The sequence below is a fragment of the Panthera tigris genome, chromosome A2 (assembly GCF_018350195.1).
Source record: "Panthera tigris isolate Pti1 chromosome A2, P.tigris_Pti1_mat1.1, whole genome shotgun sequence".
Lineage (NCBI taxonomy): Eukaryota > Metazoa > Chordata > Mammalia > Carnivora > Felidae > Panthera > Panthera tigris.
Window position 1 is genome coordinate 114,860,999 of NC_056661.1, and position 144,179 is coordinate 115,005,177.

The 144,179-nt window shown below is 39.0% G+C and overlaps 1 pseudogene; it reads right to left on the reverse strand.

Annotated features, from left to right (window-relative positions):
* Nucleotides 1-5,589: 5,589 nt before the first annotated feature.
* Nucleotides 5,590-104,558, reverse strand: LOC102959130 (annotated as a pseudogene).
* Between the last annotated feature and the right edge of the window lie 39,621 nt (nucleotides 104,559-144,179).

A 144,179-nucleotide genomic window follows, 5' to 3' on the forward strand; every position in this document is an offset into this window, starting at 1 on the left:
AGTCTTAAATCCAGTGTGTATCTCTATGACCATTACTGTGAATTTTATATCATGCATATGTATCTCCATTTCATTTAGCTCTTTTACTGTTGATTTTGTCTTGTTCTTTCATTTAGGACATATTCCTTTGTCTCCTTGGTTTATCTAACTCTCTGTTTGTTTTATGTATTAGGTAGGTAAGCTACATTTCCTGGTCTTGAAAGTAGTGGTCTTATGTAGAAGAGGTCTTGTGGAACCCTATAGTGCAACACCTGCCAGTCACCAGAACTGGGTGTCCCCTGTGTGGGCTCTTTACACCCTCCTGTTGTATCTAAGCCATGATTGTTTTTAGCCCAGCTTGCTTCAGTGACCTGCTTTGCCTGCTGTAGGTGCATCGGGCATCGTTTGCTCTCTGTATTGTTGAATGGCTTGGTGAAAGCTGCTACAGGCTCATTGGTAGGTGAGGTCAACAGTCAGCATAGCCATCTGTAGTTAGCCTTTCTGTCATAGCTGCATGCCCACCGAAAGACCGGGCTTGTTCCTTGCACAGCCAGCTGAAAGGCTTGGCTGCAGGAACTGGGTGCATTGGTGTGTGTAGTTATCCCCTCTGCCTCCTCAGTGAGGGAGTCACTTTGGAGTGACACTGATCCTGGCTGAGACTTCATGCTGGGTGTGGTGGGGTAGGATCTGCTTTGAAGGAATACTTCTGAGGCAAGTGGTTTGGATGGGGTGGGGCCACAGGGGAACAATGGGACAGGGCACGAGGTGCTAGCAAGGTAGATGAAGAATGTTGGCACTGGCTCCTGCAAAGGTCTGGCTATCCAGGCTTGGGGAGAGGAGGAAAAATGGTGTCCACTAGCACTTTTATTCCTGTAGAAATCTGCAGGTCCTTGCCCCTCTGGCATACATTCTAATATTAGTCAGTAAATGTCCTTTATGTATACCCCAGGTGCTGCTTTTGTGCTTTGTCTTGGGCTGAGTTATTTAGTATGCTGGGTGTTAAGGTCAGAAACTTGGTTTCCTATTTCCTTCCAGCTCTCCTGGAGTTAAGCCAGGAGAGTTTTATAATATATAAAATTTATATAAATTTTAAATTATATATAGAGAGAGTACATGAGTTGGGGAGAGGGGCAGAGGGAGAGAGAGAGAATCTGAGCATGGAGCCTGACACGGGGCTCGATCCTCTGACTCTGGTATCACATTCTGAGCCAAAATCAAGAGGACACTCAACCGACTGAGCCACCTAGGTGGCTAAGTTTTAAATCTCTGAATTAAGCCCTGCTGGTTTTCAAAACCAGACATTATGGTGGCTGGTCTTCCCAGTGCAGTTCCCCAGTACTGGGAGTGCCTAGTGTGGAGTCTGATCCCTTTGCTTCTCTTTGCTTGTGTTGTCCCTCCCATTTGTGGTTGGTCACTCAGGGGGTCTGTTTCCAAACAGTATCTCTGCCTCTCCTACCCTTTTTGATGTGGCATTTTCTCTGCAGCCAGCGATGGTAGGTCTGCTCTGCCAGTCTGCAAGTAATTTTCAGAGTTAGTTGCATAGTGCTAGCTGTTACCTTGGTGTATCTTTGGGACATGGTAAACTCAGGATCCTTCTCCTTTGCCATCTTTCCTTCTTCCATATCTAGTAACATTTAAAAAGGATTATACCTATGAACAACTGGGATTTATCTCAATACAAGGCTGATTAATATTTGAAAATCAATATACTATATTAAAATCAATATACTATATTAACAGAATAAAGACAAAACTCCATGATCATGTTAATAAATACAGAAAGAGCATTTGACAAAATCCAGCACCCTTTTATAAAAACACTCTACAAACCAAGAATAATAAGGAACATCCTCAACCTGATAATATTTGTAAATAACCCACAGTTAACATTATACTTCATGGTAAAAGGCTACGGATGCTTTCCAGTAACAAGACAAAGATGTCCACTTCTGCTACTTCTATTCAACACTTGACTATTTTTGTTCTAGCCAGGTCAATTAGACAAGAAAAAGATCTAAAAGACATCTAGATTGAAACGGAAGATGTAAAACCGTCCTTATTTGCAAATGACCTGATCTTGTACATAGATAATCTTAACAAATCCATTAAAAATCTTTTAGAATATGTTCAGCATGGTTGCAGACACAAGATCATTACACAAAAATTAATTGCATTTCTATACCCTAGAAATGTCTATAACTGAAAGCAAAATTAAGAAAACAATTCCATTTACAATAACATCAGAAAGAATAGTAAATTTAACAAAAGAAGTGTAAAACTTGTACACTAAAACTATGAAACGTTGGTAAAAGAAAGTAAAGAAGACCAAAATAAATTCAAAGTAATAATGGATTGGAAGATAATATTGGCAAGTTGGTAATACTCCCCAATCATCTAAAGATTCAACACAATCTCTATCAAAATCTGTGCTTCTGTTTTTATAGAAATTAACAAGCTGATGCTAAAATTCATATGGAAATATAATAGACTAAGAATAGCCAAAACAATACTGAAAAAGGAGAACAATTTAATTTTTCTAGGAACATACTCCTAATTTCAAAACTTACTATAAAGCAACAGTGATCAAGATGGTGTGGGTGCTGGTGTAAGGATAGACATATAGATCCATGAAATAGGATTGAGAGGTTTTTTTAATGTTTATTTATTTATTTTTGAGAGAGACAGAGCAAGCGGGGGAGAGGCAGAGAGAGGGCATCCCAAGCAGGCTCCACGCTGTCAGTGCAGCCCAATGTGGGGCTTCATCTCATGACAGAGAGATCATGATCTGAGCTGATATCAAGAGTCAGATGCTTAGCCGACTGAGCCACCCAGGTGCCCCTAAGATTGATAGTTTCTTTTATAAATTTCATTATGGCCAGTTGATTTTTAACAAGTGTATCAGGACATTCACTAAGGAAAGAAGTATTTTCAACAAATGATGCTGAGACAGCTGGATATGTAAAGGAATGAAGTTGGACCTCCTATCTCATACTGTATGTAAAAATTAAGTCAAAATGGTTCACAGACCTAATGTAGAGCTAATACTATAAAATTCTTAGAAAAAAAAATAGATGTAAATCTCTGTGATCTTGGGTTAGGCAAAGTTTTCTGAGATATGATGCCAAAAGCACAAGTAAGAGATGAAAAATTAGATATATTAGAATTTATTAAATTATAAATTTTGTGCTTCAAAGGACACTATTAAGGAAGTAAAAAAACAACCCACAGAATGGGAGAAATACTTTCAACTCCTGTATCTGCTAGAGGACTTGTATTTAGTTTAAATAACTCTTACAACTCAATAATAATGTAAAAAAAAAAAACTATTTAAAAATGGGCAAAGGGTCTGAATAGACATTTCTCCAAAGAAGAGATAAAAATGGCCAATAAGCACATGAGAAAATACTCAATATCATTAGTCATTAGGGAAATGCAAACCAAACTACAATGAGATACTTCATACCTACTAGGACAGTTTGTTTTTTAATTTTTTAACGTTTATTTATTTTGAGACAGAGAGGGACAGAGCATGAACGGGGGAGGGGCAGAGAGAGAGGGAGACACAGAACTGGAAGCAGGCTCCAGGCTCTGAGCCATCAGCCCAGAGCCCGACGCGGGGCTCGAACTCACGGAACGTGAGATCGTGACCTGAGCTGAAGTCGGACGCTCAACCGACTGAGCCACCCAGGCGCCCCCCTACTAGGACAGTTTGAATCAAAAAGTCAGATGACCAATGTTGGGGAGGACTGGTAGAAACTGGAATGCTGGTGGAAACGTACAATGGTGCAGCTGCTTTGAAAAACAGTTTGACAATTCTCCTAAATGTTACACATGGAGTTACCATATAGCCTGGCAATTTAACTCTAGCTAATTACCCAATAGTCATGAAAACTTATGTTCACACAAACACCTCATACATGAACATTCATGGCAGCATATTTATCAGAAAATGGAAAAAATCCATTTATCTACTGATGAAAAGATAAATGTAATATGGTATATTCATACAATGGAATGTTATGGGGCAATGCAAAGGAATAAAATGCTAATACATGTCATAATATTGATGAACCTTAAAAATATGACACTAAGTGAAAATCAGTCACAAAAGACTATATACTGTGTGATTTCATTTATCTGAACATTTCATATCTGGGTATTGTGGAATGTCCAGAATAGGTAAATTTGTCAAGACAGAAAGTAGATTAGGGATTGCCTGAAGATGGAGAGTAGTAGGGAGAAGGTGTGACTACTAATGGGTATGAAATGTCTTTTTTGGTGTGATGGAAATATTCTCTAGTTGATAGTGGTGATGGTTTCACAATTCTGGATATAGTAAAACCACTGAATTGTTCACTTTTTTAAAAGGGTGAATTTTGTGGTGTGTGAATTATACCTCAAAAAACTATCCTGTGAGAAAAAGATGCATGTATTATTCATTCAGAACATATTTGAGTATCTCCTGATTGTCAGGCATCTTAATAACCCCACTGTGTGACTCACCTAGAATCTTACTCTTGGTTTGTGATTTTGGGCCTAAATCAGCATGAAAATCACTTGGTTATCTTTTTAAAAAATGGAAATTTCCGAGTGTCCATACCCAGAGATTCAGCCTTAATATAACAGAGATGGGATTTGAGAATGTATATTTATAACAAGTGCCCTTAAGTATCTCTGATATAGCTACTTGGGAGGACCACATTTAGAAACAGTGCTCTGGGGGCTTCTGGGTGGCTCAGTCAGTTAAGTGTCCAACTTTTGATTTAGGCTCAGGTCATGATCTCACTGCTTGTGAGATTGAGCCCCAGGTGGGGCTCAATGCTGACAGTATGGAGCCTGCTTGGGATCCTCTCTCACTTGTTCTCTGCCCCTCGCCTGCTCACGCACATGCACAGGTGCGCTCTCTCTCTCAAAATAAATGAATAAACTTAAAAAATAAAAATAAAAACAGTGATATGGGAGAATAAAGTCTCAGTTTTACCAGCTACATTTTTATTTCCTTCTTCTCTTCTTAAAGGGACATTTTCTCCTCCTCCTCCTTCTCCTCCTCCTCCTCCTCCTCCTTCTTCTTCTTCTTCTTCTTCTTCTTCTTCTTCTTCTTCTTTTTTAAAGTTTATTTATTTTGAGAGAGAGAGAGAGAGAGAGAGAGAGAGAGAGAGAATGAGCAGGGGAGGGGCAGAGAGACAGGGAGAGAAGGAGAGAGAGAGAGAATCCAAAGCAGGATCTGTGCTGTCAGCGTGAAGCCTGATGCGGGGGAAAGGAACTTTACTTTCTGAACTGAATGTGTATAGATTAAAATAAAAACATTTTATTTTTAAAGTTTATTTATTTATTTTGAGAGAGACAGAGTGCGAGGGGAGGAAGGGCAGAGAGAGAGGAAGAGAGAGAATCCCAAGCAAGTTCTGAGCTGTCAGCCCAGAGCCTCACACAGGGCTCCATCCCATGAACCTAGAGATCATGACCTGAGTGGAAATCAGTAGTCCAAAGCTCAACCCCAGGTGCCCTGAAAACATTTTATTTTATTTTTTCATGTTTCTCAGTGTCTTTGATCAGGTCTTTTTTCAAAATTAGCTGTCCATAATGGTTTGACATTTACAGAGTAAACAAAGTTTATGCAGCAGGCTTCACTTCTTCCGTGGTGGGTTGCTTTTCTGCAGGCTTCTTCTCAGCTGCTGGTTTCTTCGTAGCTGCAGCCTTTTTCCCACCAAAGATTCTTCTGCTTCTTCACACCAACAGCCTTCTTTCCTTTCTTCCCACAGGCTTCTTGCCTAGATACCCCTTCTCATCTGATTTGGCTTCTAAGGCTACTCCTGCTTATCCATCTGGAGTTTATGATTCCTGGCCTGGTGAAGAATGGTTGTTCCAGCACATGGTCTTTGCATATGGATTTATGTTCAGCATGATACTCGGGTTATTCAGTGGATTCTTTTTTAGGACTCTGTGATGACTCTTCTTGGATGGTGCTCAGAGGGTTCTTTGGATCTCTGGGCTTTTTCAGGATTCTGCTAAGGTCTGTATTAAGCATCTTGTGCATGGGAAGGTTATAGTCACTCTTGAGAGAGGCAGCCTTATGCCAAGTGCCATACAGATCGTCTAACTGCAGAAAGCAGTTTCAGTACAAATGGAGAAACATCCCACATGCCCATGAGGAGCAAGTTTCAAAATGTTCAGTTTGCTTATATTAAGTAGATTAATTCCAGGGATGTTTCTGCAGGCCTTGATGGTACTTTTGTCTTCATTATAGATAATGCAGGATCCCCTGCATTGGATACAACAAATTTTTTTTTTTATTTTTATTTTTTACATTTTGCCCTTGCCATTTCTCATGTACAGAGAGGCATAGACCTTTTTGATCTCATTCTTGGCTTTAAGTGTCTTAAGAAGCGAAACAGCCTCCTTGGTCTTCTTGTAGCCTTCAACGTTATCTTCAACCACCGGAGGAAGTTCAGGAACTTCCTCAATACGATGATCTTTAAGGCATGAGCAGTGATGGTAAGGCTGAGGAGGCAGCCAAGGCAGAGCAGATTACGTATTGCTTGTGTTGTGTTCACTCTGTGGTGCCAGTGGTTGGTACAAACATGTGGCCCCCATGACACATATTTCTAGAAGCACCCTGGCCAGAAGAGTGAGCCCCACCACCTCAAACTCTGGGAATTCAAGCCACTGCCCTGCTAGTACCCCAAGATTCAGCACTGGTTTGATGACCGGCTAATTCACTGACAGCATAGTACTATCTGTTGTTTTTGTGCAAGTTGGTGTGAACGAAGTTCACAATATCAGGTCAAATGGGAGCCTCAAACCCAGCAGGCAAAGTATTTTCGCTCAATGACTGCCCCTTTTTAGAGTACATGGATATCAGTGGATAAGCATATGTAATGGCAGGGACAGGAGAGAGCTCTGCTCTTCTCAACCCTACAGCTCCCACCGGAAAAAAAAGAAAACAAAACATTTTAGAATATTTATTATTATATTTCTGGAGAAATAGTCTATTTCTTAGTTATCAATGGATTGAAGAAATCACAATAGATGATACTGACAGATTAGAACGTATAAAAATAAACAATGAAAATGGTAAAAAATGGTAGCTGATGAGAAAAACTTGCCTGAGTGTAGGAGACAGTGGGTTAATAGTTATAACAAAGTGATTATTCAAATTTATAAGAAAATTATTAAGATTCCAGTAGATGAATGCAGAAATAAATATGTAAAAAATTTTAAAAAATAAAAGAAGTGCAAATTAACTTCTGGATTATATTTTTATGCTTAATAAAGCAGCAAATTATTAAAATGGTTAGGTCCTATGGTTGTGGTTAAATTGGTGTGGGTTTCCATTTAGGAAAGCAGTGTGAAGTTAGTATAAAGTAGTTTGATCATGTCTCATGAGCCATAAAAATAATTATCTCCTTTGATTCCAATGATATCAGTCATGAAAATTTGTCTTAGAAACATGACTTAACAGAAACAAAAATGTGAATTTTTAGATATTCAGTTGGAAATTGAATAAATGTGAAACAAGTAAATTGTTTGATAATTCATTGTATGTCAATATAATAGACTGTTACACAAGCATGAATTATAAAGACATGCATTATGCTCATACATAAGGGAAACAATACCTAAAAAGGTGTTTGTGCTAAAAATAACAGTGGTGGAATGTTTTTAATACTATCTTTTTTTTTTTTTTTTAATGTTTGTTTATTCTTGAGACAGAGAGAGACAGAGCATGAATGGGGGAGGGTCAGAGAGAGGGAGACACAGAATCGGAAACAGGCTCCAGGCTCCGAGCTGTCAGCACAGAGCCCGACGTGGGGCTGGAACTCACGGACTGCGAGATCGTGACCTGAGCTGAAGTCGGCCGCCCAACCGACTGAGCCACCCAGGCGCCCCTGGAATGTTTTTAAAAATCCTTAATTTTTTCAACATTTTATTATGGAGATTTCCCAACATACAACAAAAAGAATTTTACAGTGAATATCCATATATCACCACTTAAATGCTGCCACTAACATGTTGTTATACTTTATCATATAGTTATATACTGTAATATTTTTATATTTATTTTTCATTAAAAATTTAAAATTCCCCCTGTTATGCATATTTTTGATTAACAGAGACATAACTTCTAAGTTTCCATTAAAAGATTTAGAACAGTTTCTTGTAAGTTTGTAAACTGGCCACCAGGTGTAGCTCTGGACCCATAGCATCCTGGGATAAGCATCTTCAAGGAAGGTTTTAGAAGGGTAACTTCCAAATTCAATCAGACTTGTTTTGTTCGTTCAGTAAGAGTACAGTAAATCTCTTTTTCATTAAGATCTAAAGTAATTTAGGTTACATATTTATTTTATTGTTCATAAAGTCTTTGCCACAATTTCTGTTACCTGGAACTTGACTTTCTGACTCCACAGCATCCAGGTCAAAAGTTTTGGGTTATGTTATTTGAATTGATTATTTTAAGACGGTTAAAATTAGTTATGGAAATGCAAATGTTCATATTTTTTTGTACAATGAAAACTCATCTGAACTATAATTTTTCTTTAGTGTGATTTATGTCCTTATCTCTTTAAACATAAACTCTGTAAGGTTTGGAACTATGTCTAGCACAATGACAGGCATGCAGTGAATATTTGTTGAATAGGTACGCAAAAAGAATAATTTGAAACATTTTTCTGAAGGCTGTTTTGAAGGAATTGGAAAATCTGTTCTTTAAGAAGTATGATTGCTCCTTTTTATTTTCTTTTAATAAAGGAGAAAATGATTAATTTTAAATATTCTTCATAGTTTAAAAATAGCTCCCAGATAGAAATAGTTTTCTGCTTTAATTGTAAAAAAGAACATTGTCATTTTTAAAGGAAAATAGAGTCTATGTTGAAATCCATTTTAAACAAAAATACTGTCTCTTCTTTTCTTCCCCTTAAAGGAATCCTCAATTTCTCTCTATGTTAGATGCCATCGACTGTCAATTTGTTTCTACACACCAGAGGATAAAATCATGGAGGCAAGAACCTAATGGTATGGTCAAATAAACTCTCAACTGGAGTAACCAGGGGGAAGGATTTTCCAATTTAAAGTCTACCCCCCCCCCGCCCCTTTTTTAAAGGAGAGAATATTTGATAAGCTGTCTATGAAACAGTAGTTGTTTTTTTTTTCTCATAAAATAAAGCTATTCAGAATAAAAGGTGTTGGGAGAATTTTAGTGTAAGTAGAGATGTCTTTCTCAAGGAATTTAATATCATGTTTTAGAATTTTTTATAGTAAGATGGAAAGATTCATCATGAATAAACATTATAGTTGTTTTGGGGCACTTGGGTGGCTTAGTCGGTTGAGTGTCCTACTTTGGCTCAGGTCATGATCTTGTGCTTCATGAGGTCGAGTCCTGCACTGGGCTGTGTTGACAGATCAGAGCCTGGAGTCTGCCTGGAATTCTGTGTCTCCCTCTTTCTCTGCCCCTCCCCTGCTCACCCTCTGTCTGTTTCAAAAATAAATAAACATTAAAAAAAAAAAAACAACCCAAAACATTATAGTTGTTTTCAGAAGGATTTTTGTTGTATAGAAAAAAGAAATATTCTAAGAAATAGGACCACAAAATTACTTAGCTCAAGAATTAAATTACTGGCAAACTTTATGTTTTGTCACTGTATTCTGCTTTTACATGTATTCTTTTAATTATACTTGACAAAGAAGAGTCATTTCATATATAGCCTGAAGGGCTGGAACTTTGAGGGTCTTTACTGTTCTTCATTTCCTTGAAAAGTAAGTAATGTCTATATTGCATACCTGTCTTGCATACCTTCTCTCCCTTCCTTTGTCTTTTCTCTCCTCTTTCCCCTCTTTTCTAACCCACACTTTTTTTTTAAACCATTACTAGTTTGTTTAGAGAAAGATTAGTTACCGCTGAAAGAATTTTACAACAGATATTTGGGGAATATAAAATACTTCTTAAACAAAGTTATACTAGGTACAGATTTAGGTCATTATCACAATGTTCTTTATAACTGCCCCCAAATATACAGATTAATATTTTAACATTTATTTGCTTTTACTTGAATATCTTGATTCATTTTTATCTAACATCAGCTCCACTTATGATAATCAGCAGATAACTTCAAATTACAATTCCTATTGCAAAGTGTATATGAAAAATGCATGCATAATTTTGATCATGATTATTGTACTTGCCTGAGTCATGGGTTGCATCATCTTCTGAAATCTGATTTATGATTCAGAAACTTTTATTTCCACTATATATTTTCAATCCCTACATAAGCATCAGGCATAGCAGATAAATATGCGATTACAATTTGGGTTAGTAGAAAAATCTGGATAATTTCTTCTGGGCTATTGTAAGAATTTTCAGCTTTTTCTTTAAATAATAAACTTTATGCCCTGCTAAATGACATTTTTTTTTCTGTTTCATAATTTTTAGAGGTTATTTTAAATTTTATTTTTTACTAGTTAATGAACTTGACAAAATCATTTTATTTTGCAAGTTGGGAAGGCATGTGGTGTGTTCTCATGTGAATTTAGCACATTCACAGTAAAAATCAGAGCCAGAGTAGCCATAGAAGACTTTGATGTTCTAGGGGAAGGAAACTTTCCCCTTCTTTTCTTCTAGGCTCTTTGGCTGGACTAATATTACATTGAAATAAGACAGATTGACTAAAAAACAAATTTAATTTTGTATGTATGGGAGCCTGACACAGGCATTAGAGGGTCAAAGATAGTATATATGCCATCTTAGGCTAAAGAGAAAAGGGTAGGCATCTGGGCTCAAAGGGAAGGAAGACAATTCATAGGAAGACAAGAAGAGCAAATGTTTGCCATGTTATGCAGTTAAGTCTTTCTGATTAAAAATTATCTCTGGTAATAGCTCTCTTCCTGATACAAGTCCCATATCTAAAATTTTTTAGGTAGTTAAGGGGGAGGTAAAAAGCTCTTCTTGAGTCTGAGAGATGCCTTGATTGCCTTCCAGTCAAATAATCCATATGCCAAAGTGGCACATTCTAGGGTGGCTTGTCCTGAACCCCATCAATATAATTAAGTAAACCTTCAGACCCTGACAGAACAATTGATTTTAAAATATACATTGGTTGTTAGTTTAATTTCCTTGCTTTCAATTTTCACCGTCTTTTTGTGTTTAAAAATTGGTGAATATGGAAATGTTATTTTGTTTCATAATTAAAGGCTATGTACAATTATCACAGTGCCCAAGATGAGGTGGGTGCTAGGCATTATGTCTACATTATCTCATGGAATCTTTACAATAACCCTATAAAGTACAAGTAGTGTTGCAGGATTTTTTACCACAATACCCAGGATTTGTTGGCTCGCTGCTTCAAAGAATAAAGAAATGAACAAAACTGAGCAGCAGGCAAAAGTTTATTAGAGTATAAGATCAGAAAGGAAGAATAGTATGAAAGTACTCTTTACAAAGAAGGGGCATTGGAAAGTGAATACCCGCAACTATAGGCAAGGGTCTTTGTTTTATACGGTTTTGGTCAGCCCCCTTTTCCCTTCCCCCTTATTCCTTCTCAGGTTCTACCCTCATTGGCTGGATAACTCTAGGTGCTGTGTTGTCCATTTCTTATTGGCTCATTTCCATTGTGTGAGGGGTAGTCTATGACCATACCATTCCTTGTGGGTCATATGTTTTATGGTCTACTTATTTTTAGTCAGGTTTTTTGTCAAATTCCTGAGGGAAAACTGAGGGGGAGTTGGTGGTGTCTGTTACATTCTTAAGAGGAACCTTATGCCTGAGGGGGTTTGCTGTGGTCAGACACTCCCAGCATTGTTCCAAAATATGTGTTTTTCCCCACCCAAGGACCTCAGGTTCTAATCTTTCCCTACTGAATCCTATCTTTTCCTACCATAGTAGTAGTATTCTTTTACAAAGGATGAAGGAAAATGAGGCACAGAGGCTAGGTTCTTAGCAAGGATCACATTTATTATCATTGAAATTATGTGTGGGGAACCAGGGTAGATACTGAAGACACTAAGAGGTATGAGTCTTTATTCTAGAAAATCTTCAGTATGGGTAACTGAGACAAGGCATATCTGAAAAAAGAAAAAAAGAGAGAGATAAGACCTTTCATTTTTTTGGCAAGTGCCATAAATCTTACAGTAATATCTCCTGGGAGAAGTGAGTCAATTTTGGGGTTGGAAAACTTATCTGAGACTATTCTAGAGACCAAAGTGAAGTGCAACTCTACTATTTTTTCATGAATCTATTTATTGCCCTTATATTCTTAAGAGTTAAAATGTATTTCCCCGTATTATTTTTTTGAAATGAGATGGAAGGATAATTTCTTTTTTCTTTTCTTTTCTTTTCTTTTCTTTTCTTTTCTTTTCTTTTCTTTTCTTTTCTTTTCTTTTCTTTTCCTTTCTTTTCTTTTCCTTTTCTTTCTTTCTTTTTTTTTTTAATTTTTAACATTTATTATTGAGAGAGCGTGAACAGGGGAGGGGCAGAGAGTGTTAAAGTCCTCATATGAGTGAAGTCATGATTTTTGTCTTTCTCTGACTAATTTCACTTAGCATAATACCCTCCAGTTCTATCCACATAGTTGCAAATGGCAAGATTTCATTCTTTTTGATTGCCGAGTAATACTCCATTGTGTATATATACCACACCTTCTTTATCCATTCATCCATCATTGGACATTTGGGCTCTTTCCATACTTCAGCTATTGTTGATAGTGCTGCTATAAACATTGGGGTGCATGTGTCCCTTCAAAACAGCAACCCTGCGTTCCTTGGATAAATACTTAGTAGTGCAATTGCTGGGTCATAGGGTAGTTCTATTTTTAGGTTTTTGAGAAACCTCCATACTGTTTTCCAGAGTGGCTGAACCAGCTTGCATTCCCACCAACAATGCAAAAGAGATCCTCTTTCTCTGCATCCTTGCCAACATCTGTTGTTGCCTTAGTTGTTCATGTTAGCCTTTCTGACAGGTGTGAGGTGGTATCTCATTGTGGTTTTGATTTGTATTTCCCTGATGATGAGTGATGTTGAGCACTTTTTCATGTGTTGGTTGGCCATCTGGATGTCTTCTTTGGAGAAGTGCCTATTCATGTCTTTTGCCCATTTCTTCACTGGGTTATTTGTTTTTTGGGTGTTGAGTTTGAAAAGTTCTTTCTAGATTTTGGATACTAACCCTTTATCTGATATGTCGTTTGCAAAAATATTCTCCCATTCTGTCGGTTGCTTTTTAGTTTTGTTGATTGTTTCCTTCGTTGTGCAGAAGCTCTTTATTTTGAGGAGGTCCCAATAGTTCATTTTTGCTTTTGTTTCCCTTGCCTCCAGAGACATGTTGAGTAAGAAGTTTCTGCGGGCAAGATCAAAGAAGTTTTTGCCTGCTTTCTTCTTGAGGATTTTGATGGCTTCCTGTCTTACATTGAGGTCTTTCATCCATTTTGAGTTTATTTTTGTGTATGGTGTAAGAAAGTGGTTCAGGTTCATTCGTCTGCATGTCTCTGTCCAGTTTTCTCAGCACCACTTGCTGAAGAGACTGTCTTTATTCCATTGGATATTCTTTCCTGCTTTGTCAAAGATTAGTTGGCCTTATGTTTGTGGGTCCATTTCTGGGTTCTCTGTTCTGTTCCATTGATCTGAGTGTCTGTTTTTGTGCCACATAATGCTTACTTTTTATTACTAAATGTGTATACATACATGGGAAAACCCAGAAGAGTAGAAATATGAGGAAATAAAATACCACATTTCAATCACTTAAATTTTTTTTTAAATTTTAGTGTTTCCATTACGTTTTTTCTGCAGATTTAAAAAATCTGTTATTTTAATGTTATATATATAATAATAATTTTTTTCAGTTTAAATCTTATAACTTTTTCATATAATTATAAAGTCTGTACAGACTTTTAAAAAATGGCCTTAAAAAGTATTCTTTTGGGGTACTTGGCTGGCCCAGTCAGAAGAACACGTGACTCTTGATCTCAAGGTTGTGAGTTCAGGCCCCACATTGGGTGCAGAGATTACTTAAAAAAATAAATTCTTTTTAAAAAATGTATTCTTTTAAGTAAATATATCATAGGTCACTTAACTTCATATTTTTGTTTTTATTTTTTCCAGTTTTTTCTGGAAGGTAGGAGGAGATAGGGTTAAGTTAGTTAGGTGGACTGGACTTAGAAGGTGGAACAGAAATCTGGATTCTGGTGCACCTGGGTGTGTGGCTTAGTCGGTTAAGCATCTGACTTGGGCTCAGGTCATGATCTCGTGATTTGTGGGTTTGAGCCCCATGTCAGGCTCTGTGCTGACAGCTCAGAGCCTGGAACCTGCTTCAGATTCTGTGTCTCCTTCTCTCTCTGCCCCTCCCCTGCTCATGCTCTGTCTCTGTCTCTCAACAATAAATAAGTGTTAAAAAAAAAAAGAGTCTGGATTCTGAACTATTAAATTAATGATTAAAATTACTCAAATTAGAAACAACTTAAAGATCAAGTCCAGGACAAGATTAACAAAAACTAAAATGCTACCCTCTGGCTCCATGGTTGATCCTTTAGTAGATCATGGCATTCTTTCCTGTGAACCCAGGTACTTTTGCCATCATAGGCTAGAGATTTAAGATAATCAGTTTTTAGGTGAAAGCCAAGGATATGAAGTTAGAGATTACAACAACCAGGTCTAATTTGTCAAAGAGAATATACAAAGATCCAGGAAACAGGAGCAGAAAGTCATAGGTAGCATCAGTAATCAGAACATAGATATTTGAACTGGGGGTAAAGATAATTTTCCTCCCAAATGTCTTACACTTAATTTGCTAAATGCAGTTTCTCTAAATGTTTTCAAGAAGTCTCTGCATTGTGATATAGTGTTAAAGGGAAAATAATAAGGTTATATGTTAGAATAATAATAATAGTAATTTTTTCTTTCTCTCAAGTTTCTAAATTTTCTGTGTTATGATTATATTTACTATTATAATTAAAATAATTTAAAAAGTATTCAAATAATTTAAGGACTATCAATTATCATAATGAATTTTAACCAAAAATTTCATGGCACATAATACATGTTTCAGATGCCTGTGTGTGAATTAGCACTGGACTTGGGGGTTAAAGGAATTGGGTTTTAGGCCAAACTGCTCCAGTACTATGTATGCTTTTTATTCCAATTCTGATGTGTATTTTTTCCCCACACCATCAAGCAGTTCTTGAACACCAGTTCAGTATCCTACATTCAACTCATTTCTGATACTGTCTACCTAGAGATAGTGTCAGATTCAACAGGTTAATGGCTCAGTTCCACAAGACTGCCCCTACTTCAGATGTCAGTCATAAGTTCAGATTGGTATCTATGCTTCTGACCAAATGACTGTAAATTAGAGGTTCCCAAGGCCCCTTCCTTAGGTTTAATTAATTTGCTAGAGTGCCTCAAGAACTCAGGAATCTAGTTTACTTAATAGAATACCAGTTTGCTGTAAAAGGATATAACTCAGGAATGGTCAGATGGAAGAGATGCATAGGATGAGGTATGTGGGAAAGTATGTGGCTACAGAGCTTCCATGCTCTCTCTGGGTGTATGACTCTCATCAAATCTCCACAAGTTCACCAGCTGGAAGCTCTCCAAACTCAATCCCTAGGTATGATTGATTAAATCATTGGCCATTGACTATCAATTCAACCTCCATTTCCTCTTCCCTTCTGAGGGATCAGGGTGGGTGGGATTGAAAGTTCCAACCATCCAGTTTCATGGTTCACCTGGCTTTTTAAAAAGTCACTACATTAACATAAACCCTGGTGTGTTTAAAAGAGATTTGTTGTGATATCAAAGCCCCATCATGGTTCTTACCATTTCGGAATTATAAGGGTTTTAGGAGCTCTGGGACAGCAACAGGGACAAAGACCAAATGTATATAATTCTTATTATAAGTGACAATGTTACACCCTGCAAGTCACTTTTATATCTGGTTTTCTACTTTCTTTTCTGTAAAATTGAGATAAAATAGTATCTACCTCTTGGGCCTATTGAAGAGATTATGATAATATCTTTGAAAGTGCTTCCTAATATGCCTCACAAATGTAAGCTATTGTGGAAATTTTAGAATGATATAAAACAAAAGCAAGTTCTTTCAAGTTTTGAGAAATATTTAAAAATACAAAATGAAAGTTAAATGTTATAATCAAGGAAAACAGCTTTTTTCTAAATGCTGCCTCTTCCTAAAAGAAGTATCTGGAAGTATAAGTATAAAAAAATCTAAAGAGTTGGAATAACACAGTAGATGAGGCAAATAATGAAGATATAGCTAAAGAGTGAATTGGTAAGTTGTAAGGAACACTCCTTACACATTTGTAAGCACATTTCTAGAAGGAAAACTTGAGATATGGAAGATGAAAATGGTAGTATTAATAATAGAATTTCAGAAACAGAAATGAAAATGGAGAGGAGGAAACAATTGAGGAACACAGTGGAAATATATTTCTTGGAATTAAAAAAAAAATTACCTCAGATCAAAAAGGCACAAGGAGCACCAATCAGGAGAAAGAAAAGCTCACATCTAGACATCCAGAATATTTAAGAAATTCAAGATTAAAGAAAAATTTTAAAGCCTTTAGAGAAAAGGAAGTAACTTGCCTAAAAATTAACAAAAATCAAATTAATTTTAGGTTATTATTTTTTTTGACTTTAGGTTTCTTAACAGCATTACTGAATGCAAGGAGACAATGGAGTAAAATTAAAAAATTTTTTTAAAAATTAAATAGTTGACATACAGTGTTACATGTGTTAGTTTCATGTGTACAACATAGTGATTTGACAAGTCTATAATGTTATGCTAATTCACAAGTGTAGCTACCACCTGTCATCACACAATGCTATTATTAAATACCATTGACTATAGCATATTCCCTATGCTATATCTTTCATCTCCATGACTTATTCATTCCATAACTGGAAGCCTGTGTCTTCCACTCCTTTTACCCATCCCCACCTGCTCCATGAGTTTGTTTTCTGTATTATGGGTCTGTTTCTCCTTTATTTTTGTTTGTTTTTGTTGTTTTTTAGATTCCATGTATAAGTGAAATCATGTGGTATTTGTCTTTCTGTCTGATTTGCTTAGCTTAGCATAATATCTTCTAGATTCATCCATTTTGGGGTACATCCATACATGTACACACACACCACATCTTTATCCATTGCTCTATCAATGGACACTTGGGTTTCTTCCATATCTTGGCCATTGTACATAATGCTGCAGGAAACTTTGGAGTGTGTGTATGTCTTTTCAGATTAGTGTTTTCATTTTCTTTGGATAAATACCCAGTAATGGAATTACTGGATTATATGATATTTCTTTTTAAAAAAAAATTTTTTTTTAATGTTTTTTTTTTATTCATTTTTGAGACAGAGAGAGACAGAGCATGAGCAGGGGAGGGGCAGAGAGAGAGGGAGACACAGAATCCACAGCAGGCTCCAGGCTCTGAGCTGTCAGCACAGAGCCTGACGCGGGGCTCGAACTCACAGACTGTGAGATCATGACCTGAGCTGAAGCCGGACACTTAACCGACTGAGCCACCCAGGCGCCCCTAAAAAATTTTTAATATTTGTTTTTGAGAGAGAGAGAGAGAGAGAGAGAGAGAGAGAGAGAGAGAGAGACAGCACCCAAGTGGGGGAGGGGCAGAGAAAGCCCGAGACACAGAATCCAAAGCAGGCTGCAGGCTCTGAGCTGTCAGCACAGAGCCTGACACGAGGCTCTAACCCACAAGCTGTGAGGTCATGACCTGAGCTGAAGTTGGATGCTTAATTGACTGAGCCACCCAGGTGCCCCTGGTATTTCTGTATTTAATGTTTTAAGGAACTTCCATGCTGTCTGCCACAGTGGCTAACCAATTTACATTTCTACCAATAGTGTGTGAAGTCTCCTTTTTCTCCACATCCCTGCCACATTTGTTATTTCTTATCTTTTTGGTATTAGCCATGAGTGATAGCTCATTGTGGTTTTGATTTGCATTTCCCTGATGATTTGTGACATTAAACATCTTTTTTTTTCTTTTTTCTTTTCTGGCTTCTTTATTTTATTTTATTTTATTTTATTTTATTTTTTTCCCCAAGATTTTATATAAATTCAAATTAGTTAACATATAGTGTAGTATTGGCTTCAGGAGTAGAATTTAGTGATTCATAACTTACATGTAACACCCACTCCTCATCACAAGTGCCCTCCTTAATACCCATCACCCATTTAGCCCATTCTTCCCTTGCCTTACCTCTAGCAGCCCTCAGTTTTTTCTCTATACTCAAGATTCTCTTCTGTTTGTGTCTACTATTTCTATGTCTTCTTTGGAAAAATGTCTGTTCATGTCCTCTGCACATTTTAAAATTAGATTATTTGGGATTTTTTTGGTGTTGATTTGTATAAGTTCTTTACATGTTCTGGATTTAACCTTATCAGATATATCATTAGCAAATGTCTTCTCCCATTCACTAGGTTGTCTTTTTTTTGTTGTTGATGTTTTCCTTCACTGTGCAAAAGTTTTTTATTTTGGTGTAGTCCCAGTAGTTTAATTTTGCTTTTGTTTTCCTTGCCTGAGGAGACATATTCATAAATATGTTGCTAAGGCTTATGTCCAAGAGATTAATGCCTGTGTTTTCTTTAAAGAGTTTTATGGTTTCAGCTCTCATGTTTAGGTCATTTATCCATTTTGAGTGTATTTTTGTATATGGTATAAGAAAGTGGTCTTAGAATTTTTTGCATTGTAGCTTCCAGTTTCCCCCAAGCCATTTATTAAAAAGACCATCTTTCCCCCATTGTGTATTCTTGCCTCCTTTGTCGAAGATTAATTGACCATATGTGTGGGTTTACTTCTGGGCTCTCTATTCTGTTCCATTGATCTAAGTGTCTATTTTTATGTCAGTATCATATTGTTCTAATTACAGTGGGTTTGTAGTATAGCTTGAAATCTGAAATTGTGATACTTTGTTGTTCTTTCTCAAGATTGCTTTGGTTATTTGAGACCTTTTGTGTTTCATACACATTTTAGGATTATTTGTCCTAGTTCTGTGAAAAATGCTATGGGGGGGGGGTGCCTGGTGGCTCAATTGGTTAAGCATCTGACTCTTGATTTTTGGCTCAGCTCATGATCTCATGGTTTGTGGGTTCAAGCCCTGCATCAAAGGTTCATACCTCAAAGTTTGAGCCCTTCTTTTTTCTCCTTGGTTTATGCCTAGGTATTTTATTCTCTTTGGTGCAACCTTAAGTGGGATTGTTTCCTTAATTTCTCTTTCTGCTTCTTCATTATTAGTGTATGGAAATGCAATGGATTTGTAGTTTTCTATATATACTATCATGTCATCTGCAAATAGTGACAGTTTTACTTCTTCCTTACCAGGTTGGATGCCTTTTATTTCTTTTTGTTGTCTGCTGTGGCTAGGACTTCCAGTACTATGTTGACTATGTGAGAATGGATATCCTTGTGTTGTTCCTGACCTTAGGGTAAAAGCTCTCAGTTTGCTCCCATTAAAGATGATGTTAGCTGTGGGTTTTTCATATATAGCCTTTATTATGTTGAGGTATGTTCCTTCTAAACCTATTTTGTTGAGGGTTTTCATCATGAATGTATCTGATACTTTCTCAAATGCTTTTTTTGCATCTATTAAAATGATCAGATGGTTTTTATCCTTTCTCTTATTGATGTGATGTATCATGTTGATTGATTTGCAAATATTAAACCACCCTTGCACTCCAGGAATACCACCATGATCCCAACCGGTCATGGTGAATGATTTTTATTGTTGAATTCAATATGCTAATATTTTCTTAAGATTTTTGCTATGTTCATCAAAGATGTTGGCCCATAGTTCTCTTTTTTGATAGTCTCTTTATCTGGTTTTGGTATCAAGGTAATGCAAGCCTCAAAGAATGAATTTGAACATTTTTCTTCCTTTTCTGTATTTTAGAATAGTTTGAGAATATGTATTAAATATTCTTTAAATGTTTGATAGAATTCACCTGTGAAGCCATCTGGTCCTGGATTTTTGTTTGTTGAGAATTTTTTGATTACTGATTCAATTCCATTGCTGATTCATTCATAAATACATAAAGCAAATATTAGAAAGCACAAAAGGAGAGATAGACAGTAATATAGTAATAGTAGGGGAATTTAACACCCCACTTAAGTTGATGGATAGATCATCCAGAGAAAATCAATAAGGAAACAGTGTCTTTGAAAAAACATTAGACCAGATGAACTTAACAGATATATACAGAATATTCCATCCAGAAACAAAATGAAAACAAAACAGTCCAAAATCTTTAAGACACAGCAAAAACAGTTCTACGAGGGAAGTTTATAGCAATACAGACTTACCACAAGAAACAAGAAAAATCTCGGCTGGTTTGAGAAGTTGGCGGCGTAGGAGGACGCTGGGCTCACCGCACGTCCTGCTGATCACTTAGATTCCACCTACACCTGCCTAAAGAACCCAGAAAACCGCCAGAGGCTTAGCAGAACGGAGTCTCCAGAGCCAAGCGCAGACGAGAGGCCCACGGAAGAGGGTAGGAAGGGCGGCGAGGCGGTGCGCGCTCCACGGACTGGCGGGAGGGAACCGGGGCGGAGGGGCGCCTCCCCGGCCAAGCAGAGCCCCTGAGTCTGGCTGGCAAAAGCGGAGGGGCCGGCGGACTGTGTTCCGACAGCAAGCGCGACTTAGCGTCTGGGAGGTCATAAGTTAACAGCTCTGCTCAGAAAGCGGGAAGGCTGGAGGACAAAGGGAGGGAGAGCTGCTGAGCCCCCGGAAGGCAGAGCTCAGCTTGGCGGGGAACAAAGGCGCTCGCCAGCGCCATCTCCCCGGCCCATCCCCCAGCCAAAATCCCAAAGAGAACCAGTTCCTGCCAGGGAACTTGCTCACTCCGTGCAAACACCCAACTCTGTGCTTCTGCAGAGCCAAACCTCCGGCAGCGGATCTGACTCCCTCCCGCTGCCACAGGGCCCCTCCTGAAGTGGATCACCTAAGGAGAAGCGAGTTAAGCCTGCCCCTCCTGCCCCCGTGCACCTTGCCTACCCACCCCAGCTAATACGCCAGATCCCCAGCGCCACAAGCCTGGCAGTGTGCAAGTAGCCCAGACGGGCCACGCCACCCCACAGTGAATCCCGCCCCTAGGAGAGGGGAAGAGAAGGCACACACCAGTCTGACTGTGGCCCCAGCGGTGAGCTGCGGGCAGACATCAGGTCGGACTGCGGCCCCGCCCACCAACTCCAGTTATACACCACAGCACGGGGGAAGTGCCCTGCAGGTCCTCACCACTCCAGGGACTATCCAAAATGACCAAACGGAAGAATTCCCCTCAGAAGAATCTCCAGGAAATAACAACAGCTAATGAACTGATCAAAAAGGATTTAAATAATATAACAGAAAGTGAATTTAGAATAATAGTCATAAAATTAATCGCTGGGCTTGAAAACAGTATACAGGACAGCAGAGAATCTCTTGCCACAGAGATCAAGGGACTAAGGAACAGTCACGAGGAGCTGAAAAACGCTTTAAACGAAATGCAAAACAAAATGGAAACCACGACGGCTCGGATTGAAGAGGCAGAGGAGAGAATAGGTGAACTAGAAGATAAAGTTATGGAGAAAGAGGAAGCTGAAAGAAAGAGATAAAAAAATCCAGGAGTATGAGGGGAAAATTAGAGAACTAAGTGATAACAATAAAAAGAAATAATATACGCATAATTGGTATCCCAGAGGAGGAAGAGAGAGGGAAAGGTGCTGAAGGGGTACTTGAAGAAATTATAGCTGAGAACTTCCCTGAACTGGGGAAGGAAAAAGGCATTGAAATCCAAGAGGCACAGAGAACTCCCTTCAGACGTAACTTGAATCGATCTTCTGCACGACATATCATAGTGAAACTGGCAAAATACAAGGATAAAGAGAAAATTCTGAAAGCAGCAAGGGATAAACGTGCCCTCACATATAAAGGGAGACCTATAAGACTCGTGACTGATCTCTCCTTTGAAACTTGGCAGGCCAGAAAGGCTTGGCACGATATCTTCAGTGTGCTAAACAGAAAAAATATGCAGCCGAGAATCCTTTATCCAGCAAGTCTGTCATTTAGAATAGAAGGAGAGATAAAGGTCTTCCCAAACAAACAAAAACTGAAGGAATTTGTCACCACGAAACCAGCCCTACAAGAGATCCTAAGGGGGATCCTGTGAGACAAAGTACCAGAGACATCACTACAAACATAAAACATACAGACATCACAATGACTCTAAACCCATATCTTTCTATAATAACACTGAATGTAAATGGATTAAATGCGCCAACCAAAAGACATAGGGTATCAGAATGGATAAAAAAACAAGACCCATCTATTTGCTGTCTACAAGAGACTCATTTTAGATCTGAGGACACCTTTAGATTGAGAGTGAGGGGATGGAGAACCATTTATCATGCTACTGGAAGCCAAAAGAAAGCTGGAGTAGCCATACTTATATCAGACAAACTAGACTTTAAATTAAAGGCTGTAACAAGAGATGAAGAAGGGCATTATATAATAATTGCAGGGTCTATCCATCAGGAAGAGCTAACAATTATAAATGTCTATGCGCCGAATACCGGAGCCCCCAGATATATAAAACAATTACTCATAAACATAAGCAACCTTATTGATAAGAATGTGGTCATTGCAGGGGACTTTAACACCCCACTTACAGAAATGGATAGATCATCTAGACACACAGTCAATAAAGAAACAAGGGCCCTGAATGATACATTGGATCAGATGGACTTGACAGATATATTTAGAACTCTGCATCCCAAAACAACAGAATATACTTTCTTCTCGAGTGCACATGGAACATTCTCCAAGATAGATCATATACTGGGTCACAAAACAGCCCTTCATAAGTTTACAAGAATTGAAATTATACCATGCATACTTTCAGACCACAATGCTATGAAGCTTGAAATCAACCACAGGAAAAAGTCTGGAAAACATCCAAAAGCGTGGAGGTTAAAGAACACCCTACTAACGAATGAGTGGGTCAACCAGGCAATTAGAGAAGAAATTAAAAAATATATGGAAACAAACGAAAATGAAAATACAACAATCCAAACGCTTTGGGACGCAGCGAAGGCAGTCCTGAGAGGAAAATACATTGCAATCCAGGCCTATCTCAAGAAACAAGAAAAATCCCAAATACAAAATCTAACAGCACACCTAAAGGAAATAGAAGCAGAACAGCAAAGGCAGCCTAAACCCAGCAGAAGAAGAGAAATAATAAAGATCAGAGCAGAAATAAACAATATAGAATCTAAAAAAACTGTAGAGCAGATCAACGAAACCAAGAGTTGGTTTTTTTGAAAAAATAAACAAAATTGACAAACCTCTAGCCAGGCTTCTCAAAAAGAAAAGGGAGATGACCCAAATAGATAAAATCATGAATGAAAATGGAATTATTACAACCAATCCCTCAGAGATACAAACAATTATCAGGGAATACTATGAAAAATTATATGCCAACAAATTGGACAACCTGGAAGAAATGGACAAATTCCTAAACACCCACACTCTTCCAAAACTCAATCAGGAGGAAATAGAAAGCTTGAACAGACCCATAACCAGTGAAGAAATTGAATCGGTTATCAAAAATCTCCCAACAAATAAGAGTCCAGGACCAGATGGCTTCCCAGGGGAGTTCTACCAGACGTTTAAAGCAGAGATAATACCTATCCTTCTGAAGCTATTCCAAGAAATAGAAAGGGAAGGAAAACTTCCAGACTCATTCTATGAAGCCAGTATTACTTTGATTCCTAAACCAGACAGAGACCCAGTAAAAAAAGAGAACTACAGGCCAATATCTCTGATGAATATGGATGCAAAAATTCTCAATAAGATACTAGCAAATCGAATTCAACAGCATATAAAAAGAATTATCCACCATGATCAAGTGGGATTCATTCCTGGGATGCAGGGCTGGTTCAACATTCGCAAATCGATCAACGTGATACATCACATTAACAAAAAAAAAGAGAAGAACCATATGATCCTGTCAATCGATGCAGAAAAGGCCTTTGACAAAATCCAGCACCCTTTCTTAATAAAAACCCTTGAGAAAGTCGGGATAGAAGGAACATACTTAAAGATCATAAAAGCCATTTATGAAAAGCCCACAGCTAACATCATCCTCAACGGGGAAAAACTGAGAGCTTTTTCCCTGAGATCAGGAACACGACAGGGATGCCCACTCTCACCGCTGTTGTTTAATATAGTGCTGGAAGTGCTAGCATCAGCAATCAGACAACAAAAGGAAATCAAAGGCATCAAAATTGGCAAAGATGAAGTCAAGCTTTCGCTTTTTGCAGATGACATGATATTATACATGGAAAATCTGATAGACTCCACCAAAAGTCTCCTAGAACTGATACATGAATTCAGCAAAGTTGCAGGATACAAAATCAATGTGCAGAAATCAGTTGCATTCTTATACACTAACAATGAAGCAACAGAAAGACAAATAAAGAAACTGATCCCATTCACAATTGCACCAAGAAGCATAAAATACCTAGGAATAAATCTAACCAAAGATGTAAAAGATCTGTATGCTGAAAACTATAGAAAGCTTATGCAGGTAATTGAAGAAGATATAAAGAAATTGAAAGACATTCCCTGCTCATGGATTGCAAGAATAAATATTGTCAAAATGTCAATACTACCCAAAGCTATCTACACATTCAATGCAATCCCAATCAAAATTGCACCAGCATTCTTCTCGAAACTAGAACAAGCAATCCTAAAATTCATATGGAACCACAAAAGGCCCCGAATAGCCAAAGTAATTTTGAAGAAGAAGACCAAAGCAGGAGGCATCACAATCCCAGACTTTAGCCTCTACTACAAAGCTGTCATCATCAAGACAGCATGGTATTGGCATAAAAACAGACACATAGACCAATGGAATAGAATAGAAACCCCAGAACTAGACCCACAAACGTATGGCCAACTCATCTTTGACAAAGCAGGAAAGAACATCCAATGGAAAAAAGACAGTCTCTTTAACAAATGGTGCTGGGAGAACTGGACAGCAACATGCAGAAGGTTGAAACTAGACCACTTTCTCACACCATTCACAAAAATAAACTCAAAATGGATAAAGGACCTGAATGTGAGACAGGAAACCATCACAACCCTAGAGGAAAAAGCAGGAAAAGACCTCTCTGACCTCAGCCGTAGCAATCTCTTACTCGACACATCCCCAAAGGCAAGGGAATTAAAAGCAAAAATGAACTACTGGGACCTTATGAAGATAAAAAGCTTCTGCACAGCAAAGGAAACAACCAACAAAACTAAAAGGCAACCAACGGAATGGGAAAAGATATTTGCAAATGACACATCGGACAAAGGGCTAGTATCCAAAATCTATAAAGAGCTCATCAAACTCCACACCCGAAAAACAAATAACCCAGTGAAGAAATGGGCAGAAAACATGAATAGACACTTCTCTAAAGAAGACATCCGGATGGCCAACAGGCACATGAAAAGATGTTCAACGTCGCTCCTTATCAGGGAAATACAAATCAAAACCGCACTCAGATACCACATCACGCCAGTCAGAGTGGCTAAAATGAAGAAATCAGGAGACTATAGATGCTGGAGAGGATGTGGAGAAACGGGAACCCTCTTGCACTGTTGGTGGGAATGCAAATTGGTGCAGCCACTCTGGAAAGCAGTGTGGAGGTTCCTCAGAAAATTAAAAATAGACCTACCCTATGACCCAGCAATAGCACTGCTAGGAATTTATCCAAGGGATACAGGAGTACTGATGCATAGGGGCACTTGTACCCCAATGTTTATAGCAGCACTCTCAACAATAGCCAAATTATGGAAAGAGCCTAAATGTCCATCAACTGATGAATGGATAAAGAAATTGTGGTTTATATACACAATGGAATACTACGTGGCAATGAGAAAAAATGAAATATGGCCTTTTGTAGCAACGTGGATGGAACTGGAGAGTGTGATGCTAAGTGAAATAAGCCATACAGAGAAAGACAGATACCATATGGTTTCACTCTTATGTGGATCCTGAGAAACGTAACAGAAACCCATGGGGGAGGGGAAGGAAAAAAAAAAAAAGGGAGGTTAGAGTGGGAGAGAGCCAAAGTATAAGAGACTGTTAAAAACTGAGAACAAACTGAGGGTTGATGGGGGGTGGGAGGGAGGGCAGGGTGGGTGATGGGTATTGAGGAGGGCACCTTTTGGGATGAGCACTGGGTGTTGTATGGAAACCAATTTGACAGTAAATTTCATATATTAAAAAAGAAAAAAAAAAAGAAAAATCTCAAACAACAACAACAGCAAAACAATCTAAACTTGCTTCCAAAGGAACTAGAAAAAGAAGCACAGACAAAAACCTAAAGTTAGTAGAGGGAAGGAAATAATAAGATCAGAGCAGAAATAAATGAAAGAGACTTAAAAAAAAAAAGGACTTCCAAGGAAGTTGGTAGAGGAGGAAGATTCTTTGCTCACGTTGTCCCACAGATACAACTAGGCAACACCCACACCAATATAAATTACCCAGAAAAATGGCCCAAAGACTGGCAGAACAGACTTTCCACAGTTAAATGCAGAGAAGAGGCCACATCAAAGTAGGCAGGAAGGGTGGAGACACAGTCAGGAGCTGTTTCATTGATTTTGCACTGAGCTTAGGGTCCTGGCCCACAGGCTTAGAGTGGGCAAGTCCTCAGGAGAACTAATGGACAGGACACACTGCTAGCAGGGAAGGTAGCAAGTGTTTGGGCAGCACCACCTCCCATGGGTGGGTTCATTGTTTATGCTGAGGGGGAGGAGTGGAAAATGTTTTTTTCCAGCTTCTTTGTTCCCAGAGATTCCCCCAGTACCCTCTAAAATCCTTATAAACAGATTTCTCTTCTGTGTTGCTCAGGCTTTGTGCAAACTGTTGATTTTAAACTCTGTGCAAACTGCCTCTCTCTGGGCTGTTATCTCTTAAGGGCTGGAACCCAGCTATCACTTGCCCTCCTTGCTTGCCTAGTGCTGAATCAGCAGACTTAGAAAAAAAAAGTTTATTTATTTTGAAAGAGAGAGAGAGAGAGAGAGAGAGTCAGAGAGAGAGAGAGAGACAGAGAGACAGAGAGACAGAGAGACAGAGGGAGAGAGAGATTTCCAAGCAGGCTCCATGCTGTCAGTACAGAGCCCAGTCTGGGGCTCATACAGATCATGACCTGAGCCAAATCAAGAGTTGAACACTAAACCAATTGAGCCACCTAGGCACCCTGAGTCAGCAGACTTTTAAAGCTCCAGGCTCCAAGTCTCACTGGTTGTAGAAACTCACAGAATTCAGCCTCTCTTGTTTTCAAGCCCAGATGTTATGGGGGATTTGTTTTCTCTGTGTGGGCTCCCTGGTGCTTTTCCCTCTCTGCAGGAGCAGCTCCCTCCCTCCTGTGGGCAGCTCTCAACCATAGATTCTGCCCTTCCCAACTTGTATGGTGTGGCTCCTTCTCTACATTTGGTTGTGATTTGTTCTCCTAGTCTTCCAATCACTCTCCAGTTTGTTGAGTTGGATGGGAGTGATATCTAAACATGGGTTGGGATGAGTTTAGGGTCCTCCTACTCCACCATCTTTCTGGTACCCCCACTAGTACCCACACTGTGTCTTTTGATTCGAGCATTTAGACCACTTACAACTTAAAGTAATTATCGTTGGTTATGTACTTTTGTTGCTCGATTTATGATTGTTTTTGTAGGTCTTCTCTGTTCTTTCTTTTGTACTCTTTCTTGGAGATTGATGACTCTTTTTTGGTGGTGGGGAGGGGGAGGTTATGCATGGTTTTCTTTCTCTTTATTTCTTTTGTAACTTTTATAGGTTTTTTGTCTGGGTTACCAAGAAGTTCATTTATAGCATCCTAAGTATATAGCACTCTATATTAAGTTGATGAACACTTAAGTTTGAACACATTTTAAAATGATTTTTCTTTTACTTCCCCCTCCACCTTTTATGTGTGTGTTGTCATATTTTACATCTTTTATTTATAATTTTCTTACTGCTAATTATGGCCTTTCTTTTCTACTTGGAGAAGTCCCTTTAAAATTTTTTCTAAGGTTAGTTTATTGATGATGAACTCCTTTAACTTGTTTATTTGGGAAACTCTCTCTCTTTCAGATCTGAATATCCTTGCTGGGTAGAATATTTTTGGTTGTAGGTTTTTTTCTCCTTTCAATTCTTTGAATACATAATGCCATTCCCTCCTGACCTGCAAAGTTTCTGCTGAAAAATCAGGTTGTAGCCTTATGGGACTTCCCTTGTATGTAACTATTTGCTTCTCTCTGGCTGCTTTTGAATTTCTCTCTCTCTTTATCTTTTAAGTTTATTTATTTATTTTTGAGAGAGAGAGAGAGAGCACAAGCATGAGAGGGGCAGAGAGAGAGGGAGACACAGATCTGAAGCAGGCTCCAGGTTCTGAGCTGTCAGCACAGAGTCTAATATGGGGCTCAAACCCATGAACCATGATGTCATGACCTGAGCTGAAATCAGATGCTTAACCGGCTGAGTCACCCAGGTACCCCTCTGATTGGTTCTTTTAATATTTTCCTTGTTGAAGTTCTCACTGAAATTATCCACTCTTCTCTGAAGTCTGGTGAGCAGATTTATGACCATTACTTTGAGCTCTTTATCAGGTAGATTGCTTATCCCCCTTTTGTTTAGTTTTTTGTCTCAAGTTTTTTCTTGTTCTTTCATTTGGAGTATATTCCTCTGTCCCCTCCTTTTATTTGACTTTCTATGCTTGTTTCTATGAGTTAAGTTTAACATCTGCCTTTCCCATTCTTGAAGGAGTGGTCTTGTGTAGGAACTCCTCCTGTATAAACTGTGTGTGCCTGGTGACTTTGGCTGGCTGGCTGGAGCTAGGGTGGGTGTGGGCTGAGGTGTTCTGTGCAAGTGGTGTCCTAGTGGGATGGGTGGAGTTGAAGTGGGTCATCTGGGGGGTGTTGTGGGGTGCTTTGCACCTGGGCTGTCTTGATGATATGGAGTTTACTGTAGTGGGTGCAGGGTAGAAGTTTTCTGATGTGCACTGTGCTGGGACAGCCTTGGTGGGATAGCAGGAGCTGGGGTGGATGCTGGTAGGTGAGAGACACCTTGGGAGGACTATTGGACCTGGTTTGGCAAGGCACCTGGTGCTCACTGAGATGGCAGGCCAACTGGAGCACCCTGTGTTCTTATTTGTACTATCAAGATGGAGGGATAATGTAAACCATGGTGTTGCCAGCAGCTATGACTCTGGAGAGAGTTCCAGCAGTTCCCTTACCATTTAGTGAATGCTCTAGGATTAGTAAATGGGTTTCCTTCACTTATAGTCTAGTTGCTCTTTAAATTGTTTTTAATTCTGTGCCCCCACTGAGATTTTTAGTAGGTCTCTGTATTTTAGAGAAATTTCTCTTTGTTTATTATAGGAGTTGGTAATGCTTATTTAGTAAGTCCAACAAAAAAGCTGTTTTGTGCTGTCAAAGTTACTTGCATATCCCAGGACCTGGGTATCTCTTGTAATCTACAGTGCTCTGCTCCCTACCCTACTACTAAGGCTGAATAACTAATGGGGATATTCCTTAGAAATAGCCTGGAAAGTCTTTGAAAGATAGAGCAATTTCAGCATTTGCAGTCTTTGTTTTTCTCTTATATTGATGGAAAACCTTTGATTTTTACATAGTCGTAGAATGGATAGAATTTGTTATATCTCACAATTAATGTAGTTGAGTTAGTATAATTTTGACAGTCCTATCATGTTTATCATAGTTACAAATTCTTCCTTTTGCATGGGAAATTAGGGATATCCACTTATGGCCATTACTAATGGGATTTCCTGATATTTGGACTTAATGGTAGCACATGTGTCTGTATTATAGGTATCGCAAAGATGAATATGAGTGGGTGTCAGAGAACTAAGGCCCTCCAGGGCAGATGGCCACTACCATCAAAAAGGAGAGACATATCTTCATATTTCCTGCAGGATTTAAAGAAGTGGCTTTGGAGCAGAAGTGGGTGAAAAAACTGAAGGTCAGTATAGATAATAATTCCTGATATATATATAGAGTGCCTTTTAAATATATTATCTCTAGGGGTGCTTGGGTGGCTCAGTCGACTGAGCCTCTGGCTCTTGATTTTGGCTCAGATCATTATCCCAGGGTTGTGGGATTGAGCCCCATGTTAGTCTCCATGCTGAGCATGGAGCCTGCTTGAGATTCTCTCTCTCTTTCCCTCTGTCCCTCTCTCCTGCTCACACACTTTCTCTCTAAGATTTAAAAAAAAAAATACATTATCTCTATTAAGCTTACACAATGATCCAGTGACATAATAATCCTCTTTTGCAAATGAAGAAATAAAACTCAGAAGAGTATCTCCCATGGCCACATAATTGATAAACTAATTTCAACACAAAAACTTAGTAATAAGGGAAAATATTGCCCTCTGAAATTAAAGTTTAAGTTAAAAATGTATTGGGATACACACACACATGCGCGTGCGCTCGCGCACACACACACACACACACACACACACACACACCCCTAGGATTGCTCCTAGGTCTGGAATGGTTGACTATAATTTGATAGACTGCTTTAATCTCTCTCAACAACAGATGTGTGACATGGAAAGGGGCTTAATCAGCAAGTGTGGAGAAAATCCTGCCTGGTTTGCTGGCTTGGAAGACAGTTGGCCTTTTGGGGGACACACTGTTCCCTATGCATGCCTTGTGAACTTTTTTCTTTAATTTCTCCATTCTCCATTGCACCATGCTGCCTGTCCTTGTCTTTGTCATTTTATGTATTCAAAATATAACCCAAAGATTTATAAGGCATCTCCCTATCATGTGCATAGCAGTAGACCAGATACTGGAGACACAGAATAGAACAGACTATATGTAGTTCCTCTGTACATTGGAGAGGATAGATGTAGCAACAGGTAATATTATTTACTCATTAGGTATGTAAGCACATTGTGACCATGGTATTATGCAAAACTAATACCTTATTTGCACTGAGATGAGAGAGGAAGGCAGGAAATTATCTTTTTCCACACCTACTTCATCACATTCCCCCTCCACTCCTTCAATCTGTGCTGTAATACTACTTGGAATTGTAAAATGAACATCTGTGCAGTAGGAAATAGCCATTGGACTTTGATAGACTATCAGTATTTTCTAGACTCTGGATTTATAGGGGGCATAAAAGTATTTCATAATTGATTTTTGATCAATTTATGCTCAATTTTGATCATAATGCCAAGTTCCATTTTAGGCCTATTCTGAATTCTGGTTCACCTTCAAACCACTTCTTTTTAAATATCTTTTTTTCTTCCTTCTGTCTTGTCTTGTCCTTCCTACCCTTCTCTTTTTTCTCTCCCCCCTCTCTTTCTCTGTATCTGACTATCTCTGTTTCTACTGAAGGCTAGAGAAAAGATGATACAATTGGAACAGAGTATTTGTTGTGGAAGAAGCATTTACACATTTAAAAGATGGTGTTAAAATGCAATAATAATTAAAACAGCAACAACATGTGGAACATTTTGTTTCCTGACCCTTTGAAAATTATTTCACTCCTGAGATTTCAGTAGCCTGGTTATGACAAACTGAAATACGAAGCTACACTTAAAATATAAAGAGTATGGAGGAAAAAGAGTTTGTCATATAGTAGTTAAGTCTTACTGCTTCTTTTAAATGCCTTTTCCCTTTTTACCTTTAATATTTAATTATTAAAAATTTCAATCATGGAATCAAGTTGCATTTTGCAGAAAACACCAATATACACAACTATATAAATTTGGAATTGTCATGTTACCGTACTTGCTTTATCTATCCATCTTTTAATCTATCTTTTTTTTTTATACATTTCAAAGCAATTGCTTAAAAATGCTTTTGCTATGATTTCATGGGAGTGAATAGAGAATTTTTAGTCTACAGTGTTAAATTTCTTCTCTTCATTAATTCAGATCAACGCCCCACCCATCTACTCTTTACTCTGTGCCATGAAAGTTGACTACATCTGTGGGCTTCCCTAACCTCTGGTTTCTGGTTGGGTTCAGATTATGGAAAATGCTGGTAGAAATCAGAGGAAGGAAAGAGTGTAAGGTTGGATTACTTCATCTCCCAGTCTCCCTCCCAGTATGGTTTCTGGTAACTGGCTATATTCTTCAGGCTGCAGGCCTTGACTCTTGACTGTTGATTTGACTTCCTAACTAGTTCTTTAATTAAACTCTCCTCAAATTATCCTAATTCCAGTGTTTCATCTGTTTCCTGCTGGGACCTTAACAAAGAGACTTTAGAGGATTAAAAGTTTACTTTGGTTTGGGTGATCCAGGATGATTCCACAAGTAGATTGTATTGTATTTTATTATTATTTTTAAAAGCTTATTTTTTCTGAGGGAGGGAGAGAACAAATTGGCAGGAAGAAGAGTGAGAGAGAGAATCCCAAGCAGACTCTGCACTCTGAGTGCCAAGCCTGATATGAAGCTTGAACTCATGAATCACGAGACCATGACCTGAGCCAAAATCAAGAGTCTGATGCTTAACTGACTGAGCCACCCAGGCACCCCAGTAGATTGTATTTTAATTTTTTTAATGTTTTTTTATTTTTGTGTATGTGTGTGAGAGAGAGCGTGTGCATGTGAGCGGGGGAGGGGCAGAGAGAGAGATGGAGAAACAGAATCTGAAGCAGGCTCCAGGCTCTGAGCTGTCAGCACAGAGCCCAATGTGGGGCTTGAACTTACAAACTGGGAGATCATGACCTGAGCTGAAGTCGGACGCTTAACTGACTGAGCCACCCAGGCACGCCATTTTGTATTTTAGTTGGGTCTCCACGGAAAGGAGTAGGGTAGATAGGAGTGGAGAGTGTTCAGAAGGATGGAATGACAGGAATAGTATTACAATATGAAGGGGTGGAGAGTACCAAATATGTTTGGGTGTAGTTTAAAAACCACTTTGATTAGGGGCATCTGGGTAGCTCAGTCGGTTGGGCATCCAACTTTGGCTCAGGTCATGATCTCACCGTTTGTGAGTTCAAGCCCTGTGTTGGGCTCTGTACTGACAGCTCAGAGCCTGGAACCTGCTTCAGATTCTCAGTCTCCTGTCTCTATGCCCCTCCCCCCGCTTGTGCTCTTTCTCTCTTAAAAATAAATAAATCAACTTAAAAAAATACACTTTGATTAAAGTAAGAGGCTTATGAAGGAAGGCTACTAGTTGGAGTCAGATCATACATGACCTTGAATACCAGGCCAGGAAGTCTGTTCTTTATCCTGCAGTCTTTGAGGTCCCACTTAAAAAGAGTAGCAACATGGTCAAAAAAAGTATTTTCTGATCTTTAACTTGGCCTTGGATCGATTAGAGTGGAGATATTCTAGAGGTAAGGAAAAGACTCCAGAGGGAACAGTTGAGACTTGAGGTAATTAAGATGTAAATTATATTGATATCATGGAAATGAAATGGAAGGGACAGATTCCAAAGGACAGAATGAGAGATCATGGTGCCTGGTGGATGGGAAGAAGGAATCAAAGAAGGTTCACTTTGGAAAAGAGTGATCCCATGGAGAGAAACAGTAAGATGATGCGAAAGTGATTTTGAGAGGGCTATGGTCTTATGTTTAGGTTTTTTAGGCAGGTTAAATATATAAATGTAATTCAGGTCATAACACCTGAATGGAAATGACTGGCAGGCAGAGAAAAAGGCTAAATTTGAGTGTAGATAGAGAAATGAGAGCTTAAGGGCTTGTCCTGGGGTCATCTACTTAGAAAAGGAAGGCGGATAGAGAAATATTATTATTTCAAAAACATTTTTTTAATGTTTATTTATTTTTGAGAGAAAGAGAGAGGCAGACAGACAGAGAGTGAGCAGGGGAGGGGCAGAGAGAGAGGGAGATAGAGAATCCAAAGCATACTCAAGCTCTGAGCTGTCAGTACAGAGCATGATGCAGAGCTTGAACTCAACGAAGGCGAGATCATGACCTGAGCTAAAGTTGGATGCTTAACTGACTGAGCCACCCACGCACCCCAAGAAACATTATTTATTACATGCTTACCATGTTCTAGGCTCAAATCACTGACTTGATCAGTAAAGTATATTTTATTGCCCCATTATATAGATGAGGAGACTACAGTATCAGGTTAAATAAATTTGCTCAGGTGCTAATTATCAGAGTTGAGGCTTAAACTGAAGTCCAAAAGTTTCCACATCTAACATCTTTCTAAAATAGTATATCAGAGATAGAATTAAAGCTATGACAGTAGATAAAATCTCTCAAAGAAAGTGTATAGCAAGAAGATCAGTGGATTAAAACTAACTCATGGAGGGTTAACCAGGACTCTTTTGGTTGAAAGCTACAGAAACCAAACTGAAGTAGTTTGAACAATTAAGTAAGTTTTATTCGTTCTTTCTTTTTTTTTTTTTTTTGGATATTAATGCATATATTTATGTTTCCATCTTAAAAAATTATAATGTTTAATTGAGAAAGAGCCATTGATAAGTAGAATAAAAAGATTTCAATTTTTATGCTGTAGAGGTTAAGTATTTTGGAGATTAGCAAGATCTCAGTGAATATAAAGTAGTTTCCATGACTTTTTTTCTCCTAGCATGGATTATAAATTATTTCACTGAATACATGAATATCCATATTTTAATGGTTTCTTTTTTTTTTCAATATATGAAATTTATTGTCAAATTGGTTTCCATACAACACCCAGTGCTCATCCCAAAAGGTGCCCTCCTCAGTACCCATCACCCACCCTCCCCTCCCTCCCATCCCCCATCAACCCTCAGTTTGTTCTCAGTTTTTAAGAGTCTCTTATGCTTTGGCTCTCTCCCACTCTAACCTCCTTTTTTTTTTTTCCTTCCCCTCCCCCATGAGTTTCTGTTACGTTTCTCAGGATCCAAATAAGAGTGAAAACATATGGTATCTGTCTTTCTCTTTATGGCTTATTTCACTTAGCATAACACTCTCCAGTTCCGTCCACGTTGCTACAAAAGGCCATATTTCATTCTTTCTCATTGCCACGTAGTACTCCATTGTGTATATAAACCACAATTTCTTTATCCATTCATCAGTGGATGGACATTTAGGCTCTTTCCATAATTTGGCTATTGTTGAGAGTGCTGCTATAAACATTGGGGTACAAGTGCCCCTATGCATCAGTACTCCTGTATCCCTTGGGTAAATTCCTAGCAGTGCTACTGCTGGGTCATAGGGTAGGTCTATTTTTAATTTTCTGAGGAACCTCCACACTGTTTTCCAGAGTGGCTGCACCAATTTGCATTCCCACCAACAGTGCAAGAGGGTTCCCGTTTCTCCACATCCTCTCCAGCATCTATAGTCTCCTGATTTCTTCATTTTGGCCACTCTGACTGGCGTGATGTGGTATCTGAGTGTGGTTTTGATTTGTATTTCCCTGATGAGGAGTGACTTTGAGCATCTTTTCATGTGCCTGTTGGCCATCCGGATGTCTTCTTTAGAGAAGTGTCTATTCATGTTTTCTGCCCATTTCTTCACTGGGTTATTTGTTTTTCGGGTGTGGAGTTTGATGAGCTCTTTATAGATTTTGGATACTAGCCCTTTGTCCGATGTGTCATTTGCAAATATCTTTTCCCATTCCGTTGGTTGCCTTTTAGTTTTGTTGGTTGTTTCCTTTGCTGTGCAGAAGCTTTTTATCTTCATAAGGTCCCAGTAGTTCATTTTTGCTTTTAATTCCCTTGCCTTTGGGGATGTGTCGAGTAAGAGATTGCTACGGCTGAGGTCAGAGAGGTCTTTTCCTGCTTTCTCCTCTAGGGTTGTGATGGTTTCCTGTCTCACATTCAGGTCCTTTATCCATTTTGAGTTTATTTTTGTGAATGGTGTGAGAAAGTGGTCTAGTTTCAATCTTCTGCATGTTGCTGTCCAGTTCTCCCAGCACCATTTGTTAAAGAGACTGTCTTTTTTCCATTGGATGTTCTTTCCTGCTTTGTCAAAGATGAGTTGGCCATACGTTTGTGGGTCTAGTTCTGGGGTTTCTATTCTATTCCATTGGTCTATGTGTCTGTTTTTATGCCAATACCATGCTGTCTTGATGATGACAGCTTTGTAGTAGAGGCTAAAGTCTGGGATTGTGATGCCTCCTGCTTTGGTCTTCTTCAAAATTACTTTGGCTATTTGGGGCCTTTTGTGGTTCCATATGAATTTTAGGATTGCTTGTTCTAGTTTTGAGAAGAATGCTGGTGCAATTTTGATTGAGATTGCATTGAATGTGTAGATAGTTTTGGGTAGTATTGACATTTTGACAATATTTATTCTTCCAATCCATGAGCACAGAATGTTTTTCCATTTCTTTATATCTTCTTCAATTTCCTTCATAAGCTTTCTATGGTTTATAGCATACAGATCTTTTACATCTTTGGTTAGATTTATTCCTAGGTCTTTTATGCTTCTTGGTGCAATTGTGAATGGGATCAGTTTCTTTATTTGTCTTTCTGTTGCTTCATTATTAGTGTATAAGAATGCAACTAATTTCTGTGCATTGATTTTGTGTCCTGCAACTTTGCTGAATTCATGTATCAGTTCTAGCAGACTTTTGGTGGAGTCTGTTGGATTTTCCATGTATAATATTGTGTCATCTGCAAAAAGTGAAGTTTTATTGGTTCTTAAACAACTATGGGGAGGGCAAGAAGTCACATAGATCAAGGGCAAGGATGATGGGAAAGACCACTGTATTTAGTGATTAGGATGGTGATTTTCATCTTTTGAAAATTTGATAAACTCTCACCATGCCAAACACTTAAAACTTCAGATGCAGTTAGGGTTTCATAGTCTCCCACTTAAATCTAGGATTAGGGCCACAATTTACGTAGAGCTGAAGGAACGGAAATGAGATTTCATGGAAATAAGGGGGTAGAGTGTGCTGATTAATTTTATGTCAACTTCATTAGGCCATGGTACCTATATCTTTGGTCAAACATTATTCTAGAAGTTTCTGTGAAGGTATTTTTAGATAATATTAACATATAAATCTGCAGACTTTACATAATGCAGATTACTTTCTGCAGTGTTGGTGGGCCTTATCTAACTAGTAGAAGGCTTTAATTAAAGAAAAGAAAAACCCTAACCATTCTCAGAAGAGAGAATTCTGTTAGCCAACTGCCTTCAGACTCAAACTTCAGCATCAACTCTTCCTTGGGTCTCCAACCTGGCAGCCTACCCTGCAGATTTTGGATATGTCAACCTCCATAATCATGTGAGCTCTCTCTCTTTCTGTATGTATATCATGCACACACACATATTTGTGGATATATGTAAATATCTATTCTGCTTCTATTTCTCTGAAAAACCATGGCTAATACATCATAGGAGAAAAGAGGATATCATTTGTAGCTTGCTCTTTTGAGAAGTTTCATAGTGAAAGGAAAGAGAAAAACAGACCTATCACAAAAGGAAAAACAGACCTATCACAAAATGTTATTTTCAGGAATATGCTAAGGAAGAGAGAGATAAAAACACTGTAAGAAGTTGTGAGAGCCTGATTAAGTTTGGCATGCACTGGTACTGTACTGCTATGAAGTGGAAGTGCTGGGTCTGTTGAATAAGAGAGGCTTCTGAGAAGTCTTAATATTAAAGGGTCTTAGCAACAGAGGAGGATGTGTGATTGCTAGAGATGTCTACAAAGGATGAGATGGTAAGCAAACCATTTCCTCAGAAGTTTGGAAGTGGGCCAGATAGTAGGTCAGGGAAATTATGGTGATGGCATATTTTACTTGGGGTCTAGTTCTGATTGCCATAATATAGACCAAAATCACAATGACTTAAACAGGACAAAGTTTGTTCTCTCTTACATAGCAGTCTGAGCATAAATAGCTGAGATGTGGCATGGCAGTTACATGGCATTAGGGACTCAAATTCCTCTCTTGCTGCTTAGCTATCCCTGGGCCAAGTTTGTTCATCAGCACATTCAAAGATGGCTCGCTACCCCCATTTCCACATCTGAGGAAGAAGAAAAAAAGAAAAGGGAAGGGTAAATCTTTTCCTCTTAAGAGGATGTTTTAAAAGTTGTACACTTAACCACTAGTCACAGGGCCATGCCTCGCTACAATGGAAACCAAGATTATGTTCTTTTCCTAGTGATTATGTGTCCAGCTAAAGCTGAGTACTCTGTTAATAAAGGATGTAGGAAAGAATGGTTACAGAAGGACAACTGACAGTATTTCCCATGTCATGGTAAGCAATAGCAGCAGTGATTTGATGAGGACAATATATAAGAATGGCTTCTATGCAAAGAGATCAGATATATATGTCAGTTACATGGTTCCAAAATGGTGTTAAGAATGAGCATGAGACCAGCTCTCTTCTCTCACCCTTTTTCATTAACTTAGATAACATGGTACCTCTATAGATAATGGTAGTGAGAAATGATAGTATCTTCATGGATAGCCAGGAAAGGACTAGAAAAGATAGTCAGGTGAGTAGGAATGAATGAGTACCATAGGACATATGTTCTACCCTTCCCCTAATCAACTTTCCCAAGGGAATTTAAAACTTTGTGGTCACAATGAAAAGAATGGTCATGAGAAAGTGAAATCAAATATGTAAATGATAAAATATAAGTCATGGCACACCTACCAGAATGGTTATAATCAAAGAGACCATCACAAGTATTGGCAGAGATGCTTGGCAGAGAAACTGGGGCCTTCACACATTGCTGGTAGGAATGTAAAATGATGCAGCTACCTTGGAAAATAATTTGGCAGTTTCTAAAAAGGTTCAACAGAGTTACCATATGACCCACTCTAGGTATATACCCAAGAGAGATAAAAACCTATGTCCACATAAAAACTTGTACATAATATTTATACCAGCATTATCCATGATAGCTAGAAAGTAGAACACCCCAAATGTGTGATGAATGGGTAAATAAAATGTGGTATATCTAGGGGCACCTGCGTGGCTTAGTTGGTTAAGCATCTGACTCTTGATTTCAGCTCAGATCATGATCTCATGGTTCGTGAGTTCAAGCCTTGAGCTCTGTGCTGATAGTGTGGAGTCTACTTAGGATTCTCTCTTTCTCCCTGTCTGCTCCTCTCCCACTCACGCATGATTGTATCTCTCTTTCTCTCTAAAAAAATACATAAATAAGGGTACCTGGGCGGCTCAGTTGGTTGAGCGTCCGACTTTGACTCAGGTCATGATCTCACATTCCTGGGTTCAAGCCCTGTTTTGGGATCTGTGCTAACATCTTGGATCCTGGAGGCTGCTTTGTAATCTGTGTCTCTTTCTCTCTGCCCCTCCCCTGCTCACACTCTGTCTCTCTCTGTCTCTCAAAAAATAAAATAAAACATTAAAAAAAATTTAAAAAATAAGCACTTTAAAAACTGTGGTATATCCATAAAATGAAATATAATTTGGTAATTTGTCTATAAAAAGAAATGAAGTACTGATACATGTCACAATGTGGACTAAACTTGAAAACATGCCAAGTGAAAGAAGCCAGTTGCAAAAGACATATTACATGATTCCACTAATATTAAATATCTGGAATAGACAAATTCATAGAGACAGAAAGTAGATTAGTGGTTGCCAAGGGCAAGGGGAATTGTGGGACAATGTGGATAATCCATATGGAATTTCTTTTTGGATTGATGAGAATGTTTTAAAATTGAACGTGGTGATCGTTGCACATCTCTGTGAATATGCTAAAAATGAATTATATACTTTAAATGGGTGAGCTTTATGGTATATAAATTGTGTGTCAATAAAGATTTTTTTAAAACAATTATCTATTTTTTGAAAGACAGAGAGAGACAGAGCATGAGTGAGGAGGAGTGGAGAGAGAGGGAAACACAGAATTTGAAGCGGGCTCCAGGCTCTGAGCTCTCAGCACAGAGCCCGATGTGGGGCTTGAACTCACAAACTGTGAGATCATGACCTGAGCTGAAGTCAGACACTCAACCAACTGAGCCACCCAGGCGTCCCATAAAGTTGTTAAAAGTAACTCATGGTTCACCTATTTGCAAATATTTTCATTATGATAAAAAGTAAAGGCAAAGAAGTAAAGGCATTAGGATTGATTGGTCAAAGGTTACCAGTGAACCAAGGTACTCTGGCTTGTAATGGCTCTTGAAGACCATAGACATAAGCACACAGTCCCATTTCAGTGACAATACTCTTAATACTGTACAAATGCAAGTAAGCTAAAGGAAAAAGGAGTGTGTTAAAAGATAATATTTTTAAAAAGGTAAAAACATGGTTCTTGTGCAGATTTAAAAATGAATATGTGTTAAAGATTTTTTTTTAATTCATTCATTGAGAGAACTAGACAGATGTTATAACCATTTCAAAAGAGAATTAAAAAACAGACATATTTTTACAGAGTTGTAAAACAAAGACAATAAACAGGCCCAGAGTCAGAAAACCTGGAAGATTGTGCTGTATGTAGAAAGTGTTAAAAAATGAGGGGTCTCTGGGAGGCTCAATCAGTTAAGTGTCCGACTTGTCATCTCAGCTCAGGTCTTGATCTCAGGGTCAGGAGTCCGAGTTCTGTGTTGGGCTCCATGCTGCCGTGAAGCCTACTTAAAAAAAAAAAAAGTGTTCAAAAATGAAAGTCTAGAGTCATACGACCTGGAGGAATATCCTCAAGACAATGCATAGTTGTCTATTGAAGCACATTTTTTTTTCCTTACTAAATGTTTACCTCCAATAGGGCATAGTGCGGATGGAGGGTTAGAGTAGAACTAGGGTGAGAAGGAATAAGAGTTGGAAGGACAAAAACATTCAACAGTTTGTGCTCAGAGCAGTAGACCTGACAGGAATGATGGAGGCATATACCAGAGATAAGAGAAAGGGAAATTTATTTTGACAAGAGGCAGTAGCTACAGGAGTAGAAGGACACATAAAAGGGAAGTCAGGGTCACCTAGGTGAAGGACAGGAGAACTTAAATAGATGGACTTGGACATGTGACTTGATCACATGGATATTGCCACAAAGACAGTCCAGGCTAGATCCCTGCTTTTAAAATGCAAGGCTCAGTCATTGCTCAAGAAGTGCTTTAAAAACAATGACCAATTTTTCAAGTGACTAATTTACCTATAAAGTAGTTTGCCAACATCAACTTACCAAATGATTAATTTGTCAAATAATCAATTCACCAATTTGTTTCAGTTTTGCTGTAACATTGGCAAATTGCTCCTTCAAAGAATTGATTTTCATTGAATTGGTCTACTTCCAGATTCTGATCCCTTAGGCAAACGAGTTTGCCAAAGTTGAGCTACCTTTTGTAAGCCTCACTCCATATTCATTAACTTATGCATTGATTTACTAGCAATTTCTTAAGTACCTACTGTGTGTCTGACACTATTTTAGGAGAGAACTTTCTGCCAATAGAGCTGTGGACAGAAATGCTTTCATCCACTGTATATAATGCATATATACTATATATATAATTGACAAAGATGTCTTATTTCTGTAAAAAATATTTTTACCAAATATTAAAAAATTGCAGGACTCCTGAAATAGGAGTCTAAATGCACAATATTAAGACATGGGAAACTGGTTGGGGTGCCTGGGTGGCTCAGTCGGTCAAGCACCTGACTTTGGCTCAGGTCATGATCTTGTGTTTAGAGGGTTGAAACCCTGTGTCAGGCTCTCTGCTGACAACTCAGAACCTGGAGCATAATTTGGATTCTCTGTCTCCCTCTCTCTTTGCCCCTCCTCTGCTTGTGCTCTGTTTTCTCTGTCTCTCAAAAATGAGTAAGTGTTAAAAAAAACAAAGCTAAAAAAAAAAAGACTGGTTAAAAATCCAACTGGTTAAAAATCCAACAGAAAGTTATGGAGTGTTTTCCTGCATTGTGCTAGGTAGGACAAAAGGGGTAACAGATATACTGCAGGAAGAACCCAAGGAAAGACTATATTGGGTTTTTAAAATTTATGTGTAGGTTGCTTTACACAGGTCACCCTTTCCTTCCATAGAAATGATGTTATGAACAGGGATTATTTTCCTGGGTTGGCTCACAGCACTTTAATCCTCAATGTAGCAGTGAGCATGGCAAGAAAGGCAGTGTGTGATATAGTGTTAAAAACAAGAACTTTGGAATCTGTTAGACCTGAATATGAGTAACTGGGTAACCCTGGGTAAATTACTTAAGTGTTTTGAATCTCATTTGTAACATGAGAATGATCATACTACCCAAAGTGATTGGTAATTAAATGAAATAATGTAATACAAAAATCTTTCTCAAGACATTCTTCACCTTTTTATATGTAAATAAGCCCATCCCCTTCCCTTTTTTTTTTCTGTTTTTTTTTATTTAAAAAAATTTTTTTTTAAATGTTTATTTATTTTTGAGACAGACAGAGCATGAGCGGGGGAGGGGCAGAGAGAGAGGGAGACACAGAATCGGAAGCCGGCTCCAGGCTCTGAGCTGTCAGCACAGAGCCGGACGTGGGGCTCGAACTCACGAACCACGAGATCGTGACCTGAGCTGAAGTCGGACGCTCAACCTACTGAGCCACCCAGGCGCCCCAGGCGCCCCTGCTTTTTTTTTTTTTTTTTTTTTTTTAATGTTTATTTATTTTTGAGAAAGACAGAGACAGAATGCAAGTGCGTTAGGGGCAGAGAGAGAGGGAGACACAGAATTGGAAGCAGGCTCCAGGCTCTGAGCTGTCAGCACAGAGCCCGACGCGGGGCTTGAACTCAGAGGCGTGAGATCATGATCTGAGCCGAAGTTGGATGCTCAACTGACTAAGCCACCCAGGCGCCCCTTTCCGCTTTCTTAAAAAGCACAGAGTAACCATAATTTAGTATTTTAGTGACTCTGGTTTATCAGCTACTTGTGTTCCTGAGGGCACCAGTCATACACCCACTGACTAAGCCACCCAGGCACTCTGACACTTACCTATTTTTGTCCATTGCACAGGTGTAACATTTGCAGAATTGCTCTTGGGTCTTCAGAATTAATCCTGTTAAACAATTCTCCCCACATGCCCATTTTCTCGACATTCTATTATTTTTATTCTTTGCTTTCATTTCCATCCTAATCGCATGCATTTTAACTAGCACTGTCAAAATTCTGTTTTGCACTTAAGAAGCATGAGGTTAATAATGTCCATTTACAATCTCAAAACTAGATGCAAACACAGTAAACATGTAGAAAACTGATAAGTCATATTGTGATTACATACAACCATTGTTGCCATCATATCTTTGTTGAAGGAGGGCAGAGATGATATGTTTTGGCTCTGGAATGTAGCTTTGTTCCTGATCCATAACTTTGGGTAAAACTATGGGTAAAGGAGTTTCTACAGCAATAAGAAAAAACATGCATTCTTCATGACAGGGCCTCTAAATCCTCAGAGCCTATCTACATTTGGCTTACAGGCAATTCTAACGAATTAAGTCCTCTGGGTTCTCTCCCCAGAAGATTAAGAGTAGTACGTAAGAAAGCTAGAATAACAGCCAGAAGTGATGCTTTATAGTGAAGGTGAGGCATCTAAATGATAAAAACATAAAATAACACTCTAAGACCATTTAATGTAGGAGAAATAGCCCTATATAAGTAAACTGTTCCTGAGGGCACCAGTTACTCTTGATTTCGGCTCAGGTCATGATCTCACGGTTTGTAGGATTAAGCCCTATGTCTGGCTGCATGCTGACAGTATAGAGCCTGCTTGGGATTCTCTCCCTCTCTCTCTCTGCCCCTCCCTGTGCTCTCTGTCTCTCTCAAAATAAATAAACTAAATAAAAAAAAAGATAGGTGTTGCATGTATAAAATGACTTAGCATGAGACTATTCACTGCAGCTTTGTTTGTAATAGAAAAAGCCTGCAAACAACCTAATTGTACAACAAAAGGGGAGTTGGTAAATAATTATTATATATTCCTGCAATGGAAAACTATGAACATCTGAACAAATGAGGATACATATTGTTTACATATTGATATCGAATGGCTTCAGTTTAAGTTAAAAGAGCAGAAAAGCATTTATAGTATACTATCATTTCTGTAAGGGAAAGAATAAAAAATATATACTTACATATACTATTTTAAATGTGTAGAATATCTCTGTAAGAACATCTATAATATTACATCTGACACCACAAAAATACAAAGGTTTATAAGAGTCTTCTATGAACAACTATATGCCAACAAGCAGAATAACCCAGAAGAAATGGAAATGTTTTTAGAAATATACAACCTACCAAGACTGAATCAGAAAGAATAGAAAATCTGAATGGATCAGTTGCTGATAAGGAGCTTGATTCAGTAATAAAAAATATCACAACAAAGAAAAGCCTGGGACAAGATGGCTCAACAGATGAATTATACAAAACATTTAAAAAAGAATCAAGACCAGTTCTCCCAAAATATTTCCAAAAAATCAAAGAGGAGGGAATACTCCCAATCTCCTTTTATGAGGATAGAATTACCCTGATATCAAAGCCAGACAAGGACAACTACAAGAAAAGAAAACCATAGGCCAATATCCTGATGCAGAGATTCTTAAACAAACAAACAAACAAACACAACTAACAAATTGAGTTCAGCAGCACATTAAAAGGATCATTAACCATGATCAAGTGTGATTTATCCCTGGAATGCAAAGAAGGTTAAATGTATGTAAATTGATAAATGTGATACATCATAGTAATAGAGTGAAAGAAAAAAAGCAATGTGATCATCTCAGAAGACACAGAAAAAGCAGTCAGAGAAAGACAAATATCATGTGCCTTCACACATATGTGGAATGTAAGGTACAAAACAGATGAACACAAGGAAGGGAAGCAAAAATAATGTAAAAACAGGGAGGGGGACAAAACATAAGAGACTCTTAAATACAGAGAACAAACTGAGGGTTGCTGGAGGGGTTTTGGGTAGGGAGATGGGCTAAGTGGGCAAGGGGCATTAAGGAGGAAGCTTGTTGGGATGAGCAGTGGGTGTTGCATGTAGGGGATGAATCACTGGATTCTAATCCTGAAATCATTATTGCACTTTATGCTACCTTGGATGTAAATTAAAAAATAAAAATAAATAAAATAGAAAAAAAAAAGAACAAGCATTTGACAAAATTCAACATCTGTTCATGATAAAATTAGGTATAGAAGGAACATACCTCAGCATAATAAAGGACATATATGACAAGCCCACAGCTAACATCATACTCAATGGTAAAAGTTTGAAAACTCACTCTAAGCCAAAGCATAAGAGACTGTTAAAAACTGAGAACAAACTGAGGGTTGATGGGGGGTGGGAGGGAGGGCAGGGTGGGTGATGGGTATTGAGGAGGGCACCTTTTGGGATGAGCACTGGGTGTTGTATGGAAACCAATTTGACAGTAAATTTCATATATTAAAAAAAAAAAAAAGAAAACTCACTCTAAGATCAGAAACAAGACAAGGGTGTCCACTCTCACCACTTCTATTCAACATAGTACAGGAACTCCTAATCAGAGCAATCAGGCCAGAAGAAGAAATACAAGGCATCACAATTGGAAAGGAAGAATATATTGTTTTTATTTTCAGTTGACATGATATTATATATAGAAAATCCCAGAGGCTTTACCAAAAACTGTTAGTTCTAATCAATAAATTCAGTAAAGTTGCAGCATACACACTTAACATACAGAAATCAGTTGTGTTTCTATATACCAACAATGAATTATCTGAAAAAGAAATAAAATGATCCCATTTAAAACAGCATCAAAAACAATAAAATACTTAGGAATAAATTTAGCCAAGGAGATGAAAGAACTCTACACTGAAAACTATAAAATAGGGATGAAGGAAATTGAAGAAGTCACAAATAAATGGAAAGGTATTCTCTGTTCATGAATTGAAAGAATTAATATTGTCAAAATGTCCATACCACCTAAAGCCACCTATAGATTCAGTGCAATCCCTGTCAAGATTCCAAACGGCATTTTTTACGAAAGTAGAAAAAAAAAATCTTAAAATCTATATGGAACTGCAGAAGACCCCATATAGCCAAGCAATCCTGAGAAAGAAAAAACTAAGCAGGAGGCATTAAACTTCATGATTTCAAACTATATCATAAAATTATAGTAATCAAAACAGTATGGTACTGGCACAAAAACAGACACACAAACTAATGGAACAAAACTGAAAGCTCAGATGTAAACCCATGCATATATGGCCAACTAATATTTCACAAAGAAGCCAGGAATATTCAACTGAAAAAAGACAATCTCTCTAATAAATGGTACTGGGAAACTTAGATATTCACCTGTAAAAGAATGACACTAGACCCTTATACTACTCACAAAAATTAACTCAAAATGGATTAAAGACTTAATGCAAACCTGAAACTATAAAAGTCCTAGAAGAAAACATGGGAAAAGCTCCTTGACTTAGGAATTGGTAATGGTTTTTTGGGTATGACACCTAAAACGTAAGCAACAAAAACAAAAATTAGCAAGTATGACTATATCACTCTAAAAATCTTCTGCACAGCAAAAGAAATAGTGAGTGAAATGCAAAGGCAACCTACAGAACAGGAGAAAATATTTGTAAATCATTATCTGATAAGGGGTTAATATCCAAAATCTATGAAGAACTCCTACAACTCAATAGCAAAAAGATCAAATAATCTGAAGTTTCAAGGAGGAAGTAAGGTGGATCTTGGGGGATGAATAAGAATTATCCAGAAGGATAAGGAGAGTATGAAATAAGGAGAAACTACATTTATTGGGGGAGAGAATATGGTATAAAAATATATTTTAGGATATATTTGGTTAGGGGGTGTGTTGGGGAGTGGTATGAGTGGTCAGAGAGGTAAGAATGGAAAAGCAGACTGGGGTTTTGTGATGAGACTTATTAGCTCAGGAGTTTGGAGTTTATGCTCCTGTTCTATGTCTGTTATGATTTCCCTTCATGATGTTGAAAACTCTAGGAGAGTGTATTTCTTATTGACAGTTCAGAAGCCAAAGGAGGTGTTTCAGGTAGAGTGAGGATCAGGATTGCCTTTTGGAAAGATCATGTTGGCGGCGGGGTAGAGGGTGGAGTAAAGGCAGCGGCAACAGATGAGAGAAGAAATTATGGGAGGATTAGAGAAGGGTGAGGGGATTCACAGGATATTTAGGGTGTCTTAGTCTGCTTAGGCTGCCATAATAAAATGCCATAGACTGGGTGGCTCAGACAGAAATTTACTTTTTCACAGGTTTGGTAATAGGCCATGATCAAAATTCTTGCCAATAGGGTTTCTGGCTAGTGTCTACTTCTTGGCTTGCAGATGGCTGCCTTGTCACTGTGTGCCCACATGACCTCTTTTTTGTGTACCCTTAGTGGGGGGAGCTCTCTTGGTATCTGTACTTACAAGAACAGTAATTCTTTTGGATCAGAGCTCCACCATCATGGCCTCATTTATTCTTACCTCCATATAGGTCCTATCTGCAAGTATAGTTACATGAGGATTGAGATTTCAACACAGGAATTTTAGAGGAACACAATTCCGTCCACAGCATAGAGTGTCTTTTTATTCCTCAGTGCCTAGGATGGCACCTGTTCTTCATGTTCACAATGTAGAGGAACAAACATGAGTTTAGGAATCAGCCATAACTGGGTGTTTATCATTTACCAACTGAGTGACTTTAAGTTACTGATTTACTTAATCTCTCTAAATTCTCTTACCTGTAAAATGAAGATAATACTGTATTTTCACAATGTTGTGAGAATTATTTAAGACAACGTATGTAGAGACTTCTGGCCCTTAGTCAAATGGGAGCTCAGGAATGGATATTTTTGCATAGTGGTATATACTTTACCTGCTGATTTGTCATTTCTTTTTCTGTCATTGATTTCATGGTTTCCACTTATAACCACAGGGTCACTATCTACCAGGAAAAAGGGAATGACTGTAGGATTCAGTGCCAAAAAGAATAAATTTGCTTTTCTTTTTCATGTGATTTTACAGAATACACTGCATTGAAGGGGGGCTGGACTACCTATATGCACGTGAGTGTGGCTTATGTAAACCTTTACTGTTCAAATGTTTAATTTTCAACTTTTCATTATTTTGTGGTCACCATTCTTGCTAGCCTAGTTCTCTAATATTTATGAGATGTTTAAGTAAACATTGGAATATAACACAGTGCAATGCACTGCTAATAGAAAACAGCAGGGGGAAAGAGAGAAGTCCTTTTAATTTTTGTTACCAATATACCTCTATTAAAGTTCCCAATTGAGATTAAAGTTATCTGGGAGAAACACAGAGAGGAAACCTGAGCTAACAATATGAACATTCTGTATAGTAGGTCTTCACCTGGGGCTTTCTGTTCTTTGAGGAATCTGCAGATACATCCTTTTTTGACTGCAATCATACATTTGTAGAATTCAAAATAGAAAATACAGTGCATATCAATAACAGCAGCATATCAGCCTTAGTCTTTTTAAAAATTGAGAAGTTATATGGTTTTGGTGGTTTGTTTGTTTTTAAATATACTAGGCTTAAAGGTAAGCATTTACTAAGGAGCAAATCCTAAGCATATCTTAAGGAGAATTTTTTATTTAAGTGGAACTAGGTATTTTTTTCAAGTTCAAAGTATCCTCTGAAAGAGTTTCAATTTGCTTTCTGTTTTTGTCTTTTCACTAAATAAGGTGAGTGCAAATTGCCTCTAGTAGGACTCTTGGTGCTTTAATCAAAGACCTGGCGACATATGTGGGGGAGGGGATGTGGAGAGCAATTGCTTCCTTGGTGGATGGTGAAGTCTTGAATGAAAACAAGTATCATTTTCATTTGTGGGTTTCTGTTCAGTCTGTATCAGAGATTGGTAAGGAAAGGTGACAATAGGGACTCGCAAATTAAAAAATAATATTTCAGGTGGCTACTTCTATGAGAATCCCAGCATAGCAGAACTGGAGAGGGACCTGAGGAACACTCAGTCCAGCTCCTTCCCTGTTAGGAGAAAGGAGGTGAAGTGACTTGATCAAAGTCCATCATAGTTTGTTATAGAGCTGGTATTAAGATCTACTATTCCTGATGGATTTTTCCATGAAATGTGAGTTTTGCCCCTGGGAATCAATCCTTCCCTTCCCTTCTCTTCCCTTCCTGTCCCTTCCCTTGCCTTCTGTCTTCCCTTCCTCCTTCCCTTCCTCCTTCCCTTCCCCCTTCCTTTCCCTCCCATACCCACCTCGCTCTTCCTCCCTTCCTCCCTTCTTCTCCTCTCCCCTTTCCTTCTCTTCCCTTCTTCTTATTTAAAACAGACTAATCATTTAAAAAATATCTCCTGTAGCACCTGGGTGGCTCAGTTGGTTGAGCATCCAACTCTTGATTTCAGCTCAGGTTGTGATATCACAGTTTGTGAGATCTATCCCCACATCACCTTTTACACTGACAGCATGGAACCTGCTTGGGATTCTCTGTCTCTTCCTCTCTCTCTGCCTTCCCTTGCTCTCTCAAAATATATAAATAAACATTTTAAAAAAATTATAAGAAAAATAAAAAATGAAAAATATCTCCTGAAAACTTTGTTTGCCCTCTATTGGGTAAATTATGAAGGATTGTTGCTATTCTGGATGGAATATTTGTGCCCTCCAAACCCCAATCCATATGCTGAAAACCTAACCCCCAATGTGGTAATATTTGGAGGTGGAGCCTCTGAGAGATAATTAGGTTGAGGTAGTCATGAAAATGGGCCTCCATGATGGGATTAGTGTCCTTATAAGAAGAGAAAGAAAGAATTCTTTTTCTCTCTTTCCTCCCTTGTGAAGACAGAGCTAGAGATAGCTGTTTGCAAACCAAGAAGAGATCCCTCACTGGGGAACTGAATTTAGTGGCACCTTAAACTTGGACTAAAGTCCTCCAGAAATGTGAGAAATAAATTCCTGTTGTTTAAGCCTCTCGGTCTATGGTATTTTGCTGTGGCAGCCTGAACAGACTAAGGCAGTAGCCAATGAACTAGATACGTATTAGGAGTAAACACAATAATTTTTAAAACTAAAAAAACTTAGTTAAACTATCCTGACTTCTCCTTTTTTTTAAAAAAAAGCATAAGTTTTATAAAGTGTTGAATTCAACCAATCATTCATTTCATTCAGCAGTTTTTTGTTTTGTTTTGTTTTTTGAACACCTATATGCCAAGCTTGAAATGAAGAATATTTGGCTCTGACTCTGGAGTCTAATGGAAGAGGCATATCTATAAGTATATAATTACTCTTACAGGGCAGGACTCAAAGCTGTTTTGCTCACCATTTTATCCACATTGTCTAGTAAGGACAAGAGGGCATTCAATTACTATTTATAAATGGCTTCAGAGAAGAGGTGATTTTTAGCTGGTTTTAATCACTCAAGTAGACTTGCCTGAAAGTAAAGATACAGAATCTGAGCAGGAATTTTCATCTGATTTCATGTTGTTTATTTGACATTGATTTTATCTGATTACAACATGCAATACCCAATGGCCATATAGTAAGATACTGAAGTCCAGGAACCAAGAAATGGAATTGAAAGCTGAGCTCTCTGCTTACAGAATCAAAAGAAACCATTGATACTTTGATCAGAAAGAAGAAAAGAGAATTAATTAAAAAAAAACCTTTCCATTTACATTCATTTCATTCCTTTACATTTATTGCCTCATTTAATACAACTCTGAAAAACAGGTTTTATTATTTCCATTTTAGAGATGAGAAAAATGAGACTCAGAATGATTAAACAATTTGTCCAAAGTTGTATAGCTATTAAGTGGTAGAGCCAGGACTTGAATCTAGATGTTTCTGACCCCCAAGTCCAGTAGCCTCCAAAGCTCATGCCTTCCACTGTATATCTCCTTACCAGTGGGGTTCAATGCAATCCTTATGCAGTCAGTAAATTCCTACAATCTTACTATCTGCCGTGTTTCCAAACTCATAAAAATCTGGGCTTTAATCAGCTCAGTGGAAACACAAGCAATGTTAACTTCAAGTTTCTCTTAACTCACTGGAAATCTATTTGGATGAAGCTTCACATGGTATGTTTGTCAATGTGACTCACCTGAATTTTGTCAAATAAAGGAGAGGAAGTTTAGGGAATGGGTAGTAGGAAGAAGAAAGGAAGAGAGAGGGGAAGAGAGCAAATATTTATAAGGGAGTGGCTGTAAGGAGAATGAAGCTTCCTAAGAGGGGCACTGTTGGTTTTAGATAGGAAATGGCTAGGAGCTAAAGGCCATTAAAGGACAATAATTGGCATTGCAGAGCTGAAGAGAGTTTAGTATTACATTTAAAGATAAAATTTTTAAAAAGTTAGTTTTGCATATGAAGATACTTTCAGCTTTATCTCATGGAGCTCTGAATACCATGAGAGACCAGTCGTGAGGGCCTGGGCTGGACGAGGGATTTACTGGGTTGCAGTATAAATTCTAAGAGTTTTCTTACTCTTCCCTCTGCCAGATTCCCACATAGTCATCCAGCAGAGCTGAGAAACTCAATTTCTGCACACTGATAATGTTTAGGTGTTCTCTATTCATGGAATTTTATAAGGGTACATTTGACTATGCAATATGATAGAAATTATTCATTATGGTAGAGTTTAAGTTTCACGATAGGCTAGTTTGAGTTAACACAGCTACAGCCTTAAAATCATATCACACACACAACTACCACTGTGTTATGGGCAAAGATGGTCCTATGTTGTGTTCTAAGATAACTGTGCCTTGGGGGAAATGCTGGGTTGCAGTAAGGTTTCTTTATACTGTCACCTACCTGCAGAAATGCAGGCCTCATGCAGGACCCTTGAGCAGAGCCACAGCATGTAGAGAATTCCTATTCACTGTAGTTCACAGGTGGATCTGACAGCACAGACTCATTTTTCCAGGGCCTTGACTATTGAGAAGGATAAATTTCACCTTCCAAACAAGAAGCATTCCTAGAAATATGAAAACATTCCTCTGTAACTGCCACTAGAGGGGAGATCAGAAGCTGCAACCTGTAGAGGACCTCCTTTCAGTGTCAGGAGAACTCTGCATCTGTGTGACATGTCTTTCTTCTTTATCCACATTGTAACACCTGAGCAAGAAAGAAAATGGAGTTTTTTTTCCTAACTCATTTTGACAGGCTCTTCAGGGTTTGGGTGGAGAGCAGTTTTGCTTTGCTGAGGTTACAGGAGCAGTGATTAATTATACCTCAGAGCTCTGCACCTGTTTTTACCAGCAGTACTACCCTCCTGATGCCTTGTGTATATGCCATTTTTGTGTGTGCGGGCATGCATGTGCATGTGTATAACTCTTTTTCTCTCAATTTGCTTCCCAGTTTGTTGCTGATACCTCTTATCTGAATGTTTCAGTCTGACTACTGACTCTCCCTTTTGACACAAGGTTGAGGTTTTCTTTAATTGACAGTTCTTTATCAGTAGATAGAATATTAGAAATGGACTTGGAGATAGGCTATCCCTGTTACACTTTTAGTTCAGATAATCTTATCTGCATCCAGCCCCTGGCATTCACTGCTTCCAAGAAACTTAAATTGGTCTACTTGCTGGCCTTTTTTTTTTTTTTCTCACCTTAAATAAAATCCTTTTCCTTTGTGGTAACCAGCTCCTGGAAAATGGCAAGCAACTATGACTGAATCCACCAGCCCTTTGATGTGGCAACCACATTAAAAGGAATAGATGATGTCTGTTTTGGGTTACTCATTTTTTCTTCTTCAACTTCTAATAGGTCTAAGTGAGTATTTGGTGAAACCATATGGATTTTGAAAAGGACCTTACAGAAGCAGAGTGGAAATCAAAGAGGGGTTGAAATTTAGCTTCCTTGTTGATGAGTGTCCAGCTTGAGATGCTTTCTTGAGGCCACCTGGGTCAGTAGAAGGAGGATTCTGTCAGAAAACTCTGTCTCAGCCTCTTGAAAAACCCACTCTGGAAATGTTTCTTGACAAAGTGGCAGTGGAAGTGCTGCCCCTTATCACTCTTAAGGCATACAATAGAAGGCAGAGATTTGACAAGGTGAGGGTGTTTTTATGTTTATCTTTTGGCTTGTTGACTTCTGGCACCCCACCTTGGCTTGGGCACAGATCCTAGATCTGCAAGCTGTCCTGACCTCACCCCGGTCCTGGCACAGGTGGGGGAACATCACGTTGACAGCTGCAGCTTTGCATCCAAGCTAGAGGAGCTGACGGCATGGACACAGGTGAAAGCTCTTTGTCCACATCTGGTTATAGAGAAGGAAACCCTGCTGGCCTTCCTCTTGAGCATGACTGTGCATCATGAATGCTGGAGCTCTGTTCACCAGGGGGTACTTGGCTGAGCCTTTTGTACTACAGGCTTGAGAGACTTGCTTTTCTGACATTCCCCAGGCTCAGTTTGTAGTCTGATGCCTCCTGGTTTCAATCAGTACTTTTTGGATACTGTTTCTGGGCCTTTAAAATTTCAAAGGGCATTGAGATTGGGCTGTGTGACCTTTTTCTCTAAGCTACCTCACTCCATGTCTCTGGCTGCTCATTATTCTTTCTTTTGTTATGTGTCTCCTCCTCCCTACCCAACTTCTAATTTGAGTTTCTCTGTTATCTTCTTCATCATGGCACTGCTTATTTCAGTAGAAATAGAGTAAGCAAGCAAACAAGCATAATTTCCATTTTATAAATAATATGTACTCAGACTAAGACAAGAAGTTTTTTTTGAAACATGTAAAAGTATAAAGAAAATTTTTAAAAAATGCATAATTCCATCATCAAATAATGATCCTGTCAGTCCTGAATCTTTTAACTAGCTAGTCTAGATATTGGTATTTCATTCATAAAAATAAGCATGTCAAATACCTTCAGGCAAGCACAGTTTTATAACCAAGGGAGATAGTGAGGACAATGGATAATGTAGACTGATCTATGCTTGAAACTTAACCTCTTTGAGCCTCAGTCTCCTCGACTAGAGCAGGGATGATAAAATATGGTTGTTGGGAGTATTAAATGTTACACTAAAAACTGCAAAGGCAGCCTTTCATAGGACAAATGTTCAACAAATTGTGCAATGTTGACATAATTTAAAAAGTAGGGAAGTGTTTTGAGGTTGTTGAGTGAAGTGAAGGCAATGGAGGCACTTAGGGCTGGAGTGAGGGAGAGATGTGAGGAAGCAGCCAGCTGGGTAGAGGAGTCTTCAGAGTACATTGGGATTCCATCCAGATGGAGGCTCACTTTGCTGCTGCAAAGCCCTGAAAGCTGCTTCATCTGGGAAATCTTCCCTGACAGTTCTTCCTGTGAGGAAGAAGGAATCCTTTCTCCCTCTCTGCAGCACTTTGTAGCTTTATTAATGGATTTATCACATTATAAAGTCATTTAAAAATTGATAACTCGATTCCTCACATGCCTGTGAATTTCTCCAGGGTAGGAACAACACTACACTCATCTTTGTATCCTTAGGTGCCCAACTTAGTGATTGTTAGGTGGGGGGATGGATGGACATGTCCATGTGGAATGCACATTATCATCGGTGCAAATAAATTTTGTTGACTCAGAATTCTTGAGGACAGTGGGAATATGTGCATGAGTTTTTTTTTTGCAGGGATTGGGTTGGGGGGTATACTGTGGTGCAAAAGAAAAATGGATAGACTCAGAATGGAGAGATGCTATGTCCTGATTAATTTTCTGTATATTTAAAGTACACACAAATATCCTTTTTGGTGTCAACTTTCATCCTATATTTCTGAAAATCTACAGGGATTCAATGCTTCTTAAACTTTTCCATTGCAAAATACCCCAAGGCAAAGGGGATTGATTATTAGACTAGTTGGGGTTGGAGAAAATGGGGACTGGAGTTAGAACCTGAAAGTGCTTGCAGCAAACTCACAGTCTTTTCATTTTTCATTTAATATTTGAAATTAATGGACATTTTGCATTAGGTATTATAGTATGTCTAACTTGTTTTTGTACCAAAATATGTTTTGAGCTACTTCCCATTGTAAAAGAGCAAAATTCAACTAAGTAAATGAGAAGAGTTAATTGGCTTTATTTATTCAGTGATTCATGAATCAGGCAGCATTCCGTCTAACAAATAGTAGTGTTCCAAGGAGCTGTACAAAATAGAAAGACTTATAGGCAGAAACATGGCAGGACAAAGAAGTTATTAGCAAAGGAAAAGAAAGGATTGTTTTAGGCAAAGCCACCTTCTCTTGGAGCAAAGGGCAAGGAGTCTTGTCCTATAGATGACCTCACTGGTGCTGATGAGGAAATTCTAGACTGATTAGTTTATCTTTTTTATTTTTATTTTTTAAATTTTAGTTAACATACAGTGCAATACTGGTTGCAGGAGAATTCAGTGATTCATCTCTTACATACAATGTCCAGTGCCCATCACAGGTGCTCTCCTTAATACCCATCACCCAGCTAGCTCATCTCCCACCCACCTCCCTCCATCTACCCTCAGCTTGTTCTCTATCCTTAAGAGTCTCTTGTGGTGTGTTTGCCTCTCTTCTTCCCCCATCCCTCCATCCCTTCCCATATATTCATCTGTTTAGTTTCTTAAATTGCACATGAGTGAAATCATGTGGTATTTATCTTTCTCTGATTGACTTATTTTGCTTAGCATAATACATTCTAGCTCTGTCCATGTCATTTCAAGTGGCAAGATTTCATTCTTTTTGATGGCTGAGTAATTACATATCTATGTCTATGTCTATGTCTATGTCTATGTCTATGTCTATCTGTCTATATCTATATCACATCCTTCTTTACCCATTTATCAATCAATGGACTTTTGGGTTCTTTCCATAGTTTGGCTATTATTTTTAAAAAAAAAAATTTTTTTTAACGTTTATTTATTTTTGAGACAGAGAGAGACAGAGCATGAACGGGGCAGGGTCAGAGAGAGGGAGACACAGAATCTGAAAGAGGCTCCAGGCTCTGAGCTGTCAGCACAGAGACGGACGCGGGGCTCAAACCCACGGACCACGAGATCATGACCTAAGCTGAAGTCGGCTGCTTAACCGACTGAGCCACCCAGGCGCCCCCATAGTTTGGCTATTATTGATAATGCTGCTATAAACATCAGAGTGTATGTACCCCTTCAAATCTGTATTTTTGTGTCCTTTGGGTAAATACTTAGTAGTGTAATTGTCAGATCATAGGGTAGTTCTATTTTTAGTTCTTTGAGGGACCTCCGTACTCTTCTCCAGAGTGGCTGTCGCAGTGTGCATTCCCATCAACAGCACAAGAGGGTTCCCCTTTCTCTACAACCTTGCCAACACCTGTGTTTCTTGTGTTGTTAATTTTAGCCATTCTGACAAGTGTGAGGTGGTATTTCATCATGATTTTGATTTGTATTTCTCTGATGATGAGTGATGTAGAGCATCTTTTCATGTGTCTATTAGCCATCTGGATGTCTTCTTTGGAGAAATGTCTATTCATGTCTTCTGCCCATTTCTTAACTGGGTTGTTTGTTTTTTGGGTGGTGAGTTTGATAAATTCTTTACAGACTGGTTTAAAATTCTACTTGTGGGAGAGGCTAAAACTGCAGTTATGTTAGGTATTAAGTCTTGGTGGTACTTAACATAGTGACTCCATTTTGGGCCCATTGTTTCTTTTCAACAGTTCCTCCCTTTCAATTAAACTTTCAACCTAACAGAGATGTGGTTAAAATTAAAGGCATTAGTGATACTCTCAGTTACTGCTCTATAGTTCTTGAACCTTTTGTTGAATAACAAAACTTCAACTGAGTAAATTTTAAAGATCTAATTAGCTTTATTAAACAATTCATAAATTGGGCAGTATTCTATCTAGCAAGTAGAAGAGATCTCTAAAGGGCTATAGAAAGGGAAAGATTTTTAAAGGTAGGCCAAGGAAGTCTTAAACAGAAAAAAAGGATTATTTCAGGTAAGGTCATCTTCCTTTGAGAAAAAAAGGGTCTTGTTAGGTGAATTGCCTCATCTTTCTTTGTGGGATGGAGAGAGCCCATGTAACAGATTACCTTAACTGGTGCTGACTAGAAAACTCTTGACGGACTGGTTAAGACAACATTTCTGGGGGAGGTTGAAACTGCAATTAAGTGAGGTATTATGTCTCAGTTTGGTGACATGGCCTAGCATAAGTGGCTCCATTTTGGGCCTATGGTTTTCTTTTCAACACATTAATCCTATTTTTTTTCTCAATCACTGTGTTATTCAGAGATCACAACTTTAGGCTCATACTTTTTTAGTTGGTCATATTCTTTGTTCCTTTTTTGATGTTCCATTTCTTTAGGGAGATAATTTGTTTGGTGGTTAGCTGCTGTCAACATGTATTTAAAGCTTGTGAGCAATACAGTGCACCAAGGAGATTATTATGATAACTATAAGCAAGATAATTCCTGATGTTTGAAGTGTATTTCAGAGCCATGGTTGCCAAACCAATCAAAGAAAGTTCCGATGGATGGGGTCACCCTTTATGCCAGTTGGCTTGCTCAATGATCTTATGTAAGTTTGTTTCAGCTTCCCCAGAAATAGTAATCCAGTTACAACAGGTGGTGTTGGCCATAGCACAGATACCTCCTTGCTCAGCTAAAAGATAATACTGTTAGTGAGAACAGCTTTGACCAGAATCTAGGGATCTTTGCTGGGTACCTAGTGTCCTAGTAATGGAAATCTGCAATGTCTCCAAGAGTTAAGGAGAACTTCCTGATCATATTCTCATTTGTATTTACTCCTAAACCAGGGGTCAGTCAGGTTTTTAGCACATATGGGAAAAGAATATCCTCACCTGAAATGAAAAGTCATCTTAAATGATTTACAAAGATGGGTGTTTCTGGTGAAATCTGATCTAGAGAATCATGGGAATGTAGGGGTGCAAATGTACTAAGATTCATGTAGGTAAATGTGTCTAGTTTGGCACATACTTCTAAGGGGGTCAATTGTAGTTTGCAGTGACACTGGCAATAGAAGAGAAGTTGGTCACAGGGAGGACAAGGGGATGTCTTGCATAATGATCAATTCAGCATCTGAAAGGTTGCTCTCCTTAACAATGGCCTGGGATATATGGACAAAGGCATTATCTTTCCAGGTTAGTGCCAGAGTAAATTGAAAGAAAAAATTAAAAAGGAGAAAGGGTTTCAGCACTTTGGGTGGAGGCCATCTACTTTGATGTCAGCTACTTCTCTTCCTCATCAATTTGATTTGTAGGTCTCCAGTGTCTCTATAGGATCAGATGTTAGGTGGAGCCTTCTTTAGCTGTGAGATGTGTGTCCAAGACTCAGTATCTTTTAGTTTTACAGCAGTGTCAGTAGTTATGAATACTTACCAGGACCTTACCTAGGTCTCTTCCAATGGAGCTCAAGGGCTGTCTTTCTCTCATGACACTTCCAGAATACCCAATCACCTGGCTATGGATTGTGACCAACAGGACCCTTTGAATTAGGATCTGGGAAAACTTCTTTAATCTGTTGATGATACACTTAAACATGAGACATTGAAGATTTATACTAGCTGGTCATACTGATATGAGATGACAAAGGATTAGCAGAAATTTGCATACCAGTAGACATTGGTCTGCCAATAACTATCTCATGTAGAGTGAGTTCATGTTTCCCAAAGTGGGTACTGTTAACAGTCAGCAAGACCAAAGGCAAGACCTTTGGTCAGGGGAATCCATGGTTGATTTTAGTCAATTTAGAAATTTTAAGTTGGAGGGTCCCATTAGTTCTCTCAACCCTGTCCAATGATTCAGGGTGTTAGGGACAGTGATAGTTCCAAAAAGTTTGCAAGGTTTTCATTAAGGCTCATATGATTTGCCCAGTGAAGTGGGTGCCTTCACCCCCAGAGACTGTGGAAAGTGTACCTCAAATGGGAAACATATATTCTAACAGTTTCTTTGCCAGTGTGAGGGCATCAGGTTTGTGGCAGAGGAAACTTCAACCCATCCAAAAAACATACATACAATAACAAAAATATATGGATAGCCCATACTAAGTGATGGTTGAATGAAGTCCAGCTGCAGGTGTTCAAAGGAAGGAGGCCTGATGCCTTGGGGACAAAAAATAGCTTTTCCAGGATTGTGGACCTAGCAGATCAAACATTGCTAGTAGACCGATTTTGCAACTTTATAGAAGTCTTCCTACCAATGTTGATTCATAGTTTGAGTCATTTTATGCACTATGATACGTAAAGGGGTGCAAAAACTGAAAAATGGGGTTTTCCAGGGAACTGGGAGGAAACAAGCAGCTGTTTTGGGTTTCTCATAGCCCCGATTGTTTGTTTAATTTACAGCCTTTGTTTACCCATCCTAATTTCTCTGATTCAGGAGCAGACTGTCAGGATGGCAAAAATATGGCCACTTTTTGAAGAAGCAGAATGGACTTCATTCACATGTGCTACAATCTTTATAGATTCTGGTGCTGTTGCCTTTGCATAAAGTCAGCCAGGGCATTTCCCTGATACTCAGGTTTAGTCCTTTTAGTGTGAGCCTCAGTTTCAATGACAGCAATTTCAGAAGGTAAGAGAATAGCATTAAGATCATTTACCTGTTGCTCATGGGATGTAAGAAAACCCCTTTGTTTCCATAACATCCCCAACTCATGGATGACCTCAAAGGCATACCAACTATCAGGGTAATATATTAAATATTAACTATTTGTCCTTCTGATAACTGGCGTGCACAAGTAAGGGCATGGAGTGCTACTTACTGGGTTGATTTAGCTTGTGGGAAGCTTTCCCTTTTGAGTAGGTCACATTGAGTAGAAATATCAGCTTGAAAATTCTCCTATTCTACAGTATGATTCATCAACAAACAGGATTAGGTTGGGACTAGTTAAAGGGGTATTTCATAATGGGACGTTATTACCACACAGTAATGGGGCTTGCCTGCATCAGGTAGAGGTAGTAACATAGCAGGATTAAAGACATTACAATGTTTAAGTTGTAGATTAGGTGGTGAAAACAGAAGGATCGCATAGGACGTTAGTCTACTTGCAAAGAAATGTTGAGTCAGTTCAGAGTTAAGACTTTGGACAGCAAGTAGAATTTACAAGTAAATGTCATTTCCTAGGGTCTGATCTGCTGAGGCTTCATTAACTTTGCAGCTGCGGCTATAGCCTTAAGACAGCAGGGATAGGCACTAGCAACTGAATCAAGTCTTGTGCTATAAAAGGCAATAGGCCTATGTTTATTACCATTACTTGTGTGAGGGTTCCCAGAGCTTGATTATCCCTTTCATGTACAAATAACGTAAAAGGTTTTGAATAGTTCGGTGGCCTTAATGCAGGTGGTTCTTGTAGTGCTTGTTTTAGTCTCATAAAATCCTGCCTATGTTTGTCTTCCTAAGGAAAGGGTTCAGGGACTAATATTTTAGTAAGTTCATACAGTGGGGAAGCTCACAGGGAAAAATTAGGAACCCCTAGTCTGTAATAACCAGATAAACCTCAAAGTCCATGAAGCTGTCACTTAGCTGTAGATCTAGGAAGTCCTGGATTAGCTTAATTCCTTTTGGAGACATCTGAATTCCTTTCCTTCAGCACTTAGATTACCTAGGTAATCCTTACCTAGGTAAGGGACAGTATCTAGAGATAATTGTAATTTTTCCCAAAGAGACTTTGTGTCCCTTTTTAGCCGTGGCAGCAAATAAACAAAATCTGTTATGGATGCCTCTTTGGTAACTGAGCATGACAAAGATCATCTAAATATTATCAAAAAGTGCCTATCTCCCAGGGGAATGAGATGGAGGGTGCTTAAATCTTGGTGAAGTACTTGAGAGTAATAAGAAGGGGCCTCAGTGAACTCTTGAGGCATAACTGTCCATGTATATTGTCAGTTATTCCATGTAAAGGCAAGTAAAAATTGGCTGCTAGGGCCTACAGGGATGCTGAAAAGGGCTGAAAAAAGGTCTGTGACAGTGAACTACTTTGAGTCTGGTGTCACTTTTGACAGAGGGTGTTCTGGTTTGGAGCAATTGGGAAATGATGAATAATTATTTTCTTAACATCCCTCCAATCCTGGACAAATCATTATCCCTATATATTAGGTGTCTGGACCAGCAAGATCAGTGCGTTGCAGAGAATACTTAGCCCCTGGGCAATTAGACCTTCTTCTATGGTGTGAGTCCTTGTGTGTCCTCAGGCTTTAATGGATACTGAGGTAATTTAGGGAGAGGTTTAGTTATATGTAACTGAATCTTTATAGGTTCCATGCTTTTTATTCTTCTAATGTCAGTATTAGATGCAGCCCCCGGTTTTGAGGCACCTCAATTAAATTCTGGGACTTTTGCTGGAATTATTCTTCTTTTATGTCAAGGACAGACTGTAAGGAACATAAACAATCAGATTCAGTTGTTTGGGAAATGCTAAGGTGAGATTTCCATTAGAGGCACAATGTATTAGCTCTTTTAATTGCCTGATAGATTGGTTGGGGCTTTGTCATATAGCAAAAAGGAATGTTTTTCAGTAGAGGGTCCTAGAGTCATGTGTACTGGTTGAGATAAAAACTTTATTAGATACCCCTAGTGTTGAAACCTTCTTACTCTGAGGGATTTGTTGTCCTATGAAGGTATAGTTTAAAGTAGAAAGTGTAGCTCTGGCATCAAGTAAACTTTGGCAAGGTTTCCCATTAATTTTATTTTCAGTTTCCTTTTGGCTGTTTATGAAATTACTGGTAGTAGTTTATCAGTGAACACCCCGGTGTCCTGTCAACTGTAGGAGGGGCTCATATAGGGACTTTCCTTTGGAGGTAAGTATGAGGGTGTTTGAGAAGAATTTGCACAAGACCTTTGAGGACAATCTCTCTTTCAGTGTCTGTTCAGTTGCTATTTTGTGAGCTTCTCCTAGTCCCTAAGATGTTGAAGACAGAGGATCTCAAATATCATCCTTGGGTTTTTGCCATCTTCCTTCTTGCCTCCTGTTTTGAGCTCAGCAGGTGCTACCACCATGTGTACAGGCTGATAAAGATCTGGAAGCTGGGGTTATAGGCCCTGATAATAACTTTGAATTCTTCAGAAAAAAAAACTTTTGAGGTTCCTCCGTAGGTTTAGGAAATCTTACCTATGGCCCTTAGTTTAGTTTTTGGCCAAACGGTGAAGGATCCTAAGGAAGTTTGCCTGAAATCTTGGGTAGTTTTATTTTAAAACATAACTGCCTACATGTAATTAAAGAGTGCACTTGTTGTGATGAGCACTGGGTGATGTAAGGAATTGTTGAATCACTATATTGTACACCTGAAAATAATATTATACTGTATGTTAACTATACTGGAATTAAAAATAAATAAAAATAAATTAGAATAAATTAAACCCACCTAATAGTCTCAGAGTGGAAAGGCAGTTCAGACAGAGATTAGTAAAATGTGAGTACTCAGGTAACAAAGGATAAGGGGGAACCGTAGGAGTCACAGCAGTCTTTTTGTTTTAGGTATTTCTTGTGTCTTTAATTTATTATTAGCCTTTTGTGAGGAGTCCTTTAATGAAGCTATTTTAGAATCTTGAAGCATTTTGGAAGCTCTGCATACCAATTAAAGTAGACATCCTATTCTGTTTAACTTGGGATCCTTCCCTCTCAAGTGCATTTCTTAAGTGACTGATCTTGTCTAATTGGAATGTTCCCCATAATGGCTATTGTAATTCTAGGTTATTTTTAGTAAAACGTTTCCATTTTGCTAGATATCTGCAACTTCTAGCACTATAGTTCTTAAACATAACATAAGTGTCCCAGAAGGTGGCATGCTCAACTCTTTGTATAGAAAGGATCCCATTTCTTTTAGCTAAGCCTTTTGGTTTGCTGAAGCCAAACTAATATCAAAGAGGGCCTATCGTGGGAGTTGTCTTGAGGTGGCAAATTCTCTAACAACCACTAAATGCCTGACCCATGTTCATCAATGTTTGTGGTCTTTTTGTCTTTCAAGATTCCCATTAGCAACTTGATCTTATTTAATATTCACCTGAGGTCTTTCATTGGAACCAGTCCAGCTCAAATTAGGCCCATTCCTATCCTGGGCTCATCCTGGTTTTTAAGTTGGACCCATTCCAATTCTGGCTGTTAACTATCAGTAGTTTTCTACATGGAATCTGGGGATTAGGGAAAGGATTGAACCAGAGGATCCCAAAGAATGGGGACTGTGGACTGATTCCAAACAAATGGGGAAATATACCAGCCACCAGTAGTTCCCAATGTGGAATCTAGGGATAGAACCAAGGGCTGGGGTTTCTAAACAAATAGGAAACTTTAGATAGCAAATTAAGTTGGGAGCTCAATGCAAAGAGCCTCAGGAATGATGAGAAAGAGAACTCAAAAACCTCAAGGGCATCATGCTTGTGTTTCTCATCCTCTCTGAAGCTGAAGAAATTCTTTAGTCCACCGCTATCACTACATCTGTTAAAGAACAAAAATTCAATCTAATTAATTTAAAGATCAAATTGGCTTTACTCATTGATTCATGAACTGGGCAGCATTCCGTCTAACAAATAGAAGGGTGCTCTGAGGAGCTGTACAAAAGGGAAGGCTTTTATAGGCAGAAATTGGGGCAGGACAAAGAGGTTAGCAAAAGAAAAGAAAGGATTGTTTCAGGCAAGTTCACCTTCTCTTAGGGGGAGTTGCTGAGGGTCTTATTCAGATGACCTCATTAGCACTGATCAGGAAATTCTAGGCTGATTCGTTTAAAATTCCACTCTTGGGAGAGGTTGAAGCTGCAGTGAGGTTAGGTATTAAGTCTTGGTGGGACTTAACATAAGTGACTCCATTTTGGACCTGTTGTTTCTTTGGAACACTCCTCTTTCACATCACTTCTCCTTTCAATTTCTCAGTAAAATTGAACTTTAGGAAGATGTATATTTATGCCTTGACTTGGTACTTTTCTCAGCCTCCCTGTGTCCTACTACCAGGTAGTCTTAGGGGAGAAGGATGGTCCAGTACATGGTGTACTTTTCTGCCGTAGTAAAGGCAGGTTTTTGATTATCTGAGGAGTGAGGATATAACGCCTCTAGGTGACCAGTTCTCTGTCCTGGAGTCTTGACACATGAGGTACAACTACAGAAATGAAACTAATAAGCCCATATGAGTCTTGAGAAATCTGTCTCCTTAATTTATGTTCTTATTGTGTGGCTATGTGTTGTATCATTATTCATTCAATGGTCTTTGAAATGTTTGTTATGGGACCATCAACCTGTTGACCTATAATTTTTTCTTTATTTCTTTAAAAAAAATTTTTTTTTTTTGAGAGACAGAGAGAGACAGAGCAGGAGCAGGGAAGGGTCAGAGAGAAAAGGAGACACAGAATCTGAAGCAGGCTCCAGGCTCTGAGCTGTAAGCACAGAGCCCGATGCAGGGCTCGAACTCATGAACTGAGACCCCGACCCGAGCTGAAGTCAGATGCTTAACCAACTCTGCCACCCAGGTGCCCCGGCCTATAATTTTTTATAATTTCCTTTTTTCTCTTAGGATAGCAAGAAGAAAAATTGGGCTAACTATAAGTTTTGGGGGGTCAAATTCAGGGAGCCTCTGTGTCACAGAGTCAGGACACTTTCTTTCTATCATACTGCATACCCTTGCTATCACTAGAAAAAAAGAGGGTGGAAAGGAAACAGCTTTGGTTAGAAACTATGTCAAGTATCACAGACCTGGGAAGGAGATTTGAATCCTCTTTGCTTCCTTTTTAGTTTTATGAGCAGAATTAAATGAATCATACGTATACTTCTCTTTTTAAGAGTAAGAAATTATCTGGGCACCTGGATGGCTAATATCCATCCAGTGTTTGACTCTTGATTTTGCTGAGATCATGATTTCACCGTTCATGGGTTCAAGCCCCTCATCAGGCTGCATGCTAACAGTGCAGATCCTGTTTGGGATTCTCTATCTCTCTCCTTCTCTCTCTCTGCCCCTTCTGCATGACCTTTCTCTCTCAAAATAAATAAGTAAACTTAAAAAATATGAAAGTTAGAAAAAAAGAGAAAGAAATTACACAATGTGGGTTATAGCTTCCAATGTGGTGTGTGTGTGTGTGTGTGTGTGTGTGTGTGTGTGTGTGTGTAAATTATAATTCTCAGCCCCAGCTCTGATTTCAGTATCTTACCATACTAACCTTTAAAAACTGCCTGTGTCTAGTGAAAGAAAACACCACCACATCTTATTAGGAGCAACATGTTAGGGTTGTCTAATTTATGTATATGTAAAACTCCAGCTAGATAGATGGGAGTATCAGAAGAGTCTACTCCAGAAGTATAGTTAACCACATTTATAACTGACATACAGAATAGCCTATTTTGTATATACATAAAAACTAAAGCTAAAACCAACACCTTAGGGTTGCTTAATTTATACACACATAAGATTTATAGCCATATGATTGGAGTAACAGAAACAGCACATACAGTGTAGGATGACATATTGATTTCCACTAATTATAAGAGTCTCAGATTTTCATAGCCCTATGATACTGCTATGGGGGTGCATGCTCTCCTTCCCCTTCTCTGATCCTGGAGGTTGAACCTTTGGAGAATGGTTCTTGACATTGCTCCAGTGAAAGTACTGCTATTGGATCCAATCCCTAGGATGGGCTTAGGCAACTGTGGATGTTGAGGAGCACATCCATACCTACAGGGTGATAGTGCATTATTATAGATCCCACATAAAGACTGTTACTGTGGCCTTTTATTCCTATTTCAAAGAAGTGTGGTATGTGTGTTAATAGGAGGGCTTAGTTTAGATAAATTAGGTAGTTTCATGTCTTCTGTTGCATTCAATAACTTTATAATAAAAATAAATAATTTGAAAAGGCTACAACTAGTATGTTTCCACATTACTGCATCAAAGCCAGTGGGATGGATGAAAGAGGGTCAGTGCAGACTTTGACCCCCTTAACTTTGATACAGTGTTTTTCTCAGGTCTCAGAGTTTTCTTCTAAATCTCATTAAATCTTAAAGATATAAATGCAGTCCGTCCTCTGTCATTTAAGCTACTTCTCTCCTTCCTTTCTTCCTATTGTTTTTCTTTCCTTCCTTTCAAATATATTTGGATGTTTCCTATTCATTTATTCAGCAACTGGTTATTGAATATCCACCTGTGAGTGGGATGCAGATGTTTAGTAACTAACATGGCCTCAGTTCATGACTTCAGCATCCAGGGGAGTAAGTGGGGGTAAGAAGACACAGAGCTAGAACAGTGAGATACATTTTTTGATAGATGCAAGCACAGAATTCCCAGCACGGAGGAGGAACTTGTGGCTTGATGAGGGTGGAAAGAGGTAGATGAGGACTCTTCCTGAAAAAAGTAGTGCTTGACTTAACAGTTGAAAGTCAGGGAGGATTCTGCTAGGTGGGGAAAGTAGGGCTTGGGGCTAGGGGTGGGAACAACAGGGAAGGGAATAATATGTGCCAAAGAATGAGAGATGAAACAGTGTGCATGAGTAGAGACTTCAAAAAAAAAATGAAGTAGATGAATCTGGTTGAAGCAAAGCATGAGTTGGAGGAAGGATGAGAAATGAGAGAAAGAAGGAGAGAGACAGAGAGAGAGAGAGAGAGAGAGAGAGAGAGAGAGGTGCAGGGCATTAGTTGTGAAGTTGCAGGTTCAAGGATTCATTTATTCACTTATTTATTGAGTACCTTCTATATGCTAGGCATTGTTTTTAGGTATCTGGGATGCTGGGGTAAGCAAGATGGTGCCCCATTCCCATTTTAGTCTAGAAAATAATTTAAAAACAATAGGAAAAAGAAAAAAAGAAAAGAAAAACATCAAACATGGTAAGTGCTATGCAGAAAACTAAGACAGGGAGATGTGAAAGAAGGGACTACATTGGATCAGATTGTTAGTGAGTTCTCTTGATCAACTACAGACCTCAACAGTGAAAATCAGAAACAGGCAAGACCACTTAGCTCATGTTCTCACTAAAACCTATTGTGCTTATTTCTTATTGCACTTTCTTGAGGCATTAATGAAGGTGTTTTGCAATGACTGGAATATTCCAACCAGCAGACCAGAAAAGCCCTGATAACAATGGAATACCTGGAAGACCACAACCTACACATCCCTTTCCCTGCCTTTGATCATGGGCTGAACACATACCGACCTATACCCATGGTCAGGTGTTCCTTGTCTGCTCTTTTGCATATATCCCCACATCCTCTCCTTATAATACTCTAGGTGTCCATCTTGCAGGCAGAGGGGTCGGTTGTTAAGACCTGAGCCTGCAACCTCCCCTGGCTGCTGACACCCAAAATAAATTTCTCCTTTTGTCTTTTCCAAACCCTCATTTCTTGTGTTACTGGCTTCTCTTGTAACAAGATTATCTGAGTTTTTTTGGCAACAGTGTTGGCAAACCTAGCCAGGAGCTATACTTTGGATTTGTCCATCCCCCTTAGGATTACCTGGGCAGAGCTGTTGACCAGTGCAGCACTCCAGGGCTTGCTCATTTGTTTACTCAGTTAGTGGTTATGATAGATCTTTTGTAACAGAATGTCTAAAGAAGACCTCTCTTAGGAGATGGAATTTAGGACAAGACACTTTATTTTTCTTTTTAAAGTTTATTTATTTTGATGGGGCAGGGGAGAATGTGAGAGCAAGATAGAGTGGGGGAAGGACAGAGAGAGAGAGAGAGAGAGAGAGAGAGAGAGAGAGAGAGAGAATCCCAAGCAGGCTCTACACTGTCAGGGAAGAGCCCCATGCAGGGCTCAAACTCATAAAACATGAGATCATGACCTGAGCTGAAACCAATAGTCGAACCCTTAACTGACTGAGCCACCCAGGAGCCCTAAAACAAGACACTTAAGGTGAATGACAAGAGAGAGACAACCATGCAGAGATTGGGGCAAGAGCATTTTAGGCAGAAGGAACAGCATGTGCAAACACCTAAGCTGGGATGGAGTATGGCCTGTGAGTGGAACAGAGAGGGAGCACAATGAGTAAGGAGAGAGAAGTATGACATGAAGTCAGGGAGGAATGCAGAGTTTATGTTGGGCATAATTCCAAATATATAATGTATTGTTTTTTGCTCTGGGATTTTATATGTGAAAAAGCAGGAAAAAAAAGAAAAAGAAAAAGCAGAGATTGTAGATGCCCGTAAGAGAGAGCCTTGCCTCTATTCTGGGGCATGAGCCAGGAGTAAGGATTTAAATCAGCTGAAAACATTGCCTGTACCAAGGTGATGCTCTCTCTCACCCCCCTCTGCTGGCTTGGCACAGGAGTTTGCTGCTCTGGATGAATCATGAATCCAGGGAGGTCATCTTCAGTGGAATCATTAGGAATCATTATAGTTGGTTATTTTATTCAAGTGAACATAGTGGACATTAACAAAAGAGGTTTCATAACCAAAGGTCCAGTTTAGGAAATGAGGGATAAGGTAGAGAGGGCAGAAGGCAGGTGATGGGAACTAGTGAGACTGTAGATGTATGTCTGTGGGGTTCTGGCCATCTCAGGTGCCCGTTATGTTCTCTCTTAGATTCTGGAGAAAAACATGCACCACTAATGTGCTTGCCCTATGTGTGTTTCTGTCAAACTCAGAAGAGAACAGTCTTGGCCATCCTGGTGAAAGGTTGGCTAAGAATGGGCAAATCCAATTTAAACACACTTTCATTTTCTTGCCCTACTCTCCCTTGGCTTGAACTTTTGGTAAGTAGCTGTCTAAACCCAAAATGGCATTCCTTCCAGTTTCCCAGACAGAAGAATCAGGAAATGGAAAGGAATTAGTGGAGCAGAGTGTGGCTTAGGCCTCCCAACTTTGAGAAGAGGATCCCAGTGAGGACTTGGACTGCGTAGTGTCGGAGTGTTGCTTACCTCAAATCATTGCTGCTATCTGACACCTGGTGGAAGTAGGAAGTCTTTTTCAGGAAGTCTTACAGCCTTGTTCTAACACCCCATATCTCCTCTTCTCTTCCATGTCTGCTTGTAAGAAGGCTCTGTTGTCTCGTATTTGCTCTTTAGAGAATGTGGCATTTTCTGTGGGATTGTGGGTGCTGTGTACCACCAATTTTTCCTGACAGGCTAAGTTGTACTTTTCTTTGCCCTGTTCTCAGTTTCCTAAAACTAATAGGTCTCTGGTTTCCAGGATCTTGAAGTTGTCAGTAAGCACAGTGAGGACAGAAAGTGGGAGTAGAAGGTAATATGGCCCCGTATGTTTGTGGGTTCATATATATGTATACAAATGCTTAGGAAAAGGTCTGGAAGTTTATACATCAAATTGATACCCCTGGAGAGGCAAGAGAAGAACCAGAATTGAGCCTATCAAAGCAAATGTTAGCCTATTACTTAAGTTTTTGTAAGGAGAATATATTAAGGTATTGTTATATAATTAAGTGAATAATTAAAATGAATTTGAAATTCCAGACCTGAAAAGGAGCAGGGGAAGGATGAGGCTGCTGTAGTTGGAATTTCAGATGAATCCCAAGGGATAGGAGTGGGTAATGAGTCTAAAGTGTAGACTGGTTAGGGGGTTGTAAGAAATGGATAACTAGGGAAGGGTCAGATCAGGATGGTTTTGAAAGTCAAGCAGATGAAGTAAGCCTTGCTATGGTTGGCATTTTAATTTCTTGAGCAGAGGAATGAACCCATATAAAATGTTTGTGGATGAAGTAAATATATGATTTAACAAATGCATATTGACTTGATTTGGAAAAAGAAGTTAGTACGTGATTATGTTCAAATTGTCAACACAGAGTATGCAACTCAAGCAGAGAATCTTGGGCTTAACGGATAATGTTGTGTGTTCTTTACCTCTAATTTTTTAGTGGCTGACTGCTCTTCTCAGGAGAAATTTTTGGTGTCAGAGAGCCCTAAAATGACATAGTGCATGTCATAGTGCATGTCATAGTGCATGTTTCCTAAGCTGGGTTCCATGGAATGCTAGTCTTTGACAGTAGTAGGGCTATTTGTTCCAATATGTTTGGAAAGGACAGTATATTACACTTTCCTCTTAAAAGAATTTATACTGTATTTTAGAATATTGAAACCTCTTAGAAATCTTTCAAGAAAACTCAGAAGACAGGTAGTCTCCAGAAGAGGTAGTAGCGGCTCAATAATGATATCAAGAATCCATTCCAGATATTTTCACAATTTCATGCCAAAGATGGTTCTCCTTATGCCACAAGGAGGCTGCCACTGACAACTGGGGCCTCATGCTTCCCTATTCCTGTCCAGCAGACAGAAGAGAGAGTAAGAGAACTTCTTTCCAACCATGAGCTACAAGTCTGTCTCTTCAGTCTGATTGGATCAACTCAAGTCATCATGGTCACCAGAAGAGTGCTGTCTCCTGATTTGCTATCTCCTGGTGGCCACCAGATCCACCACTTGAAGCAGGGGACCAGTTTCCTTGAAGCACATGCTTGTGTGAAGGAGTGGATCCTTGAAAAAAAAAAGTCAGGATTCTGTGGGGAAGGAGAGGGTGATGAGGCTATTATGAATACAGTGATGAGACAAGCAATAGAGACCTAAGTGATGGGGCCAGAAGACTCCAAGTGAGTGTAAGGAGCAGGCTGCTATGGTCAGTGAAGAGGGAGAGATGGTGCTAGCTGAGGGCACCAAGCCGGGCCAGAAGAGAAAAGATACCTGACAAAGTCACTGGCTGCTGTTTTCAGTTGTGGCTCGGCAATTTATATTTTGAGAACTTGAGGATTTATTCAAAATTCTGTCACGTATAGAGTGGTTTAGAATTTTGGAGAATTTGAGAAATAATTAAAATGCTGCTGAACTTTAAAGAGAACTAAATAAAGAACAAAACAGCAGGAAGTGCTACGTGCAGAATAAGGATGGGGTTCTTTCTTCCTCAAGGGTGCCAGGCATGAAAAGTTCCAAATGGCAATTTATTTTCTTTACATACAGTTTCCCCTGAAATATTTGTCTATCAAGGGCTGTCAGAAGTGAACACAGTTACAAAATGAGTGACTAACTTAATTTGAAACTTAAAGTGTTTTTCTTATCTTTCTGCCTATGATTCAGCATAGCTGTTTTCTCTAGGACTGAGTAAATGTTAGGTCAGAGCCTTTTGGCACCTGAGATACCTAACTCCTTACTCACTTAATCAGACACTTAGAAGTGTTTTTTCTGAAACTGGCATTTCAGCTCAATTTTTTGTGATGTGATGGAAAAGCAGGCTTCCTTGCAGCAAATACCCAAATAATAGTTAGAAATTTATATGTTTATGTAGTTATTCATATTCTGTATCTATTGGGACATTCATGACTTTGATAATGAATATGTAAATAAAGATGCAGAATGTATAGAGAAAGATTGGTGAATTCGTGGGGAAGAATTCTTTATGGGTATCAGTACACTTACTTTACATTATAAGACTACTCCCCCCCATGTGTGTATAAATCAGAACTTCAAATAAATTTAATCATTTTCAAAGGTACCAGGGAAACTCAATGGGTAAATGATTTTACAAGGTGAATATAACATTCATTTTTATTTTAGGTAATATGCTTTTTATATAATGGTCTTGCTTATGGGAGGAGTACTGTTTTTTTTTTTTTTTAAGTTGATTTATTTATTTTAACAGAAAAAGAGAGAGAGTAAGCAGGGTAGGGGCAGAGAGAAAGGGAAAGAGAATCCCAAGCAGGCTCCACACTGTCAGCACAAAGCCTGACATGGGGCTCAATCTCACAAACTGTGAGATCAAGACCTGAGCCGAGATCAAGAGTCAGACACTTAACCAACTGACCTATCCAGGTGCCCATAAAGGAGGAGTACTCTTGGTAAACCTGTATCATTCGAAAACCAAAGGTAAAAACCTACAGGAAGGCAGCACTCTTGCAAGCTCTTAACAAAGCACGCCATCTTTTAGGACATATGAAGAGCTGAGGAGAATGTAGAATGAATCTGATCATGGTGTTTGAGGCATTGTTTTTGCTCTTCACAAATGTAAAATTTGGTTCTAATGACATGAACATTAGGCATGTCTGTAGAGTCCCTTGTAGGTATTAACATCTTGTTGGGCAGAGAAGGAAAAATGAAGGCAGACATTAATGTAACCCCAGGACTTGACTTTTGAGGGAATAGTGAGGTTTGCAATAAACACTTACAACTGAATTATATAATGGTTGAGGGGATAAAAAAAACATAGGTGAGTTAGGGCATTTAAAGAATTTATTTTTATTTGAGGGGAAAATGAGGATTGAGAGTGGAGGGGTAATGTAATTACCTTTTCACACCAAACAACTTTCTTCTCAAAATTGTTGCTATGTCTCTATAAAGTTTGTATACTTCCCCCCCCCCCCCCCCCCCACCAAAATGAGAATCCTTGCCATGGTCTGTGAGGTGCTGTTACTGACAGAGTTTATTATCTTCCTGGGGTGTATTGGGGCAGAAAAAAATGTTGACAGAGCTCTAAAAATATGAAGATTCTGTTAAGGTCAGAAGGAAACAGGAAAACATCTGTGTCTGTTCTCTACTTTGAGATAGGAATAGAACTTTTGTGATGGAACTAGATGGAACCCCTGATATATTTTTTTAAGCCTCGAGGGCTAGAATCAGTGGCTGGGATGGAGGTGGGCAATAGCTATTAAAAAATTTCCAGCATTTTTTCTGTTCTCTTAGAGATTAAAGTTTTACTTGACTTTGGGGAGAGATTGTTCTATTAACAACAGAAGCAACACTTCAGTGGGACTTCTGGTTAGATAAGATAAAGGCAAGAACCTATTCTGGAGTAGAAAGGTTTAATACAACCAGATACTAAACTTCCGTTTTAAGCTAAAGAAAGTTGAAGTTTACTTCTGTTTAAAGTAAACGTCCAGAGGGTTTTTATTAAGAAAGGATGCTGTATTTTGTCAAATTCTTTTTCTGCATCTGTTGACAGGATCATATGGTTCTTATCCTTTCTTCTATTAATGTGATGTATGACATTGACTGATCTGTGAATATTGAACCAGCCCTGCAGTCCATGAATGAATCCCAGTTGATAATGGTGAATAATTCTTTTAATATACTGTTGAATTTGATTTGCTAATATCTTGTTGAGAATTTTTGCATCCATGTTCATCAGGGATATTGGCCTGTAATTATTCTTTTTAGTGGATTATTCTCTGTCTGGTTTGGGAATCAAGTTAATCCTGGCTTCATAGAATGAGTCCAGAAGCTTTCTTTCCATTTCTGTTTTTTGGAACAGCTTGAGAAGAATAGTTACTAACTCTGCTTTAAAGGTCTGATAGAATTCCCTTGGGAAGCTATCTGTCCCAGGACTCTTATTTGTTTGGAGATTTTTTGATAACCGATTCAATTTCTTTGTTGGTTATGGGTCTGTTCAAATTTTCTATTTTTTCCTATTTAAGTTTTGGAGGTATGTAGGTGTCTAGGAATTTGTCCATTTCTTCTTCCATTTCTTCTTTCTTGTTGTTCAGTTAATTGGCATGTAATTTTTTGTAGTATTCTGTAATAATTGTTTGTATTTCTGTGGTGTTGGTTGTGATCTCTCCTCTTTTATTTGTGATTTTATCTATTTGGGTTCTCTCTTCTTTTTGAGAAGTCTGGTTAGGGGTTTATCAATTTTGTTTATTCTTTCAAAAAAACCATCTCTTAGATTCATTGATGTATTATGCTGTTTTTTTGAATTCTATATTGTTTATTTCTGCTCTAATCTTTATTATTTCTCTTCTTAAGCTGGCTTTGGAGTTCCTTTTTGCTTTACTTCTAGTTACTTTAGGTGAAGTTAGGTTTTGTATTTGGAATTTTTCTTGTTTCCTGAGATAGGTCTGGATTGCAATGTATTTTCCTCTTAGGGCTGCTTTTGCTGCATCCCAAAGGGTTTAGACTGTCATATTTTCATTTTCATTTGCTTCTATATGTTTTTTAATTTCTACTTTAATTGCTTGGTTAAACCATTCATTCTTTAGTAGAATGTTCTTTAACCTCCATGCATTTGGAGGCTTTCCAAATTTTTTCTTGTGGTTGATTTCAAGTTTCATAGTGTTATGATCCGAAAATATGCATGACATGATCTCATTTCTTTTATATTTGTTGAAGGCTGTTTTGTGACCTAGTATGTGATCTATTTTGGAGAATGTTCCATGTGCACTCGAGAAGAATTTGTGTTCTGTGCTTTTGGATGAAAAGTTCTGAATATATCTGTCAAGTTCATCTGGTCCAGTGTATCATACAAAGCCATTGTTTCTTTTTTTGTTGTTGTTGTTCATTTTTTTTTTAATTTTATTTTTTATTTTAAAAAATTTACATCCAAATTAGTTAGCATATAGTGAAACAATGATTTCAGGAGTAGATTCCTTAATGCCCCTTACCCATTTAGACCATCCCCCCCCACAATCCCTCCAGCCACCTTCAGTTTGTTCTCCATATTTATGAGTCTCTTCTGTTTTGTCCCCCTCCCTATTTTTATATTAGTTTTGTTTCCTTCCCTTATGTTCATCTGTTTTGTCTCTGAAAGTCCTCGTATGAGTGAAGTCATATGACTTTTGTCTTTCTCTGACTGACTCATTTCACTTAGCATAATACCCTCCAGTTCCATCCACCTAGTTGCAAATGGCAAGATTTCATTCGTTTTGATTGGTGAGTAATACTCCATTGTATATTATATACCACATTTTCTTTATTCATCCATCGATAGACATTTGGACTCTTTCCATACTTTGAAAGCCATTGTTTCTTTATTGATTTTCTACCTATATGATCTTTCCATTGCTGTAAGTGGATATTAAAGTCCCCTGCAATTTCCATATTCTTATCAATAAGATTGCTTACGTTTATGATTAATTGATTTATATATTTGGGTTCTTTCAAGTTGGGGGCATAAACATTTAAATTTTTAGCCCTTCTTGATGGGTAGACTCCTTAATTATGACATAATGTCCTTCTTCATTTCTTGTTACAGTCTTTAGTTTAAAATCTAGTTTGTCTAAGTATGGCTACTCCAGTTTTCTTTTGACTTCCAGTAGCATGATAGATGGTTCTCCATCCCCTCGCTTTCAATCTGAAGATGTCCTCAGTCTCTTGTAGACAGCATATAGATGGATCTTGTTTTTTGTTTTTTTTTTTTTTGTTTTTTTGTTTTTTTTTTATCCATTCTGATGCCCTATGTCTTTTGTTTGGGCCATTTAGTCCATTTACATTCAGAGGGATTATTGAAAGATATGGATTTAGTGTCATTGTGTTATCTGTTGGTTTCATGCTTGTGGTGATGTCTCTGGTCCTTTGTAGTCTTTGCAGCATCCCGCTCAAGAAAGTCAAAATAGAAGAGACATACCTTAACATCATAGAAGCCATATATGAAATGCCCACAGCTAATATAATTCTCAATGGGGAAGAACTGAGAGCTTTCCCCCTGAGCTGATAAACATGACAGGGATGTCCACTTTCACCACTGTTGTTTAACATAGTGTTGGAAGTAGCCTCAGCAATCAGACAACAAAATGAAATAAAAGACCTTCAGATTGGTAAAGAACAAATCAAACTTTCACTTTTTGCAGATGACATGATACTCTACATGGAAAACCTGAAATACTCCACCAAAAAACTGCTAGAACTGATATATAAATTCAGCAAAGTCACAGGTTATAAAATCAATGTACAGAAATTGGTTGTATTTCTATACATTAATAACTAAGTAATAGAAAGAGAAATCAAGAAATCGATCCCATTTACAATTGCCCCAAGAACCATAAAATACCTAGGAACACACCTAGCCAAAGATGTAAAAGATCTGTATGCTAAAAACTATAGAAAACGTATGAAAGAAACTGAAGAAGACCCAAAGGAAAGGAAAAACATTCCATGCTCATGGATTGGAAGAATAAATATTGTTAAAATGTCAATACTACCCAAAGAAATCTACACATTCAGTGCAATCCCAATAAAAATTGTATCTGCATTCTTCTCAGAGCTAGAACAAACAATTGTAAAAATTTGTATGGAACCAGAAAAGACCACGAATAGCCAAAGTACTGTTGAAAAAGAAAAACAAAGCTGGAGACATCACAATCTCAGATTAGTCTGTACTACAAAGCTGTAATCATCAAGACAGTATGGCATTGGCACAAACACAGGCACATAGACCAATGGAATAGAATAGAGAATCCAGAATTGGACCCACAAATTTACGGCCAACTAATTTTTGACAAATCAAGAAAGAGTATCCAATGGAACTTCAGCAAATGGTGCTGGGAGAACTGGACAGCAACATGCAGAAGAATGAAACTGGACCACTTTCTTACACCATACACAAAATAAACTCAAAATGGATGAAAGACCTAAATGTGAGATAGGAAACCATCAAAACCCTAGATGATAAAACAGGCAACAACCTCTTTGGCCTTGGCTGCAGAAACTTCTTACTCAACACGTCTCTGAAGGCAAGGGAAATAAAAGCAAAAATGAACTATTAGGACCTCATCAAGATAAAAAGCTTCTGCACAGCAAAAGAAACAACAAAACTAAAAGTCACCGATGGAATGGGAGAAGATATTTGCAAATGACATATCGGATAGGGGGTTAGTATCCAAAGTCTGTAAAGAACTTACCAAACTCAACACCCAAAAAACAAATAATCCAGTGAAGAATGGGAAGAAGACATGAATAGACACTTTTCCAAAGAAGACATCCAGATGGCCAACAGACACATGAAAAGGTGCTTAACATTGTTCATCATCAGTGAAATACAAATTGAAATCACATTGAGATACCACCTCACACCGGGTCAGAACGGCTAAAATCAACAACTCAGGAAACAACAGAGGTTGGTGAGGATGTGGAGAAATGGGAACCCTCTTGCACTGTTGGTAGGAATGAAAACTGGTACAGCCACTCTGGAAAACAGTGTGGAGGTTCCTTAAAAAATTAAAAATAGAATCACCCTGTGACCCAGCAATAGCACCACTAGGAATTTATCCAAAGGATACAGGAGTGCTGATTCATAGGGGCACATGTATCCCAATGTTTATAGCAGTGCTATCAACAACAGCCAAATTATGGAAAGAACCCAAATGTCCATCAATGGATGAATGGATAAAGAAGATGTGGTTTATATATACAATGGAATACTACTTGGTAATGAGAAAAAAAATGAAATCTTGCCATTTGCAACAATGTGGATTGAACTGGAGGGTTATTATGCTAAGTGAAATAAGTCAGTCAGAGAAAGACAGATATCATATGTTTTCATTCATGTGGAATTTGAGAAAATTAACAGAAGACCATGCAGGAAGAGAAGGGGTAAAAATAGTTTGCAGAGAGGGAGGCAAACCATAAGAGACTCTTAAATACAGAGAACAAACTGAGGGTTGATGGAGGTGCAGAGGGGGTGGGAAAAATGATTGATGGGCATTGAAGAAGGCACTTGTTGGGATGAGCACTGGGTGTTGTATATGTAAGTGATGAATCATGGGAACCTACTCCTGAAACCAAGAGCACACTTTATACACTGTATGTTAGCTAACTCGACAATAAATCATATTTAGAAAAAAATAATAAAAAATTAAAAAAAATAAAGTGAATGTCTAAAATAAACTGAAATACAAATTAAAATGAGTGTCTTCTTTACTTGCGTGGAATAGAAAAATATTTTGATTGGGAGGGGAACATAAAATGCATTTTCCTTTGAAAGGACCCTGGAGGAGATTTAGGAGATGAGCTCTAGGTAGGGGACTTGGTAACAGGCTGCAGGTCAGTGACTAAAGAGAGGGAGATGCCCTGCCGAGAGCTGGTGAGGCTTGGTCTATAGACCTGGAGTATTCAAATGTGACATTCAGGCTGATGATATCATGCTGTAATGGCCTTTTGGGCTTTCCAGTGTTCAGTGAAATTCTTGTTAGCTGTTCTTGTGTGGGTGCTGAGGGTGGGTCTATGCCTTTGTGGAGCTAGACAGCATTGACAAAGAGAGGCCTGGGAACACCAATCCAAGGAGTGAGCCAAGGTGGCAGCATGTATGCTTTCTTTTGTATTCTCCCTGGAGACAGGAACTTTTGCTCCAATACCATCACCTCCAGCTTTTAGAAAGAAGGGATTTTTGTCCTCATCTCAATCTGGGGCTTGTCTCCCTGAATCCTAATTTCTTCCCTGGATCAGTCTCTTCCCAGGATGTTGGCAATAGTAACATCTATTCCTTCATGGGAAGCCCCTCTCCTACTTAGAGCAATATATTTGGACCTGAAGACTCAAATGAGGAAAATCATAGAAGAGAGTGACACCCCTATGTAGACTGACTCCCCACATGGATACAGTGAGTTACCTGATTGACTGACAATAGTCTTTGGTCCATGTTTTTATACTGGGGAGTTTATCTAGCCAAGGTTTTGAGAGCAAAACCTCTATCCAAGTTAGTGGGAGCAGTGGGGGTTATGGGGGGGGTGGTGGTGGCAGTGACTCAGCCAGCTTTCCCTTTCCCTTAGGTTGTCTTTCCTTGAGGTTGACTATGAGGGAGTTAGCCAGGCCATTTGTCTTTCAACCTAGCTTTATTTATAATAAAGATGGCATTCTGTGCTCCATCTTTGCCTCTGCCATTAAAAAAAAAAAACGCATTTGTTTCAAGACCCAAGTAGGAAAAAGGAATCTATTAGGTCCTCTCAAAACACCACAAGGTCTGCCAGTGACTTAGCCCTATACACTGGGGCAAGCTACTTTATATTTCTCCATCTGTAAATTGGAGCCATAACAATGGCCGCTCGATAGGGTAAAAAAAATAAAAGTGCTATAAATTATTGGCTGAAAGGTGTAATTGCTGGCCCCATCCCCCTGGTAATATTATAATCATTGTTTGACAACATTTTTAAAATCTTATCTGAGAACCTTGCTGCTGTGACACATTGATTCATTTTGGTTGGCACTATATGCTCCCATCTGCTATGAGTGGTATAATTGCTCTCAGTCATCAACATCAAGCACCCACAACTAATTTGTGGGGAAAGGTTCTAGCACTGCAGACCCAAATGCAACTTGTCTGTCAATTCACTCAAGTGAAAGGGATCTAGGCCCTCTCCATGCCTCTCCCTCTTGTCTTGGGGATTGGTCACGATCCGTCCTGGTATTCAGCTTTAGCTTTTTCCTGGCTATCAGTAAGGACAAACCTTCCAATTTTGTGAAAAGAACTTTGTCCTGAGTCTCAGAATGAGATCACTTGTTAGATCTTTGTTGCATATACATTTGGTGTGCTATTTTTACTACTGTTTGGTCTGCGTTCAAATCCTAGTTCTGCCCCTCAATAGCTTGTGTGATCTTGGGCCAATGACTTAAACTCAGATGGCTTTTTAAAACTATAATTTAGGGCTAATACCTACCCTGAAGATTTAACTTAATTAGCTGAAGTCAGTGAAACACTTACCACAGTACATGTCTGATAGTAAATGCTCAATAAATGGTAGTGATTATTTTCATTGGAGTGCCTATTCTTTGTTCACAGAGCAATTATGAAAACTAATGATTTTTCCTGTCACCACATGCATTTCTAGCCCTCTACAAGTTAGCTTCTCAAATTACGGTCTTTGGAACAGCAGGTGATTGTGATCTGCAGAGAAAACATGTGTTGCTAATAAAGCATCCTGCAAACAAAAACATTCAGGTGTATGAGATTTAGAGTCATTTTTGCTGGGATTAGCTGTTGATGGAGCCAGTGTAAGCAGTATCCTTGTTGAAGGAATTTCAGGAAAGCCAGGCTGTGAGGATATTGCCATGTGAAAAGTGAATTCCCAAATGAATTCCCACTTCTTAATGCAAATAAATTTAAAATAATTTAGTCAAACTGTGGAGATGAGGAAACTTGGACACAGAGGCTAGTATTTCAGTAAATAGGATGAGTTGGCAATTTGCTTGTTTGTGTATGTGTGTACGCATGCAGGTGCGTGTATAGTCAGTTTACAGGATGACAACTGATTTCCAAGTCTGAGGCACTTGGTTGGGACAGAAATGGCTGTACAAAAAGGCTCTGCTCTTAAGGAGGTAATTAGCAGAAAAATAATTATATGTTAGCAGTTGGAGAGTTAAAACAATATGCAACTGAAAAGTAGTAGTTTAGGATGCAGGCTGAATAGGCCATCCCAATAATGAACATTATTGGAATTCTGAGCAGAAGTACCACTTCTCAGTGGGTTACTTCTGGCCACATTGACCTCCTTTCTGGGCTTGGAACAAATGTCAGGAAAACCTCCACCTCATGGGTCTTGCTTTTCTCACTGTCTAGAGCACTCTTCTCTAGCTGTTTGCCTGGCTTTCTCTCTCACCTTCTCAGGTTTCTGCTCACATAGCCCCTTTTCAATGAGGTCTTCTTTGACTATTCTATTTAAGGTGACAACATTGACCACCTCCCACTCCCGGTCTTCTTTTCTACTGATTTCTTTTTTCCGGTAGCACTTCCCATCAACTGCATGGTATAGGTTTTCTTATTTATTTGTTCATTTTGTTTTCCTCACTGGAATGTAGATTCATGAGGGCTGGATTTTTGTTCTGTCCCATGCTCTATCTCCAGCCCCTAAGACAGTTTCTGCCATGGGGTAGACTCAATATGTATTTGTTGATTGAATGGTAACTATATGCTCTCTTATTTTTATAGAGTCCTGCAGAATGGTTATTATTTGCATTTTTGAGATGAAGAAGCTAAAACAGGGAGAGGCTAAGTGCCTATCCACAGTCACAGAAGCCAGTAAGTGGTAGAGGCATGGTTTGAATCTGGCCTCTTATTTCTCCCTGAGCCCTAGGTTTGTATATGGTCACCTGCCTGGTGAGATTGTGGAGACACCCTATGAAACTTATGTACCTTCAGTACCAGAAATATCTTTCTCTACTCCTCAAATCTTTGAAATTTCCTGAGTGATAAGGGTTACAGGAGAATTTTTTGTTATAATGAGGTGACTCTTGGTAGGCTTTTAGACAGCTTCAGGATGGGATTTGGTCACCAGAAAAATCAAGTATTGATTAGAAGTTTGGAACTTTCAGCCCTACTCCCCAAACTTCAGGGAACTTGAGAGATCGAGTTAATTATCAACAGCCAATGATTTAATCAATCATTGCTATGTGATGAAACTTGCATAGAAACTCCTAAACAATGGAGTTTGGAGAGCTTCTGAGTTGGTGAACACGTCCATGTACTGGGAGGGTGGCACATCCCAACTCAATGGGGACAGAAGCTCTGGGGTTGAGACCTTTCCAGGCCTTGCCTTAAGTCCCTTCTTAATTGACTGCTTATTTGTATCCTTTGTAAAAACGAAAAAATATATGTAATGTGGCTTTCTGAGTTCTTTGAGCTGTTCTAGAAAATTATTGAACCTGAGGAGGGGGTGTTGGGAACTCCTGATTTATAGCTGGTTGGTAAAAAGTATAGGTGACCTGATACTTGTAACAGGCCTTTGAAGTGAGGGCAGTCTTGTGGGACTGTGGAATTACACCTGTGGAATTTGATGCCAACTGCAGGTAATGAGTGTAAGAATTAAATTGAATTGTAGGGCACATATATGGTGTTGGAGAGTTAGAGAAGTGGTATTGGAAAAATTACCATATAGTTGGTGTCAGGAAGGGAAAAAACTCTGTGTTCAAGGTAGAACTGTGGATTCTCAGTCACACCCTCTCTGTTCTAACTTATTTAGGAAAATGATGCTTCTACTCACCCAGTTGCTCAAAACATTGGCGCCATTCTCAACTCCTTCCTTTATTCATTGCCTCCATTTGATCCATCAAGAAGTCTAGCAATTCTACTTCCTAAATAATCCCCAGTCCAAATACCTTTCCCCATTCTGCATCTATCACCATCATTGCCTTGCATCTGAATTATTCCAGCAGCCTCCTAAATCAGTCTCTCTGCCTCCTTAGATGCCCATATAATTCATTCTCCACATAACAGAATAAAAATGGCAAGAAACTGTGCATTACTCATCCTGGTAACATGAACAGGAGTCCTACATTCATGGTGCTAGTCCTCAGATGTTTTTAGAATATCCTTCATAATGTTTCTGTCTCTGCAAGCACATAATTATTTCAACTTCTAGCTTTTTATGGCATCTAACTCTGGGCTGCTGAGTGAAACTTTAGGACTTCTGGCCAAATTGTTTTAGGTAAGCCATGTGCTTTATTAACTTAGCAGGGCCCCATCTTTACAGAGCACCTTGATTGTTCCTGCTTCATCACAAAATGAAAAACAAAACCATATAAAAATTAGTATTCAGGAGCTAATCATTTACTCTGTTCGAAATTGTTTTATTTAACTATAGCTGTGGTTGCAGTTTACATTTGTGTTATAAACTTCTAAAGACTGACTGGCTAACCCCTGTGTGGGCAGGGCTACCAGCTTTAGGCAGGCATGCTACAAAGTCTCACCTACATGAACTAAAAGACTGGACAAGGGCCACTAGACTGTCAAGGTAATTGTACTAAAGACAGCAATCTGGCTGTCCACTCGGAACAGGGAAGGGCATATGAAAAGAATACAAAGGCATAGTAGAGAACTGCTGAGTTCCTCCTGCTGGTTTCTTTTCACATGTGACCCTACAGGCTACTGAGAAATGCCAAGGAAAGTGTTCTGGGCACATGGGTGTGTTCTGGAAGTATCGAGTAGGAACACCTCCTATTTGGAGAATACCTCACCTCTATAGAACCCTACAATTTTCAAAGCGTTCTTTAATACATTGGCACTTTGAGTCTTGCCACAATCCCAGCGAAGTCATTACCTCTATTCAAAGCTGTAGTAAGTTGTGGTTTAGAGAGTTGGGGATGCTCATTGTTGTGTAGCTGGTAACAATCTGAATATAGGTTTAAACCCAGATTCTGCAGACTCTAATTCATTATCCTGAGAATGGAAAAGAGATTTTTTTTGTGTGGGCAAATTTTGATTGTTTACTAGTCATTATTTGGAGTGGTAAGTTCAGAAATAATTTGAGGTTGGTGCCGAGTTCTCTGGGAAAGAATGTTATGATTGATTGATTATGTCTGCCACTGGTGAGATATGAAATATGGTGGCACATTGTTTTTTGTTTTTTTATTATTAATTTTATGAACATTCTCTAATATAAATTTTAGTTTGTTAACATACAGTGAAATATTGGTTTCAGGAGTAGAATTCAGTGATTCACCACTTACATACAACACCCATGATCATCACAAGTGCCCTTCTTAATACCCATCATCCATCTAGCCCATCTCCCACCCACCTCCTTCCATCAAGCCTCAAATTGTTCTCTATCGTTAAAAGTCTCATGTAGTTTGTTTCCCTGTCTTCTCTTCCCCTGCCCCCCCACCCCTTCCCATATGTTCATGTGTTTTATTTCTTAAATTCCACATAGGAATGAAATCATATGGTATTTGTCTGTCTCTGACTTATTTCGCTTAGCATAATACATCCTAGCTCCATCCACATTGTTGCAAATGGCAATATTTCATTATTTTTAATAGCTGAGTAATAATCCATTACACACACACACACACTCACACACACACACACACACACACACACACACACACCCCACATCTTCTCTATGGCACCATTCATCAGTCAATGTACATGTGGGCTTTTTCTGTAGTTTGGCTATTGTTGATAATGCTGCTATAAACATTGGGGTGCATGTACCCTCTTTGAATTTGTATTTTTCATCCTTGGGGTAAATACCTAGTAGTGCAATTGCTGGATGGTATGGTAGTTCTATTTTTAGGTTTTTGAGAAAACTCCATACTGTTCTTCAGAGTGGCTGCACCAGTTTGCATTCCCACAAGCAGTGGGAGCTTTCTTTGCGAACTTGCCAACACCTGTTGTTTCTTGTGTTGTTAATTTTAGCCATTCTGGTAGATGTGAGGTGGTATATGGTCAAATAATTTTTGACAAAGCAGGAAAGGTATCCAATGGAAAAAAGACAGTCTCTTTAACAAATGGTGGTGGGAAAACTGGGTGGCAACATGCAGAAGAATGAAACTGGACCACTTTCTTACACTGAACACAAAAATAAATTCAAAATGGATGTAAGACCCAAATGTGAGACAGGAAACCATCAAATTCCTAGAGGAAACACAGGAAGCAACCTCTTTGGCCTCAGCCAAAGCAACTTCTTACCACACATGTCACTGAAGGCAAGGGAAACAAAAGCAAACATGAACTATTGGGACTTCTGAACAGTGAAGGAAATAATCAACAAAACTAAAAGGCAGCCTATAGAATGGGAGAGGCTATTTGCAAAAAACATATCTGACAGAGGGTTAGTATCCAAAATCTGTAAAGAAGTTATCAAACTCAACACCCAAAAAACAAACAACCCAATAAAGAAATGGGCAGAAGACATAAATAGACACTTTTCCAAAGAAGACATCCAGATGGCTAACAGACACATGAAAAGATGCTTAGCATCACCCATCATCACGGAAATACAAATTAAAGTCACATAGCTTTTTAGTTGTCTACTCTCCCCTTTCTCTCTCTATTTTGCCATAATTCCTTTCTTTGTGTACCTCCTCCTCTTTTTTGGGCTGGAGGTTAAAATAATAAGAAATACTTCCCATGAAGCTTAAATACACTTCTTTCTTCTGTCCTGGTTGCTGTGGTTGTCACTTCTGTTCTGATTTCAGACAACTCTGGCAATGACCTCATGTTCCTGAGCCTACTTTGAAGGAGAAGTTTAATGTATTTATGTAAAGAGGCAATAGTTACTTTGCAGTTACTTATGTGAAGGAGTAGGAAATATTGACCTGTTAAGCATTATAATTGGATTCTTAGGTGCCAATCTAAATACTGTGCAGATCTAATTTAGAATACAGAATTCTCAGGTACATCTCATTTTTAAGTATGCTGTGAGGAATCATGAACAACTAATTGCATATATGTTATCAACAAGATTCTTCTCTATTCATTCCCACATTTGCATGGTGTAAGCCTAAAGATTTTCTTCACCTTAGGTAAGTAACTAAAAAAGTAAATTCTAACTAAAGAGAAGCCATTTAGGAAGAAACATCTTGTATTTGGAGATATTTCCATGTCACAGTGAATTTCTTCTCGCAGTGAACTTCCAATGATTCTTCCATTCCAGCTCTATCTCTCATTAGTCTATGCTTAGCCAGGCTGGATTATTATTTTCTATATTTTCTGTGTTCTGGTTCTTTGCTTAGAAATCACTTCCTCTTAGGATCTACTTACTGCCCATATATCCTGTTTCCATATGTTAGCACCATGTCCTTTAGGAAGTGTGTCCTAAAAATACAACTGGATGTGATTTCTCCTTTCTTTGAGCTACATCTGCCTTCTGGGGCAGGGAGGATGATCCTTTTGCTTATAGATTGTTTTTTGTATTCTGTTTTGTATTATTGTTGTTGACTGAGTGCTCCTACCACTTTCTAGATTGTAAGCTTTCTGAGGAAAGACTCTCTGATCATCTTTTCTCTAGTACCTAAACCAATACCTAGGCCAGAGTAGAAACACAAAAAATATTTGTTGAATGAATAGAATTTTTTTTTTACAGTGGTAAGTCCATCAAATCTTATTTCCTGTAGGCATTCATTCATTCATTCATTCACCTGCTTGCTTGCAAAAGTGCCTGGACATGAACCATTTGCATTGTATGGAGTGGTTGATCAAGCAGGAGTCCAAACAAGGCATGGGGGAAGGTTGGACCAGAGATGGCAATAGATACAGAATAATGTGGACTGATCTGACATGTAAAGAGGAAGCAAAAATGCAAGACTTGGTGATGAAATGGATATGTAGGCTGGTGGGGGGGTGGTGTCAGACAGCAAAAATGGCTTGAAAATTTTTGTTTTGTCTAATGAAGTTGATAGTGATATTAGTAATTGACATGGGAAACACTGGAAGAAGTTTAAATTTTTTTAAGAAGGGTGATCTAGAGTTTGATTTTGGGGTTGGATCTTATATGGTGGCCAGGGCTGGATGTCTAAATTAGGGAGTCATCTGTATACAACCGGCCCCTAGAATCATGGGCATAGATAGAATAAAGAGGAGAGAAGCTTGCATGAGACCAAGGCTTGAGGAAGTTCCACAGTTAAAGGCTGGGAAGAAAAGAATGGGGAGCTAACTGAGCTAAGAAGGAACATAAACATAGTAGATAAATTAGGAGTCTGGGGAAAGTAAAAGGAAAAGGGAGTTGTAAGAAATTTGTTAAATGGAAAAGGAGAGGGCAGTATACGGAGAGGAAAATGCAAGTTGATGAAGGTTATTTTCCCATTTTTTACTAAGGGAGGAACTTAGGAATGTTTGCCTATGGTCAAGAAGGATCCAGTAGTTTTGGGGGAAGCCAAAGATAAGGATGATCAGAGCAGTGGCTTGACTGTATGCAGTCCCTAAGGAAGCAGGAGGGGATAGATCCAGAGCAGAATGACTGGCCCCTTCTGACAGGAGTAGAGGATACATAGAGCTCTAGTGGGTTTGAAGATTTGATAACAGGAAGTCAGGGGTATTCCCATTTGAAGATACCTTTTTCTTCTGTGATACAGGTTGGTTTGCTAAGAGTAGCAGAGGGTTTTGAAGGAGTCAGAAATGAGAGAAGAGAGGTTTGAAATATGTGTGTGGTGGGGGACAGAATTGTCTATAGCCATGTAATAAGGTTATAGGGTCAAGTTGAGGATCTGGTTAAGGCCGACCTTCAGTAATTTATAGTGACACCAATTGGTCCTACTCTGGGGTTTTCCCCAGCAGCCCTCAGATGTCCAAGTGCAGGCTTGGAGAAAGTTCTAGCTGATTTTGTCTGAGTTGTGGATTTGGCCTGCCAGTGGGATTTAAAGACAAAGAGGCAAGGGAGTATAGGATATTTGCAAAAATATTTAAGATAATAAATAATTGAATCAAAGATAGACAGGGAGGGAAGAGAAGACAGGAATGAGATAATGAATATAGAAAAGGTAGAGAGATGTTTCAATGTATATGGAGAAGATAAAGGGCTACTTGGTAGTTATACCAATTAGATTGGAGAAAAAGTATTATTGGAGTATTTTAACCAGCTAGAAAAAAGAGAATGTCATTGAAGAACTAAATGGTTGAAATACTGACTTTGAAGGCAAAGCAATCCCAGAGTAGAGAATCATGGAGAAAGCAGCAAAACTAACTTCAGAAACTTTGGGAGAGTTGAGGTAAAGGCAATTGCAGATGTATCATTCCTAAAATGTAGTTGGGGCACAGATTATTTGGATAAGGTAATGGTGGTTAAAATTTCCTATCTTGGTGAAATATTTGCAATTTTGACCATCACCGTGATAAATAGAGCCATGCTTAATTATTACAACTTACATAAGTGATGTCATGCACTTAGGATAGTTCTATGATTTTCCCAATTAGCTAGTTTTCCTTTAAGTTGGGGATATTTTCCACCTTTTCACATTACCTTTACCATTCTTGAGGACTTGGAGAAAATACAATTGTTCCAGATACCCTTTTTAAACCCCCAAATTGGGGTGGACACCTATAAATATCTCCACAGCTCCTTGTGGGAGAGTGCTGGTTTAAGTCATAATTTCTTATCTAGGAAGAAGAATCCCTTACTCTGATGCCTTTTGTACCTGAATTCAACATTGTATGCAGAGAAGAGCTTATAGTCCTAGGTGATGATTTACTTGTTTGGCTAAATAAGAAGGAACCAGGACAGGATGAGTTTGGAGCCTAGGTGACTAGGGAACCCTGGAAGGCTTTCTCCCAGAGACAAACTCTCTTGATCTTCACCTGGTTGTTTTAGGGTTATTCCCTAAGCTTGAGCAGTCACAGCGGGCCTTGTCCTCCTAGGCATCTGAAGTGGTCATGAACAATGTTAAAAGCTAATTTTCAAAAAAGGGTAAAATCTCTACCCTCATACAGTTATAAAAATGAACACATATTAAAGAGTTTATTTAACTCATGATGCTTTGACTGATTAAGAGGAAAAAATTTAGAAAGCACAGATTTATATGGAGTAAAGGAAAGTTGCCATCAATGTGAAAATGGAGGCAAAACTTTTTTCCATGGAGGGGAGACAACTCAGTTGAATCTCCACTGGGTAGGACAGAATTTGCTTGCCTATAGACAAGGATTATTTTGCGTTGCTATCCGTTATCTATACTTTAAAAAGTCAAAGAATAGTTCCAATAAACTGAGAATCAGAAAATATAGAAGAGCGAGTTATAGATAATGCAGTTTTCTCTTGAGCATAAATTCTTCTCTATAGCAAGAACTATTCTCTCCTTCTGGTCCCCTGTTCCCTGTTCTGCTAATAGCTTGCAGAACTGTTGGCTTAAACTGTAGGCTCCTCAGTGAGATAACACCTTTCTGTGGAAAGGACCAAAAATGTAAACTTTTCAGACATTTAAAGCCATTGGAGTAGAGAACATTTTGATTAGTAAATAAGCATTAACATTTTTTTCTTTAACTTTATTATTATGGGGCCAGAAGAAAGTATGTGTGGGAGCCAGAGAAGAAGAGAAGTAAATAAGTTCTTCTTCATAAAGAAGGATGGGATTTGGGGTGAGTAAGAGGACTGCTTGGGGTGAGTGGCTTTATTCTTTAGTGCTTAGTGCCCAAGAGTGGGAGGTTGCATGGGTTCTCCTGGCTGGGGCAGGAACTCCTTTGGGGTGATTTTCTGAAGTACTTTAATAACTGCCTAGTGCTTCAAGGTCAGGATCCAGTCATTTCAAAAGAGGCCCTGCAGGTCTTTTTCTTAAAAAAGCAGCAGCCCAGATAGGCTTAGTTTAATGGGTGGCTTACCTGAGTCGGTTAAATCCCATTGAACTCACTTAACTGGCCCTGGAGAGGCAAAATCAGTGGTTCTCAAGCTTGGCTGCACATTAGAATCATCTAGGGAGCTTTGGCAAATACCCACCTCAAGAGAATCAGATTGAATTTGTCTGAGTGGACCTGGGACTCAGTATTTTAAAAAATTTCCCCAAGTGATTATAATGTGCAGTGAGGGATGAGGACTACTGGTCTAAGCAGTGTTTTTCAAACTTGTCTGATGGTTAGGATTCCTAGTAGAATTACCAAAGTATACCTGTTAAAAATACAAATCCCCAGACCTTTCTGTGGCGACTTGGGTCCCACAGTGTTCTGGGGTATAACATAGAAATCTGTTTGACAGATTGGGTGGGTAAGGGCTATGTTTGTGAGTCCCTACTGCAAGGAAACTTCACAGTCCTTGGGTTTGGCTAACAGCAGTTTTTGAAATTTCAATGCTTCTTTGCTGAATATAGGTTTGGAAGGATGGCTCTTTGTTCACTATATTGAGAGATGGTATTTATACAGATCACTTAGGTAGTTTGGTTATATACCAGTTAACATGTGGAAATAAAACTTCCTAGATGCAGGGCAGTGATAGGTGGGAAAATGGCTCCCCAAAAGATACCCATTTCCTAATCCCTAAAAGCTATAAGTGTTACTTTGTGTGGAAAAAGGGTCTTTGCAGATGTGTGCTTTAAATTAAGGATTTTGAGATGAGATTATATAGGATTGGCCATCACAAATGTCTTTTGTGTTGGAACCTGGAAGAGGCAAGGAACAGATTGTTCCCTCAAGCACCTGAAAGGGAGTGTGGTTTTGCCAACACCTTGGTTTCAGCCCAGTGAAACAGATTTTGGATATCTGGCCTACAGAACTGTGAGAGATTAAATTTTTGTTGTTTTAAGCAATGAAGTTTGTGGTAATCTGTTAGAGCAGCCACAGGAAAGCACACAGTGCTTCTTAAAATTTATAGTGCATATGAATACCCTAGAAAATGTGGTGCAACTGGGAATCTTATTCAGTGGGTCTAGGGTGGTGCCCTAGATGTGGCTGTATTTCTAAGAAGGTTCCTGGATGATGCTGATGTTGCAGATCTGAAGGCCATACTTTGAGGAGAAGGTTTAAGTGGTAAATACAGAGGAGAGATGGGCATGAACATGTTTACTGAAGAGAGAAATCTGGCAGTTTTATAAAAGTTTTCTAAGCCCATTCCTGTCATATCTAACTTTTCCAATCATGTCATATTTCTACCGACAAAGGGAAGATCAGGATTCAGATAGCTGCCCAGATAATAGAGATAAAAATTAATTAGATGATGGCCTCATTTCCCTCTCTGGCAATGCAGACCTGGCTAAAAATGGTGTGTGGCCATTTTAAAGTAACAAAGGGATAATTGCTTCAGCAGTCACATCTGTAATATGTCATTATTTTCTAGAGTGTCAGTGGAAATTTCTGTACCTATTGAGAATGGGCATGGGTGCAGAAAGTTCATTTAATTTCAAAAGCTATAAAAGCTGAAAATTAAAAAAAAAGAACCCCTACCCAACCCATGGGTGATTCTAATGCTAGGTGTGGGTGAAGAGTTTTTGCTCTGTAGTCTAAGGCTGATTTAGCAACAATGTTGAGTTTAGCATTGGCCTTGGGGTGGTTTTTAATCTGGTGTTTATCTTCCACTTAAGGTATTGTGGTACGAAGAGCAAAGGAGGAAGAACCAATTTACTTATATGCAAGCTCTTTTGATAAGGGACAAGGTGCAAATGAGGAGGGTACAGAGCAATTATGATACCTGGGTGATGCTGAAATACACAACTTCCCTTAGAGAACTGTCCCCAGTCTTTTTAGAGGTGACACTGTTTTTGGAAATTTGATTTCAGGCTCTCTCTTCTTTCTTCTTTATCATTCTCCCTCCAAAAAAGCTTGAGGGTGTTCAGTAGCATTTTATTCTTTTGTTATTGTGGCAAAATATATGTAACTTAATATTTACCTTTTGAACCATTTTAAAGTGTACATTTCAGTAGCGTTAAATATATTCACACTGTTACATAGGCATTACCACTATCCATTTCTAGAACTTTTTCATCATTACAAGTACAAACTCTGTACCCATTAAACAATAACTCTCCATCTTCCCTCCTCCCAGCCCCTCGTAACCTCTTTTCTACTTTCTGTCTCTGTGAACTTGACTATTCTAGGTACCTTATGTAAATGGAATCACACAGTGTTTGTTCTTTTGTGTTTGACTTATTTCACTTATCATAATGACCTCAAGATTCATTCATGTTGTAGCATGTATCAGAATTTCTTTACTTTGTGTGGCTAAATAATATGCCATTGTATGTATATAGCATATTTTGTTTATCCATTCATCTTTTGGTGGACATTTTTTGGTGGACATTTTGGTGGATCACAATGTGGACAGTTTTTGGTTATTGTGAATAAGAATTTTATCTTTTAAGTCAAGATTAATTTTAATCATCGTAAAAATGATTTTTGAGGATTCCATGCCTTTCCTTTCAAGTTAATGGAAGCATTCCCATGAAAGCAAGGTTGGGGATTATTAAAATAGGACAAAGTAACTTTTAAATTTTTATCTGCATTACAGATGAAAAAGTTTTAATGAATGGGTTTACCAGCAAAAGGAACTGAAAGCAGATACTTGGAGATGGAGAAGGACAAATAATCATGGACAAAGCTGTCCTTAGACCAGAGGCATTGGGATGCTGCCTTGGATCTACACTTTAAAAGCCCCGCTCTGGCCCTCTTGCAACATTTCTTGCAGGACTAAATGGATGTTCCCACCTAAAGCATGCCCCTTTTCTAGACATTGTTGTGCTTTACAGATGGGGGTGGATGGTGGTTGTAAGACAGAGTGAGAGCCCTGAATGGGAAGACAATGAGCCTCATTATGGGTTTCTAGCAATGCTGCCCATATTTAAGATTGTTTTAGGTCTTGCGGAGTCTCAAACACTTGATAGGATATTGAATCTGGTTAGTGAAGGAGATTGTTTAGAGGTACAACTGTGAAATAGATAAGGTGTTTATTCTATTTATACTGTAGAGTAGAAGATTGGCCATCAGACTCATCTGAGAGATGAGAAAATCAAGGACCACATAGGTGAAGATCTTAAAAGTCTCATTAGTAGTCACTGGCAGAGACAGGGTTTGAAATCTGTAGCTCTTCCATTTCTGCCCACAGCTTCATGCAGTGGAGACTTCTTAGTCCAGTTTTTGTGACTTAGTGATTTGAAGGCTTCGAGTGAAGTTTTAGTCCTGACCTACTATCTTGGAAAGTAGAGTCAAGAGACTTGAGTCCCAAAGTGGCATGTTTCCTAACCAGCAGTTGGGATTTGGGAAAGGGCCAACATTTTTGGACCATAGTCTCCTCATTATTTTAAATGGGAATAGTCCTTCCTGCTCTGTTCACACATCTATTATGAAAATCAAATGGTATGAAAACATGAAATGCCATGTAAGAAGCTAAGGAGAACTTGAAAAATAGTGAGGGATAAAGTTTTGTAGTCCTTTGGTTTGGAAGCATTATACTGCTATGCAGGAGGAGTGGGGAGAAGGAGTAAGATTCTGACCTATTTTACATGTGCTCATCTCTTTCCATCTTTTCGCTCATTTCTCTTTATATCTTTTCTTTGTCATCTCAGTAGGGAAAAGGGAAGGGTTTTGTGTGGGAGGTACCTGGGCTGGATGGGAGCAGAAAGAGCCTGTACTAAGAAGTCTGGCTGAACTGGGGTGACCTGACAAGGCAACCTGACAAATGCATCTTGATGTCTCAATCCACTGTGAGTATGCCACAGGCAGCAGGCTGGGTGACTGTCAGTGACAGTCCAGCTGCCACCAGAGCCCAAGGCACAATCACAAAGTGGGACAAGTTTACATGTAATGGCCTTCTGTTTCCCTCCCAGCATCCTCGTCCTTCCTCTACCCCTCTTCTATTCTTGTACTTTTCTTTTCCCACTATCTAACCCTGACCTTCAGACACCCAGTTGCTGTGTTCTGAATGTCCAAACTTCTTCCTTGCCATCTGCTTCCTTTCTAAATAGTTAAAAAAAAAATAACCTTGCTCCTTTGCATTGTAATCACAATGCTGAAATATCAAACTCTGGAAGGTACTGTTTTTATTTAAATAATTCATATGAAGATGGAAATTGATAAACAATGCTCACAGTGGTGATTTGCATTATTAAAGGTTGTTGACACCAACGAATCTTATTGGTATATTAATAAGAGAGAAAAAGTTTTTTAAAATTCTGTTTTAAAGTTTATTTATTATTATTTTTAAGTTTATTTGTTTTGAGAGAGAGAGAGAGCGAGCAGGTGTGTGAGCTGGGGAGAGGCAGAGAGAGGATGAGAGAGAGAGTCCCAAGTAGGCTCTGTACTAAGTGTGGAACCCAACACAGCGCTCCATCTCACAACCACGAGATCACGACCTGAGCCGACATCAAGAGTCAGACACTTAACTGACTGAGCCACCCAGGCACCCTAAGGAAAAAAAAAAATAACAGCAAGTTTATTTCTCCCTTATTCTTACCCACGTCTAACCTAGTGTGGGGGGATGGGCATCTAGTGGGAATTTTCTGTCATTCACATATCAGGCGCTTACCATGTGTCATCTCATTTAACCTTCATGTAAACCTATGTAAAACGTATTATCATCCACGTTTTACAACTAAGGAAACTGAGGTCCAGAGAGGTTAAGAGATTTGCCTAAGTTACACAACTTATAAATGGTAGTGCTGGTTTCAAACTCTGCTTTATCCCACATTTTCAGATGTCACATGGCTTCATGTAAATCACCAGGACCTTGAGGTGATTCTAGGGTCTAATGTGTGTTGTGGTAGCAAAGAGGGTGAAAGATGGGGCTGGAAGTGAGGGTTGGGGTGGATTGTGGGGACCTTGTATTCTGAGTTAAGCAAAGGTATTTGACTTCACTGTGTATAAGAAGTAGACTGTAGGTATCTGGTAGGCTACCATTATCTTTTCCCCCAGCATCCAGGATGATTTGCTGCTCATGGTGGGAACTGATGTCATGTCTCCACTGTTCTTCTTTTGTTATTGTGGGTCCTAGGCCTGGTTCTCTTTCATAGAATCCTGGTAAGCGATCTACCTGTCTTGGGAGGAAATTAGAGAGTGTGACTTGGGAGGGGGGCAGTGTAGGGAGTAGAAAGAAGAAGAAGAAGAAGAAGAAGAAGAAGAAGAAGAAGAAGAAGAAGGAGAAGGAGAAGGAGAAGAAGGGGAAGGGGAAGGGGAAGAAGAAGAAGAAGAAGAAGAAGGGGGAGGGGGAGGGGAGGGGGAGGGGGAGAAGGAGAAGGAGAAGGAGAAGGAGAAGGAGAAGGAGAAGGAGAAGGAGAAGGAGAAGGAGAAGGAGAGATATTATTCATTGAGAACAGAGCTTCCCAGGACTTTTGCTGGAGGATGAGAACAAAATCAAGCCTCCTCTTTACCATTTGGCACTGATACCTTCCTATTTATATCTCCAAGGGAGAAGAGAATTTGGGAATGGAGTTAAGTAATGAGCAATTAATGACTATCATGGGTACTTAGGGCTTTACACTGTCACTGGTTATAAGAATCCCAAAAGCCAGGGAAGAAACATTCAAAGGTTAGAAATAACATCGCCAAAGAAATAGTGACAATTCAGTAATTTTTTTACTGACATTTTGATTGTTGTCATCGCTTTGTGAAACAGAGGGACTTTGCCTTGGTGAGCAAGGATGTGCACAGGGAGGGTGGGGCTGGTCTGTTGTGGGATGTGACATGTGATAAGAGACCTGTTCTGACTCTGGGAATGATATCTGTAATTGACCTCCTGTGCATGTCGGTTCTCATCTCTTGCTCTGTGCTGTGCTCAATGAATAAGTTGTTTTTGTATTACATAAAATTACCTTCTAATCATCCCTGCATCATCATTTACTTGACAGTAGCACCGAACAAGCTGAAATGACTTCAGCAATATGGTCTCTCATTTTGATTTTTTCCTTCCCTTCTTTGTATCTTGATTGGCCTCACCTCCCTTTTCAGACACTGTATTCCTCTTTTCAATTCTTGTGGTTCACATTACATAATAATATTTGCTGTTTACTGAATACCTACTGTGTGCCAGGAACTTTATCTATAGAATCTCTAGTCCTCCTTGTACCTCCACAACAACATTATTTTTTTTAACAGATGAGAAGAATTGAGGCTGGGAGAAAAATTGACTTGTTAAAGTTCATCCAGGTGGTAAGTGACTGAGCTGACATGAATCCAGGCCTGTCTGACTCTAAGCCCACACTAGTCTTGAGAATGCACCGGGGGTGGGGGAGGCAGTGTGGGGAGGTGGTGGTTATAGTTGGGGAATGCTCACAGTACTGAGATTGGCCCCTGAGAACTAGACTCTATACTCTCGTATCTTCTACATGGAAATCCTTAAAAAATCCCTGGGCTACAGGACAGCTTAGGGTGGGTCATTTTGCTTTATATGGGGGTATTTTTGGTCATACTTCAGAACAATCTGAATTCCCTCTTTCTCTCCTAAAGCAAAGCCACTATTCCACTTGCCAGGAGCACAGTCTAGATTGAGGTAGGGATAGAGGGCTTCTTATCTCCTTATTGGGGAATCTTATCTTTTCAAATGTAGATACTTGGTTGAAAGCTTGTGGCTGGAAAACTTAAACTCAGAAAAAAAAACAGAATTGATGAAAGTGAAATGAACTTTGTGTGGCAAAGTTCCACACAATGGCTACTTCCTCATTCTTTATCCTTCTCTCAGCAACTTCTGCCCTACCTGAATGCTTTTCTTAGTAATTAATTTCCATTTGAAGAAACATCTAAGAGAAGACAGTTAACATTTATTAAACAAAAGTGTGTGTTCACTGAATCTTCATTGTGGCTCCATAGAGGAAGCCTATTACCATGCATGTTAATGTGAGGCCCCGAGGAACAAAATAACTTGACTAGCCTCACTTGTCTGTAGACCTCCAGGATGCCAGTTCAGGCCTGGGTAATTCTAATTCCTTTCCCCACCCAAGTATGTGGCCTGACAGGAGCCAAAGGGAGAATGACTGGAGAGCAGAGCAAAAGGTGGCCAGTGGTGCTGATTAGTCAACTTCAAGAAACTTAGTGTGGAGGTCCTGCTGGATACTGAAGCTGTTATTAGAGGAAGGGCATGAAGTAGGGATGGGCCAGTAGAAACATCAACAGCACTATGGGCGACATCCCCTGAGTGCACACTGGCTTTGGTAAGTAAGTCTGTTATTGTACTTCATCCTGCAGCCCATCCTGTGAGTAGAAGGTCTCAACCTTGTCTTACAGGTGAAGGAGCCGAGATTCGAAGAGGCTAACAATTACCCTTGGCCAGAGTTAGGCAGTGACAAAGCCAGGCTAATATAAATCTGAAGTTGATGCTTCCCACCAGTGTGTATGATACTTGAATAGAATGCTTTTATTTTTAAAGCATCAGCAGTACCCTTACCTGCTGCTCTTAGACTGCAGTGGAAAAGGAGCATTGAGGCATTCTCAATCCTTCACTCTGAGGAAAAAAGGACAAAATTGAGGGGCTAGACTCTTACCTACCATAGAGGCTCTTAACCTGGAGTCCATGGATGCCAGGAAGTGAATAGAATTCAAAGGAGTCTGTGAACTTTGATGGGGAAAAAAACTATCCTTGTTTTCCCTAACCTCTAACTGAAATGTAGCATTTACTTCTATTAGGAATACAGTGATATTAGCAACACCTAGAGCTCTTCCACCCGTAAGAATTACAAATATTTTCGTATCACATTATAGTTTGTCAGATCTCTCAATAAAGCATGTACTCTTAGAACAACTTCAAAATTAGGGAAGTTATTAGACTCACTGCTAGATCTTGTTATTTAGTACACTAATAAAAAGTGCTGGGGCACCTGGGTTGCTCAGTCAGGTTAAGTGTCCGACTCTTGATTTCAGCTCAGGTTATGATCTCACAGTCATAGGATTGGGCCCTGTGTCAGGCTCTGTGCTGAGCATGGAGCCTGCTTGTGATTCTCTCTCTCTCTCTCTCTCTCTCTCTCTCTCTCGTTCTCTCTCTCTCTCCCTCTGCCCCTCCCCCTGCTTGTGTTCTCTATCTCAAAATAAATAAATAAACATTAAAAGAAAGTGCTATACTACCATACACAATTCTAAGAAAAATTTGCCAAATGTAATTACATGTAATGAATTTCCTTTGTAATTCTGTGAATATTATTTTATGCGTTATTTTATTTTGAGAAATGAGTTATGGGTGTCACAGACTACCAAAGTGTTCTTGGCCCAAAGATGATTAAGACCCTGAACAAAAGCAGCCAGGACCTAACATGATTCACACTTCCCAGGGGAGTGCTAGAAGTAAGGTGGGTCTTTGTTTTCTGAAAAGACTTAGTACAAAGGAGGGAAGAGATGGATCTAATGGATTCATTTGTTCATCCATTCATTCATTCATTTATTCATTCACAAATAGTCACACGCTGTGTTGGGCTCTGGGGATACTATCAGGTCTTTGCCTCATGGGGATTATATTCTAATGGACGGTGACATCACTTAAACAACCAATAGGCAATAAATAATATGGCTTGGAGATCTGGACCATGAGAAGGTGCCTATTAAGGGTGGAGCAAAAATTCTAGGCCACGGGAGCAGGAAGTGCAGAGAGACAGGGAGAAAGAGAGAGAAAGAGAGTATGAGCTTTCCTGAGATAGAGAGGAAGGCTCTTGAGAGGTTTAAGGTGCTAGAGCTGCTCTGTCCAACATAGCAGCCAACCAGCCGTATGTGCCCATTGAGGGCTTGAAATGTGGCTAGTCCAAATTGAGATGTACTGTGAAGGTAAGATGTTCTGGATTTTAAACACTTAGAACCAAAAAGAAAAAAAAAAATAGTAGAAGATCTCATTGATAGCTTTTAAATATTTATCATATCTTGGTAATATTTTGAATATATTAGCTTAAATAAACAAAATATATTATTAACATTAATTATGATTGTTTCCTTTTACTTTTTAAAATGTACAACTGAAAATTTAAAATTACTGCTAGGTGGCTAGTAGTATATTTCCTTTGGGTAGCACTATGCTAGAGTAGAAAGAAGAGAGGAGAGGGGATTTTTGTGGTGATTGCTCTGGATTGTACATTTAGACACTTACATGTTTTTCAGAGATGAGGTGTGAGTAGAGATTGAAATTTCATTCTCTTTTATTTCGCAAATATTTTTTGAAAATCTAGTAGGTGTTGGGGATATGTGCCTTTCTAGAGAGACATGTGTGACAAGAGACAAACAAGTTACATGAGAGATTTAGGGATTGTGTTACATGAATGAGAAGAGCAGGGTGAGTGGGGGAACCTGCTTTAAAAGTGTTTGTTGCAAAGTCCCTTCTGAGATGGAGTCATTAGGTTTTGAGGAGTAGGAGCCCACAGTGGGAAAATCATCAAAGCCTCCACTCAGCTCTGTAATCCTTCTTATCCCTTCTGGATAATAGGAATCCCTTTTAGCATTAAAGCAGGCTTCTCATTGCAATATATGGCTTTTCTAATTAGTTTTATTTTCTTCTCCTTCTTCAAAAGGATGCGGCAGTTTCTTAATTCATCAGGTAGGGAGGTGGAGATGGCAACAATGAGTGTGCTGCTGATCTCCTGCTGACTGTGCTCCAAATGGTTCTGAGGCTTTTACGAGGGAATTCCCTCTGTGGTTGGTCTGCAGTGCTGTTCAGCTCCCTTGACATTTATCGAGCTGCTTGCGTAAATGGGATGCTTAAAAAAAGTGCCATCCTTCTAGATTGGGTTTTAAGATCCTGTCTTGCAAATAGTGTTTCTTTTTTTATAAGACACTTCTAAAAAGTTTGGAAGTCTGCTTTTTGGTGTTGTGTTGTTATGTCTCAGTTTTAAACGCTATCTTCTGCTTCAGTCTTTAAATGATGATGATGATTACAATAAAAATAATGGCATAGCATTAACTAAGCACTTACTATCTACCAGGTACTGTGCTAAAAATACTTTACATGCATTATCTCATTTAATCCTCATAACATGAAGACGCTGTATGATTTGGTGGTGAGACATTCTCAGATTGCTTGGGTTTGGTCTCAGCTGTATTACTGCTAGCTGTGTGACCTTGGGCAAATGACTTAACTCTCTGTGCCTCATTTACTCTTCTGCAATATGAGGATAATCATAAGTCCTACTCAGCCTTTCCCATAGGGTTGTGGAAATGATTAAATGAGTTAATATATATAATGTGCTTAGAATAGTGCCTAGTCTGTATTAAGCCCTATATAATGGTAGGATATTATTGATATGAAGTAATACCACTATTAGCCCCATTAAACACATGAGAAAAGTAACATTTAAATTAAGTTACTTGCCCAAGGTTACCTACCAAGGAACTGACACTCTCCTACTGCTGCATTGAAGTACTGAGAATATTTTCTGTTGGCCCACACTTCCCCTACATGTGTGAGGATTTGAAAAATAAGTGATATGGACTTGTTTTTGGCCCTGGGCTCCAGAGGACCATATGCTGTCTTTCATATAGGAGAACATTACATGGCTGGAGAGCTTTGGTTTTTGGCAGTTCTACCCTATAATTGTAAAGTATACCTTTTTCTGCTAATGGCATCTTTCCAGACCCCACTTCTTAGTATGAAGTGACAGAATGGACAGGATAATCAGGAGCTAATCAGAACGATTAGTTCTTTTGCCTTGGATATTATTTCCTAAGCCTCAGGGAAAGAAAAAGACCATCTGTTAGATTAACTTTCTGGAAACTTGTTGCCTGGATTAGGAGTAGGGCTTGGTCAGACAAGTCTGGTTTTGCATCATGGCATTTCCATTCCTTCCTTGAATAATCTGGGCAAGTCCTTCACTTTTCTGAAACCTAGTTTCTTTATGTATAAAATGGAAAAGATCATCATGACTACCACAAAGAGTTGTCTTGAGGATTGAGTGAGATCATGTGCAACAATAACTGAGGGCTATATCAACAACTACTAACAGTGATTATCTCCATATTACAACTGTGAAGGGCTTATCACATAGTATTGGTTCAATAAATAGAAGCTGCTATAATTCAATTCCACAATGACATGTGGATCTTTGTTTGATAAAAAATTTTTTCTACTGTTAGAGAACCCAGGATAGATCATTGCCTGGTTGTTATTAGGCATATGGGAGAACCTATTAAGGACCCTAAGCCTCTTTGCTTTTAAGGAAACTTCCCAACATGAGCTAAAGGTCAAGTTGCTGATTGTTGGATTAATCCTGGCTCTTAGAATCTTCTAGAATCTTGCAATCTTCATCTTGCCACCTAGGAGACAACAGAGCCTAGGCTTTTACTGAGCTCCAGTCCCGTTTATCCAACTACCTATTTGGCTTCTCTACTTGGATGCTTACTTGGTCCAAATTGAGTTTACCATATGTTTCTTCAAATCTGATTTTCTCTGTGGTATCCTGATGTCAGTAAGTAACACTATCCACCAAGTTGCATAAAGAAGAAATGCCAAGTCTTCTTTGCAACTTTGTTCTTTTTATCTTTTGTCAACTGTCAATCACCAGGTCCTCCTTATTCTTCTGGAATCCCACTACTGCAACCCTGGTCCAGGATTTTCCTGCTCCTAGGTTATTGCCCCAGCTTCCTAACTGGTCTGCTGACCTCAGTGTCACCTTCTTCCCATCTATTCTCAATCTGTCCTGAAGGTAGATGATCTTTTAATGATATCCTCCTATTTAAGTCCCTTCAAAGGCTTCCCACTGCACGTAAGATAACATCCCAGATCCTTGCCATAACCGACAAGGCCCTGCATGATCTGGCTCTGCCTACCTTTTCTGCTGCACCTGCTACCCTCTGAATCTAACATGAAGGGCTTTCTTCCACCCCAGTGTTTTGCCTGCTGCTCCCTCTGCTTTCCCAACCTTCCTCCATTATCCCCCTTTACTAGCTACTTCAAGTCTCAGCACAAATACTTAAAATATCTTCTTCAAAGCAGAGTTTTCATAACCACATCTGCCTCCCAACCCGATTGAGCTCTGTGTTATATGCTTATAAGCCCCATGCACATATTCACCACACATGTGATTATTTGCTTATTGTCTATGTCCTTTGTTAGAATATAAGGTCCATGAGGGTCTTTTATTTTTGTTCAAAGCAGAAGGGCCTGTCATTCTATATCTAGTCCAATTACCACGGTTTACTTATTAGGGGAATGGGGCCCATGGAGAGGAGTCTTCACAATCCTAACTTGTAAATTTGTTAAGAATATGACAGAAATGTTACTGAGAATTTAGTTCCCCTATAAATGAATTAGTTTATATCCAACAACTTCACTCAGAAGGCCAATTTGTGCACCTGCTCACGTCTTTTTCATTTTGCCATTCATTCATTAGATATTTATTAAACGCTCTAAGATGCCCAGAATTATTCTGGGTGTCGAGGATATAGTTGTAAACAAGGTAGACAAAGCCTCTGTCCTCAGAAAGCTCTCATTCTAGGGTCGGGATACAGACTATAAATCTATAAGCAAACAAATAAGAGAATCTAGAAATTAATAAGTGCTAAAAAGAGTACAAACTAGTGTATGTGGGTAGATTGGGCATCTTTAAGTTGGCATGGTTGGGAAGACCTCTTAGAAGAGGCAAAATTTGAGTTGAGACCTGAGTAATGAGTAGGCAGCCACATGAAGTCACTCATTCATTCAGTGAATATTTGTTAAGCACCTACTATATGCTAGGCACTATGGTAGGTAACTGAGGATCCAGTAGTGAAGAAAATAGACAAAAAAAGATGAATAAGTAAAACATATGGTATGTTAGTGGTAAGTACCTTGTAGAAAAATAAGTGTGGCAAAGGGTTAGGAAGTACATGCATACATGGGTGTGTGTGCATAGGTTGATATTTTAGAAAGTGAGATGAAGGAAGTGTTGACTGAGAAGGGGACATTTGAATGAAGACCTGACTGAAGTTAAGTAGAAACTATGCAGATATCTGGGGGTAAGAACATTTTAGCAAGTCCAAAGTCTCTGAGGCAGCATATGCATGGGTATTGTAAGAACACCAAGGAGGTTAGAGTGTCTGGAGCAAAGTGGATAGAGTTGTGGGGGGGGGGCGGGGGGGGGGAAGAGAACAACAGGAGATAAACTCAGGTAACAGAGACCACCTCATGGAAAGGATTTAGATTTTATTCCAACTGGGAAGCTAGTGGTGGGTTTTAAGTAGGAGAGTAGCACAGCTAATTTTGTAGCTGCTTGGGGGAGATGGCTGATGGGAACAGGAAACCAGCACATAACTTCAATCTCCATTTTGAAACAGCTTAATTATGAAGTTTCCTGTCAGGAAGTAGTCCTTTGAGGATTTTTAAAAAGATTTCCCAACCCCTGAAATAGACAAAGTTCATGTTTACATAAACCGAGAGAGGAAATGTTAATCTCAATAAAACGGTGGATCCTGAATGTCTTACTGGACATATGCTGTGTCCTCTTTAAAGTCTTGCTATCAACACCCCTTACAAATAGCTCTGTTGTGAGTTGCTGAGGCATGACCAGAGGGCACCTCCTTTCTCCCTCCCTGTAGTATGAAGTCATCTTACTCTTGCCCAAGTTACCAAGACCCTTCTCTGCCAACCACAAACCTATTCTTTAGCAGATACTAAGTTGGTACCAGGATGCAAGAGAAAGTCTGTAATTTTGCTCTGTTAAGGAAGTGGGTATACTGCTTGTTCAGCCTCTGGCTGTGAGAACTTTTGATCTTGCCTCCCTGTATAGCCATTTTTAGAAAATGACAGTTTGTTTACAATACTGAGTCTGTGGTCTTACGTTCCACACACTTCGACCAGGAGTCTCCCTGAGTCCATAAGAACAGAATCCAGCTCAAAGCTGGAGTTCTAGGGCTAGACTGCAGTTTCAGGAAGCAGAAGCTACCTTGGACTGGGGCCCATGACCTTTACCTTGGGTGCCCTGTTAGCTGGGGAATCTCTAAGATCCCAGAGAGGGGAGTAGGTCATTGATACAATGACAGAGATGAAGTTCCTATCAGTGTTTGGTGGCTGAGTGTTCAGAGCAGTTTACATTTGATTTAGAGAGTTATAGAAATGTGACATTTAAAAAATCTCAAGTGTTGCAGAGTTATATCCATGCCTACTATGGCGGCAAAGCTTGTCTAGGCAGAAGTGGTTTGGTTTCTATTTAAAATCCATAAAGTTCAGCAGTCACCTCAGGGGTGTGACTGGATGGCCATGCCTTTCCAGGTTCCTGGGGCTCAGCACACATCATGGGGTTGAAATGCTGCCAAAGTTACTTCTTTGTTTTGACAGTGATGAGGAGAGTTGAAGGCTCTGAGCCTCTTTGCTTTCCTAAAAAATGCAAGCAACGCAGCCCTGTTCCTGGCTCCCATACAGTCATTGTGGGGGTAGTGGTGGTGACTGAATCAAATTTGACAGAATGAAATAAAAACTTTTGTAAAAACAGTTACTGACATTTGCATACTGCTTTAGAGTTTTCATACATTGTCTCAGTTGGCGCTCACATTAAGGTGAGAGAGACAGGTTTATTATGATCGTTCCACTCTTATTGATGAGGAAGCTGAAGCTCAGAGAGACTGAGGTGCGTCCTGGGTTGAACAGCTCTCAAGTGGCAGAACAAGAGCTGAAACCCACTAAACTCAAAGCAAATCATGTCTTGTCCCCTGGGGTAGATTTTCTTCTCAACTTCACTTTTCAGAAGCTGAGGCACAGGGATATTAATATGCCCGAGTTCACATTGCCTGGATTACAAGACTGTTGACTCCAGAGTCCATGTTCTTAATCAATGTTTGGACTTTGGAATGAGGTAATCCTATTAAGTGAAACATTTTGAAATGTGTTTTTTTTTTCTTTTATTTTTGTATGTGTGTGTATCTATAGAACAGAGAAATGGAAAATCTTGTGCCCCCAAATCTGTTTGTTTGAGATATCCTTTTGAGAAACACAGTCCAGGGCTCCATGCTCAGTTCTACAGGAATCAATGTGCAGTTATACCTGGTGGCATATGATTTATGGGCCCAAAGAAGAAATATTGGTGTGATAGGGAGGAAGTGGTGGGAAATACATGAGTGTAATAGTCATGTCAAAGATGCAAAACTTTTGGGGCACCTGGGTGGCTCAGTCAGTTGGGCGTCTGACCTCAGCTCAGGTCATGATCTCACAGTTTGTGAGTTCGAGCCCCGTGTCGGGCTCTGTGCTGACAGCTCAGAGCCTGAAGCCTGTTTTGGATTCTGTGTCTCCTTCTGTCTCTGCTCCTCCCCTGCTCATGCTCTGTCTCTCTCTGTCTCAAAAATAAATAAAAAACATATTAGAAAATTTAAAAAAGATGCAAAACTTTTAATAAAACATTATTTTTACATTTTGTTGTTTTGCCCAAAAGCAATACATGCTCGTTGTGTAAAAGACAGAAAACAAAGAGGTCTATGAAAACATAAAGAAATAAAATTCACCTGAAATACTATGACCCAGAGAAAACCACTGTTAATTTGGTGCATATCCTTGGATACCTTTCTTTTATGCCCATATAAAGGCTATGGGCATTGTTGAGGCTCTTGATACATAGTTGCAAGTTTCCTTCCCTAAAGGTCATAGAGTGTGACATCAATCTGCAATAGATGAGAGGGCCCTCACCATGGTTTTCTCACTGATACAGCGTTGCCAGTTTGGTAAATAAACATAATATCTCTTCTTACTCAGTATTTCTTGCCAGACCCTTTAAAATTTTTTGAGGCAAGGAAGATAACAGTTCTGGGCTATGAAACTTTTATTCTTTAAAAAAATTTTTTAAAATCTTTATTTAGTTTAGAGAGAGAGAGAGAGAAACAGAGCACAAGTGGGGGGAGGGGCAGAAAGAGAGGGAGGCACAGAATCTGAAGCAGGCTCCAGGCTCTGAGCTGTCAGCACAGAGCCTGACACAGGGCTTGGACCCACACACTGCGAGATCATGACTTGAGCTGAAGCTGGACGCTTAATCTACTGAGCCACCCAGGCATCCCTGAACCTTTTATTCTTGACCAGCTTAGCTCCGCTCCCCATCCCAATCTCTCCCCTTCCAACCTCCAGTGCTCCTCTCTTGCATATATCCTCTCAGCTTCTGGAGTCCAGTCTTTTCCTTTATGAAGAAATTTGAAAGACTCCTTGTGTTTCTCAGCCTTGGCTGCACATTGGAAACCACTGAAGAGCTTTACAACATCCCACATGCTGTGCCATACTCTGGACCAATTAAATTAGAATCTCTGGGGGGAGGGTGGTTTGGACAGACCTCAGCATTTTAAAACTTCCCAAGTCATCTAGAAAAAGCTCTAGATCAGTGCAAGTGTGATTCAAGTCAGGTCAGTCTTTCCATTAAGTTTCTTGTTTGTGGAACATGAACTTTTCTGGTTTCTCCTGCAGACTGAGTCTCATGTTGATCCCCTGTGGAACCATGTATGGAGGGAGTTCTGGGCTGTGTTTATTGAGTACTGCAGGATTCTCTCAAGTGGGTTTGGGGGCACAGGATTCTCCATTTCACTACCTACAGATACACACACACACACACACACACACACACACACACAACCAACCAACCCAAAAGAGTAGGTGTATTTACCTCAAGTACAGGGTTCAAAGCATTTCTTTCTTACCTGTGTGAACTTAGATCTAAGTATATCCTAATTTGGAGATAATAATACTTCATAGGGTTGTTGAAATGATTAAACGAGATAACATATGCCAAATGCTTTTCATAGCTCCTGGGATGCTCACTCAACAACTTCTGGCCTTGGTTTCCTGAGGAAGATTTCACTCCTCCTGGAGTAGCCCTGCATGTCTCTGGGGTAGTGCTGGGGTGAATCAGGTTTGGTGTGATCCTCCCTGGCTGGTCTGGAGGCATCTTCCTGCTCCCAAGTCCACTAAGGCATCTGCCTGCCATACTAATGTTCATAAAACTTCTGCATCTAGGCCTGAGTAGTCTCTCCCCTGGATAGTGCTGACTGCACACTGATGATGTTTTTCTTTTTGACTCTTTTTTATAAATAACAAACAGATGTAATGACCTTCCTTTTGTCTTTCCTCACATAGAATGATGCAGTTACTGAGTTTCAGTTTCCTTGTCCAATTACCATGCAGTCATGCTTCCCTTCAGTTGCCTTGAGTGGACATTGTATTGGGTGTTTGGACAATCCCTAAGCTTACTTATATCAATAGTTGCTTGATCTGATCACTTAAACATCCTGCCCTCCCCAGTTATGATATTGAAACTAGAAGTAAAGAATGCAGGCTTTGGTACCACTGCCTGGATTTGGATTCTGGCTACACTACTCTGGGAAAATGCATTCCCTTTTATGAGTCTTCAGATACTTAATGTAGAATGATCATAATAGTATTTCTCCCATTGGCTTTTTTTGTAATGCCCAAGTGAGATCAATCTTATCTTTTACCTGAATTATCACAACTAGGAAATGTTTAAGAAAAAACATAGTGAAGATTTTGTATATTTCAGATAAATAGGATAGCTACCCCTATTAACACAATAAAGTCAAGGAAATAAAAAAATACATATATATATATATATGTATATATATATATATATATATATACATATATATATATATATGTCTAGTTAAACTAACAAGGTATGTATTGGATGATGCAGCTTTGTCTCGGAAGGAACATGGTTTGTTGGGGGAAATAAATGAACAGGGATTCTTGGAAACTGAGGATGTATCTGTTAAGAAAAGCCATCCAACTTTGAGAAGGAGTGGTCAGGATGCTTGCAAAGTGAGAAAAGAATTTCTGTCAGATGGATGATGTTTGTGGGACAGTTTGCCGAGATAATTGTCTCTTTGCTGCTGCCATATTCTATGCCAGTAATGATGAAAGTAGTAGAGAATCAACAAGCAAATAAAGGGGACTTGAATCAAAAAGAAATTATAAACCAGTAAAAACGTGTTTCAAAGAATTTAGGTGCCCCTCCTTCTGAAATTAAGGGTTTCAGAACAACTAATTTCCAAGAATGGCAAAGAAAAAAGCACTTTTGGGACACCTGGGTGGCTCAGTTGGTTAAGCATCTGACTTCGGCTCAAGTCATGAGCTCATGGTTCATGGGTTTGGGCCCTGCATCGGGCTCTGTGCTGACAGCTTGGAGCCTGGTGCCTGTTTTGGATTCTGTATCTCCCTCTCCTTCTCTGCCATTCCCCTGCTCATGCTTTGTCTCAATCTCTCTCTCTCTCTCTCTCTCTCTCTCTCTCTCCAATAAATAAACATTAAAAAATTTTTTTTAAAAAAGAAATAAAGCACTTTTTCCTCAAGGAAAATAATACTAGGAGATTCTGCTTTAAGAAAGCCTTGTATACAGAGAAGTTAACTTTCAAAGTTGGCAAATGGGGCATGTATGCTTGTGTGTGTGTGTGTGTGTGTGTGTGTGTATGCACAGCGCAGAATGACTCTTTTTTTTTTTTAATGATTATTTATTTTTGAGAGAGAGAGAGAGACAGAGGGTGAGCGGGGGAGGGTCAGAGAGAGAGGGAGACACAGAAACCGAAGCAGGCTCCAGGCTCTGAGTTGCCAGCACAGAGCCTGATGAGGGACTGAAACTCACGAACTGTGAGATCATGACCTGAGTCAAAGTCTGGTGCTTAACCGACTGAGCCATCCAGGCGCCCCACAAAATGACCTTTTAGGGTGATCTTCAAGTATCCTTCAAATAGGACCTCTCTGATGTATTCAGAGTTCCATTTTCCTCTTATCTAAGGAGTAAGCTAGTAATGTAGAGTCCAGAAACCGAAAACTAAAGTTTAGAAGTGATGACAAACTGAGGATTAACCAAAACTAAGAATAATATTTAAAACTATAATGGAAATCCAAATGAGGCCAGCTTATATTTTAATGTAATTTAATGTAGAACAGTTTAAGAAGAAGTTGTTTAAATTGGGGGCACCTGGGTGGTTTAGTCAGTTAAACATCTGACTCTTGATCTCAACTCAGGCCTTGATCTCAGGGTCGTGAGTTCAAGCCCCATGCTAGGCCCTGTGCTGCTGGTGGAGCCTACTTAAAAAAAAAAAAAAAAAAAAAAAAAAAAGTTGTTTAAGTTGAAAAGAAGTCACTTGACATGTGGAGTAGGTAGCTCATTTAAGAGACCCTATTGGGACCCTTAATGGCAAGAAGTGGGCCTAGCTGTGAACCTGTCTTGTGACTTGTTCATTATGGGAAGTCAGGAAAGTTTTCTGCAACTCTTGTGAAACAATACTTTGGGAGATTAAATATGGTAATGACTCTGCTGTGTGTGTGTCATTTAGGCTGATATAAGATACAGCCATACCCCTCCCACATCCTTATCCCAACTCCAACACTGAGCAGAGGTCACTAGAACTTATGTTTGACTGGCAGATATTTTTTGGTTGGTAAATATAGATAAGTTTGAGTCTGATGGCACTTTCTATTGCTTGTGCCTTTGCCCTATGAGATAGTAATACAGTTTACAGTAATACAGTAAGGAGCTGTTAGTGTTGTAGAAGTGACTTTAGGGTCTGCGGTGGGGGTCCCCTTCTGGATGCAGAGTCTGAATGGACTTGTGTGTGACAGGTCTCTGAGGGATTCTTCTCTCAGGCCCTCTTGCCATTTGTGAGGTGGGGGCCAGATCTCCACAGCACTAGGCTGTTGCTTCCCACTCCCCCAGCTTTTCCTGAGTTCCATGGATGACAACAGACTCTTCTGAGGGCACCTCAGCTTAAAGTTCTCAGAAGTAATTGGCTTTATCTCATTTTTTTGCCGCTGATGAGCTAAGGGTTATGGGACACCTCCCCATCCCCCCACCAGCCCAGATGGAGCATTGCTTTGGTCTGTGAAGTAGCTGTCACTTTTGTGATTGAGTTCAGGTCATTCAAAGTCTAGCAAACACCCAAGAACACTTTCCAAGGCGAGTAGGAATTCCTTATATTTATGAGCAGGTGTGGCTCAAGACGTTATGGTGAGCATACCAGCTCTCCTCATGTAGTGAACTCTTGAAGTTTCTCACTCAGTCTTCTTCAACAACAAAAAGAATTAGTGTTCTCCAATTTGTATGTCAATACAATGCTTAATTATAGTAGGGGGGCCGCTGTATTAGTTTGCTAGGGCTGCCATAACAGAATACCACAAACTGGATGGCTTAAACAATAGATATTTATTTTCTTACATTCTGGAGCTGGTTTCCAAGATCAAGGTGTTGACAGGTTTGGTTTCTCCTGGCGCCTCTCTCTTTGGCTTCCAGGTGGCTGTCTTCTCACTGTGTCCTCATGTGGTCTCTCCTCTGTGTGTGTGTAACCCTGGTGTCTCTTTCATGTGCCCAAATTTCCTATGCCCAAATTTCCTCTTTTTTATAAGGACAGCAGTCAGCTTGGATTAGGGCCCATTCTAATGGCCTCATTTTAATGTAATCACTTCTTGAAAGGCCCCATCTCTAAATACAGTCATATTCTGAGGTGTTGGGTGTTAGGACTTCAACATATGACTTTTGGGGGAACACAAGTTAGTCTATCACAGGCACCCTATTTTCTTTTACTTACAATGTGAAAAGTCTGGCTCATGTTTCAGAGCAGGAATGGAAACAAGCCCATCTTAAGTCACTCTGAGGAGGAAAGAGTTCCCAGAGGAAGTTTGGAGGTTTGACTGCTAGGGCATGGTGGAGCAGGAGCCAAGAGACAGATGAAATTGCTCAGTCTTGGGAGTACCCTTTCATCCCCATCTTTTAAAGGAAAAACAGCAATCTAAATCAAGCGCCATATTTTATTTGTCTTGACACTGTTTAATTTAACACCCTGCTTTGTAGTCAGACTAGGTCCCAGGTGTAGCTGCACAGTCTGGCATTGCCTGGGGCACCATCTAACATTGAGCATCTGCCTTTGGCAATTTACACTTTGTTGGTAGCTGAGCTGTCTGTCAGCAACTTCGAAAGCCCAGGAAAGCACATCTATCTTAATTACAGTGGAGAACGCATGGAGGGGCACGTAGGCTTGGGCGGTGGATCCCAAAGGATATCTTTTGGGAAAATATCTATGTAATCTGTTTTGCTGACCTTGAATGCCTCCTCTTTGAAAAAGAAAACAGAATAATGGTACATTTTTCTTTTTAAATTTCTTGTCTGGCCCACATCATCAGCTACCTCTTGTAGTATTTTGTCTGACAACTGAAAGCCAGGGGGTTGCATTAATATTCTTGCACTTTCTGTTTAATTTCTGGCTTGGGTGTGATTTCAGTAAAAGAGGCATGGTGATTGTCCTGGATGTTCATGTGGTATCGTTAACATTACTTCCAGGGTCTAAGTCTATCTAGCAGCAGGGGAAAGTGATACTTAATTGGATTTTTGCAATCTTAGAGGCACCAACTTCTCATTTCTTTAAAAGCTGGATATTGAGTTCAGAGTTGAACCAGCTCAACTCCAGCATTGCATCTACCTATTAACTTCACAGGCAGTTAAATAGAGGGATATAAAACCCCATGACTAATTGTGTTCATAGCAGCTGAAAACCAGATAAGGCATTCTCAAAATCCTTTTTTCAGCACATTGTGGGCAATAAATAAATTTTCAGTAATAAGTAATAATGCAAAATTTCCCTTTGTCTGTAGTCCTCTTATTGTTCTCTGTTCCCTGTGAAAAACCTCATATTTGCTAATTGGAAAGAATCTCGAGAAGGTTATTTTGGAAGGCCTTCATAGAAGGAATTATCAGAGGGAGCCTGAGAGGACAGGTCCCAAGAGAGGTAGAGAAGTATTCCTGACCGTTAATGGTGGCTGTAGGCCAAGGATGCCTGTGAGCCAGTTGTTCTCAGCCCTGGCTGACCATGAGAATCATCTGAGAGGTTTTTAATTAATACTGATGCCAGGGCCCTACCCCAGACTAAATCAACATCTTTTGGGAACTGGACATTTGTATTTGTTAAAAACTTCCCAAGTGATCCTCAGATGTAGCCCAAGTTTGTGAACTTTTGCTGTAGAGTGATAACAGTAGCTATATCAAGGGTTTGGGACATCTGCTAGGGGTCTAAGTCTTTAAAACTGTGAGAGTTGAGCATTTTGCCAAGGTGAGCACCTAAGAGCCCTTGAAGCCAGTTGTATGGTTTCCCCAAGCATTATCATCAATTTGGAATTTCCAGGCACCGAAGTGCCATTCCTACCTTACCTCCTTATGTCCTTGATTCCTCAAGCTGTGTATGTTTCATTAAAAAAAAAAAAAAACCCAAAAAACAAAACTGAATTGGTACTGACAAAAAATAATTATAAATTTTCTGGTCAGTGAGAATTTGTGTCATTGACTGGGTTGAATGGAAGTGGATACTTACTCCTTATCTCCAATGTTCTCATCTATAAAATGTAAAAATACTTCTAAGTGAACTTCTTGAAGTAGGATGTGAATGACATCCCCATTGACATTTTCCTCACTGGGTTCCTGTAAGTATCAACTGATACATGAACTACTGCTCATTTGAAGGCTTGTCATTTGCAGGTTGTCATTATTTTAGGAGGTCCTGAAAGGCTCTAGCTATTATCTTCACATTGAAGACCCCATCTGCTGCTTTTAGAGATCTTGAGATCACACTGAGATTGTCCAGGGTGTATAAGGAAATGCATAAGAGCTAAAAGTCCAATCCAGCCATCATATATCTGAGAAAGAGTTGAGAGGGAAATAGAATGATGACTTTGGAAATAGAATAATAGGGTAATAGAGGATTTATTAGGGTGCCTGTTAAAGACACCAAAACATATCCCTTTGGAATAATATAACTTGGAACTAGTGACTATACTTCATCCAAGGGAGGTGTGGGCAGCACGATTATCTAATTATGGATTCAGTTGTCTAGCATACAGAGAATGGGGCACATACAGAGAATGGGGTAGAGAAATAGGGGAAAAAAGAAAAATGAAGAAGCGCCTAGTATCTGGTCTTACTTTAAAAAAATGGTGTTGGATGATTGAAGAACTGTGGATTTGTAAGTCATAGAGTTACTCTTTTGCCTGCATCTGAGCTCAAATAAGAGGAATTAAAAGAGTATAATAGGATGTTCATAAATAACACCATCCCCCCCCCCCCCACCCGCTGCCAAAAAAAAGCTTGAAGCTTGTGCTTCATCATAGTTTTGCTCATAAAACTGTTGGTTGGGTGTGGTCCAAGATTGGTAGCCTTTATACTATGTGAAGAAGTGAGGTCCCTTAAAATGCTTTTTGGGATTTTCTTTTCTTTCTTTCTTCCCCTCCCTTCTTTCCTTCCTACCTCCTTTAGTACCATAGTTGTTAAATAAACCAGGAAACTAAAAACAAACAACAACAAATGCCAAACAACAGCAAAAAACCAGGCATCTACTACTGTGTATTAAAGATTTTACTGCTGAGAGCCAAGCAAAGTCCCTCTCTCAGTCCTCTGAGATGTACAGGATACACAGGAAAGGTGCAGTCCCCAGGGGTATCCTGTGAACAACCAACTTCTTGCTTGCCATCCAGATTTCTTTGTTTATTTTAAGTGAATTAGGTCCTTGGAAATAGAGTCACAGGGCTGGCCAATTTTCTCCTAGAAGAGTGGCAGTAAAGGAAAGCTGGAATGCATTAATCAAAAATGAGTCAATTAATTACAGCTCTCCTTCCCCTGTGGGGTCAGAACTAGTAACAGTAGGCCTCGAGTTATTTAGGGAATTAGACACTGAAGATGCCCTTTATAGAGCCAATTATGTGGAAATAAATTACTCTTTCAGATGACAATATGCTATTCTCTTGGAACACGTGGGGAGGGGTATCTTTTTGTCTCTGAACAGTCTGCATGTAGTTTTCCATGATAATTAATGCCTTTAAGCCATTTGTGGAAAAGCAAAAGTTACTTTTGGCTCTGGTTCTTTGGCTATATTGATACCGGATGCTTAGAAAATGTGTGTGTGGGGGGGTTATTTTGCCTAGTGATGTGTTGACATTTGAGTAGATTTCAAAAAGGTGTGACAGAAACTCCCAGCAGCTCAGAGAAGGTCTGGAAAGCAGACAAGTGGTGTAAATCACTTCCTAGCCCTTTATTCACCCCATGAGAATAGCAGGGTGGAAAGTCTACAAACAGGTTTTAGAATTCACACTGCTCTGTTGTAAATGCTTGTGGCATGGAATGGTCACTGCTGTGAGGGGAAACAGGCAACTATAGTTGATGGCAACTAGGCCTTAAAGAGGGCCAAAGGACTCTCTGCCCTCCCTCGAGGGCAAGCACATTCCTCTCTGGTCCTTAGTGTCCCTCAGCCTTAGCTCCACCTAAGACCTAACCCATGTGGGGAGAAAGAAATGGGTCAGGATGCTCGTTGCAGCATGGTTTATAAAAGGAGCTTTCTCAGCAATGAATACCTTTTAGCAGCTAGAAAAGAATCAGATGGAGCTCTGGTTCCTGGCATGGAGAATCTGCCAGGCATATTGTTAAAGGAAAAAAGAAAGTTGTAGAATAAGACATATGGTCTAATGCATTTATGTAAAACAGCCACAAACAAAACTATATGTTACCATGTGTGTATAAATATATATATTAGGTTGTACCATATAAAATTGCCCTTTTAAAATGTCAGAATTGTTTGAACATTGATAGTTTCATGTAGTTTAACTCAGGGTTTCTCAACCATGGTACCATTACATTTTGGGCCAGGTAATTTTTGTTGTGGAGGCTGTCTTGTGTATTATAGGATGTTTAGCAGTATTACTGACCCTTACCCACTAGATGTTGTTATCACTTCCCAGTTGTGACAACCAAAAATGTCCCCATGGATTGCAGAATGTCCCGGGGTTGGGGTGGGGAGCAAAATCCTCTCCTGCCTTAGAACCATTTGTTTAACTTAATATATGTAAATAGAAAAATGTACGCCAAACTGATTTGTTATCAGTTATTTATGGGAAGGGGACTGGAAATGGGATGTTACAGCTTTAGCAGATCCGTATTGTTTTAAATTATTTTATAATGAGATTACATTCATGTATTACCAGTGTAATGAAAAAAAATCTCACTGGGATTATGTTTACACTACTAAAGAGTAGTGGGAGGGGCCCCTTGGTCCTCATAAAAAGTAACAGAAGGCAGCAAGAGTTAGGTCTCTGCCCCCTGCTCCCTCAGGCTTGCTTATAGTCCTGTGCTTTGTACTAGAGTTTTGGTAAGGACATTAATTGACTCTACTTGAATGCCTCCCTCTCCTTGGAGTAAAGGTGGGTTATTTGGGATCCATGTTGCTCTAAAGGGCCAAGAAGGCAGACTGGGGAGTTTCCAGTGAACTGGGGGGGAGAATAGAGGAATGAGAAAGCCACCAAATGCACACATGTGCCCAAGGTCCAACAAGCCAGGGCAGGCAGGAGGATGACCCAAACCGACTGGGTCAAAATTCAGGTAGAAAGGGAATATTAGGCCAAAGAGGAGAAGGTAAGCATAATCAAATCAGAAGGAAACTGTGTGTGCGTGTGTGTGTGTGTGTGTGTGTGTGTGTGTGTGTGTGTGTAGTTCAATGTATGAGTGGTCACCTAGAACCAATGTTTGCTGTTTAGGAGAGTAGCCCTTACATCAGATGTACATCAGAATCACCTGGGAAAAGTTAAGAGGAATAGATTTCTAGACCTAACTTTGGACTGATTCAGAATCACTGAATAAGGGGCTAAGAAACCTGTAATTTTCAATAGAGACTACACTTTGGGAAACACTCCTTTGGGGTTGGTTTATGGATATGATGGTCCAGTTTAAAAGGTGATGGGAGGGGTGCCTGGGTGGCTCAGTCAGTTAAGTGTCCAACTTCAGCTCGGGTCATGATCTCACGGTTTGTGAGTTCGAACCTCACATCAGGCTCTCTACTGTCAGTGCAGAAGCCTGCTTCAGATTCTCTCTCTCTCTCTCTCTCTCTCTCTCTGCCCTGCCCCTACTCTCTCTCTTTCTCAAAAATAAACATTAAAAAAAAAGGTGGTTCCTATGACACAACAATTGCACTACTATTTATCCAAAGGATACACAAATACTGATTCAAAGGGGCGCATACACTCCAATGTTATAACAGCGCTATCAACAAGAGCCAAATTATGGGGTGCCTGGGTGGCTCAGTCAGTTAAGCGTCCAACTTCAGCTCAGGTCATGATCTCGCAGTTGGTGAGTTTGAGCCCTGCAGTGGCCTCTGTGCTGACAGCTCAGAGCCTGGAGCCTGCAGCCTGCTTTGGATTCTGTCTCTCTCTTTCTCTGAACCTCCCCTGCTTGCACACTGTCTCTCTCTCTCTCAAAAATAAATAAACATTAAAAAAAATAGCCAAATTATGAAAAGAGTCCAAATGTCCATCAACTGATGAATGAATTAAGAAGATATGGTATATAGGGGCGCCTGGGTGGCTCAGTCGGTTAAGCGTCTGACTTCGGTTCAGGGTCTGACTTCGGTTCAGGTCACGATCTCACGGTCTGTGAGTTCGAGCCCTGTGTCGGGCTCTGTGCTGACAGCTCTGAGCCTGGAGCCCGTTTCAGATTCTGTGTCTCCCTCTCTCTCTGCCCCTCCCCTGTTCATGTTCTGTCTCTCTCTGTCTCAAAAATAAATAAACGTTAAAAAAAATTAAAAAAAAAAAAGAAGATATGGTATATATATATACAATGGAATACTACTCAGTGATGAAAAAGAATGAAATCTTGCCATTTGCAGCAACATGGATGGAATTGGAGGGTATTATGCTAAAGTGAAATAAGTCAGCCAAAGAAAGATGTCACATGATTTCACTCATATGTGGAATTTCAGATACTTAACAGATGATCATAGGGGAAGGGAAGGAAAAATAAGACAAAAACAGAGAGGGAGGCAAACCACAAGAGACTCAAATACAGAGAACAAACTGAGGGTTGATGGGGTGGGTTAATGAGTGATGGGAATTAAGGAGGGCACTTAATGGGATGAGTGCTGGGTGTTATATGTGAGCAATGAATCACTGGATTCTACTCCTGAAACCAATACTACACTGTATGTTAACTAACTTGAGAATTAAAAGACAAAAAAAAAAAAAAAAAAAAGGTGGGAAAGGGGTGCCTGGGTGGTTCAGGCAAAAGTTTAGAGTCAACTTGTGATTTTAGCTCAGGTCGTGATCTCATGGTTGGTTGTGGAATTGAGCCCTGTGTTGGCCTCTGTGCTGGATGTGGATGGAGCCTGCTTGGGCTTCTCTCTCCCCTTCTCCCTCTGCTCCTCCCCTGCTCACATGCATGTGCGTGTTCTCTCTCTCTCTCACTCTCAAAAAAAAAAAAAGGTGGTGGGAAAATAATACATGGGTCATGGTATTTTCCAGCAGGCTCCATGTTCTGCTTTCTCAGACAACTAAGATTGAGGTGATAATGATCAAGGTAGAATATTGGGTTTTATCTTAGTTAAGGCTGCTATAACAAAAATACCATAGGCTGTGTGGCCTAAAGACAAACATTTATTTCTCATAGTTCTGAAGGCTGGGAAGTCCAAGATCAAGGTGCTGGCAGATTCAAGTGTCTGGTGAGGCCCTACTTCCTGGTTCATAAAAGGATGTGTCCTTACATGGTAGAAGGGGAGAGGAAACTCTGTGGGGCCTCTTTTATTAGGGCATTAATCCCACTCATGAGAATGCTACCCTTATGACCTAATCACCTCCCAAAGGCCCCACCTTCTAATGTAATCACACTGGGAGTTAGGATTTCAATATATGAATTTGGGGGAGACACAAACATTCAGTCCATAACAGATTGGTTGTGAGATGAGGAGGCTCTTCATCAATTTCATTTTTTAATGTGTCGAAAGGGACCAAATGTACATTACCAAGTTATAATGAACATTATTCTTATTCCAAATTGGTGTTTCAAGATAGTAGAAGAAGGGAGAAGCACTTCTTGATTTATCTGACAGCTATTTATTGAACATCTCTGACTTTGGACTAAGGTATAAGAATTGAAGATGAATGAGATAGTCTCCATCCAGAAGGGGACTGGAGATTCCCTGAGGACACATCTGCCCTATGTATCTCCTTATACATAGGGCAGGATGACTTTGGGGCTGGGAAGACATTATAAACAGTGTGCTGTGGGCCTGACAGAAATGGCAGTGAGCTGCTGTGTGAAGCATCACCAAGGCTAGAGTATGAAAACTCTACTTATTTGTATCATTACTACTCACTGCCCTACTGAACTGTTTTGTTTTGATTTAGTATGTAGGTGGCCAGAACATTCAGAAAAAACTGAACCCCTTCTAAGTGTTGTTTAAAATTTTTTTTTTAACGTTTATTTATTTTTGAGACAGGGAGAGACAGAGCATGAACAGGGGAGGGTCAGAGAGAGGGAGACACAGAATCTGAAGCAGGCTCCAGGCTCCGAGCTGTCAGCACAGAGCCCGACGCGGGGTTTGAACTCACGGACTGAGAGATCATGACCTGAGCTGAAGTCAGCCGCTCAACCGACTGAGCCACCCAGGTGCCCCCCCTAAGTGTTGTTTTAATATTATGAGAAGTTTCAAACATACAGTTTTAAAGAGTAGTGGTGGTAGAGTGGACATGGGTATAGTGAACATTTCTGGACCTTACATGTAGATTCAACAATTACTAACACTTTACCATATTTGCTTTTTATATATGTTGGAGTGTACAATTTGAATGTAATTTGTAAACACTGTAACACTTCATCCCTAAATATTTTTGCATACTTCTCCTAAGATTAAGAATTTTCTTTTTATAATTATCTTATCTATGGAAGTTAATGGTAATTTCATAGTATCGTTTAACCTATACTTCATATGCAAATTTCCACTGTGCCCAAAATGAAGCCTATAAAAGAGAGCCTATAACTTCTTTTCATCTTTTTGAAACCACATTCTAGACTAAATTCAAATATTGCATTTGGTTGTTAAACTTTAGTAGTTTTATTACTCTTTCTTTCTTTCTTCCTTCCTTTCTTTTTTTTTTTTTTTTGAAGAGTCAGCTTCATTGTCTTACAGATTCTTGACTTCTCTGTTTCCTCATAGAACATTTCACTTGTTGCTTGAGTCCTTGTTATTTCCTGAAAACTGGCACTTAAGTGTAGAGGCTTAACTAATAGATTCAGGTTAAAATTTTTTGATGAGAATACTGAAAATGCTTAATAGATTATGTGAATTTTAAATTATGTAACATCAATTCTTCTAAGTTTTTTTTTAAGTTGAGATGGAAATTGGGAATATAGTCAGTGGCTAAAGCCAAATAGATATATTATGGTATTGGACTCATTTTAGTTCAGAAAATGACCAAATAGAAGGCCAGTGTCTCTTTTTACACTATCAGGTTTAGAAATCAAGATGACGACTGGTGGAACACCAGTGGACATTTCATTTCATGCATTTCATTCTTTAACTCCAGACTAACTGCATAAAATATAGTTGGGTTCACATTGGGCTACAGAAAAATGGACAAATTTAAAAATGTTCTGGAAATGAACAAAAAGAGCAAATAAGGGGACCTCTCTTGAGCCCTCTAGTTAGAAAATAGGAAGGACTAGAAGAAATTAGGAAAAATAAGTATTAATAGCTATCATATAAGACTGCTTGTGGGGACTTGATAATTAAGCAAACCCTCCTCCACTATGGGTTTTGGTCAACTTTACAGACATAGTTCTCATGTGAAGATAAAAAGCAGAGTGTCAGTCATATTACTCCAATCTGGGATTCACTAGGAAAGCTGGATTAGAGAAGGTGGTTTGTACTGGAGGTGGAAGTGAGGCTTTCTACACAGTAGTGCCCCTGAACTGAACTGACTTAGCCTTTGTGATAGTTAATTTTAAGTGTTAGTTTGACTGGGCTATGAGGTGCCCAGATATTTGGTCAAACATTATTCTGGATGTGTCTATGAGGGTGTTTTTGTATGAGATTAATCTATGAATCGTTAGAATGAGTAAAGCAGATTGCCCTCTCTAATGTGCTTGGCCCTCATTCAATCCATTGAAGGTCTGAACAGAATAAAAGAGTGATTAAAAAAGAATTCTTTCTCTTATAATAACACCAGCTTTTCTGGTTCTCAGGCCTTTAAACTCTACCATTGACTCTCCTGAGTCTTCACTTTCTCCCTAGATCTTGAGACTTCTCAGCTTCCAAATTGTGTGAGCCAATTCCTTATAATGAACTTATTTATTTATTTATTTATTTTAACATTTATTTATTTTTGAGACAGAGAGAGACAAAGCATGAATGGGGGAGGGTCAGAGAGAGAGGGAGACACAGAATCTGAAACAGGCTCCAGGCTCTGAGCTGTCAGCACAGAGCCCGACACAGGGCTCGAACTCACAGACCGTGAGATCGTGACCTGAACCGAAGTCGGACGCTCAACCAACTGAGCCACCCAGGCGCCCCTGAACTTTTTTTATAATATCTATCTCTCTATATATCTCATCAACCAATTGATCAGTCATTCTCCTATTGGTTCTGTTTCTCTGGAGAATACTGACTAATACGGCTTCCCATTTGTGAGTAGGGCAGCTGAAGAGTTTTTCCTGGTCTGCTTCTGCATGGGAGGAAGGAAGTGAATCATGAGCAGTGATAGATGTCCTTCCATAAACCAGATATGTCATTCTCAGCCTATAGGGATCAGGGAGTGAGAGGAAACCTCAGAGAATGGTAAAAATTCCTTCATTAGAATCCTCCAAGAGGATGGAAAAATTGGACATCAGAACCAACATGAGGGTTTAAAGGAAGCTGTGGAAAGGAATTCCATTTATCAATTGGTTGTATTAAGGATTAGAATCCATGTATTGTGAGATCTTAAATATTGTCTCAAAATAGAAGCTGACCTGAGCTGACTCTAATAAGAAAAACTAATTATGGGGCTAGATTCAGCCAGTAGATCAAGACAGACACTATTTTAAGATACACTGTATCTTAGATGCACTAATAAACACCACAAATTGTTTTAAGTTATTTGTCCTGCATGGACAAATTAGGGGCATCTAATCTACCTTACTAGTATAAATTTATAAATTTATAAGTGCTCAAAAATTACAAAGAGCATTAATGGTATACAAAATGGCTTTCGATTAGGATAAATTTGATTCTGTTATGCATGGTAAAATCTGCCTTATTGTGATAGATTGTCTATCAGGAAAGTTCAATTAATTGGCAATTTTGTGTAAGAGCAGCTTAAATATGTTTGGTCTTTTCTCTGTTGGACATAATTAACTAGATAGCCAAGAACTACTGCCAAGGACATTTAGTTATGGATGAAATATTTTTTAACTCAGGTGATAACAATAACAGCAAAAGCACCCATATTTTTGTTTCTAGTTTTGAGCAGTTCATTCAATAGTGCTAAGGTTTTAAATGGCCTTGTATTTGTTTTTTTTTTTTTCAATATATGAAGTTTATTGTCAAGTTTGTTTCCATACAACACCCAGTGCTCATTCCAAAAGGTGCCCTCCTCAATACCCATCACCCACCCCCCATCAACCCTCAGTTTGTTCTCAGTTTTTAACAGTCTCTTATGCTTTGGCTCTCTCCCACTCTAACCTCTTTTTTTTTTCCTTCCCCTCCCCGATGGGTTTCTGTTAAGTTTCTCAGGATCCACATGAGAGTGAAACCATATGGTATCTGTCTTTCTCTGTATGGCTTATTTCACTTAGCATAACACTCTCCAGTTCCATCCATGTTGCTACAAAGGGCTATATTTTATTCTTTCTCATTGCCACGTAGTACTCCATTGTGTATATAAACCACAATTTCTTTATCCATTCATCAGTTGGCTCTTTCCATAATTTGGCTACTGTTGAGAGTGCTGCTATAAACATTGGGGTACAAGTGCCCCTATGCATCAGTACTCCTGTATCCCTTGGGTAAATTCCTAGCAGTGCTCCTGCTGGGTCATAGGGTAGGTCTATTTTTAATTTTCTGAGGAACCTCCACACTGTTTTCCAGAGTGGCTGCACCAATTTGCATTCCCACCAACAGTGCAAGAGGGTTCCCGTTTCTCCATATCCTCTCCAGCATCTATAGTTTCCTGATTTGTTCATTTTGGCCACTCTGATTGGCGTGAGGTGATATCTGAGTGTGGTTTCAATTTGTATTTCCCTGATGAGGAGGGACGTTGAGCATCTTTTCATGTGCCTGTTGGCCATCCAGATGTCTTCTTTAGAGAAGTGTCTATTCATGTTTTCTGCCCATTTCTTCACTGGGTTATTTGTTTTTCGGGTGTGGAGTTTGGTGAGCTCTTTATAGATTTTGGATACTAGCCCTTTGTCTGATATGTCATTTGCAAATATCTTTTCCCATTCTGTTGGTTGCCTTTTAGTTTTGTTGGTTGTTTCCTTTGCTGTGCAGAAGCTTTTTATCTTCATAAGGTCCCAGTAGTTCATTTTTGCTTTTAATTCTCTTGCCTTTGGGGATGTGTTGAGTAAAAGATTGCTACGGCTGAGGTCAGAGAGGTCTTTTCCTGCTTTCTCCTCTAGGGTTTTGATGGTTTCCTGTCTCACTTTCAGGTCCTTTATCCATTTTGAGTTTATTTTTGTGAATGGTGTGAGAAAGTGGTCTAGTTTCAATCTTCTGCATGCTGCTGTCCAGTTCTCCCAGCACCATTTGTTAAAGAGACTGTCTTTTTTCCATTGGATATTCTTTCCTGCTTTGTCAAAGATTAGTTGGCCATACGTTTGTGGGTCTAGTTCTGGGGTTTCTATTCTATTCCATTGGTCTATGTGTCTGTTTTTGTGTAAATGGCCTTGTATTTGAAAGCAGTGTCTCTATGTCTCTGTGTTTACTTACATAGCCCTTCTTCCTGAAACGCACTTAAAAAAATTGTTGCAATCTTGCTCATCCTGACCAGATTTCCCCCAAATATACAGTAAAAAAACCTATTTATGGTTAATGTAATGCATTAATTCATTAATTCAATTAAATCAGTGAAATCTGCTCCTATGAAGTGCAAAACCCTATGCCAGTTTTTAGAGACACAGATGTTCAATATAGTCTCTTCTCTCGAGTTGATCCTGATATAATCTGTAATTGCTCTCAAAATTAAGATGAGAACAGACCATATTTCATTATCCAGGAGGAATTTCTACCACTTCCTTTGGTGGTGGTTCTGGATTAAGAAACTTCTGCCATACTGTCTCTGGCATGGCTGCTCCAAGACTAAAGCAACATTTCCAGGTATCATTTGGAGGTGACCACCCCTGGTCTCCCCCCATAAAAGCTCTAGAAGCCTAGAAAGTCAGATTCTTGATGTGGCCGGAATGTGTCTCTGTACCATAGCCTTTTAGTTGAACACTTATTGATTATCCACTATTGATGAGGTACTTTGCTAGGTATTGAGTCTTAGCCTCAAGGGACAACCTAGTAGGGGAGACAGATGTTTGAATAAAAAATTAATGAATAGAGTAGAAGTATGTACATGGAGAGGAGTACCACAGATTAGTTTTGTCTGAATGAGGGGTTATCCAGGAAAATGTTCACAGAGGAGGGACCACTGAGCAGAAGTTTGGAAATTAAGTTGGAGCTTTATGGATGGGTCATGTATGGCAAGGCAGTTCAGTCACTATATAAAACATGCGTAAAAAGAGAGTCATAAATAGGAAGGTGTGATGTCTGTATTATTAGTAGCAGCTCTTCATTTGAGCCATGGTTTCCAGATATAATGTGGCTGGAGATGGAGGGGAATGGAAGGTAGAACGTCACATCCTTCAGAGACATATGTTGAGAACTTTCAGATGTAGGGATGTTAAAAGGTATAACTCTTCCTTTCATTACTTTTCTCATTAAGTAGGACTAGCCCACAGATGGCCTCAGTTTCCCTGGGAGCTGCATTTTTTCCCTCATGACTAGGGAAATGATGGGGATGGTCCCCCATGTAGTCTGATAAAGGATTCTAGTTGACAGACCTGATGGGAACTGGCCTCAGAGCTATACATATCAGCTTGCTTTTGGCTTTATATTTGATGGATGATTCTTCCATCTCTGGAAGAGATAGTAACTACATTAGGGAGAAGACACCTGCAACAGTCTGTTCTCCAACAATGGGGTTAGGATTGGTTCTCCTGCTTAATGATAACAAACAACCCAAAAAAAAAACAAAAAAACAAAAAAACAAAAAAACAGCCCATACAGCACCAAAGAAGAGAAGCAATGTTTTAAGACATAGGAGAAACATATAAAATATAAATCAATTTGGTTTACTGTGAGAATCAGAAGAGAATTTTAGAAAATGTTTTGATAGGTTTTATTAACATGTAAGAGGAAATCACCTCTATGAACAAGAAAAAAGCTCTAGGAAGGAGCATTATTGAAACAAAAAAACATAGTAGTCAAATCAAAATCCATACTGAAGGTAAAAAAGAACAAATTGACAAGTAGAGAAAATTGAGTAAGTAATGTATAACGATGACTTTAAATGTTTTTTATTTTTTTTAAATTTTTTTTTTTCAACGTTTATTTTATTTTTGGGACAGAGAGAAACAGAGCATGAACGGGGGAGGGACAGAGAGAGAGGGAGACACAGAATCGGAAACAGGCTCCAGGCTCCGAGCCATCAGCCCAGAGCCCGACGCGGGGCTCGAACTCACGGACCGTGAGATCGTGACCTGGCTGAAGTCGGACGCTTAACCGACTGCGCCACCCAGGTGCCCCAAAATGTTTTTTTAAAAGCTGTCAGTCTCTTTCTTTAATGAAAGCCTATGTAGACTCTCACCATGTAAAGGTAATGAATGAGTTTTTGGTCGAAGTGTAGGTAGGGTCCTGGAGCTCCCTCTATTATACTTTCATCCTTGACCCAAATAGTGGATCTTAAAAGGCTTCTCTAGAACTGTCACTGAAGTTTCTCTAGAACACTGAAAAACACTGAGGTAGAGAATGAAATTGAGAAGGCACTCCCAGAATACATAACAAAAAGTTGAAAACTATGTGAGAAGATGATAAATATGATGGAGTGATCACAAAAATCTAGCCCATGAATAATAGATATCATTGGAGGGGAATACATGATTAATTAAAGTAGAATTAATTTGTAATACAAGTGTAATAAGAAAACTCCTTATCTATATATACAAGCAAACAAATAAAAAACCAAATCTGAACCAAGAGTTGAGAAAGTTCTTGCCTTCCAGGCAAGATTAAGAGATCTATCATTGGATATATCCCAGCGAAATTTATGAATTTCAAGAGTAAGCAAAAATGTTATCTATCATTTATTATGTATTTGACACTAAACATTATCATTCTCTACAAGAGTAGTGTAAGACATAAACAGAGCTTTATTCAGCAACAAGGTGGTGAATTTGGGGCTCTGAGAAGTTACATAATCTCATCATCACTGAGCATCAATACTCAGTGGTCAAATTTAGATTTAAACATATGTATGCAAATTACCTAAACAAATTACCTAAGAAAGACACAATTTCAGGTTGCTTTCAACTTTTTGGTAATCCAGAACACCAGAAAACTTGGAGAAATACCTATGACAATGCTTCTTACTACTGTTTTCTGCTCAGAATCACTCTTGAACCTTTATAAAAATCACCGATGAGTAAAATTCATGCTAGACTGATCATATCTGGAAGTAGTATTACACAGCCAAACACTGAGATCTGCTGTTCTACAGAAATTTTCAGGAAAAATAAGATTGTGACACAGAAATTCTAAGCCCACTCGAATTTATGTGTGAAGGCAATAGAATTTCTGTATCGTTAAGATTTTTGTACAATATACTGTCTAGGTGTTCTTCCTGAAAGATATACTTATGCATCTATCAGTTCAATGAGAAATGAACCCATACTAAACTGTGAGGAGTGCTAATAGAAAAAAAGATACGCCAGAGAGCATTGACACTTACCAAATATGCACAAATAGATGTGGTAACTGGTGTGAATATGGTTGCGAAGTTGAATGTAACAGTCTTTTTTTTTTCAAGCATTAAAAAAAAAGTCTATTTATTTATTTTTGAGAGAGACAGTGTGAGCAGGGGAAGGGCAGAGAGAGAGGGAGACACAGAATCTGAAGCTGGCTCCAGCACAGAGCCCGACGTGGGGCTCGAACCCACCAACTGTGAGATCGTTACCTGAGCTGAACTCAGACACTTAACTTGATTGAGCCACACAGGCACTTCTTGAATGTAACAATCTTAAAAGATCATAAAAGAATGTGTTAAAGACAATAGTGATGATGGGATTTGAAACCCCAGATTAAAATAAAGACCTGGAAATTGGAAAGGACGCAGAGAAAGAAAGAGGTCTCAATTCCTTGTCTTCCATGGTAGGAAACAGAAAGTTGTTTGGTTCTTGATATTTAATATCCAGATAATTTTTTTAAACATTTATTCATTTTTGAGAGTGAGAGAGACAGAGCATGAGCAGGGGAGAGGCAGAGAGAGAGAGAGAGAGAGAGAGAGAGAGAGAGGGAAACACAGAATCTGAAGTAGGCTCCAGACTCTGAGCTGTCAGCATAGAGCCCCGACACAGGGCTTGAACTCACAAAACTGTGAGAACATGACCTCAGCTGAAGTCAGACGCTTAACTGACTGAGCCACCCAGGCACCCCTTTAATATCTAGATAAATGCAGGTTTAGGAATGTTTTTGAAAAGTGCAAAAATAAACCACTAATGCAATTAAAATCAGGCTATATTATGTCAGTGCAGAAAACCAGAACTGAAGTGGGTTAAGGAAAGAATGGAATAAGAAAGTGAAGACAAGTAGAGACAACTTTTCTAAGGATTTCTACTGTGAAAATTACCAGAAAACCAGGGCAGTAGCTGGAGGAAGGTGTGGGTTAAGGGACGGTTTCTCTTTTGTTGTTAAAGATGGATGCCAGTAGTCCTATTTGTATGCCAACAGGAAAGATGCAGTAGGGAAGAAGAAACTGATAATATGAAAGGGGAAGAAGACAATGGCTGGAGTGAAGTCCCTGAGGAGGTGAGAGTGATGAGGTCCAGGATATAGGTAGAAAGATACCTTAGGTGGGAGCATAGACAGTTTATCCATTGTTACAGGGGAAAGGGAGAATATGTGACTATAACAATTATTTCCTTTGGGCCCTCGGACTATTACTCAACTTTTTTGTGCCGTATTTTTGGCTCTGTATAATGCAGAAGATAATACCTCATGAAGGGTTTGTGGTGATTAAATGAGTTCATGTGTATAAATTGTTCAGAGCAGTGCTTGGGAAATAGCAAATGGCAAGTAGTCAATTAATTATTATTTCCTTAATAAATTATTATATAAATTATAAAAATTTGTATATATATTTATATATATTTAATTATATAAATTATTTCCTTAATAAATTATTATTTCCTTAAAAAATAAGTACAGATGAAAAAAGTTCTGCAGATGGATAATAGTGATGATTGCACAATGTGAATGTACTTAAAAATGTTTAAAATGGTAAATTTTATTTTATGTATATTTTACTGCAATTAAAAAATAAATGTAGGTAAGTTGATGGAGTTTGGGATGGCAAGATAAGGTAGATTTGCCTGATTGGAACTATTTTTTCTATGAAATGATGCCTTTATAACTGAAAATGAGATGGGGAAGGGGTTTGATGATTTGAGAAAGAGAATAGATATGAAATAATCCTCCCAGAGACTGAGAATGTAAGTTTAGTAGGAAAGTATAGTAGGATTGTCTGGGTGTATAGGGTGCTTATTTGAAATCTGGTTGCAAATTGGAAGTAAGTTCAGTAACCAGGTGCTTCTTTGGCACAGAAGTGGAGTAAGTGGGTTGCTGGATTAGCCAGGGCTGGTGTCTAACCAAAGTGAGTATAGTAAAAGGAGAAAGGGGCAAGGCAGCTAGGGTGTTTGCAAAAAAGAGTGCTGAGCCATGGAACTTAGCACTGTATAATAAAGTAAAATAGTCTCAGGCAAATCTGATCATGAAGAAACATAATTTAAGAAATAAAAAGAGTGGGGCACCTGGGTGGCTCAGTCGGCCGAGCATCCCGACTCTTGATTTTAGCTTGGGTCACCGTCTCATGGTTGGTGAGTTCAAGCCCTGCTGTCAGCACAGAACCTGCTTGGGATTCTCTCTCTTCCTCTCTCTCTGACTCACTCCTGCTTGCACTCTCTCTCTCTCAAAATAAATAAATAAACCTTAAAAAAAAAAGAAATGAAAAAGAGTAACATAACAATAGACATTGAGGAAAATATTACCGTTTTCTGAGATGGAAATGGCTATGGGATATTTAGATAATTGCTCAGGAATTCAGCTTGCCCTAATTTAGTATACTTTAGTGGTTCAGAGCTGAACTTAAGGAAGAATTTGGAAAGGATTTTCTTTTGTATGTGACAAGAGTCTATTGAGCTATTTTCTCTTCCCCTTTGCTGTCATTTCAAACTCTGAGACATGAGGGCCTTGTTAATCTTCATTCTGTCCTTCAGAGGTAAGACTTGAAATACAACTTCCAATTTACAGAAGAGTAGATTCAGAGGTGACACCTTCCAGTCATAGTTTATCTCCTATGTCAGCACCAGGACATCTATAATGAGGTGCTGGAAAAGACTTAGAAGGACGACTCTCGGAATAGGTCTTCTAGGTGCTTGCCAATTGAATGTTGGATGATTTGTTCTTGTTTCTTCCCAGAAAGTGAAGTTAAACTCAGTTTGTTTGCAATTTTCAGGATACTACAACTCAGCTGCCCTCAATTGACTTGAATGTACTTATAAGCAATTGGTTTCTTTAAGTTTTTGAAAGGGAGGCAGTTGCTTGCAAGGTGGATTGAAAATTTTACATGAATAAAGACCTCACAGAAGACTGAATAAATCACTAGAGTCAAAAAAACCATCCAGTTCTCAGAGGTCATGCAGGTCATGTCATGTCATGTCATCAGTAAATCTGTCATGTGTCATAGGAGGTAAAAAGAAAAGCTGCAAAAAGTTACGGAGTTCATGGGCTCTGACTCATGGTTTTATTTTCCTCCCAGCTTTGTTAAGATATAATTGATATATAACATTGTGTAAATGTAAGGTGTACAACATAATGATTTGATATATGTATATACTATGAAGTTGATCACCACATAAGGTTAGTTATCACATTTATCACCTCACAAAATTTTTGTGTGAAAACTTTAAAATATACTATCTTAGCAACTTTCAAAACATATAAAACACTATTGTCAACTAGGGTCACCATACTGTACATTATATCCCCAGGATTTACCTATCTTACAACTGAAAGTTCATGTCCTTTAACTACCTTCACCCATTTCTCCCACTCAACTCCCACCTCCTGCACTGGGCAACCTGCAGTCTACTCTCTGTTTCTATGACTTTTTTAGATTCCACATATAAGTGAGATGGTACAGTATTTGTCTTTCTATGTCTGACTTACTTCACTTAGCATAATGTCCTTCAGGTTCATTCATGTTGTTGCAATGGCAGGATTTCCTTTTTATTTATGGCTGAATAATATTCCAGTGTGTGTGTGTGTGTGTGTGTGTGTGTGTGTGTGTGTGTATCATATTTTCTGTATCTGTTTATTTGTTGAATGGATATCTAGGTTGGTGCTTTGTCTTGGCTCTTATAAATAATGCAGATAGGAGTGCAGATAACTCTTGAAGTTAGGGATTTCATTTCCTTTGGATATATACTGGATATGGAATTATTGGATTATATAGTACTTCCACTTTTAATTTTTTAAAGTTTATCTTTATTTTGAGAGAGCGGTGGGGGAGGCACAGAGAGAGAGAGAGAGAGAGAGAGAGAGAGAGAGAAGCCCAAGCAGGCTCTGTGGCTGCCAGTGTGGAGCCCAATTTGGGGCTCAATTCACAAACCATGAGATCATACCTGAGCCGATACCAAGAGTAAGATGCTTAAATGACCTGAGCCACCCAGGCACCCCTCCACTTTTAATTTTTTAAGGAAAGTTCATACTATTTTCCATATTCACCTTATAAAATGACATTCCCAACATTAGTGTACAAGAGTTCCCTTTTCTTCACAACCTTGCCAGATCTTGCTATCTTTTGTTTTTTTGATGATAGCCACTGTAACTGATATGAAGTGATATCTCATTGTGGTTTTGATTTGCATTTCCTTGATGTATAGTGATGTTGAGTAAGTTTACATATACCTGTTGGCCATTTGAATATCTTCTTTGGAAAAATGTCTATTCAGGTCTTTTGTCTATTTAAAGTTTTTTTTTTTAATTTTTATTTTTGAGAGACAGAGAGAGACAGAGCATAATCAGGGGAGGGGCAGAGAGAGAGGGAGACACAGAATCTGAAACAGGCTCAGGCTCTAAGTTGTTGGCACAGGACCCAACGGAGGGCTTGAATTCACAAGGTGTGAGATCATGACCTGAGCCAAAGTCAGATGCTTAACGGACTGAGCCATGCTCTTTTGTCTATTTTTAATCAGATTATTTATTTATTTGATATTTAGCTGTATGAGTTCTTTATTTATTTTGGATATTAACTCCTTTTCAGATAGCTGGTTTGCAAATATTTTCTCCCTTTCTGTAGGTTGTCTTTTCATTTTATTGATCTTACTTTTCCTATGCAGAGCCTTTTTAGTTAGCTGTAATCTCACTTGTTTATGTTTGCTTTTGTTGCTTGTGCTTTTGATGTGATATCCAAAAAATCATTGCCAAGACCAGTGTTTAGGAGCTTTTCCCCAGTGTTTTCTTCTAAGAGTTTTATACTTTCAGGTCTTACATTGAAGTCTTTAATGTATTTCAAGTTAATTTTTGTGAGTGATGTAAGGTAGGTGTCCAGTTTCATTCTTTTGCACATGGAAAATTCATAAAATGTTTTCCCAACAGCATTTATTAAAGAGACTGTCTTTTCTCCATTTAGTATTCTTGGCCCTTTGTCAAATGTTTGTTGACTGTATGAATATAGGTTTATTTCTGGGCTCTTAATTTAGTTCCATACTTCTATGTGTCTGTTTTTGTGCCAGTACCAAACTGTTTTGCTTACTATAGCTTGAAATATAGTTTGAAATCAGGAAGTATGATGCCTCCAGCTTTGTTTTTCTTTTTCAGGATTGCTTTTGCTATTTGGGGTCTTATGTGGTTCCATATGAATTTTAGGATTGTTTTTCTATCTTTCTGAAGAAATGCTATTTGACAGGGATGGCATTGAATCTATAGCTGGCTTTGGGTACTGTTGACATTTTAACAATATTAATTCTTCTAATCCATGAACATGGGACATCTTTCCATTTATTTGTGTTCTATTAAATTTTTTAAAATCAATGTCTTATAGTTTTCAGTGTATAGGTCTTTTGCTATCTTGGTTAAATTTCTTGCTTAGTATTTTATTGTTTCTGATGCTATTGCAAATTTCTTTTCAGATGTTTCGTTGTTGGTGTATAGAAATGCAACTGATTTCTGTAGGCTTATTTTGTACCTTTCAACTTTACTGACTTTGTTGATTAGTTCTAACAATTTTTCAGTCGAGTCCTTTAGATTTTCTGAGTAACAGGTCATGTTACTTGAAAGCAGAGAAAGTTTACTTCTTCCTTTCCAATTTGGAGGGCTTTTATTTCTTTTTTTTGCCTGATTGCTTTGGCTAGGACTTTTAGTACTCCATTGAGTAAGAGTGGTGAGGTGGGCTCCCTTGCTTTATGCCCAGTCTTAAAGGAAAAATTTCAAAACTTTTACCACCGAGTATGATGTAATTGTGGACTTGTCATATATGGCTTTTATTATGTTGAGATATATTCCTTCTATACCCAGTTTGTTGAGTATTTTTATCTTGAATGGATGTTGAATTTTTCAAATGCTTGTTCTGTCTCTATTGAGATCATCATGTGATTTTTATTTTTTTCATTAGTGTGGTGTTTCACATTATTTCACATTTATTGATTTGTCTGTGATTGGATGGGCCTACTGGCTGGGCTTCATATTCATGCAGGGCTGCTAATTGGGCTTCCTGATCAGGTGGGACTAGTGAGTGTGCTCTGCAGTTACACAGGACCAATAGCTGGGCTCTCAATCACCTCTGGTTGGGTGAGGTCACAGGCTCTATTCCCCTGTAGGGTGGAGTCACTTGTTAGACTCTGATTTGACAGGGCAATGGCTAGGCTCTGCAATCTTTCCTGGTTGGGTCAGGTCTCAGGCTGTGCTCCCTGACTAGATGGTGACACTGGCTTGTCCAATGTTTAGGCAAGGCTGAAGACTTGGCTTTCTGATTAGATAGAGCATCAGGCTATGCTCTTTGATCAGGCAGGGCTCAGACATCAGTCTGTGCTCCAAAGTTGGCAGGGCTGCAAGCTGGGCTTCACAGTTAAGGTAGGCTGCTGGTTGTGTTTTGCTGTTGGGCTGTCTGGGCTCTCTTGCTGGAAGGGGCCTCTAGCTGTATCCCACAGTTGGATGGGGCTGGAGATTATGCTTGATGGTTGGGCAGGATCATTGTCTGGATTCTCTTTCTGGGTGAAGTTATAGGCTTCTAAATGTGCAGATTGGGCTGTCTGCCTAGGTAAGACCACAGGTTGTGTTTAGCAATTGAGCAGCACTGTACATTGGACTCAGTGGCTGGGTGGTACGATGGCTGGGCTCCAAAGCTGCCCAGGGTCACTGTTCAGGCTCTGTGGTAATGTGGGGCTGGAGGTTATACTTAATAGTTGGACAGTATTTCTGGCTTGGCTTTCTGCTCAAATGGGGCTGTGAGATATGCTCTGTAGAGGCCCAGGTTCTCTGGCAAGTCTTCATGGGTGGGCAGGACTGGAGGCTATACTCAGCGGTTGGACAGGGCTGTGAATTTGCTTTCTTGCTCAGGAGGGGCCAAAAATGAGCTCCATGGCTGGTACAGAACTGCCAATTGAACTCCCTCACCAGATAAAGCTACCAGCTCAGCTCTGTAGATGAGCAGAATCATTTGGGATCTCTGCTTGGGCACTACTGCAAGAAGGAATGTGATCTGTTAAGATTTAAATGCTGATTGCTGTAAACCCACTCCTCTTCTCTATTTTTACCTATTGCCCAATGGTCAAGCCTGTAGATGCCCCTAGTGATTCCCATGAGGTGAGACCCAAGTAGGCTTCCTGGAAAGCATCCTATAACAGTGTGGGGGCTGGATATCCACCTTGGGCTTTCTTTCTCCCACTGGAAAAAGGGTCTACAGCCCAAAGGGTGCCTTTTTAATGCAGTGCTATGGCAGCTCCCAAGGGTGGGGGAGCTTGGATCAGAGTGTAGTCACTGCTCTTATTCTTCTAATGTGGTCCTTCTTGGCCTCTGCAATCTAGGGGGTCCTTCAGCCTTACTCCTGTGTTCTGGGATTTTTACAGTGCTCTTTTGTGTATGGATAATTGCTAGTTGGTTTTCTTGTGAAGAGGACTGAAGCTGGGAATGATCAGTGTCACCATCTTGATGATGTCATTCCCAGGCTTATGGATTAGTTTGGAGGTAAACATCAGTCTTTTCAACTATATTTCTGCACACATTTTTATGGCAAGCAGAATTCCTTTCTATCTAACCTCACGAAGTGCATCTGTACTTATGGCTTCTAAAGTCCTTGGGTTTAAAAAAAATAATAAAATAGGCTAGCATTGCTTGGCAGACCCTTAATCATTTTTATTGGCTTCATAATCAACCTCAAGCCCTAGGGATCAAGCAATATCCTGGGCCAAGCCTTCCTCAGAGATGAAGCTTTTGCAAAGATCTTGTGACTTTCAGCAATAGGTCAACTTCCCATCACTTACCTATATATTTTATACCTCTCCAACATATCATAATCACTTATGTCCACATGAAAGACACAAAGAGAGGGTAAGGTGAGAAACTCTATGATGTTTCCTCTTTTAATTTGCCTTCAGTCCAGGAGATCATAAATGTAAAGGACTATAAATGCTATAAAATAGCACAGATATCTTAGGTCATGACACTGCTAGAAATTCTTGATTTCTAGCTCAGTAGATCAGACCATACCTGACATAAAGTGAGGTTTTGTTAGCTGATATGGCTCTTTTCAGACTACATGTTCATCAGAAAGAAAGAGGGAGAAGAGGAAAGGCTGTGCTGTGATTGGAAGTCAATACCATATAGTGGGTGATAATTCTTAGATTTGGAGTCAAAGAGACCTGGATCTGAGTCCCATCTTTTCCATTTTCTATCTGTGTTACCTTGAACAAGCTATTTAACCTTTGAACCTTAGCTTTTCATGTATAAGATGGGGGCTTATAATACCTACTTCATAGGGTTGTTATAAGAATTAAGTGAATTAATGTATATAAAGTTTGGAGTTCATAGTCTGAAATATAGGCATATGATAAGAGTTCAATAATAAGCAATTTTTGTTCAGTTTTATAGTAAATAGCAGTGCTTCGAAGTTAAATATACTTTCTCCAAAATTGGGGTTGAGTACACTGTGCTTATTGCCCTTTAGCTCTTAGTCAATCAGTACCATATGTCTGCTTGGCCCTGAGGTGAAGTAGCTCAGACAGAAATGGAATGCACTAATCTTGCCTCAGTAGTAGCCTGGGGAAAACCCAGCCATGGGGCTCTTGCGGTTTTGGGGAAAAGCAGTACAAAGAAAACTACCCTCCATCCTGAGGGTGTGTCAAATTTGAATGTTTCTATCATAAAATGAATGATCTATTACTAGTTGTATTTTTTTGAGCACTTGGTCCAAGCTGAATGAATCATTGCTTACTTCTCAAGGAATGTTAAGTTCTAGCTGAGAAGATACAACCAACACACATGAAAAAGCAATTGGATAATTTCGGAATGTGAAACTTACCAAGTGAGTGGTAGAGCTGATGAATGAAGAAGGAGAATAAGATCCCTGTGTTTTAGAGTGGCCAGTGGGATTGCTTGGCCTTGGATTGGCCAAGTTGGATTCAGATGGAGGGATAAAGTGGGGGCATTGTAGGCAGTTAGGAGGTAGGAGGCATAGGAAAACAATAAAGTCTGAGTAGCCTTGTTTGGTAGTAATGGGGCTAGTGAAAAATAAGAATTTGCAGATAAATTGCAATGTGATTTTGAAGAACATTGAAGTCCTAGGGTAGGGAGTGGAGTTTATCCTATGGGTAATGGGAAACTATTGAAGGTTTTCAAAACATAGTAGTGACTGAAGAAAAGATGTTTTTGAGAGTTGTGTGAGATAGCTTGGAGCAAGTAAATCACTTAGCAAATGATTACAGTCATCCAAGTTTGATGTAATATGGGGTAAAATATGCACACATGCACACACAGAGGGATGATGACTTTAGCAAGTGTGAATCTGGAAGAATTTACAACATCATAATTTACAATCTGTGCCAGATTTGGAACACTCAGCTTAATCTAATAATGGGAACAGCAGTCCTCCACAGGTTATTCTTAGAAAAATGGAGCCACAACTCTCTGAATACTTCTTTTTAACAATTTAATAAGACTTTAAAATGAGATAGAATTACTTAAACAAGATTGTGTGAGGAAATTACAGCCCCCTAGTCAAGTACTACACAGGAACAGGAACAAATGAGGATGGGGATATGGGACTAGGTCCATCAGTTCAGGTACTGATGACATATCAAGGTGATTCATAATTAAATGTTAAGCAAGTAGTAGAGGGGATTGTCCAGCCAAATTCCATTTAGGAAAATTATCCCTCAAGAATTAATGAAAGACTATCTAATCTTTGAAGTCTATAAGAGGATTTATGAGACAAAGATTTTTACCCTTTATAGAATAAATCCTATCTTAAAAAATCCTTTTTGTATGTGGATAAATGTAACATTTACTCTTTTTATCACACTTGATCTTTATAATGTATCTAAAATATTTTATTTGTGTTTCTTCTGGAACAGCAGAAGTATGTGTGGTCACTTATTAACTGTCTGTCTCCCTCCAATTCTCTGCTAACACACAGACTTGTGTCTCTCTTCCTTTTCTTCCCAGCTTCTCATTATGTACAATGGCTCAACTTCCCATAAAGTCTTCTTTCTTGGGATGGGAAGGGGTGTGCTCACTGAGAAGAGGATAGTGGTGATGGTGGGGGCTGTGAGTATTAATGCCAAGGTTTATTCTAATATCCTTGGAATGTGCTTTTTAATCTTACCTCTGGGGAATAGTTTCTTTAGTATTCTTTTAGAATATATTTTGGTCATGTTAAACTACTTTCAGATTTCCTGTCATTTCATCACACCCACTCTTGCCCTTAGGCCTTCCTTTTGTTTGTTTTAACCCCTGGTTTGCTGCTTTATCTGCCTGGGACACTTTATCCCCCTACCTCCTTTTTGCTGTCTCTTTTCCTTTAGATTTGAGGAATAATACCACTTACTCCTGAATGCCTTCCCTGGTCCCAAGCACTGGGTCCAACACCTTCCTATGTACTCTCGTGTCCTCTGATTCACCTTTCCAAGCATTTGTGACTATACATTGTAATTGTCTTTTTACTTGTCTATATTCACAGACCCTTTCCCTCATAGTTGTGTTTTTAAAATCTGGCAGAATCTCTGATGCTGTATATAGTAGATATTCAATGAACATTTCCTGAAGACATAAATGGGCTATATGCATATTGTTTTTCATGGTTGAGGTCATGGTATACATACATGGTATACGTACATTTTTAACTTAATATTGTATTTTCTCATGTCATTAAAATTTCTCTAATAAACATAATTTTACATGGCTGAATGGCTGAATTATATTTGTATGTGGATATTCCATAATTTCAGTAAGGGGTTGGCAGACTCTATAAAGGGCCTGATAGTGAATATTTTTAGCAGTGTGGACCATATGGTATCTATTGTTACTACTCAATTCTGCTAACATAGCTTAAAAGAAGATAGACAACATGTAAACAAATGGTTATGGCTATGTTCCAATAAAACTATTTAGGAAAGCAGGCAATGGATTGGATTTGGTCCATGGGCTGTCATAATTTCAGTCTCTGAGTTAAGTAATGATCTTTTATTTTGAATTTATTTCTTACTTTTCCTATTATAAATTGTTTCAATAAGTATATTGAATACATTTTCCCTTTGACTACATTTTTTTCCCCTTAAGGATAGATTTTTCCCAAAATGTAATTAGTAAGCTAAATAAAGAGTATCCATACTTTTGAAGCTTTTAATAAATATTACAATATTGCTTCCCAATATGCATTCCTATCAGCACAATATGAGAGTCTGTTTTGTAGAATTCTTGTCAATAATATAGTAAGAATTACTCTCATTTTAAAAATTATAAAATATTTCAAACATATAGAAAAATACAGAGAGTAACACAAAATAATTATGTACCAAGCTACCTACCTTCCAGGCTATGGATTTTCCTTAGTAAATTTAGGAAAAGAAATTTCTCTAATTTTGTCTGGGGTCCAAGCCTGATAACTTCACCTACTATATTCATACTCTGCCCTAGAATTTGCCCACATCACCAAATCTAAAAACCAACCTCAGGCTTCCCAGATACATCACTCTTAATTCTCTCCAACACAAGGAGATCCTTAAAATATTTAATGTGTTTGCTTTCAAAGTAGTCACATAAGATTTTTGTTTTGCCAGTGATCTATTTTGATGCTGTTTTCCTTCCTATTATCCAGTTAAATTCCATTGTATATGCATATACATATATATGTTTGTATGTATATATATGTCTGCATATATGTATAGGTATGTATAGATATGTGTGTGTACAGACACACAAACATATATTTTGAGTGCCTACTCTGTCAAAATAGCTGGTGAGGATGAGCACAGTGTAGATGGAATTGGTGTTAGTTGTTAGCAATCCATTTGTAGGAGTCACCCAAGGTCATCCCAGCCCTTTCAGCTCTCAAATTTCTGAGATCTAAGCATGAAAACAGGGAAGTTCAAGGTCAATGCCAACAGGCTCCAGAAAGATAGGTGTTTTTTGTAATCATAGTTTTGTTTTTCTTTTTGAACCAGTAGTAATAGATAGTGCTTAAAAATATTTTTTGAAGAAGTTGAGGCTCCTTTTTGTTTCTTTCTGAAACTCTTGAAATATAGTTTATATTATTCTTTTACTGTGGCCAGGAAAGTTGCCTTGTACACTTTATGCATTTTGGCATTTAAGAAAGTTCCTTTATTGCTCAATATTTGATACACATTTATAAATGTTTTATTTATTCTTACATATGTGGTTTATTCTTTGTAAGGTAAAAAGTTTAATGTGTGTATATTGAATAATTCTAATTATTTGAATTCCCTATGTATGTTTTATCATTTATTTGATTAGCAGAAGATGAGAATCGTGGGTTAAAGTTTCTCATTGTAGTTGTGTTTGTCTGGTTACCTCTAACTTGCCCATATTTTTACAGATTTTTTTAAAGCTTCAGACTTATTATTACTGAAAAAGTGTTGTCTTTCAAGACAGATGCCATATGTTTTCACTCTTATGTGGATCCTGAGAAACTTAACAGAAGACCATGGGGGAGGGTAAGGAAAAAAAAGTTAGAGAGGGAGGGAGCCAAACCATAAGAGACTCTTAAAAACTGAGAATAAACTGAGGGTTGATGGGGGGGTGGTGGGAGGGAGGGGAAAGTGGGTGATGGGCATTGAGGAGGGCACCTGTTGAGATGAGCACTATGTGTTGTATGGAAACCAATTCGACAATAAATTTCATATTTAAAAATAAATAAATAAATAAATAAATAAATAAATAAATAAATAAATCCAGATTTAAAAGGCAAAAAAAAAAAAAAATAAATAAAGTAGTTGTTACAGAGTATTGCCTGAGTATGTGTTCATTTTCTTTTCTTTTCTCTTTTCTCTTTTCTTTTCTTTTCTTTTCTTTTCTTTTCTCCTCCTCCTCCTCCTCCTCCTCCTCCTCCTTCTTCTTCTTCTTCTTCTTTTCTGGTTTTGTTTGAGGGTCTATAGCTTTCATCCTTAGCTTGATAGGGCACATGTCTAAATAGTTAGAAATCACTGTATTATTTTTCTGTCATTTTTAACGTTTGGAATTGCACCACAGGTTTACATCCTTTGTAGGTAGCCAGGTTATCCGACTTGGTGTTTTCCAAAAAAGAGGCTAAGGGTGGCTTGTATTATTGTCTATGTGGTACTGGTACAATCTGTCTGTCAGTTCTGAGAGTCTGCAATTTGGGTATGTGCCAGGACCCAACCTGTCCCTGTTCCTACCTAGAATGTGTCATGGGTAGAGACCCTACCTTCTAGAATGCAAGGGGTCTCTATGCCTCATCCTCTCTTATGTTACTTTCTGAGTAATATAGTTTCAGTCTCTAAATGGATAGAGACAGAAAGCTGACACTGGGGGTGTAAAGGTGAGACTCAAACTCTACCTTCTTCCAAGAACATTGTGCAGGGCCTGGGGATGGCTGTTGTTTTCTGGTACTCTGTATCTCTGAGCCAGGGACAGTCAGCAGGGGACAGTCAGCAGAGTCAGAGGGGAGAGAAATCTCTTCTCAGGCTACCTGTGCAGAAAAGAGTTAACACAGTAGAGCTAAACTGCTATCCTTGGAAAGGCCTGCTTACAAGGTTGGAGCCTTGGCTGGTATCTGGAAACTTAAAATTTTGGAAGGTTCCTGCTATGAACTGATAAAAGTGGCTCCCTATGCTTAGATTATTTGTACAAACAATATGGTTTATGCTGAACACCTGCTTTCCTTCTGACAGTCTACAATTTAGGTATGTTACAAACAGGGTTTTGCCTCTGGGATCATCACCCAATAAAAGTCCTCAGCGCACAGTCTATAACAAGCTTTCCTGGTTGGCATCACTTCACATATGTTATGACAGCTAGTTGCTAGGGGAATTAAGCATATCCTGTGTGACTCTACTGGGAGAGGTCCCTTGAGAACTTGTGCCTGATTTCCCCCTGACTTCACTTCATGCACCTTTCCCTTTGCTGATTGTTCTTGGTATCCTCTTGCTGTGATAAATTTTAGCTGAGTGTGAATATATGCTGAGTCTTGAGAGTTCTCCTAGTGAATGATCAAATCTGGGAGTGGTCTTGGGACCTCTTGACACACTGTCACTTGCAGACTAGCAAGGCTCTTGGTTTCAGAGGACAGTGTTTGTAAAATACTAATTGTTTTTCAAATGAGCCCCATAAGCTTTAAGGTTGGTGGGCATTCTCCAAGACTCTGGCAAAATTTGCTAATTTGTTTTTAGTCTCTGTGGTCATGTGATTTATTTTTATTTTTGTTTTTACTTCCTCGTGTCTCCATATGTATTTTAGTAGAAAGGAAAGGTGTTTTAGAAGCTTATAGCATTGACACTATAAAAATCACAATTTTGGGCAACTTATACATTTTCGGTAGATGAAAAATCTATCTTATGTTTGCTATTTTGTTTTTATTTCTTGTAGTGGGTTGAATAGTGGCTCCCAAAAGATATGTCCAAGTCCTGATCCCCAGTGTTTATGAATGTGAACTTATTTGAAAATATGGTCTTTGCAGATGTAATTAAATTAGGGACCTCAAGATGAAATCATCCTGGATTTAGGGTAAGGCCTAAATCTAATGACAAAATGTCTCTATAAGAGACAGTAAAGGAGAAAACATAGGGACACATAAGAAGGCCAGGTGAAAAAAAGAGGCAGAGATTGGAGTGATGTCTCTCCAAGCCAAGGATGCCAAGAATTGTCAGCAGCCACCAGAAACTAGGAGAGAAGCATGGAAAAGATTCTCTCTCAGAGCCTCCAGAATCCAAACCTGCTGAAACTTTGATTTTTACTTCTGACCTCCAGACCTATGAAAGAATAGTTTTAAGAAAGAATGGCTTTAAGCCACCTATTTTGTGGTAATTTGTTATGGCAGCCCTAGGAAACTAATACAGTTCTTGTTATTTGGAATAATCCCTGTTACTCCAGGGGAGAGAAGCAGAGTTCCTGTCTTGAAGAAAAGATTGGAACAGATTTTGGGGACGTGTAAGCTTCTTTCTAAGAGAGTTTAAATGATCCCCATATGGTGACTAGATGCCTCAAGTTCTGGTATCCACCTGGTTCTAAACCTCATGATCTTGGATGCTAGATGTTCTGGGTACCACAGGTCTCTAATTGCCTTTTGTTCGAGTTCAGAGACCCTATAATTCTGGTCTTCCTGGGCATCTGACTTTGAATTCATCCTATGTCCTCAGAATCTGACAGAACTTCAAGAAAGGGTATTGTTCCTTGAGCATTAGTAAGAGCTTATTCTAACCCCTTGTTACCTGGCTCCATCTCCCAACCCAGCCAGGCTGAAGTATGCATTCTTCTCATTCAAGCTCTTAAGGGAGAAGAAGTCCATTTGTTGGAGTTTGATGGGAAGCCAGTAGATAGGCTCCATGACTCATGGGCTCCTACTTTTTTTTTTTTTATTTTTTATTTTTTTAACATTTACTTATTTTTGAGAGAAAGAGAGAGAGAAGAGCATGAGTAGGGGAAGGGGAGAGAGAGAGAGGGAGATAAAGAATCCAAAGCGGGATCCAGGCTCAGAGCTGTTTGTTAGCACAGAGCCCAACATGGGGCTCAAACTCATCAACTGTGAGACCATGACCTGAGCTGAAGCTGGACACTCAACCGACTGAGCCACCCCGGTGCCCCTGGGCTCTTACTTCTTAATGGAGCTATGTAGACTTGAGGGTCACCCAATAGAGAAAACAATGGGTGTAATAGGAGGTTCCTGTCTCAGATCCATTCTAGATGCAAGGCCTTACATGGTCTCTAAAAGTTGCCCTCAAGGTAGACATGGAATTATAGGATCACGACAGCTTGGCATCTCACAGATGGTTGAGAGGTGCTTCACCAAGCATGGAGACTTCTTAAGATTCTCTCTTTCTCTTTCATACTCTGCCTCTCTCCCTCACTTGCACGTGCGCGTGCGTGCACTCTCTCTCTCTCTCTCTAAAAAAGAAGAAAAAGCAGAAACAGAAGCAGAAGCAGAAGCAGAAAATAGTAGTAGTAGTAGTAGTAGTAGTAGTAGTAGAATAGAAGAGAATATTATTTAGCTCTAAAAAGGAATGAAATCTTGCCATTTGCAACAACATGGGTGGAGCTAGAGAGTATTATGCTAAGCAAACTAAGTCAGTCCAAGAAAGACAAATACCATCTGATTTCACTCGTATGTGGAATTTAAGAAACAAAGTAAATGAGCAAAGGTGAGAGAGAGAGAGAGAGAGGGAGGGAGAGAGAGAGAGAGAGAGAGAGAGAGAGAGAGAGAGAAACGAAGAAACAGACTCTTAAGTATAGAGGATGAACTGATGGTTACCAGAATGGAGGTGTGCAGGGAGATGTGTTAAATAGATGATGGAAATTGAGGAGGGCACTTGTGGTGTTGAGCACAAGGTGATGTATGGAACTTGCTGAATCACTATATTGTACACCTGAAATTAATATTACTCTGTATGTTAACTAACTGGAATTTATATAAAATGTGATAGATTTCTGCAGACTGATTTTGTATCCTGTGACTTTACTGAATTCATTTATCAGTTCTAGTAGTTTTTTTTTTGGTGGAATCTTTCAGATTTTCTGTATCTAGTGTCATGTTATCAGCAAATTGTGAAAGTTTTACTTCTTCCTTACCAATTTGGATGCCTTTTGTTTCTTTTCGTTGTCTGATTACTGTGGCTGGGACTTCCATCACTATGTTGAATAAAAGTAATGAGAGTGGACATCCCTGTCTTGTCCCTGAATGTAGAGGAAAAGCTCTCTGTTTTTCCTTATTGAGGATGATATTAGGTGTGGATTTTTCATAGATGGCCTTTATTATGTTGAGGTATGTTCCCTTTAAACCTACTATGTTGAGGGTTTTTTTTTTTTTATCATGAATGGATGTTGTACTTTGTCAAATGCTTTTCTGCATCTATTGAAATGACCATATGGTTCTTACCCTTTCTTTTATTAATGTGATGTATCATGTTGATTGATTTGCAATTATTGAACCATACTTTCAATCTAGGAATAAGTCCCGCATAATTGTGGTGACTGATTTTTTAAAATGTATTGTTGGATTAGGTTTACTAGTATTTGTTGAGAATTTTTGCATCTATGTTCATCAGAGATGTTGGCCTATAGTTCTCTCTCTCTCTCTCTCTGTCTTTTTGTTTTGTTTTTGTGGTGTCTTTATCCAGTTTTGGTATCAGGGTAATGCTAGTCTCATAGAATGAACTTGGAAGTTTTCCTTTCTTTTCTATTTTTTGGAATAGTTTGAGAAGAATATGCATTAATAATTCTTTAAATATTTGGTAGAATTTGCCTGTGAATCCTTCTGATCCTAGACTTTTGTTTGTTGGAAGCTTTTTTCTTTTTTTTAATTACAGATTCAGTTTCTTGGCTGGTTATTGGTTAGTTCAAGTTTTCTACTTCTTCCTGTTTCAGTATTGGTAATTTATATGTTTCTAGGAATTATCCATTTCTTGTAGTTTGTCCAATTTGTTGCCATATAGTTTTTCATAATATGCTCTTATAATTGTTTGTATTTCTGTGGTGTTGGTTGTTATTTCTCCACTCTCACTTATGATTTTATTTATTGGGGTTTTTTCTCTCTTTTTTTCCTTGAAGTTTATCATTTTATTGATTTTTTTCAAAGAACCAGCTCTTGGTTTCATTGATTGCTTCTGTTGTTTTTTTTTAAATGACATCTGAAATTTTAATATAGTCAATAAGATAATCAATAGAATCATCTAATATATAGTTATATTCACATTTCTCAAAACAAACCCCAAAATGACATTTGTACTTGGTTTTTATTTTTTAAAACCTGAGTATTCAGTTAAAGTCCCCATTGCATTTGGTGGTCATGTTTCCTTAGTCTCTTATTCAGACGGCTTCCTTATCCAATCCTGTTTTTTTTTACCTTTATTTTTTATTTTTAAAAATTTACATCCGGGGCGCCTGGGTGGCTCAGTTGGTTAAGCGACCGACTTCGGCTCAGGTCATGATCTCATGGTCCATGAGTTCAAGCCCCGTGTCGGGCTCTGTGCTGACAGCTCAGAGCCTGGAGCCTGTTTCCGATTCTGTGTCTCCCTCTCTCTGACCCTCCCCCATTCATGCTCTGTCTCAAAAATAAATAAACATTAAAAAAAAATTAAAAAAAAAATTTACATCCAAATTAGTTAGCGTATAATGAAGAAATGATTTCAGGAGTAGATTCCTTAATGCCCCTTACCCATTTAGCCCATCCCCCCTCCCACAACCCCTCCAGCCACCCTCAGTTTGTTCTCTATATTTTTGAGTCTCTTCTGCTTTTTCTCCCTCCCTGTTTTTATATTATTTTTGTTTCCCTTCCCTTATGTTCATCTGTTTTGTCTCTTAAAGTCCTCATATTAGTGAAGTCATATGATTTTTGTCTTTCTCTGACTGACTCATTTCACTTAGCATAATACCCTCCAGTTCCATCCACCTAGTTGCAAATGGCAAGATTTCATTCCTTTTGATTGCCTAGTAATACTCCATTGTATATATATACCACCTATTCTTTATCCATTCATCCATCTATGGACATTTGACTCTTTCCGTGCTTTGGCTATTGTTGATAGTGCTGCTATAAACAGGGAAGTGCATGTGTCCCTTTGAAACAGCACACCTGTATCCCATGGATAAATGCCTAGTAGTGCAATTGCTGGGTCATAGGGTAGTTCTATTTTTAGTTTTTTGAGGAACCTCCATACTGTTTTCCAGAATGGCTTCAGCAGCTTGTGTTCCCACCAACAATGCAAAAGAGATCCTCTTTCTCTGCATCCTTGCCAACATCTGTTGCCTGAGTTGTTAATGTTAACCATTCTGACTTGTGTGAGGTAGTATCTCATTGTGGTTTTGATTTCCCTGATGATGAGTGATGTTGAGCATTTTTTGATGTGTCGGTTGGCCATCTGGGTGTCTTCTTTGGAGAAGTGTCTGTTCATGTCTTTTGCCCATTTCTTCACTATTATTTGGTTTTTTGGGTGTTGAGTTTGATAAGTTCTTTATAGATTTTGGATACTAACCCTTTATCTGATATGTCATTTGCAAATATCTTCTCTCATTCTGTCGGTTGCCTTTCAGTTTTCCTGATTGTTTCCTTCGCTGTGCAGAAGCTTTTTATTTTGATGAGGTCCCAGTAGTTCATTTTTGCTTTTGTTTCCCTTGCCTCCAGAGACGTGTTGAGTAAGAAGTTGCTGTGGCCAAGATCAAAGAGGTTTTTGCCTGCATTCTCCTTGAGGATTTTGATGGCTTCCTGCCTTACATTGAGGTCTTTCATCCATTTTGAGTTTATTTTTGTGTATGGGGTAAGAAAGGGGTCCAGGTTCATTCTTCTGCATGTCGCTGTCCAGTTTTCCCAGCACCACTTGCTGAAGAGACCGTCTTTATTCCATTGGATATTCTTTCCTGCTTTGTCAAAGATGAGTTGGCCATATGTCTGTGGGTCCATTTCTGGGTTCTCTATTCTGTTCCATTGATCTGAGTGTCTGTTCTTGTGCCAGTACCATACTGTCTGGATGATTACAGCTGTGTAGTATAGCTTGAAGTCTGGGATTGTGATGCCTCCTGCTTTGGTTTTCTTTTTCAAGATTGCTTTGGCTATTCGGGGTCTTTTCTGGTTCCATACACATTTTAGGATTGTTTGTTCTTGCTCTGTGAAGAATGCTGGTGTTATTTTGACAGGGATTGCATTGAATATGTAGATTGCTTTGGGTAGTATCGACATTTTCACAGTATTTGTTCTTCCTATCCAGGAGCATGGAATCTTTTTCCATTTCTTTGTGTCTTCTTCAATTTCTTTCATAAGCTATCTATAGTTTTCAGTGTATAGATTTTTCACCTCTTTGGTTAGATTTATTCCTAAGTATTTTATGGTTTTTGGTGCAACTGTAAATGGGATTGATTCCTTGATTTCTCTGTCACTTCATTGTTGGTGTATAGGAATGCAACCGATTTCTGTGCATTGATTTTATATCCTGCAACTTTGCTGAATTGATGAATCAGTTCTAGCAGTTTTTTGGTGGAATCTTTTGGGTTTTCCATATAGAGTATCATGTCATCTGCGAAGAGTGAAAATTTGACTTCCTCCTGGCCAATTTGGATGCC